Source organism: Phyllostomus discolor, chromosome 7, assembly GCF_004126475.2.
Source record: "Phyllostomus discolor isolate MPI-MPIP mPhyDis1 chromosome 7, mPhyDis1.pri.v3, whole genome shotgun sequence".
Classification (NCBI taxonomy): Eukaryota; Metazoa; Chordata; class Mammalia; order Chiroptera; family Phyllostomidae; genus Phyllostomus; species Phyllostomus discolor.
This window is the reverse complement of record NC_040909.2, coordinates 100,384,226-100,504,438: the sequence shown is the minus strand read 5'-3', so window position 1 is coordinate 100,504,438 and position 120,213 is coordinate 100,384,226. Positions and strand designations below refer to the sequence as shown.

At 38.0% G+C, this 120,213-nt stretch overlaps 1 protein-coding gene across 1 annotated transcript; it reads right to left on the bottom strand.

Moving 5' to 3' along the window:
* Positions 1–9,993: 9,993 nt before the first annotated feature.
* On the bottom strand, positions 9,994–74,281 carry DNAJC5B (DnaJ heat shock protein family (Hsp40) member C5 beta). The gene is made up of 5 exons (XM_036031166.1): positions 73,910–74,281; positions 68,323–68,449; positions 42,711–42,924; positions 40,154–40,325; positions 9,994–12,316 (listed from the first exon to the last, which is right to left on the bottom strand). Exons 2-5 carry the CDS (start codon positions 68,439–68,441, stop codon positions 12,222–12,224), a joined length of 600 nt encoding a protein of 199 aa, XP_035887059.1. The 5' UTR covers positions 68,442–68,449; positions 73,910–74,281; the 3' UTR covers positions 9,994–12,221.
* Between the last annotated feature and the right edge of the window lie 45,932 nt (positions 74,282–120,213).

The window sequence follows — 120,213 nt, the reverse complement described above, 5'->3', positions numbered from 1 at the left end:
AGGAGCTCCCAAGAGGCTACAGGAACACAGGCAGCAGCACAAAGGTCAGAGGCTTACAACATTGTGCAGTTGCTGCAGCATTTGTCCTCAGCTTGAGCTGCCTGGAGAACTGTTTGGGCAGAGTAAATTTACCTGGGGAAAGCCCATGAGATGAGTATAGGGCTGGGGAGAGAGGCAGCACCTAATAACAATAGATATGGAGAGAAAGAATGTCTATCCAGAATGAATCCCTCCTTGAGTTGCCAGTTTGGGGGATCTTGGACCAGCATGGCTGTTTTCTCTCATGTACCATCAAAGCCTGCTAGGGACAAGCAGGCTTTCCCATTTATGGGTACAAATTTTGTAGTTACAAATCAATGTAGTCCTTTATTCATGAATATAAGTAAATGTCTACCAGACATGGGAGAGGCTACAACAACTTAAAAAAAGAAAGTCCACGGTAAATAAACAATATAACTGAGCGAGGAGGAAACAAAAATAATACAAGGAATAATATAGAACTATTTTTTAAATGCTAATTGATATCCTCTAGGACACCTAAGAATATTGCAGCAGTAAAAAACAGAATAAGATGTCATTGAAAGGAGCAACAAAGAGAATAATTGAGTTCTTGAAAACTACAAGTGTGATTGCTGAGGTGAAAAATAACACAGGCATGGCTGAAGATCAGATTTAGAATTATAAAAGATAAAATGAAAAATGTCCTTCAGTACACTAGAATATAAAGTACAGGAAACATTCAAGTGAAAGCATGGAGAATTAACCCAGAAGACACAATGCCTATCCAGTCAGTTCCAGAAAAAGAAAGGAAAGACAATGCAGGGAAGAAAGACATTAATCATCAGATTCAAAGGGACACCCAAGTAGGATGAATGGAAAACAACTATGCCTGGACAGAGCCTAGTGAAATTTTAAAGCATTGAGGATAAAGATGAAACCCTAAAAGCTTTCAAAGATGGAGACAAAACAAACAAAAAGCAGACTAACTACAAAGAATGAGAACCAGATTTTGAACAGGCTTATCAACAATGCTGGAGACTGGAAGACAGTAGAGCAAGACCTCCAAAGTTCTGTTGGGAAATAATTTTGAACTTAGAATTGTGTAACCAATTACCAATCACATATGTAACCAAAGTAACAATCACATATGAAGACAGTTAATACTTGCAAGGTACCATAAATCCAATGAAAAGTTTAAATCCAAAGATTTCTTTCTGAAACAAATTAAAAATAATTGAGGATGTTATACCAGTTGTGTTCTCCAGTAAGCAGAAGCTGACAAAGAACTAGAGTACAGAGTTTTACTGAGGAGTAACATCTGTGAAGTGGAAAGGGGAGGACATGCAGTTAGGTAGGGGTAACAATTAAACAATGATTCAGGCCTGACAGTCTCTGTCAGCCCCCTTGATAGCTGCAGAGCAAATATTTCCCCTTTGAAGAGTCCTGAGTTGGGCAGAAATGGCTAGGCCCTCCTCCAGTCGCCTTGTTCAGTCATTGGTCAGAGGCTGATAACCTCAGACTCTGAAGGAATTAACACCTAGAGGCCCTCAGTTAACCAGTCTCCTTGCAACTGGTCATTAAGTTCTTTCTTGAAAGGGAATCTATCAGCAAATCTCTGTGGTTGTCACAGATATACTTTAGCAAAACTAAGAATCCAAGAAAGAGGAGTACACAGGATTTTTTAAAAAGGTGGGGGGTGGAGGCAACCAAGGAACTCAAATCCCAGGTTGACAGTGACACAGGTAGCCAAGAAAGCAATCAAGACAAATTGAGGGATGGCAGGTGTTAGGTCAGAGTTGCTCAAGAAACTAGGCAGACGGACGCAGTGAGCCAAGGAGCAGGGTTTGTTAGTGAGGAATAAGAGGGGAAAGTGAAGCTAACCAAGGGAGGCTGAGGAGCCAACCAAGGGAAGTTAAGACTGGCTCAGTTATTCTTAGGTGCAGGGTTTTTAAGCACAAAAACCTGCAAAGGGTAACTGGTTGGGGTGTCAGAGTCTGATTGGCTAGAGCTGGTTGCTGGGTGCCATTTCTGCTGACCATTGTTCTTGGTACCATCTTACCAGCCTCGGGTTAAAGCTGTATCCTGTTATGCCAGATAGACTGACCCCAGACCCAATCTTAGCTAGGCATCTATTTGTCCTAGGTAGGGTTGGCAGGCAGTTTCCCAGGCAGGCATTTTCCCAGGCTACAGTTTTCCACAGTGTATTTTCCTGCCTGGTGATTTTCCATTCCTCCTAGGCCTACCTAGTTCTGTCAGGAGGAGGTTAGAAGGCTCTGGGAATATGATTTTTCAAAAAGCAAGTGGACAATGTGAGCACATGTTAAGAAGACAACCATCTGCAAGCCAAGGAGAGAGGCTTCATAAAAAAACAAACCTGCTGACACCTTGACCTTGCACTTCTAGCCTCTACAATTATGAAAAAATAAATTTCCATGGTTTAAGCCACTCAGTCTGTGGTATTTTGTTATGGTAACCTTAGCAAAATAATAGAGGGATGGTAAGGAAAGAGAATTTTGCTTTATTTTCTATACTCTTTGATATTGTTTACATTTTTATTTAATTGTATACAAATTATTTTGTATAATGTGTGGAGCATCTAGTCAAGTAATTGTCATCTAATACAGCATCTAATAAAAATTGTTTAAAAATGGAGGAACTGATACCCAAAGATGTGAAATGACTTACCTTGAATAACAGAGTTGCACAACCGCAGATGAGATCTCAGATCTCCTGAGTCACCAGCTAGGACTCCCTCCTTAGTAATATTTGGTCTTCCTGTCCCCAACTGAACACTTGAATTAGAGAGACTGGACTAGTGGCCTGCTTCCTAGGAGGAAGGAAGCTGAAAGGTGGCTTTTGGTATCAGACTATGTCAGACAATGACCAGGACATTCTGGGAGTAACAGAATGTTCCACTTATTAAAGGGAACTCTCTTATCTCTAGTATCCAAAGATCAAATTCCTAGAATTTGTTAACAATGACACTCCCAAAAAGATACCCGAGACTTGAAGATAAAAGCCATTGTTCAGCTTGAAAGGTACCTTACACATATGTAGATGAAAGAACTTGAAAGTTCTTCCTTTTGGTTGAGGATCAGGAAGCTCTACCAATAAATAAATAAATAAATAAATAAATAGATTTCTTCAGGATGATCCTCTGATTGCGATGCAGGGCTGAACTCAGGTTTACTGATTTCTCATCTGTGGCTCTCTGTAAATATACAGTGTCCAAGAAGGATATTTATGAGAAACCACAGAGATTGTTTCTGAGATTGGAAAGGGAACCATTCTGTAGAACTCTAGGGGAGGTACAGTTGATTATTGTTACTTGCAGTAATTAGGTTCTATTAAATCACCATAAACACTGATTTAGTGAGTACTGAACTATTGCTCCTAGAAGAAATATAAGGTTAAGTTCCTGTGAGCCTCCATTCACATTTTCATTAAGTGATCCATACATGCCTTGTTTTATGTGTTTCTATTTAGACATGGTATTTAGCATATATTATTGATTCATTAAGATTGAACTCACAGCCAACAGAAGCTTATCTAACATACGTATTTTCTCCCTAAGGTACATGATAACTTCTTACACTTAGGAACACTAGGCAGCACTTCAGCACTATGCCTTTAAACATTTAACACAGTGAAATAACCAACAAAAAGGACATATATACACACAACCCCTATGGCACTTGTTTATAGTAAGAAAGCTAAGATAAGAAGGCAGAGCATTACCTTATTCAACCTTAGCTGAGAAACTCGAATTTCTTGTCATTCTATGTATGTCTGTGAATGACCATGAAATAAATTTTAGCAAGAAATCAAGTTTGAAAATACAGAATCTGTGAATAATGGAGGTCGACTGTATTTTTAAGTAAAACTAAATCCTCACTTATATGCCAAATCACTATATCAAAAGATTTTTTTAATTGTTATTTTATTACAGGTATCCCAATTTTTCCCACTTTGCCCTCCTCTGCCCAGGACACCCTCCCCACCCCTGCTCCCACAGTCAACCCCCACACTGTTAAAGCAATCCCCAGCTGCTCACCTCCTTTAAGGAGGTTAACAGGAGCCATTTGTATTATGGAGAGATGAGTGATAGGCCAGGTTACTTAACCTTTCTGTATTTTAGTTTCTTAGTTTGAAAAATGGGGAATGATAATAATGGCGATAGCACTTGTCCTATAAGTTGTTGTATTAAGTGAATATGTAAATATAAAATATATAAAACCAATATATATCTCTTAGAGAAGTATCAGATATGAAGCACTACAACTATTAGTTATTATTATTCATTTGACATATTTTTAATTTATGAAAGAACCATCTTTTTCAAATACAAATGTACCTATGATCCTAAAAGTCATCACTTTCCACCTTCTTTCAAATCTTTTAGTTTTGAGGAAGGAATGTGAGAGAAAGGTAAGAGAGAGCACTAAGAAAAGCAGAAAATAAGTAGGGAATGGATAATTTTTCTTTTATTTTAAAACTTTATCCTCTTATGACATGAATCTTTCAGGTAAAATTGTTGTGGTTAAAAATTAATATCCTAGTATACTATATATTGTGTTTAAAAATAAATTCCATGCCAACTACAATAAACTTTTGAAATGAAGGTATTTTATATGGAACTGTTATGCTAAAAATTTAATCAATATAGACAATATTTTTCATTGCCTGATGGCTCTCATTTGTTACTTTTTTTAAATATGTTTTATTGATTATGCTATTACAGTTGTCCCATTTCCCCCCCTTCATTCCCCTCCACTCTGCACCCCCCTCCCACCTGCATTTACCACTCCCCCCCACATTAGTTCTTGTCCTTAGGTCATACATATTAGTTTTTTGGCTTCTCCATTTCCCATACTACTCTTACCCTCCTCCTGTCTATTTTGTATCTACCATTTATGCTTCTTATTCTCTGTACCTTTTCCACCTTTCTCCCCCCTCCCCATCCCAGCTGATAACCCTCCATGTGATCTCCATTTCTCTGGGTCTGTTCCTGTTCTAGTTGTTTCCTTGGTTTGGTTTTGGCTTAGGTTTTTTTTGTTTTGTTTTGTTTTTTTTAGGTTTGGTTGTTGATAGTTTTGAGTTTGTTGTCATTTTACTGTTCTTATTTTTGACCTTCTTCTTTTTCTTAGATAAGTCCCTTTAACATTTCATATAATCAGGGCTTGGTGATGGTGAACTCCTTTAACTCCTTTGCCTTATCTGGGAAGCACTTTATCTCCCCTTCCATTCTAAATGATAGCTTTGCTGGATAGAGCAATCTTGGATGTAGTTTCTTGCCTTTCATGACTTCAAATACTTCTTTCCAGCCCCTTCTTGCCTGCAAGGTTTCTTTTGAGAAATCAGCTGCTAGTCTTATGGGAACTCCTTTGCAGGTAACTGTCTCCTTTTCCCTTGCTCCTTTTAAAATTCTCTTTTTATCTTTAATCTTGGGTAATGTAATTATGATGTGCCTTTGTGTGTGCTTCCTTGGATCTAACTTCTTTGGGACTCTCTGAGCTTCCTGGACTTCCTGGAAGTCTGTTTTTGTTGTTGTTGTTGTTGTTGTTTTGCCAGATTGAGGAAGTTCTTTCATTATTTTTTTCAAAGAAGTTTTCAATTTCTTGCTGTTCCTCTTCTCCTTCTGGCACCTCTATGATTTAGATGTTGGAATGTTTAAGGTTGTCCCAGAGGTTCCTAAGCCTCTCCTCATTTTTTCGAATTGTTCTTTCTTCATTCTGTTCTGGTTGAATATTTATTTCTTCGTTCAGGTCCAAGCTATTGATTTGAGTCCCAGTTTCCCTCCCATCACTGTTCCCTGTACATTTTCCTTTATTTCACTTTTCATAGTCTTTACCTTTTCCTCTGTTTTGTGACCATGCTCAACCATTTCTGTGAGCATTCTGATTACCAGTGTTTTGAACTCTGTATCTGATAAGTTGGGTATCTCTTCATCACTTAATATTTTTAGTATTTTTTATGGAGTTTCAGTCTGTTTTTTCGTTTGGGCCACCTGTTTTGTAGTAAGGGGCAGAGCCTTAGGTATTCACCAGGGTGGGGCAACCCATGTCCCTGAGTTGTGGTGCTGTATGTGATGGAAAGTTCCAAGAAGAAACAGTACTGCTTGTTCTGCTCTCCATCAGCTTTCAGTCACTTACTCTACTACCCACAAGCAAATTGGACTCTTCTGGTGCTGATTCCCAAGTGGGTAGGTTTGTGTATGTTCTAGGACCCCATGGGTCTCTCCAACAAACTCTCCTGTGAGGCTGGGAATTTCTCTTGCTGCCTTAAGACCCGCAGGTTTTTTCAGTCAGAGGTTTTGAGGCTTTATTTCCCCGTGCTGGAACCCTGGGTTGCATGACCTGTCTTGCTCCCATTTTTCCTCCCAGTTTATCCACATGCAAATGTGGGACTGCCTGGTCAGCCAGCCACCACCTCTCCTGCCCATGTCCTCCAGCTGGTGCCTTGCCATGAGTCCTCGTCACCCCGGCTGCCTATCTCCGTCCCTCCTGACGGTCTGGATGAGTGTTTTTTCTTTAGCTCCTTGGTTGTCGAACTGCCATACAGTTCAATTTTCTGGCAGTTCTGGTTGGTTTTTGCTTTTAAATTTGTTGTTGTCCTTTTGGTTGTGTGAGGAGGCAAAGTGTATCTACCTATGCCTCCATCTAGGCTGGAAGTCCCCTCTCGTTTGTTAGTTTTAAACTTAGATTAGTTTTAAAATATTGCTTTCTGAAATTATAATAAATACTCCTAAAAAATGACAGTTTAGTAAATAGTTAATGTATACATACATACAAATAGATTATTCTAAAACACTTTAGGAAAATGTTGAAATTTCATTATTAAAGTAAAAATCTGCCCTAAAAAACTTCCCCCAATTATTCTTCACCAGGAAGGAAAGTATGTTGTAGATGAAACTTTGAAAAAAGATGAATTTGGATATCTCAGGAGTGGAGAGACTTGGACATCAGAGCAGATTACTCACAAGTAAAAGGAGAAAAACATCCCTCACTAGGTAAGATTCCCTCTTTCTGGACCTGGGAACAAGGCTCTCAAGCATTGGAGAAGCTGATAACTGGATTTTCAGCTATTAGAAAACTCAATTGGCAGCCCAGTGGTGAGAAGAATGTGTTAACAGCTGTCTAATAACTGCTGATTTGATTCTAAGAATTTAGTTTTGCTTCTTGGGGACAACCCTAGAACCCTAAAAATTCCAAAAGGTTGTATCTCACTGAAGATGTTTACATATCCTTTTGGAAAAAGGCTTTTCTAAGAAATGGCATATGTTGTGAGAATTAATCAATTAACCAATAAGTACTTATTAGTTTCCTACTGTGTTTTTAGCACCATATAAAATACAGATGAGAGGTCTATTGATAGCTCTGGAAATCACTGCTAATTTGAGCCATCTATAATTTAGAAATGGATTTGTTTTACAGAAACTGGTTATCTAAGTATAGTCTAAATTGTTGGTTCTTCGTAGTCTAGAATTGCTCAGGAATAAAATGAAGTCTAATATGACAGGTGCTTAGGAAAGCTGCATGCTGAAAAAGGAGTGCTTTTGGAGATGATGATGAGGCTTTCTCTGCTTGGAGGACTGGTGCCCTGGAAATGCACAATTGTCTTTATATCAGTGAGAAGGGAGGGAAGGCTGTAGAAACTGTAATTGGGTCAGAGGTTTGATTGGGTTTCAAGCTAACATATTAATTTTCCCACTAATTCAATGCTAAGCCTCCCTAAAAGCAGGATTCTAGTAGCTTTTGCTTTTCTAGAAGTAGGGATTTCTCTTTTCTATGACAGGTTAATTTACTAATTTTACAAGTGTTCCCCAACTGTCTGTCCCATGTCAGGCACTGTTTTAATCACCAAGAATTCAGCAGGACACACAGACAAACAAAAATGTTTGTCCTTGTAGTGTGGGAGATAGACAATAATCATGATTAAAAGTATGTTGGTGGAAGGTACTAAGAGAGAAAAAATAGAGAAGGGGTAACGAAGGAAAATTATAATTCTAGGTAGGGTGACTGGTAAAGCCTATGGAGAAATGGCATTTAAGAAAAAAAATCCATGTTCTAAATTAATCTCACTCTGAATCAGAGCTGTAGTTTATTATGGCAGAAAAAAATTTACCTCAGCCAGGTTTTGAGAGTCTCTCCCTTTCCTTTGGTTAAGGGGCCTGCAAGGGTCTATGTCTCTGTCCTCCTGAATTTCAAGCCCCTTATCTTGCCTGTTTTTTTCCTAAGGTCTCAGTGTCCAACTTGTGTAACTCCTTTGAAGGGCCAGATGTGGGCACAGAAATCTTTCATATGGTTGCAAAGCTGTGACTACATTTTCTCACCTGAGTATCCAAGTGTTATCTCATCATAGAGGCTCTTCCCTGTAGGGGCACAAGTCTGGGCTACTCTGGGAACACTGCCCCGCTCCCCACCAAAAGAACTCCCAAACCCATCTTTAGTTTAGAGGCCACTCATGATGGGGGATACTTGTCCTCCTCAAATTTCAGCACACACCTTTCTAATGGCCCTTCTAACAGCCCAAGCTCCTCAACAAAAGCCTGGGTGGTTATTTTCCAGGTGTCTGACTACCTTTTTTTTTTAACTGTTAAGACTATGCTAACAAGAGAGTGACCTTTTTAAGATGAAACACTGTAGTAGAACCCTCATTCTTTTGAGTCTTCTAAACTACTAAGGACAAAACAAAATTAATGTTTTCATAAATTACCTTTCTATACATTCAAAGAATGAATGTGGTCACTGTAAATTATTTCTATTTGTTAATACACTCAGAGAATTATTTGAAAAGTATTTTTGGTCCCTCTTTGCCTATTAGCATTGTGATTATTTGTGTTTGAAGTGAGAGTGCAAAAGACATTCCTTTAAGAATATTCTGCTACCAGACTATTTCCAATCTCTTCCTCCCCATAAAATGCGGTAGATTTACAATAGTTCAGTTTATCTAGAAGACCAGTAAATGTTTTAAGGTATAAAGTTGACAGTGGTGAGCAGAGAGATTGAGAGACTAACAGAGAGAAATGAGAGTCAAATGGAAGAAAGGTAGGAGTTGAAAAGAGGAGGGGATACAGGAATGGAGATAGAGTACTGAGAAATAGGAAAGAGAAAGGGGCAATGGAGAAAATGAAGTTAAAGAGACTCAGGATGAAGGAGTGAATAAACAGAAATATAGAGTAAGAAGGACAATGGACAAACAAGTGAGGAGCACTGATTCAGTATTCAACTTCTGGAGGTCAGAAGTTTGTTTGACATGGTGTACTAAGCTAAAATCAAGGTAGTGACTGTGCTGTGTTTCTTCCTGGAGGCTCTAGAGGAGAATCCATTTACTTGAGGTTTTCAGCTATTAGAGGTTGCCTGAATACCCCGACTCATGGCCCCCCCTTCTCTTCCACCTTTGTCGTATCTCTGACCGTCCTTGGATCTTCAATTGCATTTTCCTGACCATTCTCTATAGTGACGTCTCTCCTCCACAGCCAGGTAGTGTTCTCCATTTTCAAGGACCCATGTGATTAGATTGAGCCCACTTGGGTAATCCAGTATAATCTTCCTATCTCAAGGTTCTTAATAATCACATTTGCAAAGTCCTTTTTACCACCAAGAGGTGATATATTCATAGCTTCTGGGGATTAGAACATGTACATCTTGGGCCATTATTACCATAGGTAATACCAAGGTATCTACCACAGAGATTATACAGCCTTAATTGGAACTCTCTTCATACATCAGAAGTTCAAGCAGTGCATTGCCAGGTAAGTGTGTTTCCAGGCTAGGCCACGTCAAATGTGTTTTAGCCTATGTATCATTTGAAATAGAATGTCATTTATTCTCAAAAAATTAAGAAATGTATATTTTGGTAAATAAAAATGTGTATTTTTAATATTCTAATGTAAGATGGCAAAGGATGAATGAATGACCTATGAAACTTTATGTGAAACCTCCTATTCTAGTAGCCTGGAGGCCAGGATCAGGTAGGGAGCCACTGAAGTGGGTGGTTCATTTGAGCCTGCATGAACCAGGGCCATGCAACCATTGCTAAAGGTCACGGGCAACATGTACCTTATTTCCTTGATGTTTCTCTGTTAAGACACTTGTGAGTCCAGAATAACTGCTGGTGATTCCAGATGACAGCACCTGTTGACTCCCACGGATGTTTAAGTGGCCCCTCCTCAGATTAAGAGTTGATCCTTGCGTCTGTGTGTATTAATTTCCTCAGGATATTCTGTGAAATTAATTTCCTCATTTATAGGCATCCATGTGCTTGCATTTGCCATACATCATTGTAACTAGAAACTAGTCGTTTGTGGGAAATATTGGTCAGGACCCACTCAGGAATTTAATTTCACCATCTGACTTTGAATCTAATTCATGCCCTGTTCTCATCTTAGACACTCTTGCACCAGCTCTCTGGACAAGCTGGAAGTGGAAGTAAAACATTTCATGTGACAGAGAAAAATGAGGTCTAGGAGAGAAAGAGATGAGCTTTGTTATGTGCAGATTGTTACTCAAAAATAGGCCTGACCTTTGCTTTCAGTCCTTGGGAAGGAAATGTAGTGGATCCAATTATCCACAGGTGGGGCTATTTGTCTCAAGTTCTGAGCTCTTCATTGGGACTGATAGTATTGGGTATCTTCATGAGTCTTGTTTGGTGAGAGTTTATATACATAAGAAGTTCACATTACATTTTTCTGTGTGTACCAACATATACAAATAGGTGCAAGACTGCTATATTTGCTAAACACTGACTTTTCAGAGTTCTTTCACCTTACCACTTTCACATGGTCTTATTGAAGATGACAGCAGATATGAAAACAGAGTCATAGAGAGATTAACCATATTATTCTCATCTTAGTTGGTCAAAGGGCTAATTAGCGGGAACTTAAATTAGAAAGTTTCTTAACTTTTATACCAGGGCTCTTTCTACTTGATTATTTTGATTAAAAAAAAAAAAGAAGAAAAATCCAGCAACTCAAGAGTTAGAGCAGAGTTTTAATAACATCAGAACAGTTAGAGGTATCACACCAACTTCCACAAAGTATATTTACCTCAATTAACTATAATTTGGTGGTAGGGGAATAAGAAAGAAAGAAAAAAGAAAATGGCATTTCATAATATCATATAAAACATAACAAGGTCTTGAAAAATGCAATGTTATATAAGGATCTAAGAAAGACCTGGAAAAACAAGCACTCTTGTTGCTGTACTATTCAGAAATAGCACATTGATTCCACCACATAATGAATATTAGGATCAAATAAATAAATGCAAAGATGACCTCTAAAGTTAAATGTTTAACATGCATGAAGATAAACATTTTCTGGCCAATGTAATTAATCCCACCAAAAATGGGATAAACAATATGCCTTTCAATTTAGGCTATAGAATTTAGAATTCTACCCTTTACCTCATGGTTTGTTTGTTTTTTTTTTCTTTAGTCAAGCTAACCTAGGCCAGTTGTGAAGAAATTATTTTTGCTTAAAAATTGTCAACACATTGTTTGGGACTGATTTGGGCTCAGAATGATTTTCTGGATCATTTATAACATTTAACCAAGTTGGAGTTCTGGTTTTTGTGTTTTTTTTATGCACATCTAAAAGCACACAAGAAACATGTTTCTTTCTGGTTTTACTTGTCAGTTTCAGTAAATTAAAACTTTTAATCTTTCAAAAATATGCTTTAAAACAATATGGTTTGGTTTTTTACTTAATAATTTCTTTCTTCCCCTTGAAATATTTCTGTAGCCATATTGAATATTGACAAGGAAAAATCTCTACACATGAAACATGCCTCCTAAATTCTAATGTATATTATGCTGATGATACTTATGGCAGATATGATTATTGTATTTAGTTACATGGATGAAAAGTGGCCTCTGTTTTGGAATACTATTTTAGTATGTAAGGAATGAGGTCTGGCTCACATAAAGGGCAGGCTCACAAAGCCTGCCCAGTGCCACTGTCTTACCTCATGCAAGAAGCATAAAACAATTCTTCAGGCCTTTATTTGCTGAAATGGAATGTTTCGTTAGGAATTCTACTCAAAGAGTAAGTCTGCATACTGGGAAAGTTATGTAGGGAAAGTTATCTTTCCCTGACCTAAAAATAAAGTACAAATGTGGAAAAGTTCACAGCATCCCATGCCCCATATCCTCTCCCCATGACCATCTGGAGACATGGTTGAACCAAGAGGAAGTACTGTGGACCCTCCAAGGGCTCAGTATTAAGAGTCTGTGCAATAACTTCGAGCTCCTTCTCTGATAAGCTGTGTTTTCTCATTTGCATTTGTAGGCTGGAGAACAACTGGAAAGTCCAAATCTAAAAATAAACAAAGCAAAGCAATAAGCACCCTCCTATCATACTATGTTTTCTTTAATTGGTCAAGTGGTGTATATTTTAATTGAAATGATGATTGGCAAATCAGTACAATGCATAAGCTATTGAGGACTTCAGCAGGGAGGAGACACTGTCTTTACTCTTCATTTAAGTTCCATCAGTTGTAGAAATATAAAACCAAAGTGCTGAACTCAGCTTTCAGTTTGAGGCAATTGATGAACTTGGTTTAGTTTTTACCATCTTGTGGGAATGAGAATAGGCCCACTATACATGTCATATAGACTATAGTATATAATTATATGAAAAATGCCCCCTAGATTAGTGCTGTGCATAAGTGCATATAAGGCCCTGGTTGGGAGAGAGATCAAAACCAAGAGTTTGCTTAGGTGAAGAGTCTAATAGGAAGCTCCCTACATAAACCTAATACCTAAAAGGTTATGGTCTCTTTAAATCACCATACTTCTAATCTACAAGGAAATTTGTTAGTCTTGAGTTTTGGTGTTGAATTGAGGGAAGAAAGAGTTCCCCTAAAAAATGTTTAGTGGCAAGCCAATGAGCAGACAAATTGATGGACCAAATTTATAATACCTGTGTATTCTAAGAAAGCTCAGCTGATAATTTCATTTAAAATGGCCCAGTGTAAGATGTGCTCCCAAGGAACTAGCAGAAATGAATGGCCCCACCAAACTAGGCCTCAAAGAATCACTAAAAATTTTAAGAAACATGACCTCATAGTAAAAGCAAATAGGAGGGATAAGAAATAGGATACAGGAGGAGAAGAAGGAGAAGAAGGTTGGAGAGGAGGAGTGGGGGTGAGAGAGAGAGAGAGAGAGTACATGAGTGCTCTTGAGGAAAAAGTACACATAGAAACAATACATACTGAGCGAGAGCCAGTAGGAATAACAGAAGGCCAAATCAGACCCAGAAAGACTTCAAATCCTGTACTCACTGGATACAGAATATATTAAAAAGAGATTTGTTTTTTAAATGATAAAATAAATTTTGAAATTAATAAAAAATAACTTCTAGTGATTAAAACATCCAAAGTTCTGAAAACTTTATGAATGGGTTTAACAGTTAAAGAGAGAATTAGTGAAATGAAAGACATCTGAGGAGGTGAATCATAATGTAACACAGAGAAACAAACAAGCAGAATAAAAGAGGTTAAAAGACATGAAGAATATAATGATTAGGTCTAACTTATATCTAATAAGACTCTCATAAAGAAATGAAGAGTAGAGGCATATTTAAAGATATAATGGCTGAAAATTTCCTAGAGCTGATGAAAGACATCAATCCACAGGTTTAAGAACCAGCCAGGACAAATTAAAAAGAAACTTGTATTTAAAGCATCTTACTAACATTGAAGAATACCAAAGACAATGGTTTTAAAAGCAGTCTTACTTTGCAATAGTAAACATGGTAGCTACAAGCTATGGCATTTTATTTTCAGTATGCTAAAAGAAGATATCTATCAATCTAAATTTGTTGACAAAACCTATTATTGTTACATTTATTTTTTAAAGCATGATATATGAGTATTTTCAGACAATAAAAACAGAAATAGTGGCATCAGTAGACAAAATTTAAAAGCTATAATTCAAGCAGAAATTGTTACCATATTGAAAATTTATGTTGTAAAAAGAAATGACTAGTAAAGAAAATGATAGATATGTGTGTAAAACTAAATTACTATTGACTATATAAAGCAAGAATAATAATTCATGAGGTTTAAAATAAAGATAAAACTAGACTAAATGATAGTGTATAAATCAAAATAAAGATGATCAGAGTTAAAGTGCTATAAAGTTCTAGTATTTTCAAGAGGGGGTAAAGATAAAAATTAACTTTAAACTTTGATAACTTAAGTATACTTGATAAATGTCTAGGGTACCCCTAAAAGAATGAACAGAGAATAGAATTTTAAAACTGAAGGGGAGAAATAAATGGAATATAAAAGAATATATTCTATCAATACAAAAGAAAGAAAAGGGAAACAAAAAGTAGTAAAGTGATAATTATAATAAGAGGATATATGTGTGTGTGTGTGTGTATACACACACACACACATATATATATCCTGTTGTGTGCCCAGCATTGTTCTCAGCACTTTATGTACATTAATTTGCTTAATAACAACACTACAAGGCAGAGTTATTATTATAGCTACTTTATGGTAATGGAAACTAAAGCAAAGAGTGCTTCAAGTAGTTATACAGTTACTACCTAGTTACACAGGTAGTAATATAATTTGGTATTCAAACCTAGTCAGTATTTCTTAGAGTTTGTTCTCTTAAAGACTATGCTATACTATCTCTCGCAAAAGAATAAGTTGGTATTAAAAATTAAAAAAAAAAACGATTATAAGAAATACAAGGGACTTAATAATCTGTTTAAAAGAAAAATAGTATCAGACTGAAAACACATGAAAGAACATAAGGACAAAATAGTTGAGAATTAAAGGATGACACATTTACCACACAAATACTAACAAAAATAAAGCTAATATATATTTAAACAGACAAAAAACACACAAGATAAAAAGCATTACCAAAGGTTAACTATATAATAATAAAATGTTCAGTGCACCAAATAGCTATAAAAATTCTAAACTCATATACATTAATAACATAGCCTCAAAATATATGAAGCAAAAATGAACAGAACTTTAAGAGAAATAGAAAATCCATTATCACAGTGGAGGATTTGAATGCTTCTCTCAGTAACTGACTAATGAAGCAAGGGAAAATTTTTTATGAATATAAAGAATTTAAAAAATATAATGTTATGTCTGCTGTCCCCCACCCCCAAAAATTATATGTTGAAGTTCTAACCATCAGTACCTCAGAATGTGACCATATTTGAAGAGAGAGTCTTAAAGAGTTAATTAAGTTAAAATGAAGTCCCCTGGATGGTGCTTAATCTAATGACGTCCTTATAAGAATAAGATATTAAGACACAGACACAGAGGGAAGATGATGTGAAGACACAGGGAGAAAATGACCATCTTACATGCCAAGAGGAGAGGCCTCAGAGGAAACCAACCCTACAGCACCTTAATCTTTAACTTCTAACCTTCAGAATTTTGAGAGAATAAATATAGCAGCTCTAGCAAACTAATACATATGACAATTTGGCTTGTTTAATAGTCATATGTGGAACAGTTAACCTAATAAAAGCAGAATGTACTGTTTTGAAGTAATGTGTTTTGAACATTTATAAAATTTAAGTTCTAGTCTATAAAGCAATCCTCAAGACATTTCAAAGTATTCTGTCTACATTCTCTAGTCACAACATAGTTAAGTTAGATATAAACAACAATAAAGAACCTGGAAAACTTGCACAGGTTTACAAATTAAGACATGTATAAGCCTAAGTTATAGCTCAAAGAAAAAATCATAATGGAAGTTAGAAAATATTTAAAACTCAGATTATTAGAATAACATAAGAATGTGTGTGTGTGTGTGTGTGTGTGTGTGTGTGAAGCCAGACTGGTACTTTCAGGAAAATTTATAGCCTAATAGCATACTATAAGGAAAGAAGAAAGGCTTGAACATTCAAAGGTATAAAAAGTGGGAAAAAAAGAAGTATAAAAGTAGGAAGTTAGAAAATTAATGACAGAATAAATTAAGATAAATAACAAAGAAAAAATGAAGTAGAAACAAATATATAAGAGAATCAATAAAACCAAAAGTTATTCATCTGAGAAGAGTAAAATTTTCAAATCTCTGGCAAGCATGGCTAAAAAGAAAGCAGAAATAACCAATGTAAGGACTAAAAATGGGACAGTAATGCAGATTCTACAGATGCATAAAAAGTAATAAGAGGAAATTTTGAAGAACCATTTTTTAATAAAGAAGAAATGATCCTTAAATGCTATATAAACATTAAATACATTGAATCAATATTTTCAATCCTCATGCAAGGATATATTTTTTTATTTTAGAGAGAGAGAGAGAAATATCAATGTGAGAAACAGTGATTGGTACACACCCCAACTAGGAATCAGACTTGCAACCTACATATGTGCCCTGACTGGGGATCGAGCCCACAAACTTTTGGTGTACAGGACAATGCTCCAACCAACTGAGCCACCCAGCCAGGGCCATTGAATCAATAATTTAAAATTTCTACAGTCTCACTGTCCAGAAGTCTCCACAAAATCCTGTAGAAAGAAATAAATCCAGTAATACATTTTGGGTTTATCTCAGGAATATAAGATTGTTTTAAGGTTAGAAAACCAATTCATGTAATTCTTCACATAAACAGGCTAAAGTAGAAAAATCATGGCCATCTCGATTGATGAAAAATGATTTGATAAAATTTCACACCCATCATATCAAATTCTGACAAACTAGGAATAGAAAGACAACTTTCTTAACCTGCTCAAAAACCTACAGCAAACCTTATGATTTTGATGCAATCTTGAAAGCATCTTTTCTTCAACATTTCACTAGTGGTCTCAGAAAACACAGAAAGGCAAGAAAAAGAAATGGTAAAGGATGGGAAGAATGAATTAAAACTATCACTATAGATAAATAATTAGAAATACAGTTTAGCTAGTTTCTTAGGTTCCAAATCAATGTTTTTTTTCAAAATCAACATTTAAAAAGTATATTTTTATATACCAAAAAAAGTAGAAACTAATATTTATACCATTTATTTATTTATAATTATTAAAATGTTTAAAATATTCATGAATAAATGTCACCAAAGATATGTAAGATTGTCTTTCATGAAAGCCAATAAAGAGACCTAAATAAATGGATATACAATGTCCTGTATTAGAAAACTCACATTTTAAAAGATGTCACTTGTACCTAACTGATCTACAGAGTCACTGCAATTCTAAGGAAGATCCCAAAGTTTTGTTTAATGAACTTCTGTTAAAGAACTTTACAAAGCTGATTGTGAAATTCATATGGAAAAGCAAAAAGCCAAGGATAATGAGACTCTTCTGAACAAAAAATTAAGAAGGCTTGATAAAAGTATTCTTAGGAATTTTTTCCTAAGATTCCAATAACAATAAGATTCCTAGATTAGGAATTCTTATACATGGGTCTCATATTGCATACAGATAGACAAAATGATCAATGAACCAGAACAGAAAGCCCAGAAACTACTCCACACATACAGCTAATATACACCAAAATCAAGTGTAGAAGTCAGTATGCTGGGGCAGTCATTTTTTATATGGGAAAAAAAAATTGGAATCCTATACATACCATATGCAAAAATCAATTCTAGGTGATTAAATATGTAAATGTGAAAAACAAAATTATAGAACCTCGAGAAGACCATATAGACCACCTTTATATTCTTGGGATAGGGAACCATTTCTTAATCAAAACACAAAAATTACTAAACATAAATGCAAATTTTGATATTATGACTACATTAAAATTAAGAACTTTGGCTTATCAAAAGACTCCATAAAAAGTGAAACATCAAGCATAAACTAGGAGATGGTATTTTAAACAAATATAATCAACACAGTTAATGCCAAATATTTAAAAAAATCAGTAAGTAAGGGTCAGATGACATAATAAAAATATGCAAAAGATATGAATAGGCCCTGGCTGGCGTAGCTCAGTGGACTGAGCGCGGGCTGTGAACCAAAATGTCACAGATTCGATTCCCAGCCAGGGTACATGCCTGGGTTGCAGGCCATGACCCCCAGCAACCACACATTGATGTTTCTCTCTCTCTTTCTCCCTTCCTTCCCTCTCTAAAATAAATAAATAAATAAATAAATAAAATCTTTTTAAAAATGTTAAAAAAAAAGATATGAACAGGCACTTCATTGCAGAATAAATCCAAATGACAAAAACACATATCAAAAGCTGTCCAGCTTTACTAGTAATAAAAGAGCTAAAAATGAGAACCACAATGGTATACCATTTCCCAGCCACCAGGCTGGGCACATCTGGTGATGTCAAGTCTTGGCAAGAATGTGGAATAACAGAAATGCCCATGAACTGTTAGTGGGAATGGAAATTAGTGCTACAATTCTGCAAAACAATTTGGCCTTATCTAATAAGTTGTAGATATGCATTCCCTTTGATTAAGGTATTTTACTCCTGTATATATATGTACCTAGAAAATTCTAGCATTTATGCTGTGGGAGAGATGTATAAGAACATTCATAACAGCACTGTTAGTAGTGGCAAAAAGAAAAGTGAAACTACCCAAATATCCATTAGCAGTAAAATAAATTATGGATGTTATTACAGAAGAATATTATACAATATTGAAAATGAATGAAAGATAGTGCATGTCTCTCAGAAATATGATATTGAGTTAAAAAAAAGGCAAAAAGAGGGATAATTGATTAGTATAAGTTCATTCATTTGAGTTAAAAAATATGCAAAACTGACTTCCAGTCCAATTGGTGCCATGGGTAAACAGGGTTCACCTCCTCACACAACCACATCAAAATTACAGCTAAAATATAGAGCAACCATCACTCAGAACTATCAGAAAAAAGAGTTGAATGGAAGTCTGCCAGCTATGGAATTAAAGAAACCACCTCCATCCAGACTGTTAGGAGGGGTGGAGATGTGGAACATGCTGGTCCCACATCCACATGTACTGGATAAAAATTCAGAAGGGATATCTTGGGAGTGAGGAGTCCCAGCCCCTCAGCCAAGGGTTCCAGTGCCAGGAAGATAAGTCCCCATACCTTCTGGCTGCAAAAACTAGTGGGGATTCAGTTGGTGGGAGAAATTACTGAAGTCCCAAGCAGTTCTCCTTAAAGAACCCATACATGGACTTATTCTGACTCACTCCCTCTGAGTTCCTGTACCAGGGTAGCAGCCTGAAAAGTACCAGTTGCATACAGGGAGGAAATGAAGTGTCTGGTATCAAAGCAGTAGCTGGGGAATAGCTTCCTCCCAGACAAAAAGGCAAGCAGAAGCCATTACACCTTTTCTGAGGCCTCTCCTCACAGAGCCACAGAGTCAGCAGGTGGGTGCCATATCTGAGATTCCATCAAACTTGCTAACACTGTATGCCCTGCCCTGGAGATCCCCTGAGAATCCATCAGATCCAAAATACACACTCACCCAAAATGTTAACTGTGACTTTTCTATATGAATGGCTGGTCTAGGCTCATGCTTTACAACTTCCTAAATCCTTATCAGACAAACAATAGCTGGCTGCAGTAAGCCCCCAGCCTTCAAATAACTTGCTAAGTGGCCCCAGGCATGGCACTAGCAGCAGGCAGCCTAGATTCACAGCTTGGCTTTGCCTGGGGACCTCCAAGCCCAGAAGTAGCAGCCATCCCAGATTGCATTATAGGTCATGCAGGATGGCCCTGGACAAACCCAGGTGGGAGCTGACATTGGCCCGCTTCACTCAGGAAACCCCAGGGCCTGCACACTTCGTGGACAGCTACAAGCTATGTCAGAGCACCACCACCTGGCCCCTTCACAGCTGATCCTCCACAGAGGGTGAAGGTTGTGGTCAGTGGTCACAGCCAGTCTTTGCAACTAACTGGCCTAGATAAATTTCTCCCATTGATCTGCCAACAGCAATCAAGGCTCAACTACAAGAGGAGGGCATCCTTAGCCAATATGAAGGGCACACCTCAAATAAACAGCTTGGGTGATATAGGAGGCTGTGCCATTGGACCCTACAGGACACCTACTACATTAGGCTACACTACCAAGACACAGAGTCAAAGCAGCTCTACCTAATATATAGAAACAACACAGGGAAGCTGCCAAAATGAGGAGACAAAGAAACGTGGTCCATATGAAAGAACAGGTGAAAACTGAAAAAGAACTAAACAAAATAGAGATCAGCAATCTATCAGATGCAGAGTTCAAAACTAGTTATCAAGGAATTTAGTGAGGACCTCAACAACAATAACAAAGATCCAGTCAGAAATGAAGGATACACTAATTGAAATAAAGAACAATTTACAGGGAAACAACAGTAGAGTAGATGAAACTGAGAACCAATTCAATAATTTGGAACGTAAGGAAGCAAGAAAAAAAAATCAGAACAAGAAGAAAAAAGATTTTAAAAAATGAGGATAGTGTAAGCAGCCTCTGGGACAACTTCACACATTCCAACATTCACATCATAGAGGTTCCAGAAGGAGAAAAGAGAGAGGAAGAAATTGGAAATCTATTTGAAAAAATAATGAAAGAAAACTTCCCTAATTTGGTAAAGGAAATAGACATGCAAGTTCAGGAAGCACAGAGAGTCCCAAACAAGATGGATACAAACAGGACCACACCAGGACACATCATAATTAAAATGCCACAGGTTAAAGATAAAGAGAGAACCTTAAAAGCAGCAAGACAAAAGCTGTTTAGTTACCTACAGGGGAGTTCCCATGAGTCTATCAGATGATTTCTCAAAAGAAATTTTGCAGGATAGAAAGGATTGGCAAGAAATATTCAGTCATGAAAAGCAGGGACCTACAGCCAAGATTGCTTTAACCAGCAAAAAATGTCATTTAAAATCAAAGAGCAGATAAAGTGCTTTCCAAACAGGAAAAAAGCTAAAGGAATTCACCATCACCAAACCATTACTATATGAAATATTAAAGGGTCTTAAGGAAAAAGATCAAACCTATGAACAATAAAATTACTATAAATAAATAATCTGATCTTGGGGAAGATGGCAGGGTTGTTGGAGGGAGCATAATCTTCTTCCCCTGTGCATGGGAGAGAAACTAGCCCATCTGCTGAGGAACAGAGCAAGGGGCCAACGATATTGCAACATTTATGAAAACAGGACATTGAAAATTATAGTGGACATTGAAAAACCAGACGGTAAGGAGACAGCTTCAGGATAAGGGCCCAGGGATCAGTGAGGGGACCAGAGAAGTTGCAGCCCCCAGGCTGGGGTGCTCCCGGGTCTGCCTCAGGGCACCCAGGAGAGCAGAGTCATCGCTCCCTTCCTGGAAAACTAGGACTGGGGCGGGGGGGGGGGGGGGGGGGGTTGTTGCTTGAAGGCACAGAGAAGGGAGTGAGACTGAGGGACAATCATGCAGGGGCTGCAAACACCCACACATAGCCCTGGGAAGAGTAAGTGCCCCAGCCTGTGTGACCAAGGGCAGCCTGGCCATGCACCCGTGCCCCCAACTCAGTGAGAGTGTGGTTTTGTGGATGACCCAGACCCCACAACCCTGAACAAGGGAAGGGCACAGGCATTCTCAGGTTTCTGGAGCCTGTGATGGTGAACTTGGGGAAGCACACGCCCCTTCGAGATTCCTGACTCTTATACTATAAACCCAGAAAAGACGCTGTGCTTCGAGGGTTCCTGGAGCCCACAGCAGGGAAATTGGGGAAAGGACACAACCCTCTTGATCCCCGGAGCTTGCACCATGGTCCGGAAGCATCAGATTGGCTTTGGGGAGAGCACTCCTAGGGGCAGTACTCAAGAGACTGACTGAGTTCTGACTGGGAAGGGTGAAAAGCATTCCAATCACCCCTCAGCCTGCTGAAGCCAGTGAGACCAGAAAAACTGGTTTCCCCAGTTAGAAAGCAACAAGAGGGTTTTTTTTGACTGTTGTTGTTTGATTGTTTGATTTCATCTTGTTTTTTTAAGTAACTTTTTATTTTTTAATTCTTATTATTTTTATATCTCTTAATTCCTTATGTTTCTCTTCCTTTCCTCCTAGTGCTATTCCTTCCACTCCAAATTTGTCTCTCCTGCATTCCGTCTTCTGCTTCCCCCACCTTTTTTTTTTGAGCCTTCAAGTTACTGCAAATTTGTATTATCTTTTTCTCACTTTTCTGACATTTTTTATTTTAATAGTATTTTGGTATTCTTTTTCTTTCTGTATAATCTTCTTTGCTTGGCTGGTTATACTGTCATTTGATAAGTTCCCCCTGTTACCTCATTCACAGTATGTTGATAATTTACTGTCCTTCATTTGTGTTCCATTAGTATACCTCTCAAGGTTCTATACTCCTTATTCTTGTTATCTAGATCTCATAGATTCTGCCACATGATTGTTGCTTTAATATTACTGTAAATAAGATGTATTTCATATAATTGTAAATACTACACAATACCCTTCCCAGATCTCAGCCCACTTCGTAATTTCCTGAACTCTATTATTGTAGGGGTTATCTCTATTCTTTTACACACTACTCCTATTTACTATTCTTTATTCCCACCCTACCTCAGAATCTGACCTCCCACACCCGCACAGCTTTCTACATCCAACTAACAATCCTTTCGTCCCCAATAAGAGTCTTATCTTCTTTCCATCCTTTCTAAAATGTGGCTAGTGGGGTGGAAGATCACAGTTAACACTATACCTAGCCAAAGGATCTCCCATCTCTTCTCTACTGGCTGCTACTGTAAATATCATAGAATACTGTCTTGCTGTCTTAAACCATTTTGCCTTTCTCCTCCAACTGATCACAAAAAAGAGTAGGGGGAAGCTGTGAACACAAGGACACCCGAAGGAGACTGCACCACTGAATCTCACAGGCATTCTACCACAGAAGTTCACACCATAAACACAGGGAACCAGAACAGATCAATTTAAGAAACAGAGGCTAACAAGAAGAGTCTCACGAACAATGAGAAGACAAAGAAACAATCCCCAAATGAAGGGAAAGGAGGAAGCCTCAGAAAGAATGCTAAATGAAATAGAGGCAACTCAACTATCAGATATTAAGTTCTAAACAATGATTATCAGGAAGCTCAATGAGCTCACAATGAGCTACCAGAAATTACAGGGAAGCTACAATGAACTCACTGCAAACTATATCAACATGAAAAGGGAAATAAAAACTATCAACAAGAGCCAAGAGGAAATGAAGAATACAATTTCTGAACTGAAGAACACAGTAGAAGGAATCAAAAGCAGGCTCAATGAAGTAGAAGATTGGATCAGCGAATTGGAGGACAAAGCAGAAAACACCACCCAGAAAGAGCAAGAAAAGGAAAAGAGGCTCAGAAAGAATGAAGAGGGATTAAGGGAAGTGCAAGACAACATGAAACATAATAATATCTGTATCATAGGGATACCAGAAGGAGAAGAAGAAGAGCAAGGGATAGAAAACATATTTGAAAAAGTTATAGTGGAAAACTTCCCTAATTTGGTGAGAGAAAAAGTCACACAAATCCAGGAAACACAGAGAGTCCCAATCAAGAGGAACCCGAGGCCCATCTCAAGATGCATCATAATTAAAATGGCAAAATTTCAAGACAAAGAAAGAATATTAAAGGAAGCAAGGGAGAAACAGGAAGTAACATACAAGGGAGCCCCAATAAGGCTATCGGCAGACTTCTCAATGGAAACACTCCAAGCCAGGGGAGAATGGCAAGAAATATTCCAAGTAATGAGAACCAGAGGCCTGCAACCAAGGCTACTTTACCCAGCAAGTCTCTCAATCAAGATAGAAAGCCAAATAAGGAGCTTCCCAGACAAAAGAAGTCTAAAAGAATACACCTCCACCAAACCAGCTATGCAAGAGATGGTAAAGGGACTGCTTTAAGGAAAGGAAGGAAAAGAGAAAGAGAGAGAGAGGAACACACATATATAAATGACAATGAATAAGTACCTATCAATACTAACTTTAAACATAAATGGATTAAATGCTCCAATCATAAGACATAGAATAGCTGAATGGATAACAAAACATTACCCACACATATGCTGCCTACAAGAGACCCACCTCAACATAAAAGACATGCACAGGCTGAAAGTGAAGTGCTGGAAACAAATTTTCCAAGCAAATGGACAGGAAAAAAAAAAGCCGGGGTAGCAATACTCATATCAGACAAAATAGACTTCCAAAAAAGGGCCATAAAGAGAGACCCAGAAAATCACTACATAATACTCAAGGGAAGAATCCACCAAGAAGACATAAATATTGTAAATATATATGCACCCAACATAGGAGCACCCAAATACATAAAGAAAATCTTAGAGGACTTCAAGAAAGATATTGACAGCAACACAATTATAGTTGGGGATTTTAACACCCCACTGTCAAAAATGGATAGATCTTCCAAACAAAATATCAACAAAGATATTGTGGCATTGAACAATACCCTACATGAAATGTACTTAACTGATATATACAGAGCCCTCCATCCCAAAGAAGCTAAATACACATTCTTTTCAAATGTACACGGAACCTTTTCAAAGATAGACCACATGATAGGGCACAAAACAAGCCTCAACAATTTCAAGAAAATTGAAATCATACCAAGCATTTTCTCAGATCACAAGGGACTGAAACTAGAAACCAACCCCAAGGGAAAAAATGCAAAACACTCAAAATCATGGAGATTGAATAGCATGCTATTAAACAATGAATGGGTCAATAATGAAATTAGGGAAGAAATCAAAAGGTTTCTGGAAACAAATGAAAATGAACTCACAACAACCCAAAACTTTTGGGACACAGTGAAGGCAGTCCCAAGAGGGAAGTTCATAGCGATACAGGCATACCTAAAAAAAAATAGAAATATTTCAAACAAACAACCTAACCCTACATCTACAAGAACTCAAGGAACAACAACAAAGACAGCCCAGAGCAAGTAGAAGGAAAAAAAATAACCAAGATTAGAGCAGAATTAAAAGACATCGAGACTAAAAGCATAATTCTAAGGATCAACGAATCCAGGAGCTGGTTCTTTGAAAAGATAAACAAAATTGACAAGCCTCTAAGCAGGCTCATCAAGAAAAAAAGAGAGAAGACCCAAATAAACACAATCAGAAATGAAAGAGGAGAGATTACAACTGATACCACAGAAATACAAAGGGTTATAAGAAATTACTATGAAGAACTGTATGTCAAGAAATTTGAAAACCTAGGTGAAATGGACACATTTCTAGAAAAATATAATCTTCCAAAACTCAATGAAAAAGAAGCAGAAAGCCTGAACAAACCAGTAACAGCAAAACAAATTGAAGCAGCAATCAAAAAACACCAAACACACAAAAGCCCTGGGCCAGATGGTTTCACAGGATAATTCTACAAGGGAAGAGCTAAGAATTCATCTCACAGGAGAATTCATTTAAGGAAGAGCTAACCCCTATCCTTCACAGACTATTCCAAAATATCTGAAAAGATGGAAGCCTCCCAAACTCTTTTTATGAGGCCAACATCATCTTAATTCAAAAACCAGATAAAGACACAACAAAGAAAGAAAACTCCAGGCCAATATCACCAATGAACATTGACGCTAAAATCCTCAACAAAATACTGGCAAACCACATCCAAAAATACATTAAAAAGATCATACACCATGACCAAGTGGGATTCATTCCAGGGATGCAAGGATGGTACAATATCTGCAAATCAGTAAATGTAATACATCACATAAACAAAAGCAAAGACAAAAATCACATGATCACATCAATAGATGCAGAAAAAGCATTTGATAAGGTCCAGTACCCGTTTATGATAAAAACTCTGCAAAATGGGAATAGAGGGAGCATTCCTCAACATAATAAAGGCCATATATGAGAGACCTACAGCCAACATCATACTCAGTAGGCAAAAATTAAAATTTTTTCCACTAAGATCAGGAACAAGACAGCACTGTCCACTCTTACCACTTCTATTTAATATAGTACTGGAAGTTTTAGCCACAGTGATCAGACAAGAAAAAGAAATAAAAGGCATCCAAATCAGAAAGGAAGAAACAAAACTGTCACTGTTTGCAGATGACATGATAATGTACATAGAAAATCCTATAGACTCAGGGGAAAAAACTGATTAACCTAATAAATGCATTTGGCAAAACAGTGGGATACAAAGTCAATATCCAGAAATCAAAGGGATTTCTGTACACCAACAATGAAACAGCAGAAGCAGAAATCAAGAAAAAAATCCCATTTGAAATAGCAAAAAGAAAAATAAAATATCTAGGAATAAACCTAACCAAAGAGGTAAAAGACCTGTATTCAGAAAAGTACATAACACTGAGGAAAGAAATCAAGGAAGACACAAACAAATGGAAACATATACCGTGTTCATGGATTGGAAGAATTAATATCATCAAAATGTCCATACTGCCCAAAGCAATTCACAGATTCGATGCAATACCTATTAAACTACCAGTGGCTTATTTCACAGACATAGAACAAACACTTCAAAAATTTATATGGAACCATAAACAGCCCCAAATAGCTGCTGCGATTTTGAGAAGCAAAAGTAAAATAGGAGGGATCACAATACCTGACACTAAACTATACTAAAAGGCCACTGTAATCAAAACAGCCTGGTACTGGCATAAAAACAGGCACATGGACCAATGGAACAGAACAGAGAGCCCAGAAATAAACCCAAGTCTCTATGGTCAATTAATATTTGACAAAGGAGGCAGCAACATAAAATGGAGTAAAAATAGCCTCTTTAACAAATGGTGTTGGGAGAACTGGACAGCTATGTGCAAAAAAATGAAACCTGAGCACCAACTTACACCTTACACAAAAATAAATTCAAGGTCGACAAAAGACTTAAATATAAGCCGTGACACCATTAAAGTCCTAGAGGAGAACGTACGTAGGAAAATTTCAGGTATTTCACACAGAAACTTTTTTACTGACATGTCCTCTAGAGCAAGGGACATAAAGGAAAGAATAAACAAATGGGACCTCATCAAAATAAAAAGCTTCTGCACAGCTAAAGAAAACAGTATCAAAATAAAAAGAGAACCAACTGTATGGGAAAACATATTTGCCAATGATACCTCAGACAAGGGTTTAATCTCCAAAATATATAAAGAACTTACATGACTCCACTCTAAGAAGACAAGCAACCCAATTAAAAAATGGACAAAAGGACCTGAGCAGACACTTCTCCAAGGAGGACATACAGAGGATTCAGGGACACATGAAAAGATGCTCAGTATCACTAGCTATCAGAGAGATGCAAATTAAAACCACAATGAGATACCACTTCACACCAGTCAGAATGGCCATAATAAACAAAGCAACAAACAACAAGTATTGGAGAGGTTGTGGAGAAAAAGCGGACCCTAGTGCACTGTTGGTGGGACTGCAGACTGGTACAACCACTATGGAAAACAGTATGGAACTTCCTCAGAAAACTAAAAATGCATCTGCCCTTTGACCCAGCAATTCCACTGCTGGGACTATATCCTAAGAACCCTAAAACACCAATACAGAAGAACCTTTGCACCCCAATGTTCATAGCAGCACAATTTACAATAGCTAAGTGCTGGATGCAACCTAGATGCCCATCAGGAAATGAGTGGATCAAAAAACTATGGTACATTTACACAATGGAATTCTATGCAGCAGAAAGAAAGAAGGAACTCCTACCCTTTGCAACAGCATGGATGGAACTGGAAAGTATTATGCTAAGCGAAATAAGCCAGGCAGTGAAAGACAAATACCATATAATCTCACCTTTAACAGGAACATAAACAACAAAACAAAGAAATAAGCAAAATATAATCAAACACACTGAAACAGAGGACAGGCTGACAGTGACCAGAGGGGAGAGAAGAGGGAATTTCAGGGGAGAATGGGAAGGGTTTACAGGAACAAATTTAAAGGACACATGGTCAAAAATTAGGGGAAGGGTGGTAATGGGAGGGAAGTGGGGAGGGATGGGTGGGCAGGCTGGAATGGAAGTAAAAGGGAGAAAACTGTACTTGAACAATGATTAAAATAAAATTTAAAATAAATAAATAATCTAACAACAATTGAGTCTAAAAAACAAACTGAGCGAGCAAGAAGAACAGAGACAGAATCATGGATATGGAGAGCATTTTGATGTTTGCCAGATGGGAGGGAATTGTATGAAGAGGTGATGGGATTAGGAAGATTAAGAAGTACAAAATAGGTAGTTACAGAGTAGCCATGGGGGTATAAAATACAGTGTAGGAAACAAAGTAGCCAAAGTACTTATACACAGACCTATGGACATGAACAATGGTGGGGGAATTGCCTGAGGGGGTGTGGGATACTTGTTGGAGAGGTCAATGGGGGAAGAATTGGTACAGTAATAGCATAATCAATAAAATATAATTTTAATAATAAAACATAAAAATAAAATTGATTAACCAGTAAAAGCATGCAAAACCAAGCAAAATACTGATTAGAAATGTAAATGTACGGCTGTAATACTAAAAAGAGTAATAAATGATTACATTACTCTTTTAAATAAATGATTGCATTACAACAAAAGATATGGATGGAAATAAACTGTGTCCATCAATGGATGAATGGATAAAGGAGGAGATCCTGCCATTTATGACATCATGGATGGACCTTGTATGCATTATGCTAAGTGAAATAAGTCAGACAGAAAACGATAAATACTGTATGATATCACTTATGTGTGGATCTAAAAAAAAAAAGCAATAACAAAATCCAAACTCATAGGAAAAGATATCAGCTCTTTTTGGGCTGGAACCATGGAGGGTGCAGAAAAGAAAAAGGTCCCCACTGTACCAGAAACCCTTAAGAAAAAGTGAAGGAATTTTACAAGCTGAAGGTTGAATGCCTGTGAAAGAAGTTTGCCTAAAAGATACTTTGAAAGCAAGGAGGAGGAAGCTTATCTATGAAAAAAACTAAGCACTTTCACAAGGAATATAGGCAGATGTACAGAACTGAGATTCAAATGGTTAGAGATGGCAAGAAAAGCTGGCAACCTCCATGTACCTGTAGAACCCAAACTGGCATTGTCATCAGGATCAGAGGTATCAGTGATGTGAGCCCAAAATTCTACAAGGTGCTGCAATATCTACACCATTGCCAAATCTTCAATAGCACCTTTGTTAAGCACAACAAAGCTTTAATTAACATGCTGAGGATTCTGGAACCATACATTGAATGGGGGAACCCAAACCTGAAGTCAGTAAATGAATTAATCTACAAGCATGGTCATGGCAAAGTCAACCAATGGAAAATTGTCCTGACAGATAATGAATGCATTGCTTGCTCAATCTCTTGGTAAGCATGGCAAAACATTTGGCACAGTATCTTCATATATCCTGCAGATAAGATGGTGAACTCTAGATGTCAGGTAAGGCTGATGTCAGATGTTGCCACACTGGGCTGTTCTATTAAGTAGTTTTAACAAGGAATTGAATGAAGAAGTTGTGCAGAGATCATATTTGCAAATAATGCCAAACTGAAATATGCTCAGAGGCCCATACCATCAAAATTAAGTGTGATAGATGGAAAGCACCTGGAATCCTGACAGTTTGCCAGAGAAGAGCAAGGGTGGTAAGATTGAACTAGGAAGGGGGAAAGGAGTTGAGAGAAACCCAGAAGGTTCTGGGGAGAAGGATGCAAAAAATAGAGGAAAGGTGAAATATTATTCAGCCATAAGAAGGAATGAAGTACTGATACATGCTACAATGTGGATGAACCTGAAGACACACTAAATGAAAGAAGCTAGACACAACAGGACAAATATTGTATGATTCCATTTATATAAAATGTCCAGAATAGGCAAAACCATAGAGCAGAAAATAGATCAGTGTTCACTATCACAGCCTCTGTGATCCTTCTTTGGTGGGCTTATTACATCTTGTATTAAGTAACTCTGTGTGTGATTATTTGTTGAATATTTGTCTCCTCATCTTCTCTGCTGGGTTGTAAGGTCCAAGACAGCAGGCACCATGTCTTTTCTCTAGCACCTAGCATAGTGTCAGGCAAATATTACAAGCTCAATTAATGTTTTCTACTAAAAAACAATCTTGACAAACCTGTCTAGTAGATTTGCTCACTGAACCTTGGCAGCCAAAAATTGAAGACGCTTTGGGTCCACTTTGAGCTGCTTCTGGGGTAACATTCTGAGTTGAGCCACTTGTCCTGCTCCCCTGGCCCATGACCTTGATGATGTTTACTTGTTTTTTTTTTTTTTTTTCACATAAAGAAGCAGCAAAGGATTTTGAACTAGTTGCAAGAATTATTTTCCATGAATCATTTTTTGAAATCAATCCCTTTTGATTGGGGGAAAGGGAGTAGGAAGAGGAGTAGAGATTAGAGAAAATAAGGATGAATTTAGTATCTTCCTTGGTGCCCCTTTCTTGGTCAGTTATGTGTGATAAATGCTGAACAGCAAATATAGTAAATGTCTTAATATCTTGGCCAAGAACAAGAGGCTAATTTTAAGTCATATGGCCTCTTAAGCTCAGTGGTTGTGAATTCATTTGAGTTTCAACCAGGTGAGTAGCAGGAACAATTAAGCAATCAACAAATTTTTCTGTGCACTGAGTCTCACATTTTTAGAGCCAAGGTGAACACTATAAAATCTCCTCATTTAGATACTTTACTCTCTTTTATTCTTTCTTCTTCAAAAAACTCAGGAAATCATGACTCCACAAGAAATTTTTAGGGTTTAACTAATTGTTTTCAGTCTACTGCCTTCAGTTTGAAAAAAAAAGAATTTATCTCTTGTATTTTTGGTTTGCTGTGCCAGGGTGTTCAGAGATAAGTAGTTCCCATTTATGCTCTTATCTGTCCTTTCTCTCTCTGTCTCTCTCTCTCTCCATCTGTGTGTGTGTGTGTGTGTGTGTGTGTGTGTCACACACACAGTCCCAGGGAATGGGGTTCTGTCTCAAGATGGTCTATAAATTCCTCATAGGCAATAGAATTCTGATTATATTATGGGCTTCCACTAACACAGGAGTATAGGGTCTAGTTTGTGAACATTTGGAAGGTAGGGAAGTTACATTTATCTTTCAAGTTTCCAAGACAAATAAAGGAGGATGGGCACCCCCTCCCCACCAAGACACTATCTCTTGTATATTTACTCCCGATTGATTTATAAGAATAATAAAATTCCCCTGTGTTCCTAGGATTCCACTGGGAATACATTTTTAATTTGGAGATAAAGATGGGAATCAACTTTCAAATTCTATAGTTTTCAATGTATATTTAAGATAACCACTGTTTTTAATGTTTTCCCCTTCATTTCTTAATGATAGAAGCTGGACTATACCCCTTCATGTGACTGAAAGAAGACACAATAACTTAAGCAAATCCCACCTCTCTACTACCAAATACCACTCTGTACCACTCCTCTCAGAGACTGGTACCATGTTACAGTATTAAAAAGTATCTTAGGCTTTAGCTAGTGTCAAGGAGTAGGCATGTTTGAAGTATGCACATAATAAAATACATCAAAGAAAAATCATAAGCTTTAGCTATAAAACTAGATTAAACTATCTCAAGGCAAGTGAAAACATTTCTCATGTTTTTTAAATAAAATCAATTATAAAATGGTTTGATTTGATATTTCAAATTTGAATTTTCATATATTAAGAGATATGGACAGTATCTTATAACATATTCTTAAATGTGAAAGTTGAGGTGTCACTGAATTCAAATCAGAAATGTTTTCTAGTTAACTCCTGTTATTAGTCTCTTTCTTTATTAGTCTTCTTTACTAGTCTACTTAGGCTTAGGGAAACAATAAAGTATTAAGGTGATACAACTTTTATTCTAGAGAGGAGCTTATCTCATATTAATTTTATTATATTTTGTATTTTGGCATTGCTGGAAAGTCAGGGAAAATAGCATAAGAAAGAAATGCTAACCATATTTCTTTTAAAAATCAATACTCATATATAAATTTCTAGTTGTAATCTTTATGTACTGGCCAAATCTCTAAGCACAGTATAATCTGCAGCATAGCACAGAGATTATAAATAAATAATTAATGTAAAACCCTTGCTCTACCATTCTGTCATCTCAATCAGCTTTACTCTTCTCTAAATTCAGAGTTCTGTGCTCTGGAGGTATTTTCCCCTATTCCTTGTCAGTAATATCAAGTTTGAAGTTAGATATATAGCTCTTACAGGAAAATAGTCTAACTGTATTGGCTACATAATTTGCAAAACCCAGTGCAAAATCAAAATGTAGTGTATGTGATTGAAAAGCTAATAATTTCAAGATGATGACAGCAGAGCCATAAACCAAGTGTTGGAAATCTTAGCCAGTGTGATAGGACAAGAAAAAGAAATAAAAGGCATACAGATTGGAACAGAAGAAATAAGCTCTCTGCTTGTAGACAACATGATTGTTTACATAGAAAATTCGAAGGAAATTACACAAATACAAATTAGTAAGTGAGCTTAACAAGAACACAAGATATAAAGTCAGCACACAAAAATAATTATAAATTCTTGTGATGAACATTGAAAACCAACATTTACAATTAATGCCAATTACTGTAGCTCCCCCCAAAATGAAATACTTAGCCATCTCACAAAACACATACCAATGCTATATACTGAAAACTATAAAATGTTTATTAAAGAAATCAGAGGAGCCCTGGCTGGTGTAGCTCAGTGGATTGAGCACGGGCTGGGAACCAAAGTGTCCCAGGTTCGATTCCCAGCCAGGGTACATTCCTGGGTTGCAGGCCAGAACCCCCAGCAACCGCACATTGATGTCTCTCTCTCTCTCCCTCTCTCTCTCTCTCTCTCTCTCCCTCTCTCTTTCTCTCTCCCTCCCTTCCCTCCCTAAAAATAAATAAATAAAATCTCAAAAAAAAAAAGAAATCAGATGAAACCTAAATAAGTGGAGACACATACCATATTGATGGATTGGAAGATTCAACATAATAAGGATGCCATGTTTTATTCAGACCAAGCTATAAAGTTAATACAATACTAATTTTAAAAATCAGCAGTATTTTTCTGTCAATAGACAACCTGCTACTAAAATTTATATGGAAATTCAAAGAAGCTAGATTAGCCAAAACAATTTTGTAAAAGAATAAAGTTGGAAGAATCACACTGGCTGTTTTAAGACTTATTTCAAAATTGCAGAAAATAAGCCTGACTGGTATGGATCAGCAGATTGAATGCTGGCCTGTGAACCAAAGGGCTGCTAATTGGATTTCCAATCAGGGCCCATGCTTGGGTTATGGGCCAGGTACTCAGTAGGGGGCACATGAGAGGCAACCACACATTGATGTTTTATTCCCTCTCCTTCTCCCTCCCTTCCTCTCTCTAAAAATAGATAAATATGGTCAATTAATATTTGACAAAGGGGACAGAAGCATAAAATGGAGTAAAAATAGCCTCTTTAACAAATGGTGTTGGAGATCTGGACAGCTACATGCAAAAAAGTGAAACTCAATCATCAACTTACACCATACACAAAAATAAATTCAAGGTGGATAAAAGACTTAAATATAAGTCATGAAAACATAAAAGTCCTAGAGGAAAACAGGCAGAAAAATCTCAGATATTCCATGCAGCAGTATTTTCACCAATATGTCCCCTAGGGCAAGGGACATAAAGGACAGAAAAAATAAATGGGACCTCATCAAAATAAAAAGCTTCTGCACAGCTAAAGAAAACAGTATTAAAATAAAAAGAGAACCAACTATACGGAAAAACATTTGCCAATGATAACTCAGACAAGGGTTTAATCTCCAAAATATGTAAGAACTCACATGAGTCCACTCCAGGAAGACAAACAACCCAATTAAAAAATGGGCAAAAGACCTGAACAGACACTCCTCTGAGGGAGACATACAGAGGGCTCAGAGACATATGAAAAGATGCTGAGCATCACTAGCCATCAAAGAGATGCAAATTAAAACCACAATGAGATACCATTTCACACCAGTTAGAATGGCCATCATAAACAAATCAACAAACAGCAAGTGTTGGAGAGGATGTGGAGAAAAGGGAACCCTAGTGCACTGTTGGTGGGATTGCAGACTGGTGCAACCATTGTGGGAAACAGTATGGAATTTCCTCAGAAAACTAAAAATGGAACTGCCTTTTGACCCAGCAATTCCACTGCTGGAATTACATCCTAAGAACTCTGAAACACCAATCCATAAGAACCTATGCACCCCAATGTTCATAGCAGCACAATTTATAACAGCCAAGTGCTGGAAGCAACCTAAGTGCCCATCCGTAAATGAATGGACCAAAAAACTATGGTGCATTTACATGATGGAATTCTATGCAGCAGAAAAAAAGAAGGAGCTGCTACTCTTTGCAACAGTACGGGTGGAACTTGAGAGCATTATGCTGAGTGAAATAAGCCAGGTGGTGAAGGACAAATACCATATGGTCTTACCTTTAAGTGGAACCTAATCAACAAAACAAACAAGCAAGCAAACTATAACCAGAGACACTGAAATTAAGAATAATCTGATAGTAACCAGAGGGGAGCCGGAGTGGGGGGAGGGTTTTCAGGAACAACTATAAAGGACCCCTGGACAAAACCAAGGGGGATGGAATTGGGAGGGAGGTGGGGATGGCTGTGGTGGGGTAGAGTGGTGGGGGGAAAATGCAGACAACTGTGCTTGAACAACAATAAGTAAATAGATAAAATCTTTTTTAAAGTTGCAGTTAGTTTTTTTTTTAATTAAAAAAACTAGCCTTGGCTGGTGTGACTCAGTGGATTGAGTGCTGGTCTATGAACCAAAGGGTCACCGGTTCAATTCCCAGTCAGGGCACATGCCTGGGTTGCAGGCCAGGTCCCCAGTAGGGGACATTCGAGAGGCAACCACGCATTGATATTTCTATCCCTCTCTTTCTCCCTCTCTTCCCCCCTCTCCAAAAATAAATAAATAAAATATTTTTAAAAATTTAAAAACTCCAGAAAGTAAGACCATGTGTTATTGGCAAAGAGATATACATACACATCAATGAAATGAAATACAGAGTCCATAAATAGACCTGTAGAAATATAGCCAATTGATTTTTGACAAAGATGCAAAGACAGTTCAATGGAGAAAGGATAATCTTTTCAGCAAAAGGTGTTGAAACAATTATATGCAAAAAAATGTCTCCACCTAAACCTCATACCTCATGCAAAAATGAACTAGAAATTGGCATGGATCTAAATGTTAGACAAAAAACTTTTAGAAAACATTTGAGAAAAATCTTTATGACATAGGCTTAAAGTAAGAGTTCTTAGACATGACATCAAAAACACAATGTATTGAAACATTAATAAAAATTTTAATCAAAATTTTTGCTCTGCTAAGCAGCAGCTACTAAAAATATGTAGTTATAATATTTTTTATAAAACAAACAAACCCCATGAACAATTACATAAAAATCTTGTAATTTTGAGTACAAATTTTGAGTTAAAAATTTTGTTGCTTTTGAGTAACTGGTTCCAGGAGGTTGATGTAAACTTTTCTTTGACTGTATAACTTCTTGTGGTGATTGAATTTTTATGAGTATGTCTTACTTTTCATACAAGGTCACAAACCTCCGCACCACTAGTGTCTTTCAAATGAAGTTGGGCAGCAGTCTGCTGGAAAAGCTATGGGGAGATTAAGGGTTGACACCTTGGATTCCTTCCAACTCTAAAATCTTAGGAATTTATGATTATATACAACATAAGATACTGTATTTGCCCTGTATAACATGCACCCATGTTTTTGGCCCAAACTTTCAGTAAAAAAAATTTGTTTTAATTTTTAATTCAATTATTTATTTATTTGTATTTAGAAACAAAACCAATAATCATATTTCAGGGTATTATTTTGCATACAGATATTGTTATTGCTTTCTAGAGTTACACTTTTAATGCATAAGCGTGAATAAAAAATAAATAAAAGAATTAAAAACATTCATGTAGATACAGAATTAGTACTACCCACATATACTCATGTATACATGTACAATGTACATCATTATTTTTCCCTAAAAAATTTGGGCAAAACAGTGCACATTATACATGGCAAAATACAGTAATTAAATAGAAAATGTTTGCCAAATTTTATTTAATTTCAGATTCACTGAAATAGAAACACTCAAAGCCCAAAGTTTCACAAGTACCTTCTAATAGACTCAAATCTTGACATATGCTGCTTATCATTTGTCATGAGTAACTTGATATACAAGTGACTAGTAGCCACTTTCAACTGTATTCTCTTAACAACTTTAAGTGGGTCACCTTCTTTTGCAGAACAGAAGAGACCAGTCCATTAATTGGATCACAGTCCAGGAAGTGTAGTCTTCTTGTAGAATCTGCTTTTTCACCCTTACAAGCCTGAACTTGCATTAATTTTACCAATAAACTACATTAAGTCTCTGAATTAATGGAGTGAAAATCTGAAACTAACTAAATTAATACACCTAACTTCAAATAAGTTATAAATTCTCATAGGGAAATGTTAGACTGAGGGGCACTGGTGGTGGATTTTACTGGACAGTCAATGAAATTTAAGCTTTGGGTATCTTTATCTATTCAGACCCTTCCAAGGGCCTTTTAGAAATGTGTTCACATTTTTGTAGATTTGCAAAAGTAAGATTTTTTAATCACAACCAAACACTGCCTCTTTCCACTTTACTTTTCCTCCATCATGCTTTTTCTCTTGATGAGTGGCAACAAAGGGTCTATGGACATTTTGGAGATTCGGTTAAGGAGAAATAGAGTTGGGGATAGGTTTCATTTGAGTTTAGTGGAATATGTTTTTGTGGTTTGCAGAAACTCTGTATATAATTATTAGTTGCCACACTGGCATAGGAATGGCTTTAGGGATACTCCTCAAGCTCACTATGCCAATTCACTTGTCGAGGGAGCCTGAAGATCCACACCAGAGTTAACATCACACAATATGAATATGTTGGTGGGCTCTGATCCTAGAAGTATTGGGTGAGGGAGAGTACACAAGGTTTGAAAAGTATGGAGTCAAAAAATGGTGTGTGGAAAATTTTTTCCAAAATTTTATGTTATAAATGAAATAAACTAGTTCTAAATTTTTGTTAATAAAATTTAGAAGTTACTAGTTACTAAACTAGTTAATAAAATTTTGCAGATTTGACAACAATCCCCACAAATTTAGACAACATTATCAGTAATGAGTTGTAAAACTGAAACTTTGCTAATCTACCAATAATAAAAAACAAATTTTGATCAAACATACTAGAGAAAAGACAGAATTATTTTTCTTTTCTTTTTACAGAAGATGATATTATTCAATTTGTGTTAAATGAAGAGGCAACCAAAGAACATGTACCCAGAAAGCATAGAGTAAAAGTATTATAGAGATTTGCCAGTCAGCTAAGTAAATTATTGCTATTTTTTAAGCTTTGCAATTTGTTGTGACTTCTCATTCTAAATAAATATTCACATGATTTACTTTTGTATTGTAATTTTGTGTTCTTTTTCTTAAAAAGGACTACCCAAGTTGTACAAATTTCAGTCCCTACAAAACCTTGATTAATACTGCATAGGAGCTTTTGAATATTTAGGAATGGAATAAAGATTTTTCTTCTTGGTTTAGAATTCTTTTTAAAAAATTTTATTTAAATTGTTGTTGCAGTACAATTTTCTATGTTTTACTCCCATCCCAACCCACCCACCAAGCCCTCCCCTCCTCCCTCCCATTTCCACCCACCCCTAGTTTTTATCTATGTGTCCTTTATACTCGTTCCTGTAAACCCTTCCCCTTTTCCCCTGAAATTCCCCTGAAATTCTCTCTCCTCTCCCCTCTGAACTCTGTCAGTGTGTTCCTTATTTCAGTGTCTTTGATTATATTTTGCTTATTTCTTTGTTTTGTTGTTTAGGTTCCTGTTAAAGGTGAGATCATATGGTATTTGTCTTTCACTGCCTGGCTGATTTCACTTAGCATAATACTTTCCAGTTCCATCCATGCTGTTGCAAAGGGTAGGAGCTCCTTTCTTTCTGCTGCATAGAATTCCATAGTGTAAATGTACCATAGTTTTTTGATCCACTCATTTCCTGATGGGCATCTAGGTTGCTTCCAACATTTGGCTATTGTAAATTGTGCTGCTATGAACATTGGGGTGCATACGTTCTTTTGGATTGGTGTTTTAGAGTTCTTAGGATATAATCCTAGCAGTGGAATTCTTAGTAACACAGTCAAATTGGATCATGATTTACTTAGTCTAGAATCTGACCTCTGCAATGGAATTGATAGCTCTGGGGGTTCAGAACTGAGAGCAGCGAAAGACACAAATTTATCACCAGTCACCCTGCAGGAAGGAAACCTGGGTAGAATTTGGCACCAAGGATGAATTTCTCTTCCAGAAAAATAATCTGCAAAGGTCTCCTGAAATGACCTGGTGGAACTTTGATCTAATTTAAAAAAAGGAAAGACTTGGAGGTTTTTCAGAGGAGTGTGAACACTGGATTTGTGATATCTAGGTTCAATTCACCTAGTTTTGGTTTCTACAGTATAAAAGACAAGATAAGGTTGTTACAGTGGATGGCAGTGACAGTGCTTTCCAATCTCACCATCTCTTCCTATCCTCTCTGGCAGTGACTGAGCATTGGACAGGATTGATGGATGATCTGTGAGGCCCTATGACCAACAAAGCCAGAGACCATGGACATGATCTTACAACAGTTTATCTCCCTCACAAGAGCAGATGGGGTTAATACACTGGGCTCATTGTTCCTAAACAAGTTATGTCAAGGCCACTGGCCCTTCTTTGAAGAGGAATTTGCATATATGTATCCTTTTTTAACCCATTTATGAGTAATACTGCTTGTTTGCTTTTTTTGATATTTATGCTCCCATTAAAAGACTTGTTCTTTTATATTCCAAAAAAGGCAAAAGAAACTTGTAATTGCATAGCCCTATAGGCACACAATTTGGTTCCTGGGACAGCAATAAAAATTAGTAAAGCAACCCCTGTCCCTGTTTGCTGGACTGGCTACTTAGCTGTCCCCAAAGGAAGAAGACACAGGTTACAGAAAAATCCCTTCTGTCCTCGCTAACTCCCCAACCCTAAAATGGTCTGAGTCTGTCTGATTCACATGATTGAACATCCTTTAAGCTGGAGTCAAAGTGGGTACTAAGTGGATGCTACTTAGTATCACATTCAATTAGGAATAAAAGTAAAGTAGAAGACTTTAAGCAATCTCTGTTGCTTGATGTCATGCAATTTGTTTCATTGTGATGTAAAGAATCAGAATGTGCTGCAGTCCAAAAAAGTGCACCATTCCTAATTTCAGCAGTTCTGACAACACTAGACCACTCTCTAAATTATCAAATAACCCTCTTATTTGGATGGTTCTTTGTGATTTAGTGATAAAGTCTGTAATTCAGAATAATGATGCATTCTGCAGGAGAAAATGACAGGATTATGGCTACAAAACAGATGACAATGGCAGGTTTGACTCTAGTTTGTTTAGACAAAGGCATTTTTTTTTTCAGAGAACATGAAGCATCCTGGTGTTATGAATTCTGTGAGGTGATAAAAAATTTATCATTTGTTATATTCTTTATCATTTCAAGTACTGTATCATGGCTATGCATATACAGAGACAGACATGTGGGGGTGGTTTAGCAAAGCAAAAAATCCTGTTTTTGTGGAACAATATTTTTGATACTGGTTTGAAGCTAGCGCTAAATGTGTAGGTTTGGAAGGAAGTTTCCTTTCCAGGGAAGAAAGACTATGTTCCCCCAATTCTACCCAAAACTCATTATCAAAGAATCAAAAAGAATCAAGAGAGGAGCTACTGACTTTTCTTGATGTCCATTTCCCTTCTTTTTGAATAGAGATCTGAAAGCAACAGACTGAAATGCTTTTCCCAGGAAAAAATTTTACTTTGGTTCTCTTACTCCTGGGCACTCCCAAACCTTCCTGAACCCAGAGCTCACACTCTTGTAATGAGAACATGAACAGTACTAGCTTTGCAAGTTGCACTAGATCAGCATATAGCATGATTTCTTTCTAATGGTGTCAGGCTCTGCTTTTCTCTGTTGCTAGTAAAAGTAATTGTCCTTTCATCCTCTGCAAAGGAAGTACCAAAGCTGATAGTCTGTCGGGTCCCCTGCATTTGATTGTTGGATATCCCTCACTTTAGTGATAACTATCACCATGGACCTGGTGCTTGGCCAGGCCTATGAAAGGATACCCACTACCTCTGCTCTCATCTTACTCTACCTCTTTCCATGTCAGTCTTGATCTGCTCCTCAAGATCCTCTGGGGACACATAGAAGTCCTCTTCTGGCACTGATGATTTGGGCCGGCAATGTCCACAGCAGCAGTTGCAACAGCAGCACAGACAACAGCAAAAATAGCAGCCAGTCAAGAGGCCAATAATGACAAACAGGGTCTAGGAGAAACAGGCAAAGCAAAACAAAGGTGAGGGGTAGTGGAGTGTGGGAGAACCCTGGAAATCAAGTGTGTACCCTGTAGCCCCAAAGACCTGAGGACATTATAGTTCACCCTCCACCCTCATCCTTATTGCATGCAATCTTTTTAATTTTCTTGGTAACAAATTCTGCATAGACTTTTGCCTAGCAGGTTAAAACCAGAGGGAATGACTTGTTGCCAAAGTAATGATGTATGACATTCTCTTCTTTATTCTTAACCTATGGTGATCACTATTGAGAATAAAGCAAACAAAGAAACAAACCAACAAACAAAACCTCTCCAGGTCTCATGATCTAACCAAGGGAAACAGAATCATTCTCACTAAAGGAGCTGTTGATAGCTCCCCCTCCCCCAGCCACCTTCCTCTTAGTCATTAAGTACTGCAAAGTCTCTCTCTTCAACATCCCTTCCACTCTCTTCCTCATCTCTCTTCCTTGTCTCTCTTTCTCATCCCTGGTAGCACCTTAGAAAAGACCCTGTTATCTCTGCTCTGGACATTTCAGGAGCCTTGTAACTGGCCTCCCTGCCTCCACTTTTTTCTCCTAATCCACCCTGTGCATTGCTGCTGAAGCTTCCAGAAATATATGTTCTCTTGAACTCATGCAGTTCTCCTGCCTCTTAGATAAGGCTGGAGCTCCTTATTTGGTCATCTGGGCTCTGCCAACCCCTCCCCTGCATCAGCTGACCCTGTTTCTGCCATGCCTCTCATAGCTTTGCTCTCCCTGTGGATTCATCTGCCTAAATGTCCCCTGCTCCTCCCATTCCCCAGTCATCTAATAAATAAGCACTGTGTTTGTCCTCTTCCTGACATCTTTTCTGATACACCTCCCTTTTTTTGTGCCCCAATTGTACACCATACAAACTTCTATCATGGTGCTTTATTTGTTGACACTTTAAGACATTTATCAGTTTATAGGTCTGTCTCAGACTGGGAGATTCTTGAAGGCTAGAGCTGTATTTTAGTCATCTTTCAATCCCTCCTACCTAAAAATATAGTTCCAGGCATGTGGTAAACATTTAATAAATACCTACTGAATTAATGAATGTATAAAGTAATAGGTAAGCAGACATACCTTCTTATGGAAAGAGTGTCATGTCTGGAGGTTAGGTTGCCAGGAAAGCCCACAAAAAGCCCATATTGTTATATGTGAATGTTCAATCTATCATCATAAATGATATTGTCAGTATGTACACTTTCATTTCAAGTTCCAGTTCTGCTAGGTAGGAGCTTGTCTCCCTCCGATTCTTCAACAGTAGAGAAATGGGTTTTCAGTGGGAAACCTAGTTATCTCCAAGAAAAGGAACTATGGGGACTGAAGAAAGCAAAGGAGGATTTTAAGTTACAGACTCCATGCTTATGTACAAACTCATATCTCTCTCTTCCTGGATGTATAAAACTTTTCTGTTTAACAGGATTTATTTTAGTGGAAGAAAATAGCAATCAGGATCCTACTGAATATGAAACCTGACTAGAGATCAACAACTTTTTACATTATTCATTACTACTCATGAATGTGAGTTCATATGATTTTACAAAATGTGTGAACTGTTTAGATGTATGTGAATTGTCCAAAAATACACTGATGGACTCTATGTATGGTTCATATGCAAATGAAATTTTATCAGAATATAAAGATGTTAAAAACTCATTAACAAATATAAAGCCATCACTAAACATACATATACTAGGGATTCCTAGGAAACTGCACAAAATTTACTGTCAAAAATCAGTTCTAATTGCATTAAGTCCTTAAAAATATTGCATTTTTCTTGACTAGATACCTTTTTTCTCTCTCTTCTTCTCTATGTCTGTCCAATTCCCTGTCCTCCACTACTTAATTCTCACCTTTCCCCACTTATTTCCTTCTCCATAACCTCACTGCAGGCTCCATGTGAGCCTATGACATAATTACCACACACTCTCCCAAGTATTGTGTTTGCTGATGTAGCCTATGCTATAAATAGTAAAGTACATGGCTAAATTTTTCCTATAATAATTTATTAAACAGTTGTCACACTAATAAATTATTTTCGGTTTTAAGCAATGAGTCAGTTCTTAATTAGTCACTACAGGGAGAGAGAGGGCAGTCAAAATTAACCTGAAGCTTCAAATTCAAATATAATTAATGTCTGGAAGTATTTTAAGTCATGCTGTATATTATAATCATTTGATGAACTAAAGTAAAAATGATCCTCAAATAATAGCTTTCCATCGAAGCTATATTTCCTTTTATTTACAAGTGTTTAATATATAAAGTTAGGCTTTCTTTAAGATCAACTCTGAAAGAGTGAATAATATCATGATCTATCAGAAAATTGTTTTTGCAGGAAAAACATGATTCACCTTTGCCCACCAGCTTGACAGCATAAAGTAGGTATTAACATTTTCATCTCCAAATTGCTCAGCCACATAGAGTCCCAACGATCCATACTTGTCATATATGTTTCTCTTTGATATGTCAGTAAGTATTGTGTGGGCATTGTTGATTTCTTTGAACTTCTCAGCAGCAGCTGGATCATCTGGATTCTTGTCTGGATGGTGTTTCAAGGCCAACTTTCTTTTTAAAAAAGGAAAGAAAAATGTTATTTGACACAAATTATAATGACATTTTAGAAGGGCACTATTCTTTTGTACATCCCTTATACAAGTAAATGTGTGAAATGATAATGTTTACTTAACTAAGCAAGTGTTTATTAAGTATGGTCTATGTTTCTAATGTGTAAGCAAAATAGTATTATTTCTCCTTTCACATCCTTAAAAGGATTCTCAACTGCATGGTTGTTGAGTCTCAGACATCTTGCTATTAGTAAATATGTGAATTTTACTTTTACCTGGAAGCTGATCAGGACCTCATCTCAACATGCAACATTCATGGTATGTTAAAAGTTCCAGCATCAGGACCAGTTTGTACCAAAATGCCATTTAGAACAGGAAGAATTCTCCAGAATTAACAAAACTTCCTACACACCACATATTCTAAAAGTTACATTCAAATATTTTAAAAGTTATAATTCATATTCCATTCAATAGACATTACAACCCTTTCATAAACCTTCCACAAAAAAATTTCCTTTGTTTTTCTAACAAATGCTGTGACTTCCCCTACATTCAAATGTATATTTTACCTCTTTTCAAATAGGTCTTCCACTTCAAATAATACATACAAATTTCCTTGTGTCTGAAAGGTCCCATCTCCTCTGTGGACTATCAAGTAGTTTGTAAAGGATGTAGATATGTGTAGTGTTGCACTGTGTGTGTGTGTGTGTTGGGGGGTGACTTGAGGGTATTCTTTACTCTTTAGTTATACTCAAGTATTAAGAAAAGAAGTGATTTTGTCATTGTCAAGCTCTGGCTGGTGGCCCCCTACAGACAGATTTAAATGTTTATTAAAGCCATGTTCAGAATGAAGTCTGTGGTATTTTTTCCACTACAAAGTCCATTAATTTTATAGCTACTGGAAAGTCCACATGACTTGCACTCCCTACTGTGCCCATCATAGGTACATGTAGGAATACACCTTAAGCTTTTGTTTATTTTATCATTTAGATTAAATTGTATTTTAATACAACAATAAAGGCCATAAGTAGAGCAGAAAAGTAAAGTATATATCATAAAGCAATCTCTACAATAAATTGGAAAAAAGCCACACATATTTTATGGATGAAAGTATTGTTGGGTTAGGAAGTGAATAATAAAGCAGCTCAGCATCAGAATGCTTAAAAATACCAAAATATTAAAAAATACAAATTGTGGTATATAATCCATTCTAACATTGAACTCAGAATAAACAAAAAGAATAAAACAATGATGGTTCACTTTAAATTTGCTTAACTAAAATATTTTTCAGCCTTTTTGAGCTATGTTTGGGGTATCTATAAATTCTTATAGATGGAATTATTAGAGACATTTTTAAAAGATTTTATTTCTTTATTTTTAGACAGAGGGTAAGGGAGAGAGAGAGGGAGAGAAACATCAATGTGTGGTTGTCTCTTGCATGCCTTCTACTGGGGACCTGCTCTGCAACCCAGGCATGTGCCCTGACTGGGAATCAAACCAGCAACCCTTTGGTTTCACAGTCCATCACTGAATCCACTGAGCCACCCCAGCCAGGGCTGCAGACATTTTTTTATGTGCAGAATATATGATGAAATCTTGCACAAAATGCCTATTTTGTCATTTTTAAATGTTTATATTTATACCAACACTATTATATAAAAATGTTATAAATATTCATTCATTAATCTTCACCACAACTCTGTGAAATAGATATTATGATTCCATTTAACAGATGAGGAAATTTGTCCACCAACAAGTGAAGTAACTTGCCCAGTGTCACAAAGCTAATAATTAGATCACTGGTAATCTAACCCTAAGCACATGCTCTTAACTACCAACATTTTGCCTCCTACATATTTTTTAATTTAAAAAGTAAGGCACACAGATTGTCAGTACTCCACTGTAAGGACTTCACTGGAGTGTTTTGAGGAGAGTGGTATGATCTGACTTTTAGAAGGACCACTCAGTCTTGGAGAGGTCAAAGGTGAAAGTAGGGAGATGCTTACAGAAGTATATAGTGGTTCAGATCAGTGTAGCAGTGTGGAGAATATATTCAGAAGTGGCTGGATTCTGGATATATTTTGAGGATTAGTTGGATTGGATGTGAGATGTGAAAGAACAAGAGGAATTGGAGATGGCACCAAAGTTTTGGCCTGAAAAATCTGAACAATGGAAAATTTATGTTACTGTTAAAAAGCTGGCAAGATATTTTTTGTTTGGTAGTAGTAGGAAGTGGCTTGCTAGAATTTAGAGTTCTATTTTGGACACTTTTGAGATGCCTATTAGACTTCCAAGTGGAGATGGAGATAGATTTATGAGCCTGGTGTTCAGATGAGAATTGTGGCACATGTATGTTTGGGAGTTCTCAGCACATACTTTTCATATCCATGGAATGGGGAATGATTTCCAAGAGTATGGGTCCAAGAGAAGTCCTATGACTGAGCTTTAGGAAGGAAGAACCAGCAAAAGAGATAAAAAGTAAAATGAATGATGCAGAGGAAAAATCCAGAGAATATGGGATCTTGGGGTCCAAGCAAACAAAGTATATGAAGAAGATCACCTGTATCGAATGCCATTCACAGGTCATGTGTGATGAAGACTAAGAATTGAAATTTTAAAAATAGATTTCTGGTCAAGATGGAGATGTAGGTAAACATGCTTCACCTCTGTGCACAACTACAGCAAAAATTACAACTAGACTAAAACAAACAACACCAAGATTCATTAGAAAATCAAACTGTATGGAAGTCTGACAATCAAGGATTTCAAGAAACCACATTCATCCAGATGAGTAGGAGGGTCAAAGATGTGGATGTGCAGAGAGGTATGGAGAGCCTGGAGAGGTGGTAGAATGAGCTGTCCCACATTCATGTGTGATGGATAAAAATGGGGAGGGATACCTTCGGAGTGAGCGATCCCAGCCACAGACCAGACCACCCAGCCCATGGTTCCAGCACCAGGTAGATAAGTCTCCATACATTCTGGCTGCAAAAACCAGTGTTGGTTGGGACAGCAGAATAAACTACGGGAATCTTAAGAGACTCCTCTTAAAGGGCCCACGATGGTCTTAGGGCTCATGCGGACCCACTCTCTCTGGAATTCAGCACTAGTGCAACAGCTGGAAGGGCATAAGTGGCATAAGGGGAGAAAGGGAGAAAGTGAAGTGACTGGCAAGGAAATGAGTGCCAGAAGACAGCTTCTTTCTGGGCAATCTCCGGAGGCCAGGCAGGAGCATTGTACCTTCTCTGAGTCCTCCTCAACACAGAGCCACAAAGTGGTGAAACAGGTTATCCTGCCCTGGCAACTACCTAAGGCTCTGCCCCACGCAATTTACAGCTGCCTTTTCTACAATAGGCCACGCTCCTGAGACAAGGAGTCAAAGCAGCTCTACCTAATGCAGAAATAAACACAGAGATCTTTCCAAATTGAGGAGACAAAGAAATATGGCCCAAATGAAAAAAACAATAACAAAAAACAGAACAAAACTCCAGGAAAAGAGCTAAATGAAATGGAGATAAGCAATCTGTCAGATGCAGAGTTCAAAGTACTGGTTACAGGATGCTCAAAGAAATCACTGGGTACTACAACAGCATAAAAAAAGATCCAGGCAGACATAAAGTTTACATTAAGTGAAATAAAGAAAAATCTACAGGGAACCAACAGTGGAGGGGATGAAGTCAAGATTCAAATAAATGATTTGGAACATAAGGGAGAGAAAGCATTCAATCAGAACAGCAAGAAGAAAAAAGAATTTTAAACAATGAGAATAGAGTAAGGAGCCTCTAGGACATCTTCAAACATACCAGCATCTGAATCACAAGAATTGCAGAAGAAGTGGAAGAGCAGGAAACTGATAACTTATTTGAAAAAATAATGAAAGAAAACTTTCCTTATTTGGTAAAGAAAATAGACATACAAGTCCAGGAAGCACAGAGAGTCCCAGACAAGTTGGACCCAGAGAGAACCACACCAAGGCACATCATAATTAAAATGCCAAAGGTTAAATGTAAAGAGAAAATCTTAAAAGCAGCAAGAGAAAAGGAGAGAGTTACCTACAAAGGAGTTCTCAGACTGTCAGTTGATTTCCCAAAAGATACTTTGCAGGCTAGAAGGGGCTGGCAAGAAGTATTCAAGGTGATGAACAGTAAGGACTGAAACCTAGATTACTCTAGTAGCAAACCTGTCATTTAGAATTGAAAGGCTGATAAATGCTTCCCAGACAAGGTAAAACTAAAGGAGTTCATCGTCACCAAGCCATTACTATATGAAATATTAAAAGGAACTATATAAAAAAAGAAGATCGAAACTATGAACATTAAAATGGTAACAAATGCACAACTATCGACAACTGAATCTAAAAAACAAACTAAGCAAACAAGCAGAACAGAAACAGAATCATAGATATGGAGATCATATGGAGCGTTATCGGCTGGGAAAGGGGGAGAATGGGGGAAAAGTTGCAGGAATTAAAAAGTACAACTTGTAGGTACAAAATAGGGCAATGTTAAGAACAGTATAGGAAGTGGAGTAGTCAAAGAACTTATATGCATGACCCATGAACATGAACTAAGGGAGGGGATTGCTTGAGGGAGGCTATGGGGGTACTAGGCAGAGGGGGGCAGAGGGGAAAAATTGGGACAACTGTAATAGCATAATCAATAAAATATATATATCTTAAAAGACTAAGAATTGACCACTGGGTTTAGTGACATAAATCTTTGGTGACTTTGACATACACACACAATATACATGTATACACACAGAGACAATTGTGTATATATGTCTTCATATAGGGAAAAATAAAGCAGAAAAATAAGTAGAAAAGAAAGAATAAAAGGGAAGATTATAACCACAACCTTCCTTATAGATGTGCTTATAGATGCACATTGGGATTATAGGTAATTTTTTGTTTTGTTTTTGCTTGTTATAAAATAACAAGTAATATACATATTACTTGTGTGGTGTCCTTCCCTAAGCATTTGAAAGCTCTAGCTACAAATTCTGTGCTCCTTTAATAGCTGAAAGTTTAGAGTTTGTTCCCTTAAATGACCCACTATAAATTAGAGGGGGGAAAGGAAGAAAGTAAGAAGTCCTCAAACTTCAATGATACAATGAACATCATCAAAAAACCTCAAGTGGATTCTTTAACCACATTAATTTTAATTGCTCAATATTCCTACAATACAATTGCAGCATTTTCCCCACTAGTTCCAGAGATCATGTCTAGGCCAGTCAAATGCAAGAGCCATTAACTTCTGCTTTGAAAGAAAGAAATCCCTGGGAAATGGCTCTTTATGTTCATAGAAACATTTCTTTGTTTCTAGTGTTCAGTTGTAGACTTACACACACTGTCTAAGACTTAGCCAGAGAAGCTCGCTTCCTGTCGTATTTTAAGTTGCCTGGATCTTTGTCAGCTCACAAGGGCAGATGCTCTCAACCATTTATCACATTCCTCTAACAATGGAGTTGGCAAATTCAGAGGGCTGGAACACCTCCATTTGTAACAAATCCAATTCCTGGTTGCCAGCAGCATTTTGAGTCCTCTTGGCAGATACTCTTGGCTCTGAGGAATCCTCAGGAAATATGGCTAGCAGAGGTAGCTGCCAAAATTACACAACTGCTCAAGGAGGTAGCTGATCAATGACCCATCCCCTTGAGAATTGTCTATAGAGCAAGAAAACGTGTAGGATTTAGAGTGAAAGAAAGTGCTTGGAGTACATTTAAATGTACCTTTACTCACCTATTACTTTTAAAGATCTTTTTTGTAATTTCTCATTTTATACTTAAAAGTGACATAATATTCAACTAGAATGTGAAGCTCTAATTCTAAATCTTTCTCTACTTCTAGTCACCTGTTAATCTGGTATGACTATAAGTAATATTAGAAATAGCAACAATGCCTCTATTTAATTTCCACTTCAAAATCCAATGACACCTATTCGCTATTTATAGTGAATTCAGTGAGTGGACAAAAGCTAAACGTGGATTTATAGTTGTGATGACCTAAGGCCCTTAAGACCTACCTTCTTTTTTGAGGCAGTGGAATAATTCTAAGAATTGTAATCTTCCATTCAATTCTCTTCCTTGTACCATGTAACACTCGGGTGAGATCTACCTACTATTCTGTACCAGTTTCTGAGTCACCTAAGACCTGATGATGACAATGTTTCCCCAGCTCTAGTCCAAATCTATCTTCATGGGGTTGAAATGTCAAAGGAGACTTTTCCTTTGGGAAGGCTGGCCTCTCAGCCTCAGGAGGTTCTGCCTGGTGTGGCTGTATCTATAGCCGCCTTTCCCCATTCAACGTATTTTCAGCTGCTTTCTCCAATCACCTTCTGTTGCCTCCTATTTGAAAGATTTCCTTATTGTAACTGTGTGACTTTCTGCTAAAATCCCTCAGCCACAAATTTTACTATCTGTCTAATGCCCCAGAAGAAAACCACCTGCTGTCTACCACAAAAGAAAAGAAGGAGAGTGTACAGAGCCAGGATGTACTGCAAAGGTAGCAAAAGGAAATAAAATTGGAGCTAATATTATAGACTATTCTTTCTAGGAAGAAAAAATGGCTACAAAGGGGAGAAAACCGATGACAGATGTGAAAATGAACTACTATAAACCAGAGATTGCAGGTGAAAACAAACCCTAGATTAGTAACCCTAGGTGTATGGCAAGTTTTGCATCTATGGAGCCTGAGACTATGTCATAATACTGGAGGTTCAGTGAAACTCAGGCAACACCCTAGTGAAAATATAAGAAACCAATATATGATTTCCAATGCACATCTGCCTGACATTTTGTATGACAAACAGTTTAATATGTGGCAATCTTCTTTTGTGGTTTAATTTGCATTTCCTAATTTGGGATATCCTCTATTTAATTGCATGTTAGCCTTTCACCAGTTTTTAGTTTGATGTTTAGAATTAATTTTTAGGATTTAAAAAATACATATTCTTATATGAATCCTTTGTCAGTTATATATGTTACATATGTATTCTTCATTTCTGGGGCTATTTTTAGTTGTCACTGTTGTTAGTTTCTTAATGGAATCTTTTGATAAACAAATCCTTAATTTTAATTTAGTTGGATCAATCACTTTTCTTAAATTCAGGAAGATATTGTCCCATAAACTCTATAACTTTAAAATCTTTATAGGTTTGCATTTCACATGGAACTCAATGGTGCAATTGTAGCTGATTTTTGTAGTGTGGTGGGAGGTAGGCATCCAATTTTATTTTTAAAAATGGATATCCAACTATCATAGCACCACTTATTTTAAAAATTAAATCTTTTTCCTGTATTTCTAGGATCCATATTCTGCTCCATTGGTCTATTTAGCTATTTAGCTAACAGTCTTAAATATGATATCTTCCAAATATGTCTTAATATCTTAAAAGGGAAGTTCTTCCATATTGTTGTTCTTTAACAGTTCTGTGGCTATTCAGGCCCTCTGCATTTCCACATAATTTTCAGAATTCGCTTGTCAATTTATACACATGCACACCATTGGGATTTTCCTTGCCGTTTCATTGACTCTGTAGGTTAGTTTGGAGATTGACATTTATTTACTAAGTCCACTTACTTAGGACTTTTAAATGTTTCTCAGAATTGTATCATTTTATCATTTAGGTCCTGCATATCTTTTCATAGAATTATTCTAGGGGCTTAATTTTTTGTGTGGTTTTGATATTAACATTTTTCTTAGTTCATAGAAAATGTAAAAGATTATTATATATTAATGCTTTTTATCCCACAAACTCCCTAAAGTTATTTATTAATTTTATAAATATAGATTCTTTTGCATTTCTACATACACAATCATATAAATCTGCAAATAATGATTTTTTTCTTTCCAATTCTTATATGATTTACATTTTTTCTTATCTTACTGTCCTAAGACCTTCAGTAGGATGTCAAATAAGAGTGACTATAGCAGGCATCATTTTCTCCTTCTTTTACTCATTTATTAAGAGTAAATGGCTGTTAAATTTTTATTAAATGCTTTTTCTGCATCTGTTCAGAATATATGTTTTTTTCTTTTAATCTACTAATATAATTGATTTTTTAATGTTAAGTGAAACTTGTACTCCTGGGATAAACTCAACTTGGTCATTATGTATTTTTTTATTTGTCAAACAGAATTTTCTAATACATGCATTGAATTCACTGAAGTTTCCTCTAAGTGCCACTTTAACTACATTCCACATGTTTTAATGTGAAACATTCAGTTTTAGATATTTTCTAAATTTATGGTTTATTTTACCCATGAGTTCTTTTCATTGTTTCTACTAATTTTTAAACATATTGGACTTTTCTTGCCACCTTTTTGTTTTTGCTTGCTAGCTTGCTTGCACTTCAGCAGGAGAACGTATTCTATAAGATTTAAATTCTTCAAAACTTGAGACTTGTTTTATGTCTCATTATATGTTGAATTTTTATAAATGCTCCACGTGTAAATATTATATAATGTGCCTGTTTGGTCATTTGTTCTTATATAAGAACATTAGATTTGGTTTGCTAATTTTTGTTCAAATCTTTTTATATTCGTAGCCATTTTACTGATCTACCAAGCAAGGTATGTTAAAATCTCCCACTAGGACTGTAGGTTTGCATATTGCTCCTTACAGTTCTGTCACTTTTTGCTTTGTGTATTTTAGGCCATGTTCTTTTCTTTTTTTTTTTTTTGATATTTTTTTTAATAAATTATTTTAAATTTTATTTTAATCATTGTTCAAATACAGTTTTCTCCTTTTTACTCCCAATTCCACCCCCCTCCCACCCCTCCCCAGCCATGCTCTTTAAAAGCATACAAATTCACATCTGCTGTGTATTCCTGGTGAAATGAACTTTTATTGTTATGAAATACAATTCTTTAGTAATACTTTTTAAAAAGATTTTATTCATTTATTCTTAGAGATAGGGGAAGGGAGGAAGAGAGAGAGGGAGAGAAACATCAGTGTGTGGTTGCCTCGCATGCAGCCCCCACTGGGGACCTGGCCTGCAACCCAGCTGTGTGCCCTGACTGGGAAATGAACCAGCCACCCTTTGGTTAGTGGGCATACACTCAATCTACTGACCCACACCAGCCAGGGCTCTAATAATACTTTTTGTCTTTCCTTCAGTATTAATAAAGCTATATCGGCTTTCTGGATAGGTATCTACATAGAATACATTTTTCTCTCCTTTTATTTTTAAATTTCCTATATCCTTATATATATGATATTTTTTTGTAAATGCCATATAGTTTTGTTTTTTAATTTGCAATGGCATTCTGTTTCTTTTAATTGAAACATTTAGTCTATGTTTATTTTTATGTAAATATTGCTGTATTTCAGGTTAAATCTACTATACTTTATTATAGGTTTTTAAAAAATAACCTATATAAACCCATCTAAAATATATTTTCTTTCTTCTTCTATTTTGTCTTCTTTTAGATTGATTCTTTTTCATTATTCTACTTTTTCCCTCAGTTGCTTTGAAAATTACACATTCTTTTATTATTCCTTTTGGGGTCTTCCTAAAGATTACAGAATTCTTGACTTCTCAATGTATGATGCCAATGTATTTTTGTCTTGTTTTGGAAGAACAGTAAAAATGATACTTTCCTCTCTACTTAAGTGTTGTTGGTATCATGCACTTCAATTATCTACATCTTTTAAGCCCCCAAGAATTGTTATTTAATACATGTAGCATTTAATGATGTTTTATACAGTTAGTATTTCTGTATATTTTCTCACATATTTTCTTATTTTGTTTTCTTGTTTTGTTGCTCAGGATCATTTTCCTTCTATCTACAAACACCCTTTAGTGTCTCTCTTACTGCAGGTCTGCTGATGATTAATTCCTACAGTTTTTGTTTAGGTTAAAATAGCTTTATTTTACCTTAATTTTTGAAGAATACTTTTTCTGGACATAGAATTGTAGTCCATCAATTATTTTTTTTCATAATAACAAAGGTTTCAATCTATTGTCTCTTAGCATTCGTTATCTCCATTGAAAAATCTACTAGTAGTAAGTCTAATTGTTGCTCTTTGAAGATAATCTGTATTGTTTCTCTGGTTGCCAAAAAGACTTTTCATCTTTGATTTTCATCATTTTTTATATGTTTGGATATAGATTTGTTTTTATTTATTCCGTTTGACTTTTATTGGGTTTCTGATATTTAGAGATTGATATCATTCGTGAACCTGGAAAAATCACATACATCATGCTTTCAAACAGCTTTCTTCTTAATTTTCATTCTACTCTCCTAAGATCATGTTATTGAATCCTCTATGTTTTTTTAATCTTCTTGGATTGTTTTCTGTACTTTTGTAATTCTTCTGGTTATTTTCTTCTGGCCTGCCTTGCAGTCAGCTCTCCAACCTGTTGAACCATATCTTCAAGACCTTGAGTTTGGTTGTATTTTTTATGTAAAATTTATGTTTATTTTAAAAATCTGAAATGTCCCTTTTCATTATTTTCCATTCTCTGTGAAAATTCTCATTGTTGTAATTTTTCTTGATAGTTATTTTTAAATATATATATGGTAATTTTAATACCTAAGCTTTCCACTGTTCTATTTTCTCATTTCGGCTGATTCTTGTTCATATTGTCTTCACTTGTATACTTGATCATCTCTGTGTTACAGATATTGTATTTTAAAAACTTTTAAGAAATAATTGGAGAACTAAGATGATGTCATCTTATACCAGATAGTAAATTTTAGTAGCTTAAAACAACAAGCATTTTATTTATTTGCCTACAATGTTGTAATTGAGTTGGATTTGGAGGGGACAGTTTTCTTCCTCTATTTGGCTTTGGCTAAGACTGTTCAATTGGAGCTGAAGGATCTGTTTCCAAGATGGCCTCATGACTTGCTGGTAAGTTGTACTGGCTGTGGCAGGGAGCTCAGCTAGGGCTGTGGGCTGGGGACTCTGTTCTCCATGTTGCTTCTTCACATAGCTAGGTGTGGTGCCTCACAACATGATGGTCTCAGGGTAGTCATATTTCTTCAGTGGTGGCTAGCTTAAGCCAAATTGTAAAAGTAGAAGCTGCTAGGCCTTTTAAAGGTTTAGGTAAATTATCACTTCTGCCACATTCTATTGGTTAAATCAGGGTTGTTAGAAGGGTTGTTAGCTTGCCTGCTTTACATACCTGCAAGACCTCACCCTACATCTGCTGGCTATTGATAAGATACAGCCTTGTGGTTATAAGACTCCAAGCTGTTATGGCCTTTTGAAGCTCTCTGACTCTGAGACTCCTCACTATGCTCTTGAGTGACATCAGCTAGATAGTAAGCCTCCTTTCCAACATCCACCTCTGCTGGGAGTGTCTTTGCCCTTTTCGCTTCCTGAGGGTAGCCCCATTCTATAAGTCTCTGGATGGTCTCATGCTCTGAGGGATCTCCCCTCTCATATGATCTCGTTGAAGCACCACCCATTAAAGCATGTTGTGTGTTACTGGCTTTCTTGGTCATATCTTTCCCCTTGATCAGCCAAGTCTCCATACCCACTACAAGCATTTCATGTAATTGAGTTTCACTCCCTGCCAGAAGCTTTAATACAATATGTTGCTGAGAGAAAGCTGGAACGATAGTGTTAGTGGGGCTCAAGGAAGCAGGAGCCACTGGGCCAGGATCAGTATAGAATCAAAGGACAGAATAACAAGGCCAGGGCACGATTTGGCTTCAAATTGCAGCTAATGAGGCCAGTGCTACCTCTGCTATAAAATTATTTCTGAATGCCTGTTACTATAGAATATATGATTTTAGTAGTTTACCACCAAGGCCTCACCTAGGGCCCTCCAAAGGCACATTACAAGGTCCTATGATTTCCTCACATTTACAGATGAAATATCTGAGCACCTCACCCCAGAAATTGGGTGTTTTCTGGGATCCATAGTCACATTCGTCATTCAAGAGATATTGAGTGAGATAACAGCAGGAACTACAATGATGATCTGTTTAAAGAGCTGTTTTTTTTTCCCCACATTCAGGGTCAAGTGCTGACCTCTAGTGGCAGTCAAGACAGTGATTCCACTGTACTTCAATGATATCTTGGCAAATAATCTCCCCAATTTTTTTCTAGAATGCATAATGACTTTATGAGGCATTATGCTTGAGTATGCTTTTTAATGAGTGATAAATAACTTAAACTTCTGAAAAGTTCAAATATCAAGTGATAGCACTTTATTTTAGATAGTTTCTTTTCAGTGGACAGTTTAAGAGCCAGATCTTTACTCTCCCTAATAAGGTAGACTAGACTAGAATGTTTGCACAAACACAGTAGATAAAATGTCTGCATAGACACTTTAGAGTCTAGATAGAATTATTTGTCTACACCAAGGGTCCCCACCCTACAGGCCTCGGGCCAGTAGGGGGTCCGTGACCTGTTAGGAACATGACCACACAGCAGGAGGTGAGCTTGAATCATCCTGAAATCATCCCCTATACTCTGGTCCTGGGGAAATTGTCTTCCATAAAACTGGTCCCTGGTTCCAAAAAGGTTGGGGACCACTGGTCTACACTGATCATGAAAGTATTGCTTTAAAGAATGAGGACTCAAAGTTCTGACACCACCAAACCACTGACAGTCTTCAGCAAGTCACTAAGATCTTTGAGTGCTGTATTTTAATCCTTTTCCTTCCCAAGCAACAGCTCACACAGAATCTGAGAGCTGCATACAATTCAAGAGATCTGTTAGCTGGCTCAGGATCCCAACAAAAGTTTCTGGACCCTCAGCCTTATTACATTTTCTGGGGAAATTTTTTCATTCTTATTTTGTTACAGACAGCAATCTCTATTGAACTCGAGACATCAATATAAAATAGGACTGGAATGTAGGAGAAATGGCTGTACAAACCTAGTCTCCAACTTTCAACAGCAGCTCTCAACACTGGTTCCAGGCAAAGCCCTCAGCAGACATTTGCCCTGATGATTTCCCTGATGATTAGTGATGTTGAGCACATGTTCATGTACCACTGGTATATCTTCTTTGGGAAAATGTCTACTCAGAACTCTGCCCATTTTTTCAAACAGTTAGGGTTTTTTTCCTACTGAGTTGTATGCACTCTCTCTATATATTTTGGATATTAAATTCCTATCAGATACATGGTTTGAAAATATCTTCTTCCATTCAGTAGGTTGTCTTTTCATTTTGTTGATGGTTTTCTTTGCTGTGTAGAAACATTTTGGTTTGTCCCACTTATTTCCTTTTGCTTTGGTTGTCTTTGCTTTTGGTGTCAAATCAAAAAAAAAAATCATTGCTAAGATCAATGTCAAGGAGCCTACCATCTATGTTTTCTTCTTGGAGTTCTATGGTTTCAGGTCCTCTATTCAAGTCTTTAATCCATTTTGAAGTAATTTTTGTGTACGGTTTAAGATAGTGGTCCAGTCTCATTCTTTTGCATGTAGCCGTCCAGTTTTCTCAACACCATTTATTAAAGAAACTATCCTTTCCCCATTGTACATTCCCAGCTCCTTTGTCATAAATTAATTAACCATACAAGCAGAGATTTATTTCTGGGATCTCTTCATTGAGCTGTGTGTCATTTTCCCTGCTAATACCATACCGTTTTGATTACCATAGCTTTGTAATAGGGTTTGAAATCAGGGAACATCTTACTTCTAGCTTTGATCATCTTTTTCAAGATTGATTTGGTTATTTGGGATCTTTTGTGATTATATACCTACTTTAAGATTCTTTGTTCTATTTCTGTGAAAAAATGCTATTGGAATTTGATGGAGATTGCATTGACTCTGTAGATTGCTTTGGGCAATATGGACATTTTAACAATATTCTTTCAATCCATGAGCATGGACTATCTTTCCCTTATTTGTGCCTTCTTCAGTTTCTTTCAACAGTGTTTTATTGTTGGTTAGTTTCCAGATTCCAAAAAGGTTAATTCTGACAGTTTTTTTTCAGATATTTAGTTGCTTTTATGGAGGAGCAGACTTCTAGAGTTCTATATGCCACCATTTTCATTGACATCATTACCTAGCAATAGTTTTAACATCTACACCAATTTCATTAAAATCCATTTAAGTTTATAGAAAACATATCCCTTTGAAAATATACTTTTATTATTTATTATTCTTTTGTTTTAAGAATACTGGTAGAGATAAAGCCAACTTAAAGAACATTTTGGTATGCAATAGATGTAACAATTTTCCTCCAGCGCACTGTACCTTGTCAGTGTTGTGCCTTCATATTCTTTTAAATTTATGTTTACATAACTCCTTTTGATTAGTATATTAGATTACTTAGTTTGGCAACCATTGCTAAAGCACCCAGGAAGCATTGCTTTTTCCTACTGATTTATTCATTTATGCTTTCATACATGCATTTATTCACCAATTATTTATCAAGCATCTAGTCCATCAGGCATAGCTATAGGTGCAAGGTATATGGTAAGTAACATATGCTGAATGTGCCATGATTTTTCAAAAATCAACAAATTACTTAAGAAGTTAAACTTAACACTATTGCCAGAGAGAGGTGCATTACATTACCTTGGGACCTAGGACTCCTTTATGAATCTTACTATTTTGAACATTAGGTATATAATAGAACTTTGCTAGTAAATACCAAAAGCCACTTTTACCCCAGTGCAAGGCCAGATGTCACATTGCCTGGTAGGTGCAGTCATCCCCTAGGTGTGATGAGAGTGAACCCACTTCCCCACACTGTCTGGAACTTAGAGCTTGGTGCGCATTCCGGATCCCTCTCTCTACTTCTGTGTTTAAATCCCAACCTGGGACTAAGAACCCTAAATTTCATCCCCAGGCTTCCTTCTTAGCTTTGACCTTTGCTCCATTCTCTAGTATGGCTCATCACTCAGATTCTGGCCTTTGAATCCTTAGGATCCATGGCAGCTATTTTAAATCAGAGATGTGATTGTTAAGAGCTGTGGAACCTGAAGTAAGGCAACCTAGGTGCCAGTACTTACTGCACGTGACTCTGGACAGCTACTTAACCTACCTCAAGAGTAGAATAAAGACAATAATAGTACCTACAATACAGAATTGTGAGAATGTCATAATGACTACAAATCACTGGGCATAGTGCCTGACACATAGAAGCATTCCATATATGTTGGAATGTGGCTTGTCCTTCTGGTTTTTCTTTGATTACCTTTAATATAAATTGTACTAAAATTAATACTGCATTCACTTTCTTGGGGAAGACTTCTGTAATCGCTAGTCCAGATCAGCTGTCTTTGTTATATACTCTCATGGAGCCATACTTTTTCCTCCAGAGCACTGTACCTTGTCAGTAATTATACACTCATTCTCGTCATCATTTGATTACTTTCCATTTCCTCCACCAGACCTCAAGTTACATGAGATCAATAACCATGATTTATTTGTAATTGTATTCCCAGAACCTAGAGTACCTGGGACAGGAATGAGTGATGAAATGAAATATTCACTTTCATTTAAGTGATTAATATGAATCCTGTGCTCAAGTTAATCTATTCCACTTACAGACTCCTTTGTTTGACTTGTCTTTCAGTATGTATCATTTAAACCTCACTAAATCTAACTCTTTATAAGCCCTTTAAATGGTATAAACTATGTATGTACATATAGATACAGATAGGTATGTGTATATGTATATGTGTGTATATATATTCATCTTTCACAGTATAATAGGAATAAATATCCAGTACTAAACAGATGTTGAGTGAATCAGTGAGTGAAAAAAGTCATTGATAATTATGATTCTAGAGCCCAGGAACTAATGAAGTTGAAGTTACATGAAGAAATAAGAGGATCAAGTGGAAGGTTTGCCATGGAAGAAGGGAGGTTATGCAGCTGACCTGGAAGATAACTCTGATATAACCTCATATTATGTTCTCTTGTTTTTAACAGAACATTTTTGAATTCAGGAAACATATTAGTGCTTGATAGAGATTAATTTCAATTTATCTTGTGAGCTTGAATCATCACTTTGCCTTGTAAATATTTACAATTCTTCTATTAGCTATGCATTCCCCTGACATTTACACTTATTCATCAGCAGCCTCTGTTACAACCTGTAATTGCTAATAATGATGGGTAAAAGCACTACAGCTTGGGGTTGCCACAAATTACTATGGAAATGACACTTTTTCCTGCTCCTTGTGTAAACAGGTTTTGACTCACTGAGGCAAATCACCTCTTTAGAGATGAAAGATGAGTTCCAGAAAGTTCCATGTGAAATTGAATGAAATAGAAGAATCCATTGAATTCCTCTTGCTCTGTGAACCAGGATATTTGGTGCCTTGCCAACAAGGAGAAATTAAGCTCCTCTGTGAGGAGGCACAGAGACTCATGTACTGATGTATGAAACTAGTTCACTCTGATTTTGTGGTCTCAGATGTTATGGAAGGGTTAGATCGCATTCAGTAAGTAGGCCAGCATTTTGTTAGTTTCTTGCACCAAGGAAAATCAGTCAGCCTCCCTTTTGGGAATCCTAATCTTGTTTTCATCTGACTTAAAAAATTCACAGATCAGTGTAAATAAAAACTAACATTTAAATTACACATGAGATTTTGAATATTCAAGACTCACATTCTTCAAATTGCATAATTGTCTGTATTTTCTTCAGTTTCCCCTTCCTTATTCCTTAATTACTTCTCATGTGAAGGTCCCACAGCCATACAAAATGCACCAGGTCCCAAACTCCAATTATGACCTTGCCTTGCTGATCTGTGCCTCTCTATTTACTGGGTCAATAAATGACTCCCTGTCCAGCTAAGGGATCAAACATTTGAGAACAATCTTAAAAAGACTGAGAATATAGTCAAGGAGAAAATCTAGAGGCAAAATCTGATATTTGCTAACTCATTCTTGTATTTGGCAAACATTAGCATGGCACTAGGACTCGAAGTGCGAGGAAGACAAAGCACAGTGCCTTCCTTCAGGGAGCTGACCAAATGGCAGAGGGACCTTAAAAATCTATAAGGGTTTTTTATGCTCTGATGGGACGCACAGTGTGCCATGGAGCACATAGAGGACCTCAAACAAGGCCCCCGACACACCTTCCCCGAAACCCACCTAAATGACTCTGTAATCATTTTGGGTATATTTGGGGTCTCTCTCTCTCTCTCAGATTCTAACATTTTGCTTATATGCCTCTTAAAATGTTCATAGACTGTTCCTTCCACATTCTAATTGGTACCAATATTTTTATGAAAATGAACAGATGCAAAGAATATAAATTTTTGAGCATAGTACCAACATTGGCATGTTGAAATAAAACAGTTTTAATACTTTTTTAAATGTATGCAATGGAATTGAAATGCCACAGATTGTAACTACCTCCCATACATACTCACAACATGCATACACACACTGCTTGGACAATGTCCCTGTGCCCAAGCCCTAACTAGTTTAAAGAATGCCATTCTGTAGGGCTATTTTCTAGGACTTATATGTATCCTTCATGGTATCTGATAACCCATGTGCCAGATGTGGGCTAAACACTTTACATATATCATCTCACTTAATCCTCAGCAATCCTCTGAGCTCAGTATCATTATCTGTATTCCATGAAGAAAATGAGGCTAAGAGAAGGGGTTTGAATCCAGGTCTTTTCTGCATTTATACCCTATGCTCTTAATTTCTTTATACTTAGAATTCACTGTAACCAAGAGATCTTAGTGCTAAAATCTATGTGGAATACCTTAAAGAGAACATGTAACTTCTGGCATCACTCCTAGCACCTCCTACCTACTTTGTTTTTCTGCACATTTACAACATCTAATAGACTATATGTTTTACTTAGTTACTTATTATTAAGCTTCCCCACTCCCCCAGTCCATAATATAGACTTCAAAAGTACAGGGATTTTATCTGTTTGCCCAGCATATAGTAGGTGATCAATAAATAGTTGTTGAATCATGAACAGAACTTGCTGCTAGAAAGCCATTAATGATTGTGAGAGATACTAGACATACCAGTGGCTGCTAAGTGCTGTGATCAGCCTTCTTGGTTTCTTCTATAATCAGGTAGCAGTATGAAGAATAGATCAACAGTCTACTCACTTTTGAGTGAAGGATTTTTATGTGCCAGTCAACATCAAGAAAAGAAGGATCTGATCACACTCCTAAAGTGCTTGCTGAGCAGCAAAATACATTTTTCTCTTTCATATTACTAAGCAGAATACAGAACAGTTAGCCTTGTTTGTTGTAGGGCTATGGGCGGGGGGGGGGGGGGGATGTGGGTGCCTCTTTGAACCAGTACAGCCTACTGTTCATGGCTGGGAGTTTGAGCCCATCAAGGGCATGCTTGGAGGCCCGGAGGCAGCCTCCCAGAAGTCCCCTGAGCCTGAAGAGCCTTCCAGAAAGAAATCCAAGTCATGTTCCCTGCTGAGGCAGCCACAGCTATGTAAGTCCAATGACCCAGTAGTTACAGAAGCCTAGCTGAGGATAGGATAGGACCTAGGCAGAGTCTTAGGGAAGAAAGAGCCAGGCATGATGAATTTGACCCCGGAGCAATGCTTTATCTGTCAGACAGTATGGAGATTCTAAGCATAGGGTTGTTACAGCTAGTGTCTGATTTACTTCTAAGCATGTGTTTGGGTCCTATAGAGAGAAATCTATAAGATGGGAGAAGTTTTCGTAATAAATTTTTATACTGACTGGAGTCTCTAACAGAGGATATTACAAAAAAGAGGAAGCCGTATATCCGACTTTCTATCTCCCAGCAGGCACTGGTGACTCCCTCAAGTGTCAAGATAAATAGCATAAGTGATTTCTTGGCCTGGAGGAGTAATCAGAAGACTTGGGCACCAAGTACTTAGCAAGGAGCAGGTGCTACACCAGCCAGGTCTAGTAGGGTGGCACAAAAATAGCAGCAGAGCAGCTCTGCCCTGCTGAGAACCAGAGGAGCTGCAGCTGCAGAGCCTAGCATGCCCAGAGTTGTGCCCGGCAGTGACCATGGACATGCCCACTGAGTGAATGGAAAGCAGGTATCACTAACAGGGTGGAAACTTGGTTTGGTGGAGCAACACTGCTACATAGGGATGAACTGACTCCAGGATCCTGGGACACTTTCCCACAGGAGACTCCTAGAAGGACTTGGTTGATGAAGACTTTACCAGGAACTCAAGCTCTTGAGTCACTCAAAAGGGGCCAAAGCCTGGTATTAGGATTAGAAAACAACCTTTGAGTCTCATATTTCAACAGCAGACCATCTGTCCCTCCTCCTCTCCTTCTTCCCTAGCTTCCTAACTCAAATTCCTGTTGCCTCAGAAGGACTACTTACACTTAGTGAAAAGGGGAAACATGCCAGTTTAAAGTTATGGCAAATATGTGCAAGATGGGTAACCGCTTAGCCATTCCAGGTGTATTTGATGAACTCAAATGAGTCTCCTTCAGACAGCATGAAAAGGGGAGTAAAGGCTTTTAGGCAGTCAGAGAATAGAAGTATTTGCTTATCTCATGCAAACACTGTTAGGATTAAGTGGCATGGTTTAGCAATGAGAAAATTGGATTAAATGAGCCTTAAACTTCAAGCTCTTTGGAATGATTATGCTGTGTAATGTGAAAGGCAGATTTATTTCATAATGAAAGCTGTGGATGAGACTCATACCATGAGTCTCACCCTGTGATATGACACTTTTGACATGGAGCAAAAAGCCACTTTATGCTGAATAAATGGTTTTTGACGATAGTGGCAAATGGCAGGATAATTTTAGACATTTAAAGATGACGAGGATATCTATCCATTCATAATAGTACCTGGTATTTTCATTGTGCTTTTCCACAAAGGGCCCCACACAATTTGAAAAAAAATGATCTCATTTCTCTTTACAAAATTTCAATGAGACAAGAACTTCAGTATGTGATGGATTGACACAGTAGAAATTCTCTTGTCACTCCTCCCAGCTGTTCTTTGAGGTAGCTGGGGACTCCAATTTATCATCTGATAAATGAAGTATGGTTATACTAGTAGGAAAAATGATGATGTAGGAAAAAAGATCCTTTAGTCACAGAAAGATTTTTTGGTAGCTATTTATAGATAGACACAAGAAGGGGCTTAGATAGGTCTGTGAGGTTTCTTTTTATTTTAGTTCTTTAAAGGAATGAAGAACTAGAAATACTGATAATTTCCTTCCCAACTCTATGTCCCCTTTTAGAGAACATTGCCCCTTTTCCTTCCCATAGGGTTGGATCTCACCGTCCTTGCTAAGGTAATGGGTATTTGTGATTCTGGATCTCTAGGCAGAGTCAGCAAATTCTCAGCTTGGGTGAGCATCTGACCCAGCTGGGCGGGCCTATTAGATCCTTGCTCCAGGGATTTGGAATAGAGTCATAGCAAAAACTGGGAAGTGGACAGGAACCAAGATAGTTTTTTACCACCTCTACCTTCCTTTCTGGAACCATGGGGTTTTCCTGAGAAGCTCTAAGTTGGTTTAAAAAGGCAACCTGGATGGGAAACAATCTAAATATTTATCAACAGATGGAAAACAACCTAAATATTTACCAACAGGGAACTGATTAAATCATGGGACATCTTTATCATGGAATATGCTGCAGTGTGAAAAGAATTAAACTTTTTATGAACTGATCATTCCTGAGGATGATCTCCAAGGTATATTGTTAAGAGACAAATGCAAAGTACAGAATAGGAGTGATAGTACACCATCATTTGTATCATAAGGAAGGAAAAGTATAATATACGCTTAGGCCATTTACATTTAATATAATTATTATGTTAGGGATTAAGTCTATCATTTTATTATTTGTTTCCTATTTGTGCCTGCTGTTTCTCACTCCTCCATTTTGCTTTTCTTATCTTCCTGTGGATCATTTGAATATTTTTAGGGATTCCATCTTTATTTACCTCTAGTGTTTTGGGTGCATGTGTGTGTGTATAAATGACTTATCACAGTCCACTGATATTGTTTTATCAATTTGAGTGAAATGTAAAAACTGACTCCCATTTGGGCCCCATTATCCTCCTCAATTTTAGATATAATTGTCTTGAGTATTGGATGATGTTATAATTTTTATACCATTCATCATATGCAATTTAGAAAATTCATGAGGAAGGTATTCTATTTTATTGACCCATGTTTCTGCATTCTTCATTTTCCTTTCTCCCTTCCTGATGATCCAAGATTCCTTTCATCATTTTCTTTCTTTTTAAAAGCTCCTTTAGCCATTCTTTAAGAGTAGATCTGCTAGTGATAAATTCTCTTAGTTTTCCTTTATCTGAGAATGTCTTTATTTCCCCTTAATTCCTGAAGTATAGTATTACCAGATACAGAATTCACAAACTGATAGTTCTTTTAGCGCTTGAAAAATGTTGTGTCACTTCTTTCTGGCCTCTGTTGTCTCAGAAGAAAAATCTGCTGTCATTTGAACCGGTGTTCCCATATAAATCACGTGTTGTTTCTCTGTCTGCTTTCAAGGTATTTTCTTTGTCTTAGTTTTCAGAAGTTTAATTATGATGTGTCCTGGCATGAATTTCTTTAGATTTATCTTATTTATTATTCACTCAGCTTCTTGATCTGTAGGCTGATTTTGCCAAGTTTGGAGAATTTTTAGTCGTTATTTCTTTGAATACTCTTTCAATCCCATTCTCTTTCTCCTTCCCTTCTAGGACACCAATGTTGTAAACGTTGGATTGTTTGTTACAGGCTTACAAGTTCCTGAGACTCTCTTGTTTATTTCCAGTTTATTTTCTCCCTGGGTAAATTCCACTGATCTGTCCTCAACTTTACTGTTTCTATCTTCAGTCATCTCCCTGTATTACAGAGTTCATTCAGTTAGTTGTAGCATTTCTGGTATTTTTCAGTTCTGTAAGTTCCATTTGGTTCTTTTTTTAGAACTTCTATTTCTGTATCACAGAAGTTTCTAGTTTTTTCAATTGTTTCAAGAGATTTGTAATTGCTTGCTGAATCTTTTTTATTATAGTTACTTTAAAATACTTACTACATAAATCTAATATCTGGTTCATCTCAGTGTGGTAGTCAGGTGATTATCTTTTCTCATGCAAGTTGTAATTTTCTTGATTTTTTGTATAATGAGTGATTTCATCTGGACATTTTAGCTGTGATGTTAGGAGACTCTGAGCCCTATTTATACTTTTTTATTTTAACAGGCACTTTCTAGCTTACTTTTGTGGACTGTGAACCCACTGACAGTCTAATGTTCAGAGCCTGTACGGTGTTATTTTGTTCTGTTTGGTTTATCACCTGCCTCTGGGCCCCCTACTGGCCCTTGTTGGTGCTAGTTCAGGAAATGAAAGGAGCTTCACTGTCTTGATTGTCTGGCGCCTTGCGTGAGGAAAGGGAATCTCCAAGGCTTCGAAAACACTTCCTGGGCTGCATGTTTGTTGAGGCAGAATCCTCCTTGTTAATATCTCCTGTCAAGTAGGATCTCTGGGTGAGAAAGGGGACTCAGACTGGTGGGAAAGTCCTCTGGCCAGTTTTGTAACGAGAACTTTCAGATGGTCCCCTTTGCTGTTTCTGCTGGGCTTATCTAGAGTTGTTGTTAACAAGGCTTCTGTTCAATTCAGAGGAAAAATAAGACCACCTGGCTGCCTTCCAGTTGCTAGAGTGGGTATCAGGAAAGGCCAGGCCTGGATTATCTTCTCTTGGGTGGGGAGTCATAAAATGCCCCACCACTGTATTGTTCCCTTGGTCCTGTGGTTCCTAAACAATTCATCTTCTCTTTTTACCTTTCAGGGTTCTCTTTTAGTTGTCTCTTGTGTAATTTCCAAGGCTTTTTAGTTGTGCTTAGCAGAGAGGAAGAGAGACAGACAAATCTATACCATCCTGCCCAGCCCAGAAGGTCTGTATAGATGCTTATGTAGGTATAAGATCTCTCCAGAAAGATACAAGACAAATTGCTTTCCATGGAGAGAAAACTTGGGGATCTAAAGTATGAAAGAGACATTTTTGTATACCTGTTTGTATGATGTTAAAAATAAACATAAAATATAAAAGAAGGAAAAATGTCTTCTAACTCAGCTTTGTTTTCAAGAGCACAACCAAGGATTGCAACAGAGGTCAAGCAGCGTATGGATTCAACAGTTGGTAATTTTATTAAATTTCATTGGCTTTTAATTTCACTATATTTTGACTGCTTTGATCCAGGTCCTTGAATGTAAGAATAATATTCTCAGTAGATTTTCAGCCTGCTCATTCACTTGAAATAACTTGCAGAATACAAATGTATAATTCAAATAGAAGTAGATGTGTTTGGCAGCATACTAGTACCCTAATCAGCTGAAAAAATAATATTTGTATGACAGTAAAACAAAATTAATAGGAAGGTGCTGATTACGTGAAAAGACTTCAGGCTGTAATTATTAAACTTGTGAACAGCTCGGCATCATTAGTGCCTTAATTAGGATATGACCTGAAATTTTAACTTACAAAATTAATAAAGACAATTTAAAGTCATATTTGTAAACTGGGTTTTAAAACTTACAAGGTAGTTGGATATCACTTTTTTCTTGTTTCAGAGAGCATCTTTGTAGGTACTAAGCTTAGAATACAATTATTTTGATTCTCAACTCCCACCCCCAGCACAATGTCAGAGCCCTAAAGCTTTAAGAGTCAAGTTTAGTGACCCGTAGCCAAGGACACACAGGTTCCAGCAGCTCCTGGGCACACTCCTGGACAGCCCTAGAACACAGTAACACAGCAAAAACTCTTTCTCTCCCTAGTACCTTAAGTGAAATATAAACTAGAAGATTGATATTGACTTTGAACAAACTTTACAATTTTGACAGAACTGTCTGGATTCAAATGGCAATTTGGTCTTTAACACATGCTTCTTGAAGTCATTTGGGGTCCTACAGTTTACCACATGGTGAAGGTTCCAATCCAAAGCCAAAGAATTTTTCCATCAGTAGATAAAAATAGAGAATTCAGTAAATTTTTGTGGGGTGATGGTTTAGGAAAAAAATAAACATGAAATCCTACCTTTATTATGTCAAAATAAACTCCAAATTGATCAAAGATTTAATGTATAAAAGTAAAACCATAAATGTTTTAAAGTAAATGGGTTAATATTTTTATAATATTGTAATCAAGAGAGGCTTTTTAACCATGACAGATAAAACAAAAATCTATAAAGTAAATGACTAACAAATTTATCTGCTTAAAAATTCTAAATTTATATATATCAAAAAACAAAAATAACTAAAAGTTGTAAAATAACAAGCCTATATAAGAAGTAACTGATTAAAAATAAACTTTGATTTATGTTTTGATTCATTTTTCTTCCTAAAGACACAACTTTATTCCTCAACAAATAAGGAAATAATTGAAAATACACATCATAAGTTAGGTACAAGATAAATAACCATAGGGAAAATTAAAAGAATGTATATGTTCCCCTGACCAGTGTGGCTCAGTGAGATTGTGATGTCCCTCAAAGCAAAAGGTTGCCAGTTCCATTCCTGGTCAGGGCACATGCCTGAGTTGCCGGTTCCATCCCTGGTTAGGACGTGTACAAGAGGCAACAGATCAATGTTTCTCTCACATATCAATGTTTCTCTCCCTCTCTTTCTCCTGCCTGTGCCCTCCCTCTAAAAAAAAAATAAATAAATAAAATCTTTTTTCAAAGAAGAATGTACATATTTAAAAATAGCTTATGAAGTAATTAAATTAGAGAATAGCCATAGCATTATAAATCTGAATATTTAATGACAGCAAGATAGTTTCATGATAAGACCTTGTTAAAGTGAAAGATAAAGAATACAGATGAATCCAACTTGATTTTAAAAAGTCTTATCTGAACAGAAAGAAACTAGAAAGAAAAATATTAATAATTATCATTAGAGGTAGAATTATGGATAAATGTTATTATTTTTCTTTTTAGTAGTTGCCAAATTTTCTATAATAAGTAAATTATTTTTGTATTCAACCTTTTTTTTAATTCCTTGGAGCTTTAAAGTAAAAGATATTTCAATTTTCTCCTAAAACAGCTAACGTGGAACTAGATCAGGTATGAAAGATCAAAGCTAAAGATTTAAAAGTATAGCATATAGTAGAGCAATTGTAACAAGCTACCAATTATTTTTTTTTAATCACTCTACTAGATTTGTTGTCACACTATGTCACATGGGTTAAATTACAACTCCTGTCACTCACAGTGAGACATCTCTCTCCTCTCTATCTCCCTCTCTTTTCCTTCTTCCTCCCTCTCTTTCCTCTCTCTCCCTCCACCTCTCTCACTGTAAGCTTAGAGCATAGGCTGCCCTTTCTTAAGGCCTAGCATCATGAGACAGCTCTTTCATAAAATCAGTATCTGCCTCTCTATTCCCAACTGCTTGTATTTGTAGAACAGGGAATGTGAGTTCTAAAACTGGGATTACTTGGTCTTAGCAGGAAGCAAATGTCTTTAGTTGGAGGCACTTATCAATCACAAGATAACTATCACTACTAGTACAGGAATTACTGAATTTCCTCTGTACCTGTAGGTTTTCTTAATTTCTTCATTTGATGCTCCCTTATGCAGACCAAGAACTTCATATAGAGCTTCTCCAGAGGTCGACATAGTCCGCTGTCTTTGGGTAGGGGTGTCACATGCCATTTTCTCGGCTGTAAAACCAAACAGGGTAGATAGCTTATGTATAGCCATGAAGCTTATGTATACTGGACCCCACTCTCTAAATGGGAAGATAGTTCCTTTCTGACTTTTTGTAAAATGACAATCTGAAGTACATTTTTGTGTCAGATGCAGAATGAGGGGAGGAATGGGTTAGGATTGCCAAAAGTAGAACTTCAAGTAACTGCTAAAGGCTATAGGCAGCCATGCAAAGGGAATATGGCTTTGCCCACATGGTTAAATAGAAGCAAAATGTTGTCTAAACACTCAGATAATTCAGAATTGTTGAGAAATAGCATTCACAGGTCAGCCAAATGTGGATTTCTTTTTGCTTGAATTTGTTTAACTCCTTTTTTGTATGCTTCCCCATAATCATCCATTTTACCTTGACTCTATTGGCCTAGCCATTGTTAGAGCAAGAGTTTAAAAAAATAAAAACGGAAACAACTTTTTGTAAGTATGAAGGAAAAAAATCCTGGTCTTATCTGGGAGCCAGGATAGAGCTTCTCCGCAGCTACGTGAAGCCAGGGGCCCTTGCAGTGGTCATAGGTTCTGTCCCTGAGATAACTCCTTTCCCCATGGTCTATCCACGAGTTCTGCTGTCCCAAGTCCCAAGGAGCCATCTTCCTGCTATGTTCTGCCTGTAAGAGGGGACCCGCAGAGTAGCAAGCACACCGAGGGGCATTCCTGCATCCGGTATTTAACCTCTCCAGCCTTAATGCCTTCAGCTATAATGTAAGTGTCAGGTGGGCTCAGCTGGAGCCAACTTGTCAGCTCTGCTCCCAGCAGGCTAATGACCAAACCAATGCAGGCAAGAGCAGAGCCTGTCAAATGTTGCCAGGTGGATGAGGATAGTTTTAGAGGTCCCCTTGACCCCTTCATTGAACAGCCAGGGCTGGTGACCCTACAGAATTCAATTAAAAGGAACGATGTGAAAAACTTCAAAAAAGTTTTTGTGAGCTTTTAGCTTCTAAAAGTCAGATCCCAGCCAAAAATCCTACAGCCCTGAAGGTGCTGAGGACAAACAACACTGACTTACCTGAGGGTGCAACTGTGGCATGGGTCATTGTTCCCAACTCAATTAGCTTCTCAAGAATGTAGAGGCCCTGGAGGCCATAGGGGCCCTATTCCCAGAGCCCTGGTTCACACAAGGGCAAAAGGAGAAAAACATCCCAATTTTGCCTGCCACAAAGCAGTATCCATACTGACTGACAGCCATTCAGTAAATTATAGTACTTCTTTTTATTGTTGCTCTATCTTTTTAACTCACCCGTCATACTTTCCCTGGGAAGTAAGCAATTCAAGGCTTGGGACTGTATCATTCATCTCTGTGTTCTGCTCCTGCAGTTCAGCCCTGTCTTGGAACCACAGCCCAGCTGGCTATTCAGAACTGAAGGAAAAATTACCTGAGCAACTGACAACCTCCCTACTTCCTTTCCTGTCTTCTCTTTCCTGCTGCCACAGAAACAGCTAGGCTCAGGATACTGATGCTCTGCTGCACACATCCACCTAATACTTTCCAGTAATAGGGGTAACCGGCAGACTTCTGACAAGTCACACTCTATGTCAAAAATGAATGGGATTTATACCCTGGCTGGTGTGGCTCAGTGGATTGAGCATCGGCCTGCAAAACGAAAGGTGGCTGGTTTGATTCCTGGTCAGAGCATATGCCTGGGTTGTGGACCAGGTCCCCAGTTGTGAACATACAATAGGCAATGATTTGAGATATCTCTTGCACTCTTGCTTTCTCCCTCCCTTCTACTCTCCTCTCTTTAAAAGTAAATAAATAAAATCTTTTAAAGAAAAACGTGAATGGGATTTGGAAAGTGGGGATTTCTGTATGGCTTGGTAGACAAGGAATGGGGCCACAGTCATTATGCTTGCCTCTCTGAAAGTTTAAGGTCTTGGTAGATAGCAAGATCCCCAAAGTCACTAAGAATATATCAACATAGGGATTCATATGCTAGGACTCTAAAATATAGAGTTAGAGGCCATTTAAGTCAATTTAACAAATGCCATTTGGGGCATTCTGGTCAGAGATTATTATAGTAAATAACTTTGATATTACCCTCTGAGATCCTCCTATCTGGAGAATTCCTAGGTCTTCACTGAAACAGATGTTTTTCCTGAGACCTGCCTCAGTCTTACCTGATCTTGGCTGAGTAGCTCTGATGCAACAAGTAGAAGTCTTCCCTTAGGTTTTTTGTTTGTTTTTGTTTTTTGAGTATAGGACAGTCTCTCAAGTGGTAAAACCTCTGAAATGTAAAATTTGGGTATTGTTGGCTTGCCTGAAGTGAGAGAGACTGAAACTGACTCACAGAAGAGGACAGGTGGGAAGAGATGGAGAGAGAGCCCCAGTGGGTAGAGTCCACTAGTTCCAGTTGTTTCTAAGTGCACTTGCACCTCTTCCCCTCCTACAATTTGTCAATCAACCCTTGCTTGGAGTGAGCCAATAAAATTCCTCCTCATACACAAATTTACACACAGTTTTTCTTTTGAGCTTATGTTAGCTAGATTTTGGTCACTGTCAACCAAGACTCCTTGGTGTCATATGCTCTCTCAATTAAACACCAGTAGTGGTTTGCTGAACACCTCCAAGCTTGGCTAATCCATTGTGCATTTTTCTTGAATCATTCTATGTACTCTTCATTTAAATTGAAGTGGCTTCTAGGTACTTAGGAATGAATACTTTGGGGAAATAACAATGATATACTAAAAGATTCCAACCAAATAAATTCAGATGTATTGTGTAGACCTTACTAGCATGGCTAGAAGGAGCAGTGATAAGTCTGAGTTAAGATGCTTTCATGAACAAAGTTTGTAGACAGCTATCCAAGAGCACTGAGAAGAAATAAAAGTATGGCAGATAGACTTTTGCATTATCTGTTTTTCTCTATATTCAGCATTCAAAAGGAAGTTTCAATGTAAGGGAAACATTTATTTACTTTTTATCATCTGTATCATGAAATAAGACAGTTGTCAGGGTTCCCATAAATCAACAGATAGTCCTAAAATCAATTTTAACAAGGCACAGACATGCACAATTTCCACTTTGGGAGCGTTGTACTCCACCTTACTTGGGTCTTGCTGTCACTAATACAGGAAAAAAGATTTAGAGGGGACTGAAGATAGCCTACTAAACAGATTATGATAATACCCACGGCAGACAATTCAGTTACTTATTCAAAGTCTGCAGTGCAGGCCAGGTCTTTAGGAAGATTGCAAATTAATATGGAATACAAAACTGAAAGCCAATAATGAAGTGTTCAGTGGTTCAGGGGTTAAATAATTATTGAATATAGAGGTCAAACAGAAAAAGAAGGAATCCTCCGGAGGACGAGGATTCAGCTTTGGTGCCCAAAGAGTCACAACATTGTGCTTGGCACATATTAAGTATGTGATGAATGTCTGTTGGGTAACTAAATTAAAAAGTGGTTAACTTAAATGGGAATGTCAGGTAGAACTTCAAGAAAAGATGAAATCTGAGCGGATAATAATACTACCATTTGTTTCTGTAAAATCTGACACATCTGTCTATTATGGCCCTTGTATCTGAGCCTGACCTTGGATCTTCATGGACTTGGTGGCCAGTGACTCTCTTGATCATCTGTTCGAATATATCAACATGAAAGAGGACTTTCTGATTTGGGGGAGCTAAAAGAAGAGGGACATTTTGACAGTTTGAGACATTTTTTCCCTAAGGCTGCCTCCTTCAAAGGCTATCTTCAGTCACCTGTAAAGGTATCCCAGGTGTGGAACAAGATAAATGGGGTCGGTTGGAAGCTACCGTTTCTGGAAAATACTACTGGAAACAGCCTGGGATTTCTCCTTCCCCATCCCACGGTCATCCCTCTACACAATCTTCTTCCCAATAGAAGAAAGGAAGGCAGATTCCATTTCTGAAATAGTTTTATACGTAGACACATCACCAATGAAGACAAGGTAACTGGCTATTCCCTTGTATTATGCTTTTTTTTCAAATCAGCTCTTTATTTATAAATCTAGTCACACTGCAATCTGTACCTAAGTGAAATCTGGTAGCTGGCTTGTTCTGTGGTATGGACTGAACAATATTCAAAATGGGTTGTTATAGAGAGTTTGCTAATTGTTGATCACCTGTATCATCTTCTTTGACCTATTTTCCAAAGAATTCCTTTCATACAGATAATGTCTATTAATTTAAGTACTTAAAAAAAGCCCATTTACATCAGTTTTGGAACACAAGATAAAGACCTGGTCAATGAGGTTAGTAGTTGGCTAATTACAAACTGAAACATAAAGGAACCAAAAAGTTGCGAGGTTGTTTTCTGTGCATCCAGCAGCAAAAACCTGCTACTTTTTCTGTTTCTTGCTGAGTTCTTCATATATTATTGATATACACAAGATTTAGTTTCAAATTCAATGGAGCATTGAAACCCTTAGTTGTTTTAATGTGTGATTATGCCCTGAGAACACACTACAGAGTAATAATGAAAACATCCTCTAAAATCTCTCCTTAAATAACCTTAAATAATGGAGTCATACCCTTATTTGATTCCTTATATAAAACATAATTTTTATGAATTCTTTTTCTGTAGCCTTTTGAATTCTAATATTCCTATGAAAAATTCAAGCCTTATTATTTATTCATAGTCTCTCATCTGTAAGCTATCCAATGAAGTCATGCAAAGTTATTAAGTAATTTAATTTTGATCATCCAGTACATGATACTTAATCTTCTGAACTTAAATATGTTCTAGCTGCATTACAATTCATTAATATCATAATTTATTAAAGCATTGACCACTATACAGTCACTACCAAACTGTATATGGCTCCCCTACCACTTGATAATAGATATAACTGAAAGAAGGTTCAGCATTCCAGTGACAATGGGTATCCAATTTAAAATAAATACATATTTTAAAGGTTCTAATTCCAGGAGTCCTACAAATGCTGTTCTAAAATTTTCATGTTGATGTGTGAAATGTTCCTCAAAGCAAAATGTTCACATGAAATGTGAACATGAAATGTTCAAAGCAAAAGAAGCTTCATCTATATCTATTATGTGAATTCTGAAAAATGGGAGGAAAATCAAAAAAGTCTTTCTTGCAGGGTCCCGTGATAGTTAAGAAGAAGAATATGGGCAGGAGAGATGATCGTTAAACACAGCAAAAACGCTTTTGATGGCTTGGGCTGGAGAAGCCAATGTGTTCAACCATGTTGTTATTACTTCTGTAATTCCTCCATAGGGATCCAGTTATTAGAACAAAATCTCCTTATTCAAATCATGTATCTTAAAGCTAAACACACATCCAAAATGCTAATTCTATGATTTAAAGTAATAATTCTTCCTAGCATAATTACCTATTTGCTATTGAAAAATAATTATCTCTTAATTGCACTGGTATTTATATAAGCAGCAGCCTAACCACAAGACTTGCAACTCAAAATGTTTAAATAATCCACAATACCTGTTCCTGTGACTCCAATTCTGTGTTCTCAATCTGGAACAACTTGATGTTTTTAACTGGTCTGGAAATAAATGTGCAAAGAAATAAAGGGAGGCAAAAACGAAAGGAGATGTCCCATACCTGTTCCACTGTTTCAAAGCAAGCAGCTGTTCCTTTCCATTGTTCCCATGCAGAGTTAAGCAGGTCAACGGAGTCAAGTTACTTTTCATTTGTTACTCTATCAGCCAATTGGTTATCCCTCTGGAAAACATAACAAAGAGAGAATAAAACATGCATGACCATAAAGGTTGCCATTACAAGGCATCTAGTGATACCAAAATACCTGCTATAGCTCATTTGCTCACTAGTCAACTGGTACTTGGTTTAACCAAAAACTATAGTGGAACTGCCTCTATTTTCCACCAGGACTTTCAATTAAAAAAATATGCTAATCTCTGGACATGCAGAGTGAATTCTTTGAATATTTTTATTGAAATACAACTGACAAAACATTATATTAGTTTCAGATGTACAACATAATGGTTGATATTTGTATATATTACTAAATGATCACTATGATAATTGTAGTGAACATTAATTACTATATATAGTTACAAAATTTTTTGTGTGTGTTGAGAACTTTTAAGATCTATTCTCTTAGCAACTTTCAAATATGCAATATTGACTATTGTTACCATACTGTATATTACATCCCCACAACTTGTTTTATAACTGTAAATTTGTACATTTTTACTCCCTTCAGTCATTTTGCCCAACCCCCAGACCCCCATCTCTGGCAACCACCAATCTGTTCTCTGTATCTATGAGTCTGTTTTTTTTTTTAATTTAACATATAAAAGAGATTATATGCTATTTGTCTTTCTCTGACATTACTTACCATAATGCCCTCAAAGTCCATCATGTTGTCATAAATGGCAAGATTTTCTTTTTCATGGCTGGTTGATACTCCATTTTATATATATACATATATAACATATATATATATATACACATATAGATATGTCTCATATATACATATATATGAGGTTTGTCTGGAAAAAGTACAGCCACTGTTAATATGAGAATGGTTTGTGTGATATTGACATAAACTGACAGGCAAGGAGAGTGGACCAGAATGCACATTTGTGAACAATGATCACTTCACTGTACTAGTCAGTGGGGGTTGTAGACTGTTGAGTGAGCTTGTGTACTGTGTGGCTGTCATTTGGAATGACTGAGCGAGTAGAGAAACGAATCTGCATCAGATTTGCAATAAGCTTGAACGTTCCTCTCAGAAACTATTTGGATGATTCAGAAGGCCGCAGCTATGGGCAACTGGTGATTGGCAGCTTCATCATGACAATGTACCTGCTCATGCCTCACATCTCATGCAGAGTTTTTTGGTGAAACATCAAATTACCCAGGTGATTCAAGTCCTCATACAGCCCATATTTGGCACCCTGTGACTTCTGGCTTTTCCCATCTTTGAAAGAGAAGAGATTTCAGGAAAATATGAGATTCAGGAAAATATGATGGGGCAGCTGATGGCAATTGAGAGAAGTATGTGAGGTCCCAAGGTGACTACTTTAAAGATGACTGAGGTGTCATTTTCCTATGTACAATGCTTCTTGTGTCGTCTTCAATAAATGTGTCTATTTTTTATATTGCATGGCTGTATACCTTCTGGAAAGAACATATATACATATGTATATGTATGTGTATATATATATACACACACACACACACACACATATGTGTGTATATGTAACATTTTCTTTATTCATCCATCCATTGATGGACACTTAGGTTATTCCCATTTCTTGACTTTTTTAAATAATGCTGCAGTGAACATAGGGGTGCATATATCTTTGAGAATTAGTGTTTTAATTTTTTTAGATAAATACCCAGAAGTGAAATTCCTGGATCATATGATAGTTCCATCCTTAATATTTTGAGGAAACTCCAAACTGTTTTCCATGGTGACTGCACCAATTTGTAATCCCACCAACAGTGCACAAAAGATTTTCTTTTCTCTATATCCTCACCAGCATGTCATTTCTTACCTTTTTGATAATAACCATTCTAACAAGTGTGAGGTGATATCTCACTGTAGTTCTGATTTGCATTTACCTGATGATTGGTAATGTTGAGCACCTTTTAATATACCTCTTGGTCATCTAGGTGTCTTTTTGGAAAAATATCTATTCAGGTTCTCTGCCCATTTTAAAATCTGACTGTTTGGGTGAGGGATTGCTGTTGAGTTGTATAAATTCTTTATATTTGGGAGATATTAAGCCTTTATTTGATACATGACTTGGAAATATTTTCTTCCATTCAGTATGTTGCCTTTTCATTTTGTTGATAGTTTCCTTTGATGTGCAGAATTTTTTTAGTTTGATATAGTCCTACATGTTTATTTTTGCTTTAGTTGCCTTTGCTTTTCGTGTCAAATCCAAAATATTATCTCCAAGACCAATGTCAAGGAGCTTACTGCCTATGTTTTCTTCTAGGAGTTTTATGGTTTCAGGTTTTACATTTAAGTCTTTAATCCATTTTGAGTTGATTATTGTGTCTGATATAAGACAGGGGCCCAGTTTCATTCTTTCACATGTAGCTGTCCAGTTTTCCCAACATCATTTATTGATGAGATGGTCCTTTCCCCATTGTATAGTCTTGGTTTCTTTGTTGTAAATTAATTGGCCATACAAGAGTGGCTTTATGTCTGGGCTGTCTGCTCTCTTTCATCTTTTTGTCTGGTTATACTGCCAGTGCCATACTGCAGTGATCACTACAGATTTGCAGTGTAGTTTGAAATCAGGAAGCATGATTTCTTCAGCTTTGTTGCTCTTTTCAAGATTGCTTTTGCTATTCAGGGTCAAAGTGGGTCCTTTTAAATTTTCTTTAGGTTGATTACATTTAAATTACTGCAAAGACTATGTAACATTAATAGGAGGAACCTGTAATTTCTCACAACATAATTCAACTATTTTCATATCTGAACATTTTTACCCTAATCTTAGTCAAGAGGCACTGAGTCATGGTCACCTCCATCTTAGTCAAGGTGACTGAGGGAGTTTTAAGAATTAAGAGATTTCTTGAATTTGACACAATGGGGTCTGGCTCCCAAGTCTGAGCCGAGTTTGTGTGTTGCTTAGCATGACAGGCAGCAAAGCCTAGGACTATTTTGTGTGAACTTTTCTAACTGGGCGTACTGGGATATACATAAAAAGGAATAAAAGGCTATTTCTCATAGATCCTGACTTCCAGCCAGAGTTTAGGAAGCAGCCCATCATTAAGCAGAGAAATAGGGCAGGGAGCGGGGGTACTAAAGACATTTAGAACTAAATACCCAAGTTCCAGAATCACTTCAATTTAAGGACAATGTCCTTTGATGAAATAAAATTAGTTGATGTATTACCATGGTGAGATTAAGGGTGACTTTTAATTTATTTATTATTTAGGGAAAGGGGAAGGGAAGGAGAGTGAAAGGGAGAGAAACATCAGTATGAGAGAGAATCATTGATCAGTTGCCTCTCATATGTGCCCCATCAGGGGACCGAACCTGTAGCCCAGGCATGTGCCAGGACCAGGAATCAAACCGGTGACCTTTTGCTTTGCAGAATGACACTCAACCAACTGAGCCATAGCAGTCAGGATGAAGAGTGACTTTTTAAAAAAATTACAGTTTATGTTAAGTTCAATTTAATGAATATACTTAGTAAAATTCATCATCTTGCACAAATAACTACATTCTTCTTAAATCATTACTTTTTAATTTTTAAAATGTAGAAAAAATGAGTTTTGCAATTTTTTAAGTATTGCAAGACTCTTAGGTGAAGGAGAACTGTAGCTGTGTTTCAAAGAGCAAACACATTTTCTTATTTATCAAGTAATTCAGCAGTTATTATCTTTAAATTTTTTATTGTATCTTTTCCATTATCATTTAGTCACCTACTAGATCCAGGCACTGGGCTAAAAACTAGAAATATACTAGTAAACAAAAGCAAACACAGACTTTGAGCTTGTGGGTCTCAGAGTTACAGTACATTAGTGAAGTGATTACTCCAAGAAGTATGAAAGTGAGACTTTGGAGAGATGCAACAAGACCAGGTAAACCCATAGAACAGAGGGAGATTATAGAAAACTTCCTTGAGTGAAAATAACCAGACAGAAATATGAAAAGAACTAGATGATGGGATTGCTAGTAGACACAAATATATTCCAGGGAGGTGACAGAGCATGTTCAATGGTCCTTGTGCTTAGAGAAATAAAAGAGACATGTTGATGTGCTCTCCTACATAGTGCATAGGATGTCAGCATGTGCCTATGCACATATGGCTTCTAATATATCCTCTAGAGATACAGCCAGAAATTAATGGGATCAAATTCCATTTAAACAGGTGAGTCTTTCTAGAAGTGGTGAGCTTTGATGATGTTTTTAAAAGGAAATAACTCATGTTAAGCACATAAATAATTCCCTGATGTAAAATGCAGTAAGTGTATTGTAAAAGCATTGTCTATTGAGTCATTCAAGTTGGAAGAGGATAACTTAAAAGGTATTCCAAGATTGAAACACAGTGGTCTTTCTGTGAGGCAGAAAACTGGAGAGAGAATGATGTATGTATTGGGTGGGGCAGTTTACATGCTAATTTTGCCTGTGTATTCTGTTTGTTGAATCTTCACTGTTCCTTTGGGTGCTCCTCGAGACACTGTATTCTCAATTACTAGACAGAGCTAGGGTTATTATAAAGTAATAATGAGTATATCACCACAGAATCTGCATCAGGGGCTAAACAAATGTGAATATTCAACCAAAATGGCCTATCATAAACATTAAGGTACATAGTCTTTAATTTAAACTCATTATGAGCATGTGATGTTCAAGGGCACATAGCCCCAACAGGTATATCCTAATCTAAACAGCCTAACATGATGAACAAAAATGTTATTATTGCTGTCAGTGTTACTATGCTTATTACTACTCTACATTGTTTATGTTATTATTATTACAATTATAGGATTCAGGCCATCACTTTGTAAGTTTCAAAGGGAAGAAACTTACATCTGGGAACTTACATCATCTGGGAAAGCTCCATTCTGTTAAGTGAACTTAGAAAGGAGGAGGACAGGTACTTTGGTTGTGTAAAGTGAAGGGGCTGTTGGCTACCCCTGCAGCAGCACCTCAGACGTAACTACAGAACAATCCTGACAATTCTTCTGTAAAATCAAGTGTTTATATTTCAGAAGAGCAAACTTCTTCATTCCTATTTTGTTTCATAATTTTCCAAAGTTAAAAAATGTTCCTTTAGAGGAAGGTTGCAAAGGGAATAGACTTTTAATGTGCTTAAATCTATAAATATGGAGAAAGCATAGAATCACAGAGGCTAAGGGGGAAGAACTAGATGGGAACTCTTTTTAGAGTCACTTGGAAAGACTTTTTAAGATTATCCCAAAGCAAAATCTTGCATATTGGGGACAGGCTCAGGCACTTTTAGGTCCTGGGTGTTTCTAAAGAGCTGCAGGTTTGAGAATCACTGTTAACCCCTTCCCTTATTCACTCAATCTGACAAGCAGAGAGCTCTTCAGTTAAGTAACATGGAAAACACCTATTGACCAAGCAGCTCTCTGGAGGAATTTTCCATTGCCTAGGTGTCCTAAGAAGACATTTAATGAAGATAATACCTCCTATGTGATTAAACACAAAATAAAATTTGGCTTTGACTCAAGAAGGAATATCCAAAAATCAACATGCCTATTTCTTAGACTCTGGGCAAGTTACTGTAAGCTTGTATATTTTCTGTAAAACAATAATAAAATAAGAACTCTTTTTATCTCTCAGACCTTTTGTCAAAGTCTACTACGGTTTGCCAAGAATGATACTAAACTTTATTTATAAACAGAGATCTAACAATTGTTCTCTAGGATTGGGTTTTTAGCAATTGTTAAATATAGTTACTCTCTCCATGCCCACCCCCAAATTGAAACAGTATGCTAGAAGTGCTTTAAGAATTTGAAAGTGCAATCCTGGTAGATTTCTTCCCAAACTTCTAAGTCATCAGTAAGTGGTATATAGTGAATGGTAATTATTCCCCTGTTATCATAGGGCAGGGCACTGTACTGGGGGTTTTGAGGGATTCAGAGGTGGTGGTAATGGTGCTAATAGTAAGTAACGTGTTAACTACATTATCTCACTGAAATCCTACAAAAGTATAAGGTTGGTACTTTCATATCCTGATTTTATAGAGGAGGACTATACACCTTCTGGTAGTGAGGACCGTCTGATAGATTTTGTTGTTTCTGGAGCAATACAGAAAACTGTATACAGCTCACTGAAGAGTCTGGAAAAAATAGGAACAGAGCAGTTGGGAATGTTTATGGGAGTCTTGACAGTGGCAGTGAGTTTAGACTACATTAGAGAGCTTTGCTTCAAAAGTTTACAGTTTAATTCCAGGGAACTCCTGCCTGCTATATTCCCTTGCTTATCAATCTGTGACTGAGCCAGATGGTGTATGTGTTAAAGCTTAAGAAACAAATGGTGTAATGGCTTTAAACAAGGAACTACCAATAAGCACATTCATTAATGAGGCCCAATAGGTAGTTCAGTGTCAAAGATAATACTTATTTGGTTAAGCAAAGCTCTGAATCTGAGGCCTGTGTTACTGAGGAAATATTGACTGAGTCTTGTCCCCTGCTAGGAAACGTAATACGTATTTCACAGATGTGAAATTTAAACACCTTGTTGCTTACTCACCGTAAGCAATTGCTGTAATAAACCAGAGGCTTAGGGTCCAACGGAAGTGTTTATTTGACAAAATGTCTGTAAACAGAAACTTGATCTTTAATTTTGCCAGTAGTTATTCCATTTCCCCATTAGCTCAAAATGGATCTTATATTAATCAGCTAAAAAAGATGGGAGGAGGCAGAAACTTTTGCTTAAAAGTCCTTTTCAATAGTATTTTCAATATGAGCAGATTGTCCCTGTAAAATTATCATTTGAATATGGCTAGACAGCCTGCAAACTATCAAGTGCCCAGAAACCAAAATAGTTCTCATTCCTTTTTATTTGGCTTTTAAGTGGTTAGTAGGACTGGACTAAAAATATAATTTTATCTTAACCCTAAATAAGCCCCCTTTCAAATAAAGCTTCACTCAGCCCAGGTAACAAATATTGTTTTTATTCAGTAGGACTGCATCGCCCTCTGGTGTTCAAAAAGAAATGTACTGTCAGCAGGAGTTCCAACTTCAAAATATGACCCCAAATCACCCTCCAGTATCCCTGCTGCCTCTCCCTCTCAGCCACCTGAGATTCCAAGAATTGCCAAGAAAAACATTCACAGAAACATCAGGGTGGGACAGGCCATGCCTGCAAAGGGCACCGCCCTCTTGTTGCGCTCTTCTGAAGCCGCAGTTCTGCACTAGTGTCGAGTCAGCTGGGGTATATAAATTATAACCTTACAAAAATCTGTTTTGAAACTTATCTGAAGAGAGAAACTTTGGAGGGATCAATTTTGCATGTTGGGGGTCTCAGACCCTTTCACTCACTGGCTGGGCAGGACAGAAGACCCAAGATATAGGCAGCAAATTCACCAACAGGAGTAAATGCTAGTTAGCTGCTGTTGGGGAGTGGCAAAGGCCAAAAAACATTCCTTATCTCTGGGTACATTGCAGAGATCCCACAATGACAGGTCTTAGTCAGGTTTTCCTTGGCCAGCAAGGTAGGGAAAGTGTTTTATTTGAAGTTTGAATGGTTTCCCTGGTGTCACAGAAGGACAAGGTGATGGTACAGAAAATGTGTGTTAGAGGAGTTGGAGAGAAGGTCCCCCTGGGAGCCAGAGTTCAGGGACAGGGGCCTCCCCTCTGAGGTTCACACTGTGGCAAACTTGACACTGGCAGCACAGGGTATCTGTTTCCTAGCACTGCCGTAACAAGGTAGCACGAACTGGGTGACTTAAAACAACAAGTGTATTCTCTCTCAGTCTGGGGGGCCGAAGCCTGAAATCAAGCTGTCAGCAGTGTTGTTCCCTCTGGCAGCTCCCAGGGAGAGTCTGTTTCACAACTTCCTCCTAGCTTAGAGTGTTGCTGGTAATCCTTGGTGGACCCCAGTGTCTGCCCCCATTACCTTGGCATTCCCCTGTGTCTGTGTTTTCACACTGTGTTCTCTCTCTGCGTGTCTGTCTCTGTGTCTCCTCTTCTTACAAAGACACCGGCCGTGTTGGATTAAGGGCCCACCCTGCTCCAGTGCAACCTCATCTTAACTTACATTTTAATTATGTCTGCAAAGAACCTATTTCCAAATAAGATCACATTCATAGGTACCAGGGGTTAGGATATACCTCTTTGAGTGACACAATTAAATCCACCACAACAGGACTATAAAGCTGGGCAGATTTGGGGGTTATATTTGAGCCCATTCAGTGGTATGCTGGGAAATGTTTAACAACCAGCTTTCCAGGGAGGAAAACCCCTAATCTGCAGTGTTTGCAGTTTTTCATGGTGTAAACTATTCCTTCCCAGGCCTATTTCAACCTACCAACATGACACCTAACTTGCAAAATTCCAGAAAATTAAAAAGTGTGTGGCCCTCATTCACTAGTATTAACTGGCTTCAGCATGCCATTGGACCTATTATATTTAAAATGTCAATGGCTAAAAGGACTTATCCGTTATAAGTTTCTATAGTTGCATATTGAGACCAAGATACCACTGCAATGTTTGATCATCTATATGTAAAGTGACTTATTTTTTATATATAATTCTTATCAAGTTTTAAATCTAAGTATGCCTCCACTCCACTCTGTTTTCCGGGCCTCCCTTACTCTGAAGCAGCATCAGCATTATTCTCCATCCAGCACTCCAGACATTCTGCCAACCCCCCACCTTTGCTGCCCCTCCACCCACAGGTTCCTTGTCCTCCCTGTGGCCATCCCGACAACTCACCCAGATTCTCTCAGGGCCCTAGCACTCAGCTCCCATTCTCTCTGCCCCAAGTCCTGTCACTGACCTGGGGCCCTTCAACTCCCTAGTGCTCCTCCCAGCCAGTACCCTCTCCCTCACAGTTCCTTGTCCTACTCAGGTACCCAGATGTCCTCCAGCTTCAAACCTTCAACTCCAGCCCTGTCCTTTCTGCCCACCATTACCTGCCTCACTAACTCACTCCCTGGCACATGTGGCATTTATGCCTCACTAACACTTCTCAGCTCCCCACATCTGTCAGCCATGTCCCTTTCTTCAACCCTTTCTCTGTTGAGCTTAGACTCCAGCATCACCATTGTAACTATTCCCTTCATACCCCTAATTCCTTCCACTACTCCAGCCAACATTCAATTGGGCATCCACTGGTGAGGTGGATGTTGCCACCACAGACCCATGGTTTCCAACCCCAGCTACAACCCAGCCTTGCATCTTGCTGTGTGTCACAGAAAGACCTTAGTCCTTTTACCATTCTCCACCACTCTCCTCCAGCCTTGTGCTTCACTTCCAGCAAGACATTACATCTACATCGCAGGAAAAATTATAGAGTGCTCTGTTGTTAACAATGTGTTTTCACACAGGTTCATTTGGTCTACACAACAACTGGGACAGGTAGACAGAGAAAATGTCATTCCCATTTTACAAAAGATACTGAGGCTCAGTGGAGTTTCATGTCAATGTCAGACAGTTATTAACAGAGCCTGGGTAGGAACATAGATCTTCCAATTCCAGGAATCTCAGGTCAAGCAATAAAATCCAAGGACACCAGTGAGTCATTGGCAGCCAGGACTAGCACCTGTGTCTCTGGGCATTTTCCAAAGTCTTTATCCACCCCTAGGGTGTGCTGCCTTCTCAGCAATGGTCCTGAAGGTCATTTACCCTTTATGTTTAAAAAAGTAAGAAGTAGAATGATCTTGAAAGCAATAAGCAGTTTTATTTCCCTTGTGTAAGTGTTCATCTGATAGAGTGTTCTCAGAACCTTGGCTGAAATAAGGCCATTCACCCTCAAGTACTGTCACCTGGTTCACAAGCTCCAGAAACAACACCAAAGAGAGATGGGGGCAGCCAAACCAGGGGTCTGATCTAGAAACATTATCCCACAGAGCCCAAAAGGGCGCCTGTTGACTTACAAAGGTGCCATGGGGAATCCACTAGGTGTGGAGAGCCTGGGTAGCAACATAGATCTCCCAAATCCAGGAAACTCAGGTCAGGCAATCAAGTGCATGCTTTGTCCACGGGCACCACAGGGATGTACAAACAAGCTGATCTTCTGTAAACAAATGATACAAGCCAAAGCCACTTCCGTTGGGAATGGGGGCCGCAGTGAGTCACTTGCTGCAGTTCCAGACAGATGGGAATCTTAGCTCTCTCCCTGGCTTTCTGGTGAAGCATACAGACTAAGGGAAATCTACTTCTGTTGATAGAAAATAACTTCCTATCCTAGTTTCTCTACTAATACTTGGCTTTGCTTTGTGGTGCACCTACAACATTGTACATCACTGTATGTGGGGTGGACATGTGAAAGAGGTGCTGAGCTCCCTTGTCATTTGGTGCATGCAGTCTGCCCCTCAAAAGCAACCTTAGAGACATGCTGCTCTTCAGCCTGCCTCCATTGGGTTGAGCCCAAGGCTGCCCCACCCAACCCCACCCTTTTAGAACCCGTATTTGTGGGGTACACTGGACCGGAAGATGAATGATTTGGCTTTTAACTGTAAAGTTGGGTAAGATATGCCCTCCTGAGACTTAGATTCCTCCTCTTAAAGACAAAAGATTTGCTGTGACTGAAGCTAACTCAGCAGCAGTGGAAAGACTGCTTATATTGTCACAAGAGGGTTCCTGGGGAGCAACCCAGAGAGTGCTGTGAAGGGATGGTAAGAAGGGTCTCCTTCAAACAAGATTGATCTAGAGACTTAAAGTAAGTTTCCAACTGGACAGCATTTCTGGAAAGTGCTAGTGGGGACGGATAGTGAGGAGCAGGGGCATGTCCGGCCTGAGGCGCAAACCAAATGAAGGAAAGTCTAGACCCGTTCCATGGGTGAATCAGCAGACAGCACATACCTGCAGAATTATTGATTCATGCACATTTTAAACTGGTTTTATGGGCAGATTTGGGTAGGGATGGGACAGGATTGGAGTGGCCCATGAGGGCATTCAGGAGAATGTAGGGTGCCACTGGTAGCTCTGAGGACAGTGGTTTAAGAGGGCTGTCTCACAGTACCTACCCTTGGCAGCCCATGGTGACTCTGCCATCCTCTCCCTCCCATGGCAGAGTGGGGTGGTGGGAAGAACACAGGGTCATTGTGAACATTAAGTGACGTGATCTACACAAAGCACAAGCACAGAGCTTTTGATAAAGAGTAGAAACTATTCATGCTCTGTGGATTGCCTCAAAGGCAGAGGAAAGCAGAGCCTTCCAGTAGCTCTAAGTTGCATTCAACATGTTCAGACTGATGTAGACAAAAATGAACCCCCTCCCCAATGTGCCCTTGAGCTTCAACCAACAGGTAATGCCTTCAGACCTAGCCTACCTCAAGCATGGAGCCTCGGGACCTGTGGGGAATGCAGCACCAGTGCAGAAAGGCAGTGACCACACAGATTAAGAGTATCAGATGAAGTTGTTTAAACCTAGGTTAGAATACTTGTTCTGCCACTTACTAGCTGTGCCACCTTAGACAAGTTACTTCAACTCTCTAAACCTCAACTTCTTCATCTCTAAAATATACAAACAGTAGTTAAATAAATATCTAATTGAGAAAATGGGACTAAGACTTTCCACATGGGTCTTTCTTGCAATTAGAGATCATTACTAAACCTACTGGTGACATATTCAGTGTGGTGGTTAATTTTATGTGTCAACTTGACTAGGTAAGGGGTACCTAGATATTTAGTCAAACATTATTCTGGGTGTGTTTGTAGGGTGTTTTGGAATGAGATTAATATTTGAATCAGTAGACTGAGTAAAGCAGATTGCCCTTCCTAAGTGCGTTGGCCCCACCTAATCAGTTGAAGGCTTGAATAAAACAAAATGGCCAATTGTCCTACAAGTACAGTCATGAACCACTTACCAATGGGGGTACATTCTGAGAAAGGCATTATTAGGTGAGTTTCTTGTTGTACAAACATCATACAGTATAACATAAATTTATACCTCCCCCAGCATCTGGGGGAGGGCAGTGATGGCAGGGGAGGACACAGCAAATCTATCTTGGATGGTCATTTTGGAGATGTGCTACTTCCTGATGACATGAGGGGCCTTAAAATGACTTATAAGAAAAGGAAACATACCGCAAGAAGATACTGTATGTTTAGTGACTCTGTTCGAGGTGTGAAAAGGACATGAGGCCCTAGGGAATATTTTATCTCTTCTTGCACAGACTTTGAGAAAGGAAAATGGAGAAAGCAGACAGCTAGCTTGGGACAAGATTTGGTTTTCTAACGATGACCTTGGCTACAAGACAAGAGACACCCTGCAAGGAATGCTATGAAGCCTTTGAGAGCATCGATGACCTGGCAGGTAGGAGATTTATCTCCTAATCAAGGCTTTCAACTAAAATCTGAGTTTGGGAGAAAGGATAACCCAATTACTATTTATACTATGAAAGGCAATACAGGATAAAATGGCCAACAGTTCTTTGAAAAAGATAGTAGAAAACTATCAGGAGCAATACTTACAGGAACAGATGTGTATTCACCAAGGTTTACTGAACACCGAGGTACCCTGGTGACTCTAACAGGTGACTGAGATTCAGGCCTCATATAAACTGGTGTGTCCTCTAAAAACAAGTGAATGAGGAGCTGTTGATAAGCCTTACTGACAGTCTCTTCTCTGAGAAGCAAGAAAAATCTGAGTTTAGTTCTGATTCACAAAGAGCTAGTCACTGATTGACAGTGGGGCTGTGACACTTTAGAATTTATAACATCCTTGGTGTGGCTGGATAAGTACAGGACTTTCAAAGCTCATTTCACAAATTTAGGGGAAAAAATTGGTTGATTTCTTGCTTAAGGACTATGAATCTGACAAGCCAAATAGACGCTACCATCACAGATGACTCCAGTGTGGAGGAAAAGTGGTAGGATGTGCTAAATTCTTGAGGCTGCAGAGAGACAGATCTCTTACTTCTGATTTGAAAAGAGCACTGTGTGAAAAGGTAGAAGGAGAAAGTGACCCAGGATGAGACCATGAGTAGTTTAGAGCAGCAAGCACTAAAGGATGGTGGACAAGAATAAGGAGAAGCAATAGCACTTTAAAACCATGTTTGACTTAAATATTTATCAATAGGGGACTTGTGAGATAACCATTGGGGTAAATCTATTATAGACATCAAAGACAAAGAAGTAGATCTACATGAGCTGATATTAAAAAATGGTTTAATACAGTTTCATAGTTCAAAAAGCAAGGCATAAGAGTATATGTGGTAATAAAAGGAAGTGGATCTATGGCATATATATATACAAACACACAGAGAGAACGTGTGCATAATACATGTTCTCACATTTGTGTGCACACAGAAAATTTCTGGAGAACATGTAAAATGCAAAGTTCCATGGAGGAAAAGGACTGGGACTGGGATAGGAGGGGGAATTGTTTTTCAGAACATAACTGTTCATTTTATAATGTTTAAAAATTTTTTTTACTGCATGCACATACAACTTTTTAATCAAAACACTTCTCTTTCATTAACTGTGTTTGGGGCAGGATCACCAGTGTTGCGAGGGGTCCCCTGCTTTGAGCAGCTGCACACTGTCAGCATATAACACCGCACCATCAGCTTTGCCTTGTCGTCCATCTATGGCCAGCCTTCCCCTTGCAGGCCATTCTCCATACCACTTCCAGTTTTCTCTTTCAACAATTGGGCTTACCTAAGCCAAGAAGTCCTTGTTGCCTCCTGTTTCCTACAGGTCCAAGTCCAGTTTCCTTAGCAGGCATTAGTGGGAAATGATATGGCATCTAGTACAGTATCATTCTTGGACTATTTCTGGACCCAGGCAGAAATCTGGTGATCTATCTTCTTCTCTTCCCTTCTTGACCCATGCCTGGTCAATCAACCAGGTTGAATCAATTCTCCTTCCTAAAGTCCTCTGAAGTCCATTGGCTTCTTTTCTTCCCCCTGTCACCACCTTAGACTAAGTTCATCATCTCCTTGGTTTTCTCTGCCAGCCTCCTGATTTCTTCCTTTTTTCCACCTTTCTCCATTCCCATCTGTTCTTCATATACTACATGCCAATGGTATACTGTCACTCCCCTGTGTATAACTCTTTCAATCTACACAGTGATCTTCAGCTAAAAACCCTAACTCCACAGCAAGGCCAGCCTCTGCCTTTATCTCTGTTTCATATCTTCACATTTCCTTCCATTCTATACACTGTTCATTTCCTTCAACACCCCATCTTTCTTCTGAGACTTTACACATGCTATTCTTCTACTACTTTCTTCCTGGTCTTCCAACCCCACCTAGCTCACTCCTTCAGCAAAAAGGGTAATGAATAATAAGAATGTAATGAAAAAGTCATAAGTAATGGAGGAGGAAAGTCTTCTCCACTTTGAAGAGGAATCGTGCAGGAAGAGAACTGCATGAGTAAGACCATAGCAGCAAGGAAGTGCTGAACAGGCTAGAGAGTGGAAAGTAGAGGGACCCATCTGATTCATAAGCACAGGGAGGACTGGAAGAATGAGTAGCAGAGGGGCAGAACAGCCAAGCAAAGGTAGACAAGGTGAAAGAACTCAAAAGCCAAAATAAAGAATTCAGTCCTCATTTTTGAAACAATAGGAAAACTTGAACTGTTTTTGAACTGGTGAGTGACAATCTCTAGTGTTTATTTTAGAAAGATGTGACCAACAGAGTGCAGAGGAATGCAGCTGGCTCCATGTGATGAGAGCCTGGCCCAGGGCAGCAGCAGGAAGACCTGGCACAGAGGGATGGGTTCAAAAGAGATATGGAGATGTAACCTCCTGACCTTGATGACCAAATGCAGAGGAGAGACCTGGGGATCAGAGAGGACTCATGATTCTAGCTAGTATAACTGGGAGTATGGTGAGGTCATTGGCTGTGATGGGAAACACAAGAGCAGAGCAGGGTTGGAGGAAGATAATTAATTAGGTGGGGAACATGTTGACTTGAGTATCCAGTCAGGAAGGCCATGCCCATAATTAAAATCAGACACAAACCTGGTAACAGCATGCAGGGCCTTTCACAGCACCCACCTGTTACAGCTGGTCTTTTCCTTCCTGGTATGGCATGTTTACATGACCCATTTTCCATATCTCAAAGAGGCCATGTGAATTGTTTGCCTTGCATGCAAAGAAGAAGTTATAAAAGCATAGGGAGAGTGGACATTAGATCTGTGAGTGGGACAAGACCCATTGAGTGGGTGCCAAAATTTGCGCTAGAAAACTGTTTTTCTCCCCAAGCTGGTGTCAGTCACTATTCTGTTTCTCTTCTTTCAAGATTCCTGTCAAGTCCCAACTCTGCCATGATGAGCCAGCTGAGCACTTGAGACAATTTTGCCTCTGCTCTGCACTGAGCCCTTGGGATACTTTGAAATACACAGTGCAAACATTTTTCACATAGTTGTGCACTTTCTTCTTTGCTTTTGAACTCTTCACAGGTATATTTCTTATCTTCCTAACCAAATTCTTAATTCTTAAGGAGCCCAATTTACGCCAAACATTTTGTTCTGTTATTGCCACAGTGTATGCTACATATTACATTTTCAAAGAATATGAAGGGGATTGAAACCATCACTGAATTCATTTGGGGGAGACAGGAGAAAGGTCAATAACCTCTTTGAATGAATAGGACACAACAGGAGATATGTTGTATGTTTAACAAGGGGTGAGATGGTATCAGTTTCTAACATACAAAGGAACACATTCAACCATAAGAAGTCCTTTTCTCCTCTTCTTTTTCAAATTTAATTTTATTTTAATTGTTGTTCAAGTACAGTTTTCTGCCTTTTACCCCCATCCCAGCCCGTGCCCCAGCCCTCCCCACTTCCCTCCCATTTCCACCGCCCACCCTTCTTATTGTCCATGTGTACTTTATACTTGTTCCTGCAAACCCTTCCCCTTTTCCCCTGAAATTTCCTCCCCTCTCCCCTCTGGTCCCTGTCAGCCTGTTCTCCATTTCAGTGTCTTTGGTTATATTTTGCTTGTTTCTTTGTTTTGATTAGGTTCCTGTTAAAGATGAAATCATATGGTATTTGTCTTTCACAGCCTCGCTTATTTCACTTAGCATAATGCTTTCCAGTTCCATCCATGCTGTTGCAAAGGGTTGGAGTTCCCTCTTTCTTTCTGCTGTCCCCTCTTCTAATAATAATGACTCTGCATTTTTTACTATGCTTGAAAGGAGGAGAATACTGGAGTTCTAATTGTCAAGTGAGTTGTCCTCTCAGCTAGCTACGAAGTCTCTTTTCCTGGGACCACTTTTTCTTTATAAACCAGAATTGTAAAATAAAATAAAGAACTTGTCATTTATAGTTGATTATACTCAGTTGTACTAAACAGTGCTCAAATGGCAAGACTGAGGGTTAAGTCTTTCATTTCTTATTAGTTATTTCTTTAAGTCAGAGGTCCATTTATATAACCATCATGATGTTTGGGCATAATTCCCTGTGCAAAAGAGGTAGGACAACCCCAAGTATCGCCAGTGGGCAGATTGTACATTTGTCGTGATATCTGAGGGGGAGATGGGGGAAAGGGAGGAAGCTAGTTTTCTGCTGTCAGTTGAACCTACCAATAGGCCTATCATCACAAAGAACTCACTGGCTGTCCTGCTACCAGTTTCTGGCACTCTGCTATCAACAGCACTATTTAATATGGAAGCCCCCATTAGGTTCACCCTTCACCCTATACAGGGGGATTGGACGCATGGGACCTACAACTCATAGGTTTCAAAAGGGAGTGTAATTAGGAGTAAGAGAGGAAGTAGCTCAAAAGTAGATCTGAGTCGGAAGCCCCATGAAGCATGTCTCTGGAGATTGGCAAAGACAGGGAAAAGGCACTAGAGTGTTTGCTTCACAATCCTACCAAGGGCTCAATTCCTGCTTCCTTTAGTGCATGCCTCTCCCCTTCTGAGCTTCCCCAGGCACAGGGTAAACAGCAGGAGAGTTCCTTCTCAGCTCTGGTAGCATGTTGGCTCTGAGTCACATTCCTTTTCCAGACTTCTTAGGCCTCGGGTTACAAAGACCACATTGCACAATTCTTAGGAGACTATGCATGGGGGCTGGGCTGGGATGAAGGGGAGTGTCCTGTATGTGTCAGAGATCCAGGAGTGGCCAGTTGCCAAGACACTCAGGTGTTGGCAGCAAGAGACAGAATCAAATATCTCAGAATCTCTGAAGAGCTGGCTTTCTTTTACTTTTTGTTCTTTCAGAGTTATTAAATAAGACTTGTCAAGATGCGTCTTATCAGATGATTTGATAGAAAACATTTCAGAAGTTCACTTGCATACCTGTGTTTCAGTTTACTGAAGAGATTTAAGAATTCAAAACCCACAATGAAGAATCTGAAACTAAAGCTCATTTTATCCCTCCGTTTTTTACAACCAGCTGTCTCCTGCAGTTTTGTGCTGTATTATGCACAAAATTACTCAATATATTACACAACTTTTGAAATTAATATGGAAGCTGAAAGATATTGCCACAGCCCTGTTTAAACCCTGTGCCTTGATGGAATGTTCTTTCCTGTTGGTAATCATTTCATAAATCTCTTTTATTAAAAACAATCTGTGTGGAAAACCAGAAGCATATGGAAGATCTTTACAGGATACATACTTTTCAGTTGGTTAAAAAAATTAATCTAGTGGCCTACAGATATATGGCTATAAAAATAAGGCCTATACTTATATTTAACAATGATTAATTTCATTTAATTTTCTTTCAGATGAATTCAAACAGAGAAAGCTCTGGGAATCTGTATCCAGGGAGTGCGCAGGTTATCTGGAGATGCAAGACATTCATAGCTCTATATAGAACAAACCCTGGATACATCTAAGGCAGCTACTGAATTATCAAGTTATTTCCAAATAAAATATTAATTCATGGGATTAAATCAGGGAAGGCTCAATAGAGAACATATTAGGTAATAGGACTGGCCAATTACCATGGATGGTATAATGGCCCCATACCTGCCAGATGAAGTGTTTACATTTACAGAGTACACATACTCATACCACAGCATATACACACATATACACATAAACAAATTGTCTATCAAAACCAGAAAAGGCAAGGCCATCAGGAAGTCTGTGTATTTATTATAAAGCAAAAGCTTGTTAATTGTACAAATGCCTTTTCCCCTCACTGGACCACTTCTATCCAGGCCTCAAGTCATAGTAGCCTGTCAGTTTCCCTGGATTTATTTTCATTGTTATATTAGCCTTGTGGATAGAGTCTTGAGTGCCTTTTGTTGACCTTAACCAAAGTTTGTTTGTTTGGAACTATGAAAGCTAGGAGAGCTTTGGTGAATAGTGTCACCTACATAGAGTATCTGAATTTACCGATAACCACACCAAGGTGACAAAGTGAGATTTTATTAATCTTAGAGTAGTCCAACTTGGAAATTAAAATAGCTAAAATATGAACCAGTAATCTCATCCAGCATGAGTGAGGGGCAGGGAGAATTGGAGAGGTCACTAGGCTAAGAGTGAGAGTACTTAAGCTTTAGTCTCCAAGCCAGCACTAGCTAGCTCAATGACCTGTCAACACACTTAACCTCTCCATGCTGGTTCCTCTCCTAGAAATGAAGTGCATTGGAATAGATGATCTCTAAGTTCTTCTCCAACTCTAAAAGTTGGTGGTATGTGGCTAACACAATGGTTGGAAAACATATATAGTCAATAAATATAAATGTAGATGAATTAAGACATTCCATATTTTATTATTTTACGGTGAACCTAAACTTAGTTTTTAAAAAATATAAAATGAACAAAATCTAAAAACTAAACTTAATGTGCAAGTACATTTTGTTTTTATTTGGACCTTTGGGTTTATTTATGCACTGTGGGTTATTGCTACTTTTGCCGTGTGAGAGTGTATTGGCTTACTCCTGAGACACATTTATTCCTGATGTGCTAGAGGCCAAAGGGTGCTAAAATTGTGTCCTATAGATAGAGATTGGGTCTCCCTCCCTTGCCTATTGCTACTGGGGTCTTCTGTGGTTAATTAATCTACCTGTCAGAACATTGGACTGCTGCTTCCACTGAGGGAGCGTAGCAACAAATTCGGATCTTGCAAGTGAATCTTAGTGCACTTCCTGAGCAGTCCAGTACTCAGCTTTGGGGTCACAGCATACTGAGGCCAGAGGGAAGCCAGTGGAGATGAGTCAGGGCCCGGCACCCGCCCCATGCTCCACCCTCCTGGTAAACAGAACAGCTATTTGCTGTCACTGGGAGCCTCTCAGGGCCCCAAGACTCGAGGCAGAAACAAATACTTTAGAAGCCAAAATCCCAAGGCAAGGTAAAGAAAACAGAGCTGTCCACATCCCCAGCGATGATTTCACTGGTTTGAGTTCCTTTAAAGGAGGAGAAATTAGAGATCGTTCCAGCTGAACTGGTTTACTTATTTCTCAACCATAAGGCCCTTCTCCTTCACTGTTTATAGGGGGTGGCCTTTTGCCTTTTAAGCCTTGAAATTTCAAAACCAGACTTTAGAATAAATCTCAGTTGCTAACCCATAATAAACTTTGTTTCCCTCTTTTATTACTTTTGTTTATAATTTTTTGGTACTATCTTCTATTAAAATACTTCTTTTAGTTAACTTTTTTCATTAAGTTTATTCTTCTCTGTCATTCTGGGGAGAAGTTATTAAAAGCACGTCATATAGATAAAGGAATAAACATCACTAGGCAATAAACATGGACTACTTTAGAAAGTAATTTTACACCAATCTCTTGAGGTGCCTGTGCCTTTTACATTTTTCCAGTGGTTAGGGAGAGGATAGTGAAGGGATAACAGTCCTGGAAATGTCCTGTGGTCTGGCTTCATGACAGTTAAGTCTGGCTGTTGGGAGGACCAGCTCTGCTTCTTGTGGACTGCCTTTGACCTTTGGTCTGTTTATTTGGAACGTTTATATTATCCTAAAGTATCTGGTACATAGCTTCTGTGCTTATGCTGTTATTCCTAAGCCTGGAGACACACTCATTTTGTGGTCCTCTCCTCTTGTTCCTTTATAGACACCAGCTATTTCCATTCTGAGCTTAGCAAATGTCACATACCTGAACTGGAGTCATGGCTGGCTGATTCCTTCTAACTCTGTCAGGTAGAGTCCCACCTCTAATATATCAATAGCTGCAACTCCTGTTACCTTCTTCTCAGTAGCCAGATTGAGCCTGAGCTGGATATTGTGATGTCACAGAGTATAATCCTTGCTCCTCCCAAAGAGCCAGCTGAGACCCTTTGGCTCCCTCACCCCTCCCTGTTTGTGGTGAGAGATTAGAAAGTCCACCTCCTAATTTCTAAACTGACACACAGAATTCTAGAATCTTACTGCAGAGACCTAGTGACTAGCTTCTAGTCTAACTCTCTTATTTTACAGATCAGGAAAGTGAGGCCCCAGGTGGTTAACTAGCAGAGCTAAATCTAAAACCCTGGTGCCCTCAGTGTTAGGGTACTGCTTGAGCATATGCTTTGGATTTTGTTAACATAACTATTTTCTGCTAGGCAGCTGCTGAGATGATTTTTACTTGAATCCCCACCTAGATCAAGAGACCATTCAGAATGCCTTATGGGAAGAGAATAGTCACAGTGACAGTCATTAGTTTTTCCAACAATCCATCAGTGCCAGGAATCACAAATTCTGGTCCTAGCTCTAACTCAGAAATTTTGAGCCACCAGACCAATTACAGATTAACAAGTAATGTGACTTCTGCATAACCAATATTTTCAATGAGATTTGACAGTGAGGAACAAAGTTCAAAAGCCCAGGATTAATGTGGACTGCAGTGCCATATCAGGTTCTAGTGTTTATCGAGGGGGGAATGGGAAGAAACAATCAGTAAAGAAATATTCTCACTGGAATTTAGTTCCTTTTTCTTTCATACCCTTCACTTTTTCTAGACACTGTCCCCAGATGGTATTAAAAAATTATCTGCATCGTATGAGATGACGTGTGTCTGTCAAGCCAGGGAACTGTGATTTTAGAATTTCTCAAGAGAAGTACGAGGTCTGCCTGGAAAAAGTCCAACCATTGTTAATATAACAAGAATGGTTTGCGTGACTTCGATGTAGCCTGGCAGCCAAACAGAGTGGACTGGAATGCTCATGTGTGAATAATGACAACTTCACTGAACTAGTCAGTGGGGGCAGTAGACACTGCTGAGTGAGCGTGTGTACTGTGTGGCTTTCGCATTCAAAATGACTGTTCAAGTACAGCAATGAATCTGCATCAAATTTTGCGTTAAGCGTGAACATTTCTCCGAGGAAACTATTTAGGTGATTTAGAAAGCTGTGGGCAAATTGGCGGTTGGCAGTTTCATCACAACTGCTCATGCATCACGTCTTGTGCAGATTTTTTTGGTGAAACATCAAATTACCCAGATGACTCAGTCACCCTGCAGCCCAGATTTGGCACCCTGTGACTTCTGGCTTTTCCCAAAACTAAAATCACCTTTGAAAGGGAAGAGATTTTGGACCCTCAGTGAGATTCAGGAAAACACCATAGGGCAGCTGATGGCAATTGGAAGAACTGTGTGAGGTTCCAAGGTGCGTACTTTGAAGGGGACTAAGGCATCATTGTCCTATGTACAGTACAATTATTCTTCAATAATTATCTCTATTTTTCTTAGTATGTGGCTGGATACTTTCTGGACAGAACTTGTGTATAATGCACTTTTATAATACCGAAAACTAATATTTTATATTATGCTTTAGCATTTACAAGCCACATTTATATACATCATTTCATTTAATCATCACAATTCAGTGAGATAAACTATTTTTTAGTAAAATTTTATGTGTGAGAAAATTATAGCTTAGAGAGGTTGTGACTTGCACATTATCACAAAGTAATTAAGCAGAAAGGGTAATATTAACTACAAACCAGCTCTTCCAGCCAAGCATTTTCCCCACCACAGGGCTTCCCCAGAAAGGGAGGGATTGCCATTTGGTCCCAGAACACACTTGAAGGCAATTGCATTAAGTAACCCTTTGAGTAACAAAGGAGAAATTATTCCCATGGGTCATAAATACTTCTTTACTGACCTCCTAAATGTCTTCATAAAAACTTAAAGAAATAGTTAATGAACACTAATTTCAAACTTTAAAATAAAGTCATTGCCCTTCCACCTGACAATTGTACATCTGTGAATTCTTCTCAGGGAATCATTGTAAAATAGGAAAAATATTTAGCTATGAGAGGTTCTTTGAAGCATTGTTTATAATAGAAAACAAGTTAAAAGCTCAACATTAGAAGAGTGGTGAGATGGATTATACTTAACTTATGAAAGCAATGAAAATAATGTTGTAGATGAGGATTTCCCAAATTTTAATCATTTATGTGCCATTTCTGGAATATTGCTTAATAAAAATGTAGCCATGCCTGGAGAATCAGAAAGATATGTGTAGCTAATGTTTGTCCCCATGAGATCCACTTCATGTACTCATAAAATGATAATATTTTATGAAAACAAAGGTAGTGCTGCATACTAGAGCACAATTCATTTTTAAGTAGTGCTAATGACATTAGTAAAAGAAAATGTCAGCTAAGTTGCAATAAAACGTTTCCAGCCCAATGAAAGTAGTTTAAGTTGAATGCTTTAAAATATTTGGCTTTGAAAGTTTAAAATAATAAGTGATCACAGATTCAAGAAACACAATGCTCAAGTCATTAGCAAAGACATTTTATGCTGTATCATAATTAAAATCTCAGGGACTTCTTGATTTAGATTCTGTAAGGTGAACCCTATAGTACTGCCTTTGCAATGTGGCTCCTCTCTGAAGAACAGAAAGTTAAATATAGGACCAAGTACACAAACATTTTAGGAAATAAAAAACATATATTTGGCTTTGTAATAAATTTGCATAATTCCATTTGAACATGACTTCCTGATCTTTTGGAAATGCTTTAAACTGAACATAAGATGCACTGTGAAGATCTACATTCCTGAAAACCAGAGCTTATATTGGTCTAACTTTCCCACCAAGATACGTTGTGAACAAAAACTTCCTAGTTCTTACACCAATGACAGACATGGACACAATCATGTCTCAGGAATAAGGGAACATATTTATTGAGCTTTGTGATTAGGTACTTAACATGCATTATATTTGTCCTAACCACTCTCTTGTGAATTAGGTTCTTATTAATGCCATTTTACCTATAAGGATTTAGTGCAGAAAAGTAAAATTAGCCTTGAGCGCTATAGCAGTGAGTGATGGAGACAAGATTGAACCTGAGACACCTCTGACTCCAGAGGTTGTGCTCTCTCTCCCCCAGACTGAATCATCTAGCATGAGCTATACAACTTACACTTTCCCCTACATCAGAGGAGGTAATATGTTTGGGCTTGAAAACTGGGCTAGGTTTCTTTTTTTTAAGAATATTTTATCGATTATGCTATTACAGTTGTCCCATTTTCCCCTCTTTATTCCCCTCCACCCTGCTCCCCCCCAACACCTCCCCCCTCCACCCTGCCTTATTTCATATCCATGAGTCATATACATAAGTTCTTTGGCTTCTCCATTACCTATACTGTTCTTATCCTCCTCCTGTCCATTTTGTACATACTAATTACTCTTCTTATTCCCTGTATCTTTTCCCCCATCCTTCTCCCTCCCCCTCCTCACTGATAGCCCTCCACGTGATCTCGATTTCTGTGATTCTGTTCCTGTTCTAGTTGTTTGCTTAGTTTGTTTTTGTCTTTGTTTTTAATTTCAGTTGTTGATAGCTGTAAGTCTGTTGTCATTTTACTGTTCATAGTTTTGATCTTCTTTAAGTCCCTTTAACATTTCATATAATTAGGGCTTGGTGATAATGAACTCCTTTACCTTGACTTTATCTGAGAAGCACTTTATCTGCCCTTCCATTCTAAATGATAGCTTTGCTGGATAGAGTAATCTTAGATGTTGTTCCTTGCCTTTCATGACTTCAAATACTTCTTTCCAGACCCTTCTTGCCTGCTAATCTTATGGGAACTCCTTTGTAAGTAACTGTTTCCTTTTCTCTTGCTGCTTTTAAGACTCTTTCCTTACCTTTAATTTTGGGTAATGTAATTATGATGTGCCTTGGTGTGTGCTTCCTTGGGTCCAACTTCTTTGGGACTCTCTGAGCTTCCTGGACTTCCTGGAAGTCTATTTCCTTTGCCAGATTGGGGAAGTTCTCTTTCATTATTTTTTTCAAATAAGTTTTCAATTTCTTTTCTTCCTCTTCACCTTCTGGCCCCCCTCTGATTCAGATGTTGGAATGTTTATAGTTGTCCCAGAGGTTCCTAAGCCTCTCTTCATTTTTTCAAATTGTTCTTTCTTCATTCTGTTCCAGTTGAATATTTCTTACTTCCTTCTGCTCCAAATCATTGATTTAATTCCCGGTTTCTTTCCCTTCACTGTCAGTTCCCTGTATATTTGCTTTATTCCACTTTGCATAGCCTTCACTTCTTCCTCTATTTTGTGACCATAGTCAACCATTTTTGTGAACATCCTGATTACCAATGCTTTGAACTGTGCATCTGATAGGGTGGCTATTTTTGGAGCCTTGATCTATTCTTTCATTTGGGCCATATTTCTTTGTCTTCGCACACCTGTTACATAGTAAGTGGTGGAACCTTAGGTATTCACAAGAACAGGGCAAGTCATGTGGCTGCATTGTGACACTGTATGTGGGGGAGGGGTCTGATAGGGAATAATACTGCTTGCTTGGCTCTCTGCCAGCTTTCAGTCACTTCCACCACTACCCACAAGCAAATTGGGCCCTTCTGGTGCTGATTCCTGGGTGGGTGGGATTGTGTACATTCCAGGATCCTGTAGGTCTCTCCAATGAGTTCTCCTGTGAGGCTGGTAGTCTCTCCCACCATGACAACCCCTACATATTTTTACAGCCAGAGGTTTTGATGCTTTTCCCCACCTGTACTGGAACCCTGGGTTGCACAGTCTGTCTTGCTCCCCAGTTGTTCCTTTCAATTTATCCACATGCAAATATGGGACCACCTGGTCCTCCAGCTGCCACCTGGTGGTGAGTTCTCTCCATCCTGGCCGCCCATCTCCATCCCTCCTACCAGTCTGGATGAATGTTTCTTCTTTAACTCCTTGGTTGTTGAACTTCCATACAGTTCAAGTTTCTGGTAGATCTGGGTGGTTTTTGTTTTTAAATTTGTTTTTGTCCTTCTTTTGGTTGTGCAAGGAGGCAAAGTGTATCTACCTATGCCTCCATCTTGGCTGGAAGTCCTGGGCTAGAGTTTCTGAGAGAAGTACAAATAAACAAGAGCCAGTGAAAGTCCGAACATAGGCCTTTGGTATCAACTCTTTCTGTAAACAAGAACATGAGAGCAAGATTTGCTTCAGATAATCCAAAGTAAGTGATTACATACATGTGCTTTATTTTCTTCAAAGAAACTGTTCCTAGTTCAATTAAAATTTTAGGACTGAACTCTTCCTAGATTAGTTGAAATTTTATAAATTATATATTATATGCATTAAGGGAACTAAATATTTAGCAAAAACATGGAGCCTGTCCTTTTAATAAAGAAAGGATGTTTACATCCTAGCTTACCTCTTTTGTAAAGCTGAAATTTTCACTTCATAATTCATTCACTTCCACAAATGTTGATTGTAAACCACAAATGTTGATAGTGCAAAGCACAACGCCAGGTGCTATAGGGGATGTGTTCAGCAAAGACATTGTCCTCAGAGAGCTTAGAGCCTAATGGTGTATAAATTAATTACAAAATAAAACTCGATCAGAAGGTAGTGTATATGTATCATAAAAGAATTATTATCAGAGTGCTATAAGAAATTAAAGGAGAAAGAACTGATATCTCAGTGTGGTGATCAGAGGAAGCTTCATGAAGTGGAAGGCACATGGAATGAGTGAAAGGATAGGTGCTTTTTTTGACAGAGATAAAGATGAGGGTGAGAGGTGAGAAGCAATTTCCGGGCACAGCTGAGTTAGAGCTTATCTATTATCAATAATCTTAATCAAGTCAAAATGTTAGTGCTATAAAATACAATCAAGATTTGCATTTATTGTAATTCACATCAAAGGCTTTGAGAGAGCATATGATTAAACCACACATATTATAAGACAGTTAAAAATAAAGATTATGTGGGAACTCCTAACTTGTTGCTCAATTTTTTTATAAATCTAAAACTGATCTAAAAAAATTAGACTCTATTATTTTAAAAAATAAAGATAGACTACATTGACTTCAATTAAACCTGTTTTAAAACTAAGGAAAAGTCATCCTCAACACCTTATTGCCTGCCATTGTCACAGGTGGCTTCCATTATCCTTTGGATGGTCCAGTCCAATAAGATCCAGTCCAGCTCCATCCTCTTCTACTTCAGAGTTCTTCAGCTCAGCTTTTCAGGCTCCAGACCCAGCAGATCTTATTATATCATCCAGCTCTAAATTTTTTAATTCCAGTTGTTCTGACCATCTTTTCCTGTCCTTCCAACCCCACCATTTCCTATTAAACCCCTAGTAAATTGCTCTTTGAACCTTACAAAGGCCTACAATCCATTGACCATACCAGTTTCCCCAATTTCCCCTGTTTAGCTAAGGATGCCATCATCTTATCAATCACCCTCTCAAGCACACCTCAAGTGGCTTGTTCCACTGTCCTGTTGAACTATCCTAGCAAAAGCTGAATGCTTAATAAATCTGCCTCTTCTCCACTTTCTTTACCCCAAATAGTTATTGCAGCTGAGGAAACTCACAACACTGTACAGAGTTATTCCACTACAGATGGTCTCCAACTTCAATTATGCCCTCAATACAAGGCAATTCTCCCTTTGTCCACTGTACAGTTTGTAAACCTTCTCCAATCTCCTGAAACCCTGTCTTTAACCTATTTCCCTCTGACTCTTGGCAGGGAGCCTTATCTCCTCTACGACAAACTCAGAAGTCATTAAACATTACTTTTCCCAGCTTTAACCCCACAGCCCTCTGAACGTATCCACGTCCATACCCTCTCTCAACTCCTTCCTTCAGCTAATACCTCCCTTTGTACCCCAAACCCCACTCAATACTACTACTTTAAGGAACTTGCTCTTATAACTATCCCCTTTAGCTAATTTTTTACCAAAGTCACTCTCTTCTCAGCATTAAAACAGTCTCAAGTCCTTTCTATTTATAAAATTACAAAACCTCCTTTAACCCTAGACCTCTCTCCCAACACAACTACTTTCAGTTCTCCTTTCTTTTTCAAAGCCAAGTATTTCCAATGGAAAGAATAATATTTATGATGTTTTCTTTCAAGCCACAATGCCCATCTCCAAAGCAAAACAAGGAAGATACAAATCAGACTTGATAGTATTTTATACTCCTTTTATGACACCACTCCCAAATGCTCCCAGGATTTCCTTCAAGCTACAGCTAGTAGACAGACTACACTGTTTACAGTATTATCATGTGATTTTTCTTATCATAATACAGCATTGCCAGGACATCTGGGAATACAGTACATGCAGTTTAGAGTCAGATGGACCTAGACTCCTGGTTACCCACCGGCTGTGTTTCTGGCTTACCTGGGCTTGGGAATCATAAAGATGTAAGCTGTCAGCAGTTTCCCCTTCTTCATGAGATTTTGGTGTAATTGGTATGTTTCCTTGAAACCACTGAACTCACAACTTTTTATGTCTCCTAAGCTACCTCTGATTACCTTTCCTTTCACTTTTCTGCCTATGGATGAACACCCCAGGAGTAGGGAGAGAGAAATCACACAAAATTCAAATGAAAATCAGCTTTTTCTGTAGAATTGTTAAGACTACCATTTCTAGAGTTAAATTCTGAGTTCAAATCCTCCCGAGTTTCCTCATCTAAAAAGTGGAAATAATGATACCTGCTTTGCAGGAGTACTGCAAAGAAGAAATGAGATGATAAATGTAGAGTTTAGTGTGGTTGAAGCACACTGGAAATTATCAATGATGTCAGTGTCATTTTTGACTATCAGATCTCTGGATTTAAGAAAGGAAGAGATCACATATGCTTGGGAGACTCAAGAAAGCCTTCATTTAGTAGGTGGCCTTTGTGCAAAGCCTTGCAGGATACATGATATTTCTTTACGGCAAAATGGATGAGCTGCGTCTGTCTACAATCCTGGCATAGAAACCCTGAGTCTACCAGTGTAACCACCTTAAGGGTCATGGGCAGAGATGAAACTTTGTACATGTTAAAAGTTACAGTACTTATTTATGATTGTATCTGGTCAATTGATTCATTCAATAAATTTCTATTTATATCTTCAATATGAAACAAGCAATATTTGTCGAGGTGTTATAATATTCATAACAGTCAAAAAAAGCAAGCAAAGTGTATTTTGAATGTGTTATTGTGAAATAAATTCCAGAAAAACATACTTATTATTGCTGACAGGCAGTGTATTATGTACTTCTTGGCTTGTCATCCTGTCTATGGAATACATATTGCAAAGGAAGAAAAGTGGGTAATTATATTTCACAGGAACATCAACTTGAGAGTTCCTTCCTTGTAGTTTTGTAAAGTAGAACTGTGGCAAGATTATTCCTATTTAATGCCAGGAAAAATGAAAAAATAAATCTTTTAAAAAAATTCTTTCAGATAAACAAGTAAAACCTGTTAAAGTAGTTTGCAGTCATTGAACATAGGTCTATGCCCATTAAAACAAACTCTGTGATAATCTGAATTTTTTTTATTATGTTGGTAATTTTCTTTTATCAAATCTTGCTTAGCATGAAATTAAATATATAAAGCCTATATAAGGGCAAAATAAATATCACTATTATTTTTAATTAAGCCATTGTTGGTGAACTCAAATAATTTTGCAATAAGAGTTTTAATTCTGCCTGTATTCGTCTTAACAAGGTACAAGCTCAAAAAGCGAACAAGTGATTTTTTAATCTTATTCTATAAATAAAGCAGTTAATTTTTTATTTCAAATAGCTGTTGTAATAATTACCTTCAAGATTTTTATCAGAAAAACACAGTTGAGATTGTGTCATTCCGATTTGTGTACTCTGCATAAAAAATGATCTAAGAGGTTCTAATATTAATTAGCATTCCATGTCTAAATCTCATTTCCAAGGAGTTTATTACAGGACTTTGGGTTTTAATAGTATCACCAATTTTTGAAGTTTGATATAACATTCTGAACTCTAGTCATCAAAGAACATTTCTAGTATCTCTTGTAGATATGATGTTTGAAATACTCTAACCTGATTTTGGAGATAGAGCTGATCATTATTTGGAGAGGCCCTGGAACTTTCTCCTTCACCCACTCCCCCACCTCAAATCCCATCAAGAGCCATTCCTCAGTTCCTTGGGAAACTTTGCCAGATGTATTAATCAGCTTTGGCTGTGTACCAAAAACTCTCAGTGGTTTGTAGTAACAAAACATTTACATCTTGCCTGTGGGGTTGACTGGGCAGCTGCAGCGCCCTGCTCTTAGCTGTGGGTCAGGTTCAGACATGTTCTATGAGTTTTTCATTCTGGGACCCAAGTTGAAAGAACAGTAGCTCCTGGGCCAAACTATTCTTAAAGTAGAAGGTGGGAATGCAAAACCCTGAGAGGTCAAGTCAAATGGTGCAAGCACATTCAATGCTTTCGCTCACATTCTTTGGTCAAAACAACTCATATGGCCAGAGCCAACAACAATGCAGAGGGTAAGAAACTCTTCATATAGGTGAGGAAGGGAAGACAGAGTATTTGTCTTCTGTAACCCCACTCAACATACCCTAGTAGACTTAGAAACAAAAATAAATAGTCTATTGCAGAAGGGACCCAAATTGGAGGTAGATTCCCTTGATTAGGCTCCACTTCTGTTCCCTGGGAATACCTCTCCTTACCATTCTTCTCATGGCTCTTGACTGTACCTTCTAAGTGATAATTTTCCATGATTTTTTCTGGGCCACATCTGAAGGAGAATATGTTCTCCCTGGCAACTGAGTGGCTTCCTCATACTGCTACCTGCATGCAGAATATTGGGGACCCTAAGGTTTCTTTCTTTGTTTAAATAAAATTTTGATTGAGAATAATTTTAGATTTACCCAGAAGTTGCTAAGATAGTACAAGTGTTCTTATATACCCAATACCTAGTTTCTTTTATCATTAACATCTTACATTATTGTAGTACATTTGTCACAATTCATGAACCAATATTAATACATTATTATATCCTAAGATCTTTTTGTATGGCACAAAGAGTCACAGTCTCATTTAGAGAAAAAAAAAAAAAAAAATCACAACTTTTTCATTCCAGTCCAAGATGCTTTGGGATTTAAATTTCTCTTAAAATTATTTTTATATATTTTTGTGATTCAATTAACTCCTGAGACAAGAGCCACATCCACAATAATTTCCAAGCCATACCTCTCTTTTTCCAAACTTAATTACAAATAGAGCTTATCAGGCTTTGTGGAACCTACTTCTCTCTCTCTATCTCAGACATTTTGTCCAGATAAAAACTTCACTGGGTGCCACCTTAATCCATTCAAAGGCTACACAAAGAGTCTGATGGTATTTTACTTGATCTTTGTCCTGAGACTGGGTCTTATTTAGCATCTTAACCAGCCTTTGTGGCCTTAAACATATCTTGATTTTTTTTTCTTTTTCTATTTGAAGATGAGAAACAGTTCTATTTTTCAAATTTGCAAGTCCCAGAATTTCTGGAGTCAGTCTAGTCTTTCACCCCTGCCTTTCAAGCTGGCCAATTCTTTTCTGAAAGACCTTAACAAAGTCAGTAACCAACACATGCTGGTAAGTCCCTCTTGAAATCTCGGTCACTAAAACTACATGTTCAGGGGTGTATTTTTGTCTCAGGTTACCACAGATGACAGTTTTACCAAATATTTGCTACTAGATAACATGAATTATCATTTTTCCAGCCTTTAACACCTTCTTGTTGCCTGCTGTTCAGTTCCAAGACCATGGACACATATTTTAAGTTTTTATCACAACAGCACCACATTTGAAGAACAAATTACTATATTAGGCAGCTTTTGCTTCAGTAATGCTGTGTAATAAACAACCACCAGATCTCTGTGACTAATGATACAAAGACATCTTGCTCATGGCCCTGAGGCTGCCTGCAGTGGCTCTGCTCCAGCCTGCAGGGGGTCAGGTCTGCTTCTCTGCTCTCACCCCAGGCCCAGGCTGATGGAAGAGGGCTCTTTGTACAGCCCAGGGCAAGAATGCAAAAGGCCAGGCCAAATCACACAAGCACATTTTAACCTCTGCTCACATTTTATTGGCCAAAGCCTCTCACACTGCCAGACCAAGTCAATGGAGAAAAGAGAACAAACACATGACAATACTACCATTTACCTCACTAGACAAAGGGCTGCCCTTCACTATTTATCATTTAGGTGGTCACTAAAATGTAGGGGAAGTAGAAAAGGAGGGATGCAAATATGGTTAGGCAAATTTTTTTTATATGCTGCCACTCACAGCTCTAACCCCTCCTTTCATGACTTTCATCTCCTTTAAATAGCTTCTTTCCCTAAAAAACCAGCTGGTGCCTGGTTTCTTCAGTACCTAATTTCTGAGGAGCTGGAGCTGCATCTAGACCTAGTTTCTGAGGAGAGTGCAAAGACTTGTCAGCCTCACTCCCAAATGGTCCTCAGTGCTCCCCATGAGTTGATGTCTTGCTCTTCACCAGTTGCACCCACACCAGAGATTTCTTTCCAGCCCTGCCACTTCTGCTACAGACCAGAGTTCTCTTTTATAGCTCTCTTCTAAGAGGAGGTAATCCCTTTGCCTTTTTAAGGAATTTACAATGTCCTTCTAGGTCTCCAAGTTCTCTGCCAGCCTTGGGCAGAGGGAAGAACTGAAGGCAGAGTTGCCCAGGCACGGTCCCATCTCATTCCTCAACATCAAAGCCAAGGGTCATGGCACCCCAGATGTACCTTCCCACCACTCCTCCTGAGTTATTGAACTGCAGGCCCTAGCCTCACTTGTAACTCCTACATTTTCCTCAGTGCCCTCCTCTCCTCATCCCCACTGGCTCCAGTTCCTTGGGGCCATTATCCCCTGTAGCTTGGCTTTCTGTGCCAGCTTCCAAGCCTGGCTCTACCTCCAGCCTACCCACCTCCAAACTACTCTCCATTCACATTGATCTCCAGTAATCTTTCTAGGGTGAAAATTTGATCTTGTGGCTCTCTTGACTTAAATCTTTAGATGTTTTTATACTTTGTCTCTAGTAAATAAAAGGTAGCTTTCCATGTGTGCCTCCATTTGCCCCCAAATATTCAGCTTTGGCAAAGGGTCAAGCTTCCCCCACCCATGCAGACTCCCATGCCTCCAGGCTCCCAGGTTCAAGGGAAATGGCCCTAGCCATCCTGTTGGACAGGCCTACTAGGCAGCAGAGTAGGCCTGAAAGCCTAAGTGTCCCACAAGATTGCCTCACCCCAGGCCCACGCCCCTGGCACCACACCAGACCTCCCCAGAGGGGACATGGCTACCGACAGAAATGTAATCAAACTGCCAGACACATGGTATTAGCCCCACCAATTGTAAAACTTAAGTCCTGCACCCACTAGATCCTGTCTATGTGGTATCAGGAACTAAGTAAGAAAAGAAAAGTCAGTGGAGAAGAAAAAAACGACAACATTTAAGGAAATTGGAAATAATTTTCTTCTTTAGGATTTCTGAGGTAGGAATAGATGACCTCATGAAGTACCTTCTTAAGATTCTCTGGCAAGGCAGAGGTGAGCAAAGTGGGGGAAGCAGCAATGGAAAAAGACTTTCCTGGGGGCAGTGGGCCTGCAATGCTGTATGCAAATGATGTTTTGTTGAGCTGTTACCTGAAACCTGTATGATTTTGTGAGCCAATGTCACCCCAATAAATTTAATAAAAAAAGAACCAAAAGGCAGCTGTAGTGCTGAGAACTGAAGGATTAGAGGGAGGCAGCCCAGTGACCATCTGGGGAAAAAAACCTTTCAGGCAGAGGGAACAAATGGCACAAAGTTCCTAAGTGATGACTGACCTTTCCGTGTTCAAGAAGCAGCCAGAAAGCCAGTGTGGGTGGAGCAAGCAGAGGGAAGGACAAGAGTAGTGGGAGGGGCAGAGGGGAAGTGTGGATCATGTTAGTTTCTTTGACCTTGGAATAGGTCTGGAGTCACCTCCAGTACTATTGCCTTTCACTCCTAACCCCTCCCTACTCCTAGAGAATATATTAAGGTATTGGACAACCAGGATGGCTTGGACTATGGTGTTTGCAAAGGAGATAGTGAAAATAAATAGTTCGGTGGTAGAATCAACAGAACTTGTCAACTGATTGGATGTGAACAATAAGAAAGAGAAAACAAGTATAATTCTAGTTATCATCCCAATTTTCCAGATGGGAAACAGGCTTTGTGAGTAGCAGTGACTTGCCCAAAGACACACAGCTATAAATTGCATTATTTATCATTATATCTCCAGTGGCAGCACAGTGCCTGGCATATTATAGGCACTTGACAAATATTGTCTAATAAGCAATGAGGCTGCCTACAAAAAATGAAAATAAAAGTCTCTGACAGCATTGCTGGGAGGTGGAAGACATTCTTAAGCACTCCTTCCATTTTTCTTATTGTACACAAAGAGGTGCAAGGACCCTAGTGTCACAAAACTGATGGCAATGTTAAGAATAGTCCATAAAAATCATGTTTACTCATAAACAGATCTACCTTTCTGGGACAAAATTGCTGTTCTATTTTGAAAAGATTTTAATCAAATCTTTTTTGTTTTGTCTTGCTTTCAAGTAACAAACACATCAAATTTACTCAAGGAAAATAGTGTGGCTGTTGTAAGGACTCTGGGATATCTCATAAAACTCAAGGTCAAGAAAGTGAGCCTTATAAGTAACTGAAATGAGGATTCACTACAGTAGTAAAAATTGAAGCCAAATCTGAGCAGCGTGTGTTAGTATTGATGTTTTCATGTAATTATTAATGCCACTAGGCCATTAGACCAAATGCTGGACTTGTCAAATGCTAGCTTTATCCAGCCTCTCTCTCTCCTTGAAACTGAACCCCCCACCACTCTCTATGCAGACAACCAGCATGTCATTTTTTCTTATACATGACAGCCTCTGTTGGAACCAGATGAGGAATATGATCCAAAGGCAGCTTATCCATTGCTGGCCAGAAACCCATGAGGTGATGGAGTGCAAAGGTCTCACTCCAATAGTATCAATTGTAGTTAGCTAGCCTGGTTAGTTCACATTGAGAAATATGGAAGGACTGGCTGGTGAGTAATAAAGATAAATGCCACCAATATACAGAGAGACATAGATGCCATAGTTAAGAGGCTACGCTGGCTTGGGGAGCTGGAAACAGTCATTGTTCTCTAGAAGTATCTTTCTCAGTTCTAGTTTATAGATAGCTGTATTACTTTGCTGGGGTTCCCACAACAAAGTACCACAGATTAAGTGGCTTAAACAGCAGACATTTATTTTCTCACAATTCAAGAGGCTAAAAGACTGATATCGAGATATTTGCAGGGTTGGTTTTTCCTTGGATCATTGTTGGACATCTCACCAAAGTCTCTTCCCTCTGTGCACATGCATCCTTATCTCCTCTTCCCATAAGAATACCAGTCAGATTGGATTAGGCTCCATGCTAACTTTAACTTAATTACCTCTTTAAAGACCCACCTCCAAATATAATCAAATTCTGATGTATTGGGGGTTAGGGCTTCAACATATGAGTTTGAGGGGGGGGGACCAATTCAGTTTATAATAGTGTCCCCTCCCTTTTTAAAAGTGTCTTGTGTGAGCCTATGCAGTCAGAAGAACCTGACAAACTGTATTAGGACTCTGTTGTAAGTGGCAGGAAACCCAATTCAAACAGTCCTTAGGAAAAAGGCAATTTATTGGCTCAAGTAGCTGAAAAAGTTGGAAGTGTCACTACTTTTAGGCAGGTCTGGATCCAGAACTCAAATAAAGTCATTTTATCTGTTAGGGTCCTGGCAGGAAATGGAGTTGCTCCACCTAATTAGGTTTTTTAAAGAGGACTACTTATGATAAGGGCAGAGTTCAGGAAGATTACAGGAGATATTGAAGTACCAGAGCAAGTAACAGTGGGGCATTGTCACCATCTCTAGGCATGAAGGAGCGAAGCAAGAATGGTTAGTGGAACCTGAAGACAGAAAGTTGTGGCAACAGTCTCCTGACAGGAGCTGTAGCCTTCAGTAGAGAGACAATCAGCCTGAAGGAGACCCCATAGAAAGAAATTGGGGAATAAGTAATCTAATGTGTCTGATCTGACAGTACTCCCACCTGGAAGCCAGAGAGGAAGATAGGTTGATAGAGTCCATTTTTAGTCAGCCAGTAGAGAGCAGGAGAGGGAAGATCTGGGGGCAAGAGGCAAATACCCAGCCCCATCTCTGAGACTTGGTCTCACTCTCCATCTTCTGTGTCAGTGTCTTTCTAAACAGGCCTATCACCCTTACAACGTTCCATCTGTAGAAAGAGGACTTCTCCTGCCCAAGTTTTTCTAACAAAAATACAGAACTTAGTCTCATTGGCCTGGCTTATAACACCAAACCAATCTGTTTCAGTCTATATTTATGCCCATTTCTAAATTAGTCTTTGTGGCCAATGGACAATCAAACTGATCACGATCACCTCAGCACCATTGGAACTAGGATGGTGGCATTAATTCCATAGAAACATACGGTTTAGAGTAGGGGAGAGTGGCTTTCCAAAGAAAAATCCAGGTGTTGTTTATAGAAGAAGGGAGACTATGTAGAGGCTGGATGGGCAAAAATAGCACTTGTATATTACATTACCCAGACTACTCATAGTCTAGTCCTTGGTAAATATGTAATGACTGATTGCATTGATTGGATGCGGTATGTTTTGAGAACTATTCATTGCACATAGTTGGAGCTCAATAAACATGGCAAAAATTTGTTGGTATACAAATGGCATTAATTTATGGACAGAATTATTTTGCAATAGACTAGGATATGTTTCTGAATCTACAGGATATTTTTCCATTTCCAGTCCTTATAGTGATCCTTATGAATTTTAACATGATTATTAACTTCTTGTTTGTAGAAACCTATATTTATGCCCCAAACACTGCCTCTTTCAGTGTACTGAATTATTTTGTAAACCATGTTTATTTGCTTTTATTAGACCACAATCTTGAGAATTTCTGGCTTGTTTACACACATCACCAAGTACTTTTTTAGCCTCATTTAGCAAAAGATCATTATGAAAGAGGCAGTAAACTGAAGTAAGATTGGTGAACAATTTAAATTTTACTGTTAATAAGGCTTTTCTTTTGGTCTCTGCCCATTACAGATGACTATTGGTGTTGCTAAGAGAAGTGTATTATATTGATACAAATGAATATTATCTTTAAAAAGTCAAGCTGTCTTTATCTGATCCCAAAGGTGAGCTTGTAAGATTAATCCTTCTGATGTTTGCTTGTCATTCAACCATAACTTTTCTTCTACCCACACCCAGTGGTTTTTTGTTCAGCTCCAGCAAGTTTTTGGCAATGGTTCTGCCAATGACTCTTTGGATAAGAGGCCTGCCAGTAGGGCTGAAGCAGTATTTTGCAGGGAGTGGGATCAGGGAGTCAGATTGAGCTGACATTAAAAATCAAAGAATTTCTCAAGTATAACCATTACCATTTTAAGGTTTTAATGCCACTGAATGCTTCTGATAAGGAAACTTCCCATTTCGGTCTCCTATATTCTGGAGAGTGATGATTTCTTTGATTTATTTCATAAATATTTATACAATGGACAAGAGAAGTGAGAACCCCACCTTAATGGAACTTAATCTCCCGTGGGGAGTCCCCAAATGTGTGGATGGTGGGGATCGTCATGATGTCTGCAGGTATGCATGTGTAAATGTGTATAAGCTAGTGAACCTGTTGTCCATTCATCCTTGCACAGAACACTCCAGAGGGAATAGGAAGCACATTCTGAAGTTATAAAGCATCTACTTTTCCATCTTCTGTGCCAACAAAAGCCAGCAGCATTGTATATAGCCTCCCAAATCTCACCTATTTAATTTTGGAATACATGATACGCAGCAAGAACAGAAGAGTTAGCTTCTTTCTTATCTCTTACATAGACATCCCATCTATCTAAATCCCTCCCTGCCTCTTGTATTAAGCCGTTCTGATTATTCCAGCCCAAAATGTCCTTATTGTTTTCTTTTTTTCAAGTCCTCTAGTGCTTGTAGTTAATTATACAATTCTTCATAGTAGTATTTAATTTTTTTTAGATGTCTACCTATGCTCCTTCAAAGCAGGGACCAATTTTAATGCTCTTTTTATATTCCCCATGGCCTGTAGTCTGGGATAGAGCAGAAGCTCTATAACTACTTGCTAAAGTAACAGGAATGCTTTGCTCAGGTTAATATTAAACTTAGTTTGCATTCTCAGACCATAAACCACACAGTCATTACAGGGCCATTTGTGTAGGAGCAGCTTCAAATGTACCAGTAATGGAATAGATCTTGTCTGGTGGCTGGAGGAAATAGACCAGGCCTAATAAAAAATCTAATAAATTAGGTCAGAACTGTCCCAGAGAACATCAGAGCTTATAAAAAAATCATTTGCTGCATAGGCTGTCATTTTATAGAAAGGAAACAAAGGCGCTTAGAGATTATGACTACTCGAGGTCACATTGAATTTAGTGAGAGATACCAGAACAGTAACTACAGTTCTTGACCAAGTTGTTGGTTGAAGAGGCAGGTCAACTAGATATAGTCAACTAGATGTAGGCTCAACCTGGTGTTTGCCAACTCATCATCATAATAACTACCATTTTTCAAAACCTTTTCAAAAAATTTTTATTTTAATTGTTGTTCAAGTACAGTTTTCTGTCTTTTACTCCCATCCCAGCCCACCCCCAACCCTCCCCACCACCCTCCCATTTCCACTCCCCCCTAGTTTTTGTCCATGTGTCTTTTATACTTGTTCCTGTAAACCCTTCGCATTCTCCCCTGAAATTCCCTCTTCTCTCCCCTCTAGCCACTGTCAGCCTGTTCTTTATTTCAGTGTCTTTGGTTATATTTTGCTTGTTTCTTTGTTTTGTTGATTAGGTTCCTGTTAAAGGTGAGATCATATGGTATTTGTCTTTCACTGCCTGGCTTATTTCACTTAGCACAATGCTTTCCGGCTCCATCCACACTGTTGCAAAGGGTAGGAGCTCCTTCTTTCTTTCTGCTGCATAGAATTCCATAGTGTAAATGTACCATAGTTTTTTGATCCATTCATTTACTGATGGGCATCTAGGTTGCTTCCAGCACTTAGCTATTATAAATTGTGCAGCTATGAATATTGGGGTGCAGAGGTTCTTATGTATTGGTGTTTTAGGGTTCTTAGGATATAGTCCCAGCAGTGGAATTGCTGCATCAAAAGGCAGATGCATTTTTAGTTTTCTGAGGAAGTTCCATACTGTTTTCCATAGTGGTTGTATCAGTATGCAGTCCCACCACCAGTGCACTAGGGTCTCCTTTTCTCCACAACCTCTCCAACACTTGTTTGTTGCTTCGTTTATGATGGCCATTCTGACCAAAGAATGTGGAGTGTGGAATGTGGAGTGTGGAATGCGTGAAGTGGTATCTCATTGTAGTTTTAATTTGCATCTCTCTGATAGCTAGCAATACTGAGCATCTTTTCCATGTGTCTCTAAATCCTCTGTATGTCCTCCTTGAAGTGTCTGTTCAAGTCCTTTTGTCCATTTTTTAATTGGGTTGCTTGTCTTCTTAGAGTGGAGTCATGTAAGTTCTTTGTATATTTTGGAGATTAAACCCTTGTCTGAGGTATCATTGGCAAATATGTTTTCCCATACAGTTGGTTCTCTTTTTATTTTGATACTGTTTTCTTTAGCTGTGCAGAAGCTTTTTATTTTGATGAGATCCCATTTGTTTATTCTTTCCCCTATGTTCCTTGCTCTGGGGGACACATCAGTAAACATGTAGCAGCATGAAATATCTGAGATTTTCCTGTCTGTGTTCTCCTCTAGGACTTTAATGGTGTCACGGTTTATATTTAAATCTTTTATCCACCTTGAATTTATTTTTGTGTAAGGTGTAAGTTGGTGCTCTAATTTCATTTTTTTTTTTTTGCATGTAGCTGTCCAGTTCTCCCAACACCATTTGTTGAAGAGGCTATTGTTACTGCATTTTATGTTATTTCCCTCTTTGTCAAATATTAATTGACCATAGAGAGTTGGGTTTATTTCTGGGCTCTCTGTTCTGTTCCATTGGTCCATGTGCCTGTTTTTATGCTAGTACCAGGCTGTTTTGATTACAGTGGCCTTATAATACAGTTTGGTATCAGGTATTGTGATCCCTCCTACTTTACTCTTCTTTCTCAAAATTGCAGCAGCTATTTGGGGCTGTTTATGGTTCCATATAAATTTTTGAAGTGTTTTTTCTATGTCTGTGAAATATGCCATTGGTACTTTAATAGGTATTGCATTGAATCTTTAAATTGCTTTGGGTAGTATGAACATTTTGATGACGTTAATTCTTCCAATCTATGAACACAGTATATGTTTCCATTTGTTTGTGTCTTCCTTGATTTTCCTTGTTAGCTCTTTCTTCAGTGTTGTGTAGTTTTTTGCATACAGGTCTTTTATGTCCTTGGTTAGGTTTATTCCTAGGTATTTTATTTTTCTTTTTGCTATATCAAATGGGATTTTTTTTTCTTGATTTCTGCTTCTGCTCTTTCATTGTTAGTATACAAAAATGCCTTTGTTTTCTAGATATTGACTTTGTATCCCACTATTTTGCCAAATTCACTTATTAGGCCAAGTAGTTTTTTGGTGGAGTCTATAGGATTTTCTATGTACACTATCATGTTGTCTGCAAACAATGGCAGTTTTTGTTTCCTCCTTTCCGATTTGGATACCTTTTATTTCCTTTTCTTGTCTGATCACTGTGGCTAAAACTTCCAATACTATATTGAATAGAAGTGGTGAGAGTGGACAGCCTTGTCTTGTTCCTGATCTTAGTGGAAAAGATTTTAGTTTTTGCCCCTTGAGTATGATGTTGGCTGTAGGTCTCTCATATATGGCCTTTATTATGTTGAGGGATGCTCCCTCTATTCCTACTTTGCTGAGTATTTTTATCATAAATGGGTGCTGTACCTTATCAAATGCTTTTTCTGCATCTATTGATATGATCATGTGATTTTTGTCTTTGCTTTTGTTTATGTGATGTATTACATTTACTGATTTGCAAATATTGAACCATCCTTGCAAATCTGGGATGAATCCCACATCGTCATGGTGTATGATCTTTTTAATGTATTGTTGTATGCGGTTTGCCAATATTTTGTTGAGGATTTTAGGATCTATGTTCATCAGTGATACTGGCCTGAAGTTTTAATTCTTTGTTGTGTCTTTATCTGGTCTTGGCATTAGGATGATACTGGCTTCATAAAAAGAGTTTGGGAGTCCTCCATCATTTTGGATTGTTTGAAATAGTCTGTGAAGGATAGGGGTTAGCTCTTCCTTAAATGCTTTGTAGAATTCTCCTGTGAAACCATCCAGATCTGGGCTTTTGTGTGTCAGGAGTTTTTTGATTACTGCTTCAATTTCATCCACTGTTATTGGTCTGTTCAGACTTTCTGCTTCTTCTTCATTGAGTTTTGGAAGATTATATTTTTCTAGAAAGTTGTCCATTTCACCTAGGTTTTGAAATTTCTTGACATACAGTTCTTCATAGTTATTTCTTACAATCCTTTGTATTTCTGTGGTATCAGTTGTAATCTCTCCTCTTTCATTTCTGATTGTGTTTATTTGGGTCTTCTCTCTTTTTTTCTTGATGAGCCTGCTTAGAGGCTTGTCAATTTTGTTTATCTTTTCAAAGAACCAGCTCCTGGATTCATTGATCCTTAGAATTGTGCTTTTTGTCTCTATGTTATTTAATTCTGCTCTGATCTTGGTTATTCCCTTTCTTCTACTTGCTCTGGGCTGTCTTTGTTGTTGTTCCTCAAGTTCTTGTAGGCATAGGGTTAGGTCGTTTGTTTGAAATGTTTCTTTCTCTTTTTTTTTTTTTTTAGGTAGGCATGTATTGCTATGAACTTCCCTCTTGGGACTGTGTGTCCCATAAGTTTTGGGTTGCTGTGAATTCATTTTCATTTGTTTCCAGAAGCTTTTTGATTTCTTCCCTAATTTCATTCTTGACTCATTCATTGTTTAATAGCATACTATTTAATCTCCATGATTTTGAGTGTTTTGCATTTTTTCCCTTGGGGTTGGTTTCTAGTTTCAGTCCCTTGTGGTTGGAGAAAATGCTTGGTATGATTTCAATTTTCTTGAATTTGTTGAGGCTTGTTTTGTGTCCTATCATGTGGTCTATCTTTGAAAATATTCCATGTGCATTTGAAAAGTATGTGTATTTTGCTTCTTTGGGATGGAGGGCTCTGTATGTATCAGTTAAGTTAAGTCGATTTCATGTAGGGTATTGTTCAATGCCACAATATCTTTGTTGATATTTTGTTTGGAAGATCTGTCCATTTTTGACAGTGGGGTGTTAAAATCCCCAACTATAATTGTGTTGCTGTCAATATCTTTCTTGAAGTCCTCTAAAATTTTCTTTATGTTTTTTGGGTGCTCCTATGTTGGGTGCATATATATTTACAATGTTTATGTCTTCTTGGTGGATTCTTCCCTTGAGTATTATGTAGTGATTTTCTGGGTCTCTCTTTATGGCCCTTTTTTGTAAGTCTATTTTGTCTGATATGAGTATTGCTACCCCGGCTTTTTTTTTTCCTGTCCATTTGCTTGGAATATTTGTTTCTAGCCCTTCACTTTCAGTCTGTGTAGGTCTTTTGTTCTGAGGTGGGTCTCTTGAAGGCAGCATATGTGTGGATCATGCTTTCTTATCCATTCAGCTATTCTATGTCTTTTGATTGGAGCATTTAATCCATTTACCTTTAAGGTTATTATTGATAGGTACTTGGTCATTTCCCTTTTCATACCTGTGTTTCCCTCTCTCTCCCTCTCTCTCTCTCTCTCTTTTCCTTCCTTTCCCTAAAGCAGTCCCTTTAGCATCTGTTGCAGAGTTGGTTTGGTGGAAGTGTATTCTTTTAGACTTCTTTTGTCTGGGAAGCTCCTTATTTGGCCTTCTGTCTTGATTGAGAGCCTTGCTGGGTAAAGTATCCTTGGTTGCAGGCCTCTGGTTCTCATTACTTGGAAGTTTTTTTGCCATTCTCTTCTGGCTTAGAGTGTTTCCACTGAGAAGTCAGCTGCTGGCCTATTGGGGCTCCCTTGTATGGTACTTCCTGTTTCTCCCTTGCTGCTTTTAAGATTCTCTCTTTGTCTTGGTATTTTGCCATCTTAATTATGATATGTCCTGTAGTGGGCCTCTTTGGGTTCCTCTTGATTGGGACTCTCTGTGTTTCCTGGATTTGTGTGACGTTTTCTGTCACCGAATTGGGGAAGTTTTCCATTATTACTTTTTCAAATATGCTTTCTATCCCTTGCTCTTCTTCTCCTTCTGGTATCCCTATGATATGGATATTATTATGTTTCATATGTCTTGTATTTTCCTTAATCCTTCTTCATTCTTTCTGAGCCTTTTTTCCTTTTTCTTGCTCTTTCTGGGTGTTTATTATGTTTCATATTGTCTTGCATTTTCCTTAATCCCTCTTCATTCTTTCTGAGCCTTTTTTCTTGCTCTTTCTGGGTGTTTTTTTCTACCTTGTCTTCTACCTCGCTGATCCAGTCTTCTGCATCATTGATCCTGCTTTTCATTCCTTCTACTGTGTTCTTCAGTTCAGAAATTGTATTCTTCATTTCTTCTTGGCCCTTGTTGATAGTTTCTATTTCCCTTTTCATGTCGATATACTTTGCAGTGAGTTCATTGTAGTTTCTCTGTAGTTTCTGGTAGCTCATTGTGAGCTCATTGAGCTTCCTGATAACCATTGCTTTGAACTCAATATCCGATAGCTGAGTTGCCTCTATTTCATTTAGCATTCTTTCTGAGACTTTCTCCTTTCCTTTCACTTGGGGATTGTTTCTTTGTCTTCCCATTGTTTTTGAGACTCTTCTTGTTAGCCTCAGCTTCTTAAAATGATCTTTTCTGGTTCCCTGTGTTTATGGTGTGAACTTCTGTGATAGAATAACTGTGAGATTCAGTGGTGTGTTCTCCTTGATCTCCCGAGCTCACTGGTCTTGGACTGTCATTTAAGTTGGCTCTGTGTTTGTCTTTTGGTCTTGATTGTTGTTGGATCTTTCTTTGGTGGGTCCTTCCCAGCAGCTGGTTAACTGAGGGTCGCTCTGTCCACCACCCATTGTTTTTTCTTGTGCTGGTGAGGGAAGGTTGTGTTGAAGTTGGTTCTTCCATGTGTACAGTGTTTTCAGGATTCTCTCTTGCTCTTGTTCAGTTTTTTTGTACTGGGTAGTGTCTCCACTATTTAGTTGTATTTCCAGATAGGTCCTGGATTGAGGTTTGTGTGGTTTCGACTCCCTCTTTTACCTTCTTCTGTTGTTATCTGTTGTTCCTTTGTTGTTCGGTTTCCTCTTCCAGTGGGTATCCTGGTGTTCACCACTTTCACCTACTCTTTTTTTGTGATCAGTTGGGGGGCGAAGCAAAATGGTTTAAGACAGCAGGAGAGTATTCTATGATATTTGCAGTAGCAGCCAGTAGAGAAGAGATAGGAGATCCTTTGGCTATGTATAGTGTTAACCATGATCTTCCACCCAACTAGCCAATTTTTAAAAAGGATGGAAATAAGATAAAACTTTTGTTGGGGAGGGAAGGATTGTGAGTTAGATCTAGAAAGCAGTGAGGTTGTAGAAAGTCACATTCTGTGGTAAGGTGAGAGTAAAGAATAGTAAACAAGTGTAATGTGTGAGAGAATAGAGTTAACCACTACAGTAATAGCGTTCAGGAAATCCTGAAGTGAGCTAAGCTCTGGGAGAGGTGTTGTGAAGTATTTACAATTGTATGAAACCTCTATTATTTACAATAATATTAGAGCAACAATCATATGACAGAATCTATGTGATCTGGATAACAAGAATAGGGAGTATAGGATTTTGAGTATTGTGCTAATGGGACACAAGTGATGTGACAGACAGTAAATTAGCAATACGCTCTGAGATCAGGGGAAACCTGTCAAATGATACAATATGACCAGACAAGTGAAACAGACTATACGGAAAGAAGAGGAATACAAAAATACCATAAATAATGCTGAATAGCTGCTGCAATTTTGAGCAAGAAGAGTAAAGTAGGAGAGATCACAATACCTCGCACTAAACTATACTACAAGGCCACTGTAATCAAAATAGCCTGGTACTGACATAAAAACAAGCAAATGGACCAATGGAACAGAACGGAGAGCCCAGAAATAAATCCAAGTCTCTATGATCAACTAATATTTGACAAAGGAGGCAGCAACATAAAATAGAGTAAAAATAGCCTCTTCAACAAATGGTATTGAGAGAGCTAGACAGCTACATGCAAAAAAATGAAACTAGAGCACCAACTTACACCTTACACAAAAATAAATTCAAGGTGGATAAAAGACTTAAATATAAGCCGTGACACCATTAAAGTCCTAGAGGAGAACGCAGACAGGAAAATCTCACATTTCATGCAGAAACTTTTTTACTGACATGTCCTCTAGAGCAAGGGACATAAAGGAAAGAATAAACAAATGGGATCTCATCAAAATAAAAAGCTTCTGCACAGTATCAAAATAAAAAGAGAACCAACTGTATGGGAAAACATATTTGCCAATGATACCTCAGACAAGGGTTTAATCTCCAAAATATACAAAGAACTTACATGACTCCACTCTAAGAAGACAAGCAACCCAATTAAAAAATGGACAAAAGGACTTGAACAGACACTTCAAGGAGGACATACAGAGGATTTAGAGACACATGGAAAAGATGCTCAGTATTGCTAGCTATCAGAGAGATGCAAATTAAAACTACAATGAGATACCACTTCGCGCATTCCACACTCCACATTCCACACTCCACATTCTTTGGTCAGAATGGCCATCATAAACGAAGCAACAAACAAGTGTTGGAGAGGTTGTGGAGAAAAGGAGACCCTAGTGCACTGGTGGTGGGACTGCATACTGATACAACCACTATGGAAAACAGTATGGAACTTCCTCAGAAAACTAAAAATGCATCTGCCTTTTGATGCAGCAATTCCACTGCTGGGACTATATCCTAAGAACCCTAAAACACCAATACATAAGAACCTCTGCACCCCAATATTCATAGCTGCACAATTTATAATAGCTAAGTGCTGGAAGCAACCTAGATGCCCATCAGTAAATGAATGGATCAAAAAACTATGGTACATTTACACTATGGAATTCTATGCAGCAGAAAGAAAGAAGGAGCTCCTACCCTTTGCAACAGTGTGGATGGAGCTGGAAAGCATTGTGCTAAGTGAAATAAGCCAGGCAGTGAAAGACAAATACCATATGATCTCACCTTTAACAGGAACCTAATCAACAAAACAAAGAAACAAGCAAAATATAACCAAAGACACTGAAATAAAGAACAGGCTGACAGTGGCTAGAGGGGAGAGAAGAGGGAATTTCAGGGGAGAATGGGAAGGTTTTATAGGAACAAATTTAAAGGACACAGGGACAAAAACTAAGGGGAGGGTGGTAATGGGAGGGAAGTGGGGAGCATTGGGTGGGTGGGCTGGAATGGGAGTAAAAGGGAGAAAACTGTACCTGAACAATGATTAAAATAAAAATATTTTTAAAAATAAAAATAAAAAAAGAACAAAAGCATTTCATAGGAAAAATACTCTTAAAATGTAAGATGTAAGAATAATGAAAAAAATACTAATAATACAAATATGCTATAACTTGCAGGTTCTCTGTAATAGCTAAGTGAAATTTGCCTCACTGTTTCAGCTGTTGTGATGCCCCTTCTTTGGCTTCAACTCTGGTCTTTTCACAGTTCCAGGTTTTTTATTTTTTGTCTCAGTTAGTAGGTGTTATTCAAACCCTTTTTAAAAGTGTTCCTGGCATTGTGTCAGATGCTTCCCATTGGCAATATACTGCCTCACTTAAAATTCACAACCATCTGAGGGAGGTACAGTATCAGTCATAATTCCCTCAGAGAAACAGAACAAGTAGGAAACATACGAGTCTATTAAGAGATTTGATGCAATTTATTGTGGCAGCTGACCAGGAAACTCTGAATCTGTAGTGAAGGATAGGCTGGGATTTGGGACACAGAGTGAAGCTGCAGTCCACAGAATTTCTTCTTTCCCAAAGAAGCCTCA

What these genes read in the sequence shown, in the direction of transcription:
- DNAJC5B (XM_036031166.1), bottom strand. Translation starts at nt 68,441, where the DNA reads ATGGCATGTGACACCCCTACCCAAAGACAGCGGACTATGTCGACCTCT. An exon ending in GAAATTAAGAAAACCTACAG is followed by an intron (nt 42,925 to 68,322) that starts GTACAGAGGAAA and finishes TTTTTTAAAAAG; the next exon opens with AAAGTTGGCCTTGAAACACC. An exon ending in CAAGACTGACATGGAAAGAG is followed by an intron (nt 12,317 to 40,153) that starts GTAGAGTAAGAT and finishes GTTTATTTTTAG; the next exon opens with ATTTGGACTTTCCAGTTGTT.